General features: G+C 58.0%; 1 protein-coding gene across 1 annotated transcript; it reads right to left on the bottom strand.

Moving 5' to 3' along the window:
• Nucleotides 1-69292: 69292 nt before the first annotated feature.
• RNF144A (ring finger protein 144A) lies at nucleotides 69293-140301 on the bottom strand. The gene is made up of 8 exons (XM_090280154.1): nucleotides 140240-140301; nucleotides 90417-90562; nucleotides 85675-85779; nucleotides 85494-85554; nucleotides 80073-80280; nucleotides 77549-77696; nucleotides 75177-75266; nucleotides 69293-69448 (listed from the first exon to the last, which is right to left on the bottom strand). Exons 2-8 carry the CDS (start codon nucleotides 90549-90551, stop codon nucleotides 69317-69319), a joined length of 879 nt encoding a protein of 292 aa, XP_090136280.1. The 5' UTR covers nucleotides 90552-90562; nucleotides 140240-140301; the 3' UTR covers nucleotides 69293-69316.
• Nucleotides 140302-141425: the final 1124 nt, after the last annotated feature.

Below are 141425 nucleotides of genomic sequence, written 5' to 3'. Positions count from 1 at the left end.
TCCAGCTGCACGCTGAGGAGGCTTTCACGTCACTGTGCCCTTTATAAGAACCCACGGCCCCCGCTCTCCCGCGCGCCCTTCTCTGCCCACCGGGGGCTGTGCTGGGTCCGTGCCCTTTTCTGCTCGGGCAGCACCAGGGTCTGGCCGCCAGCCCTTGGACAGCTGGTTCCCAGCCCCCCCCGCCCCCCCCCCCCAGCACAGGCCAGTAGTTCAGCTCTGTCTGGTGGCTTCCTGCTTCAGTAACTCATCCAGAGTGAGCACCACTGTTCCAAACACCGGTTGTTCAAGATAACACGGAGATCAGAGCAGGTGGGCGGTGTGGGCTGAGACGTGACCCCTACAAAATCCGCACTCTGAGAGGACGGTCTTCCCTGCGCAGCTCGGCGCGCTCTGAAACACACACGCACGCGCACACACACACACACACACACACGGCCGCGCAGGGCCTCGGGGCTGGAACCGAAGGACGCATGAGCCAGGGAGGGGTACGTGGGTGGCCCCAGGTGAGGCAGAGCCCCCCGCCCCGCTCTTCTCTGCCTCGAGAAATGCCAACAGGCAAAACCCGGAGCTTGGCGTGTCTGGTTTCTCTGCTCTCTGTGTGAGCTTCTGGGGGTGGGGGGAGCCCTTGACGTCCCATCTCGGCGCCCTGAGCTCAGCACATTGCTTGGGGCGCACAAAAGATGGTAAGTCAAGGAGGAAAAGAGAGTCAGGGATTTAAAAACAAAACAAGGAAGAGGGAAGGAGGGAGATTTCTTTCTTCCTTCCACAGAAGGGCTCACTGAGAGGTCCCTTTAAACAGTGTGCTCCTGGGGACACCCGATGGCTCTGGGGAGACCGTTAATTACCCGACACATGGGCAGAACCCAGAAATGACAAAAATAGTTTCTCTTTCAATAGGGCCGCTCATATGTGTGTTCTCGTTTGGTTCCCCGGATTCCAGATGAAGTAAAAAGGGTTTTGTTTGATTTACTTGGTTTTCTTAGCTGACATCCGAATTAGTACATGATAAAATATGGCATAATTTACTCCAAGAAGGAGCTGGAGAGTATGACTCAATTTACTAAAAAGCGCCCCTCTGGGACTGATGCATTCGTTCGATGGATGTGCGTTGAGTGCGCACCATGGGCAGGACGTGGAGCTACGGGTCCCTTTGGGCCTATAATTGGCAGCACACAGTGTTGGCCGTGGAGCTTTTACGTGGTAAATGCTTAAGCTGAGAGGCAGCCTCCATCCTTACCTTTGTCACCTGAGACAAGTCCCTTATCCTTCTGGTTATCCGAGCCTGTGCACAGGTGAAGGAGGGGTGATGTCGTAAACTGAGTCATGAACACAAGGGACAGACGGGCACCAGGTAAGGAAAGTTTGATTTTCTTTCCCTGCCTGAATTCATAAATTAGGACAGATGAATGAATTAAGAGTCAGACTGGCTCTTTTGATTACAGGTTCCCCATGCTATTCCAAAGCAGAACGTTCCCATGAGGCTTTTATTGTCTGAAAAGGCACAAACCAGGGGCCATCCCCACTTTCCCAAGTGCATGCTACCCGCTGCACCTTGACGGACGGCCTACATTAGTCCCCGTTTTTGCTCGTCCAAAGAGATCCAAAGAGGATTTTCTCATTTACAAAAAAAAAAAAAGCCATTGCCTCACTGATGTAGGTACAAAACACATGAGTGTCAGCATTTCAGGGATTAGATTTCTTTCTTCTTCTTCTCCTTCTCCTCCTCCTCCTCCTCCTCCTCCTCCTCCCCCTCCTCCTCCCCCCTCCTCCTCCTTCTCCTCCTCCTCCCCTCCCCCTCCTCCCCCTCCCCCTCCCCCCTCCTCCCCCTCCCCCTCCCCTCCCCCCTCCCCCTCCCCCTCCCCCTCCTCCTCCTCCTCCTTCTTCTTCTTCTCCTTCTTCTTCTCTCCTTCTTCTCCTCCTCCTCCTCCTCCCCCTCCTCCTCCCCCCTCCTCCTCCTCCCCCCCTCCTCCTCCTTCTCCTCCTCCTCCCCCCCTCCCCCTCCCTCCTCCCCCCTCCCCCCCTCCTCCCCCTCCCCCCTCCCCTCCCCTCCCCCTCCCCCCTCCCCCTCCCCCCTTCCTTCCCCCCTCCCCCTCCTCCTCCTCCTCCTCCTCCTTCTTCTTCTTCTCCTTCTTCTTCTCTCCTTCTTCTCCTCCTCCTCCTCCCCCTCCCCCTCCCCCTCCCCTCCCCTCCCCCTCCCCGTCCCCCTCCCCCTCCTTCTCCTCCTCCTCCCCCTCCTCCTTCTTCTTCTTCTAGAGTCAGCTAAGGAGCATGCTAGACCTCGGTGCAGGCAGCTCTGGGGGCCGGCTCAGCAGGAAGCTGCTCTTGGGAGAAGTAAGCTTCGAACGTCACCTGAGCTGTAGGGAAGGAGCCTCACTACAGAGAAGGGGGGAGGCTCCCGTGGTAAGAACTTGAGACGGCGGCCTCACTCATGGACGCCCCCTCTCTGACACGTGTGTTTCCCGGGCATCTCATATGGGAAGCAGCTCTGGGTTCGGAGCTGAGGGAGCTGAAGAACACCCAGCCACGTCCCCTCCTCGCGTTTCACAACAAAGTGCTTTCATCCTGGGTCGTTTAGGGAGAATCTGACGTGGGACCCCTTTGTCAGACGCCATCCAGAGCCCAGGGCACGGGTGCAGTCATTCCATGGCTACTTATTAAACGTGCCAGACAGACCACCGTAGGTTAAGAGCAACTCGTCCCCACCCTTTCCCACCACGCCCGGCACACCTGCTCTGTATTCCCGCGGACGCGCCAAGGCGACAGGCCCGTAGTCCTTTTGATCACATTCTGATATTAACAAACACTCATTTTAGGTTTCAGAAAGCCCAGCCAGGTCTACCCAAACTTCGGTCTTTCATGTGACATACAGGTTTCCCTCCCACCCCGAGCACAAGCCAGAGTTGCGATTCTGAAGGTGCCGGGGGAAGGGACGGGGTCAGCTTCTTCCCTCGCCTCCGCCCCGGCTCCAGTTCTCCCCACGCCGGGACTTCTGCGGCCTGGAAGGCTGCTTAGGGGGCCCGTCTCCAGCTCAAAGGGTGCGTGGGCTGTTGCTCTTGCATTTGGGGGATGCGTTCATGGAAGGGGACGGGGTGGGGGGGTCATTGATACGTGAGATTTCCTGCCATCCTAAGACCTTGTTTCCTCTAAATGTTATTTTCTAATGCCACACTGTCGTGCAGTAGGAACATTATAAGCCTTGGGGTTAGGTAGATATTGCCTGAATCTTCCAGCAACGTGACCGCAGGCACGCCCCCTCGCCTCTCCGAGCCGGCACTGCCTCATCTATAGGTGGAGGGGACACCACATTGCAGGTTGAGGGGGGTAAGGAGCTGGCACTAACTCAACAGCCCGGGCGGTAGGGGACATGGAAGGGGGTCAGCAAAGGTGCCCTCTCCACTACGGGCAGAGCAAACCTCTCTCCCGATGCTCGGCCCTCGAGTCAGGTCCACACCGACTCCGGGAAGCCCAGCCCCACAGTACCCGCTGGCCTCCCCGACCGCTGGCAAAGTAGACGTGGCAGTGAATCCACCAGATAGTGTTGCTGTCGTCTCAAGGAGAAAAAACTCGGATTTCACGGTGAAGTGACCACCTCTCGAGAGTCTTTGTGCGGCTGTGTCTGGGAGGCCGTGTCCCCTGCTGGCGTGCCCCGGCTGACCCGGTGCAGACATCCCTCCCTGCCTGCCCCTGCGCGCCTGGGTGCCTCCCTCCTGGCCCCCCCAACAGCCGGCGGGCGGAGGGGCCATGCATGTGTTTAACCCCCGGCTCCAAACTCTGTAGGTGACACTTGCCCAGCATCAGCCTGGAGAGTCCATCAGAGCTGAAGGGACAACCCCGCAAAGGCACGGCCGGAGCACCCACCTGAGCCCTGAGCGATGGGTCCCGTGAAGACCCCCAAAGGCCGGCAGCACCCGGCTTTCCACAAGTGCCCTGCGAGGGGCTCCCCGGGGCAGAGCCCGCAGCTGCACCTGCAGGTCACCGCACTGGGAGCACCGGCCACCATGCGGGACATGCTGGGACCGGCCTCCCTGCCCTGTGCTCCTCCCGCCTTCCACACTCGCGCTTGAGAGCAGACACACACGTGCAAGCAGCACTCACACACACAGCTCACACATGTGCCCATTTACACACACATGCACAGGTCACACACAGACTAGACTCATGCAGGTGCACACACGAGCACACATTCACACACACACACACTCACGCACACCCACAGGCATGCCTGGCGCCCATCGCTGACACACGCACATGCAAGCACGCGTGCACACACACTCGCATGGTGCACAGCACACGACTCACACCCACGCACTCACACACACACCCACTCACACACCACCCTCTCCTTCGCCCTCCATGCTCTGCACACACAAACGTTGCCCACGGGCCGGTCTCTCCTCCAGGCCTGGACTGGGCTCATGCTCAGCCTCTGCCTCCCACATAAGCCTGCTCCCTGCAGGGGCGGGAGGGACCTGGCGAAGCCAGAAAAACGAAGGCGGGTTCTTTCTCCACCTTGGAAACTTCCCTCTGGCCGAGGAGTTGGGACACAGGAACAGAGGAGTTGAAATAGGCTCTTAATTTAAAAAGGTTATAGAAACATTCCCGCCTGTCAGACCTGTCATGTAAGACGGAAGGCTTTCTGAGTCCCTGAACAGTCAAGTCCAAAGTCGCCCCTGGTCTTGAGGGGCTCGGGACCCGTCCTTGCTCCTGGAGCCCCCCCACACCTGCCACGCGCATCCTTGGGACGCCCCAGGCGCTGGGGCCCCCACGCTCCGCATTCAGCCTGGTCCCCCCAGTCTCCTTCTAGGGCAGCGGCCGACCGCTGAGGACAACTTCCGCTGTGATCGGGGTCAAAGCTCCAACCCGAAGCCAGCCCACAGCGCGCAGGCAGCGGCCAAAAGCTTTCTGTTCAGAGCAAAGGCTCGGAAGGACGTTCGCCGGGATGGGGTTTCGTGGCCTCCCTTCAGTGCCCTTCAAACGAACGTGCGTGTTGTCCCTTAACCTGGAAAAGACAAGGAGACCGCCTCCCGCTCTTGGTCATCCTGTGACGAGCACAAGGACACGGTACTGCTGGTCCCCACGCCAGGGGCCACACGGCTGCTAAAACATCGGAGTTAATTTCTCTGTTTGGTTTTAAACATGATAATAACTCTCAGTTAAAAAAAAAAAGGACAGATTAGATTCTTATCACCTGAAAGAGACGCACACGGCGCAGCTTAAGTTTCCGACGGCGCTGGAGGGAAAGCGTCGCAGAGGCCAGGCGCTGGAGGAAACCGTGACCGCGCCCCTTTTCCTCCCGCTCGGCGTCGCGGCTGGAGGACGAGCGGTGTCGGCGCCCACCTCACACGCGTGACACAGTTTCAGCGCCAGGGCGTCCATGGCTATGGGGCCGAACCGGCCCGCCAGCCGACGTGACAAGGAGTCTCGCGCCACGGCAGCCACGGCCCCGGGAGCGACTGTGGGTCTGGACGCGGACCGCGGCGGTAGGATGGACGCTGCGACAGAGCAGGTCACATACACGGTCTTCGGTTTCCCAACGCACATAAAACTTACGTTTACACCATTCTGTGGTCTACACGCCGAACACTCCGCTTTGCCATAGCACCGCGTCTAAAACATTCCTGTACTCACCGCTCACTGACGCACGCTTGGTGGCCACGCGGCGCTAACCCGCGAGGGTGCCTGCAGCGAGCCCTGGTCTTGTCGCCGGGGGCGCTCACTGACCCGGCGGCTGCCGCGTGAGCGACTCCCCCCTTCTCTTGAGCTCTCAGAGGGAAGCTGGGGCTGTCAGCTGGCCTCATCTCAGTACCGTCGTGTGTCAGGGGGCAGGGAGGAGGGGGCGAGAGCCAGGACGGTCAGAACGCGGTCCTCGCTGCTTACGTGCGCCGTCTTACATGGGGCTGGTTCCCGGCGCCCCAACACAATGGCAAGAGTGACATCAAAGACCACTGATCGCCGTGACACATATCACGCACACGGGCAGGACGTGGTGCAGACCCAGGAAGGGAGCAGAGGCGGCTGCGGGGGCGGGGCTGACAGACGCGCCTCCGTGCGGGGGCTGCAAACCTTCTCTGTGGGAGAAACGCGTGTCTGCGCACCAGCGTGAAGGCGACAGAGGTGGGCCTGCGTGTCCCCTACGGGGCCTTCGGGCTGCCACAGCAGAGTCCAGCCTTTGCGACGGAGACGGGAGGGCCCATAAAGCCGGAAACACTTGCAACCCCGCCCCTCACGGAAGAAGGTTGCCAACACCCGTGACCTGCCATCGCTGTGTCCTGAGTCGTCTGTCAATGTTCGAGGTGCCGTGGCGAGAGAGCGGGCTGCCTGTGGCTGGAAGTGTTCGGGGCTCGATGCTCGGGGCGGCCAGCCAAGGACACCAGGACCAGGGAAATCTGCGTCCCCACAGAAGGTGGCGAGGATCCAGGTCCTCCATCTTCTCGGCCACACTGTTCACGAATCACCTTCCCCTGTGTGCGCACAGGCATGTTGTACTCGGCTGTTCCCGTAAGGACCACGATGACATTAACTGGCTGAGTGTCTCAGATCTGAGGCTGGAAAAGATGGCGCCCCATCGGTCACAGGCACGTGGTACCTGGGTCCTGCTCGGTCCTCTGCACTTAGTTTATGGCGGTTCCATCGGGACAGCGGCCGTGAAGGGGCAGGATGTCAGGAAACCCGCTTCAGGGAAGGGGAGTTCATGACATGCCCGTTCTTATACAAACCCAAACGACGCTTTTCACCCAGGAAAATGCCGAGAGCCAGCGAGGGGCTTGGGGGGATGTTGCCAGAGTTCCCCAGAAGGAAAGGCAGGGCTGGGACAGGTGCTGTCTGGGGGCTGCCGGAGCCTTGGGCCATCTAGGGACTGTCAAGGGTCAGCTTTCTTCCCCGAAAGGTCCTGGTGCTTCTCAGACGCAGAGACATAGTACCAGGGGGGCCTGAACATTAATCAAGGGCCTCAGCCACCTCATCCTGACCCCGCGCCAGGCACCCTGCAGCAGCCCCAGCAGGGTGGCTGGATGGATACTGCGTGGACCACGGTCACCGTGGGCCCTGCCTCACACACACCGGCCTGGTTTCATGAGAGTGGGGCCTTCCAAAAAGAACCTCATTTAAAGAGAATCTAAGGGCCCCGGACAGCCTGCTGTCTGACCCCAGTCTGCCGCAGAGACGGCACATTATAAAGACATTCACTCTGAGCCGAGGCTCTGGCAGTCCCTGGCTGAACAGCAGGGACAGAGATGGTGGCTTCTCAGCACCCACACAGATACGAGCCACGCGCCGAGTCCTCACGCGGCCGCGACCAGAGCCGGGTTTCTCTTGGATCCAGGCCAGCGCTGCGTGTTGGGGGGAGTCGCAGGCCTGGCTGGAATGCGGGGTCTGGGCTTAAGCTTGCACCTCCCCAGTGAGCAGATGGTACCAGCGAGGCTTCGTGAGCCGCAGAGATCAGGCCCGGCGCGCGCGAGCACTTGGACAGAGCTCTAAGGATTGCATTCATCAGTCTGACACGGTACTTGGCGGGGCTGCCTGCTGCCCCCGCCCTGCACAGCATGGGGGGACCTTCCAGTTGTGGGGGTCACAGATGTCAGGCCTTCCTAGCACAGACCCCAAAACGTCAAAAGCAGCCACTGCGTCTCTTTCTTTGGTTCTCTGAAATAGAACCCTAATCTCTCATCACGTGTCCAAAGAGACAATCGAGGATTGGCTTTTCCTCGGGAAAGTGAGTGACATTCAGCCTGATGTGAGGTGGCCTGGGGGACAGTCCCTGGTCCCCCCACGTCCCTGGCTTCTCTCTGCTGAACAAGCTCCTGATGTAAAACAGGAAAGACCTGGGACCGGGAATCACAAACCTCAGTCTCCTGTGTGGCTAGTCCACTGGCGTTGTCAGTCTTGGGGGGTTTTCCAAGCTTTCAGATAGAAGCGCCGGGTGGCGGCAGTCCTTCCTCCCAGGCGTGCAGGGCTGTCAGAAGCCTCCGACACCCTTCGCCACGACGGACCTGCGCCGACGGCTCACAGACAAGGGTGTGCTGCTGACTCTTTGCCACTGCCTTACGTGGCCTTTATCTGCGACGTCTCCAAACCCGTGGCGGGGCGACGCGGCCCGGCCAGAAGCAGGTGACTGGCCTCAGTATGCCACCCCACGCCCAGTGCCAAGGGGTCACCGCAGGGACGCGTGGAGCAGAGGCGAGAACCGGCGCATGGGGAGCAAGGGCCAGGCTGAAGGAGGACAGAGCGAGCGGCCCTGTCTGTCGCCTCAGACGGGCCACTGTCACCATACGGCTGTTTGTCAACCACCGGCTTCACCTGGGGACCCAGCAGGTCTGGAGCCGGGAGCGCCGGGCTCGGCGAGGCCCGCGTCCTGCACCCCCGCCCCCGTCAGGCCTGCCCTGCTCTGCAGCGCCTCTGGGTCCAGACGTCACTTGATCAGCTGCCAGACTGCATCCCCTGGTCTGATCACGTGTCTCCCCTCCTGCACGGTGACGCTATCTGAAGGATCTTCTTCTTTCCACCCTCTTCTTCTGATCCTAGCGGCTTAGTAAACAGTGATCGGAGGGGGCTGGCAGTCTTATTTTAGAAACAATGCCAGTGAGCAGGCACTATAATCACGCGTGTACCCGATTCTTCCAGGCACAGCACGGACAGTGCCGCCTCCAGTGTGTGCGCATGCATGTGTGCACGTGTGTGCATGTGCGCGCATGTGCGTGCATGTGTGCATGTATGTCTATGTGCACACGTGCGTAATTTCTGGTTTATTAAGGGTCACGGGCGTGGAAGAAACAAAAAGGACTTGCCAGCCACATCGATACGTTATATTACACTTCCTATGTGTCATACTATTTTGAAAGAACTCTAAAATAGGGCACATATTACACTGTAATGATTACAATTGTATAGATTAGAATCACTCGCTTGAAAAAAAAGTCTTTCAGAGACGCCACTGGCCACTGGAAGCATCCCAGTGTCAAGCCTTAACTTTGATTTCTCCGTCCAAATAATCCAGATAGAACTACGTGTCACGATCAACATCCCCATCGTATCGGCCTGCCGGGGGCCGAGGCCACCCTCTCCGCGTTCCTGCAGAGGACGAGGACTCCGGGCACACGTCCTCCCTGCAAACCTCACAGCAGCCCCGCCCGCTGCCTGCCCGCCTCTGCCGGCCTGGACCCACGAGGCGTCCCTGTTCCTAAAAGCTCAGCCTGAACATGAACGCTCTGCTCAGCCGGGGGAATGAGGAGCCTGAACGGGGGGTGCTCTCGGCACCTGTCCAGGCGGCAGCGGCACCGCGGACCCGCCAGCGCGCGCCCTGCTGCAGAGACAATCCCACGCTTTCTGTCCACTTGACTGAAAACAGTTACAAGTGAGCCGCATTCTGTCTCTGAAAGGCAGTTTCTCCACATCACGTTGCCTCTTCGTGGGAGCCCAGGCTGCCCCCCCCCCCCCCCCGCACGCCTATTCGTTTTATTTCTGCCAAGGGAACCCTCCTGCTCCTGAGAACAACAGGCCGCTGGAGGGCGCTTACGCCTGAGTGGGCACAACATCGATGCACTAACGTGAGAAACAGAAGAAAAACGGCCGAATCAGCTGGCTCTTTTGTCTTCTTCTGGCCAAGCCCCTGGTTCAACTGTGGTTTTTTTCCCACCAAATTGCCGGGATTGAGTGGTGTTTTTCTCTCTGTCGTTTCAAAGTACAAGAGCAAGTTCGAGAAGAATGCTTCACCTCCGAGCAGCCATGGCAGGACACCCTGGGGTGCGCTGGCCCCCCGCCCCTCGTGATGAGATGCTCTGTCTTCTCCGGGTTGCCCGGCTGCTGCTGCTGCCAAGGCGCCTTCCCCATAAACTGTCGCTTACCCCGAATGAATCCTGCAATCCTAAGTCGTACTGAGTCACGGAACTTCTCTGTGAGAAGGAGGTTGCCCTTGATTCTGCTCTGAGGCTTGTAGACCCCCCATTTGCTTGGCTCACAGGTCCAAGCCCGTAATGTCCTCCCGCTCTGCTCCCAGGCCCTTCCTGGTTCCCTCTTCTTGCTTTACAGGAAATCGGACACTTGGGAAACACGTGGAAACCAGAGCTGGGGGCGGGGGCTGCACAGCCCAGCGGCAGAGATGGAGAAAGGGGAACAGCGTCAGGCCCCCCTGCAGGCTCCAAGGACCTGCTCCTGGACAAGTAAGAACCGAGGTGCAGGGCAGGGGGCAGGGGACTCACGGGAGCGACAGGATTTCTAGTTGGGGAGACACTGTAAGCCGTGCTGCCGAATGGAGCAAGGAAACCTGGGGGGAGGGCGAGTCATTCCGCCGTCCCTGTCCCCTGGTGCATTCTTGGACGTGGTATTAAACACCACGGACCCCACGCTCGCAGGCGAGGGACGACCGCAGGGAGGCCGTGCGAAGGCGGCGCGCTTCCTCTGCCTTGGCTCTGCGGCTGCCTCCTGTGAAGGCGCAGAGCCCTGCCTCCTGGCTTTTAGAACTGGGCGCGACTCCCATCTGTTCCGTCGGTCGTGGAGCAGACGGACGTGGGTGGGTAAGGAAGTGTATGACCACAGTCTCGGGTAATAATAAATATTTAAATATGTATTTGCTCTTTGTGATGGATTTAGAAGCTGAGTAGTGAACACTCTTAAAAAATCAATATCAGTGAGATGCCTTCAGCCTCATGGGCTGCGTATGCATCTGGGTTTCTTCTAAATACAAACACTAAGGGGCGGGTATGAAGTCTTGATGATCTCACGGGGGACCCTTTTCTTGAATAATGTGAACATCTCCTTAAGCTGTGAGAAGGCACAGTGGGGGCCTGGTCCCCAGATTTCCCCACTGAAGCGGGACCTAGATGTCCACGCTGCAAGCCAGGAGGGGTGTTGACCATGCCTTGTCCAAACAAATCCTGGGAAAGGACAAGCCACCCTCCTATGAATCACCTGTTCCCGACCCAGCCTCCTGGTTCCTGGCTCCTTCCTCTCATGGGCAGCTGGAAAAAAACGAAAACACCGGCAAGAACAACTCAGGGGACCTCCGCGAAAGGCGGTAGGCAACACTGGAAGCATATACAGTAGCCCATGGAAGGTTCTAGTCCTGCCCTCAGGTGCTGAGGGGCTGACGGGCCGAGACGCGTGTGGTGCCCACGTCAGGCTGTGAAATGCAACAGTGCTCTTCTCTCTCATTAACCTGCACCGATGACGCTCCATGAACGAACAGGAAGGATCAGGGATCTTGGAAGCCAAGGAGCACGGGCAGCTGGAGAGGGTCGCAGGAGGCAGCCCGTGGCCAGGCCAGGAAGGTGACGGCCACCCTGGCTTTGCCCGCTGTGAGACAGGACCAGCGCGATGTACAGACAAATGAGGCGGAGCCAGAGATGGGGGAGGAGGGGGAGGGGAGGTCAGGGTGGGGGTGGGGGGCGGGGGGGAGATAGAATAGATATAATACTATGACAGACATTATAGCTATTATTGAAATATTGATATAGATGCATAGAAAAATATTCATTATAGGAATTCGGTGACACAATTAGAGGCTAAAAGTCCCCTAATCTGTCCTCTGCAGCTGGTGACCCAGAGGAGCTGGTGTGATTCCATCCGTCCCAAGGCCCGGGAACCAGGTGAGCTGATGGAGTATGTCCTGGTCTGAGCAGACGGGCTCCCGAGACGTCTGAGGGCCAGAGGAGATGGCTGTCTTGGCTCAGCAAGAGAACCCACCCTTCCTTCCCTCTTTCCTTCTGTCCCTGTCTCCAACAGATGGGGTGACGCGCACCCGCATTGACAAGGGCCACCTCCTTGAGTCAGCCTGCCGGTTCTCTGGCTAAGGGCACAGCAGCCTCACAGACACACCCAGGAATGACATTGACCCAGTGAGGATGTCAACACTTCAAGGTCACCATTGGACCCTGTTAGCCTGTTTTCACCCACGCTGAACCCCCAGACTGAGAGTGGGCGCTCAGACAACACCGGAACCTGGTACTAAAAGCCAGGATGCCCTGACGTCCGGGAGAGGGGACCCCCTTGCCACATGCCGCGGCTTCTGTCCCCCAGGAGGTTCCCGCACCCCCTGAGCAGGCTGGGGGCGGGGGGAAGACTGGGCAACGGCCACGGTTTCACCATCCTGCTTGCTGTCCTGAGGTCCCCACGGTGCGCTGATATTTAAAGAGATTTCAGAACTACCTAATGTGGTGTGAAGTCCATGGCAGGGTCATGCATTTTGTCTGACAGGCCTCTCAGACCTATCGCAGACAAACTTAACTGTTATCTGTTATTTTTGTTTCTTGCTCCCTCCCCCGAACCTTTGGCGTTTCTCCAGACGAGGGAAACGGGGAGGTTCTTAAACCAAACTCTGAGCCCGGGTCCCATGCAGAGCTCAGTCGGTACAAGCCGTTAATGGAGGGCTGCGCCCAGACACTTCCCATGATGCTGCAGCTCTGCCCTCTCCACCTGCTCTCCCCTGCGAACACACGTGCGCATGATGCACACACAGCACAGGTACAGCCGTGCACACGCACAGATGCACACATGCACACATGCACACACACAGCTGCTGGGCAACGACTGTTCTTATCCAACATGGGACAGTGGCCATGGACTGAGGGTCCCCAAGTCACTCAGGGCATTTCTGAGGACCACCCCAACATCCCTGCTCTTTGGCCCGCCCACCTCCGAAGACACCCGCGCCCAGTGAGGCTGTGCACCGGCCACGGAGGAGAGGAGTGTGGGTCCCAGTAGCTCCTTCCGCCCGCCCTCCTGCCTGGCTGGGCCCGGCGCAGAGACGCCGGCTGCGGGGCCCTCACGGCGGGGCCGCACTCACGCTTCCCCCTCTCTCCTCCTCTCACCCCCGCCAGCCTTTCTCTTTTCTTGACATGAATTCAACTGCCACTTAAAATAGGCCTGCTCGTCACAGTCTCTTTGCCAGTTGGCACGAATGTCACAGACTGTCCCAGAGCCCTTGGCTACGGCTTGCGGGCCGGTCGCGGGGTGAGGCTGGGTCCGACCTGGAGTGGGCCCCTCCGCGGACCCCGCCCGGCGCGCACCTGCTGAGAAAGCGCTGGTTTGGCCATCGGCTGCTTTCCCGTCAGTTTCCTCCCGTAACTATTTCAAATCACCATCTGTTCTCCTCTTGGAAACTTAAGTAACTTAAGCACACTTTTTTGATTTTTTACCCCCAACTGTAGATAAGCCATATGTGGGGAGATTGGGTAGAATGCCAGGTATTTAAAATGAGCTGAAGGGAATTTGACAGTCTGGGGCCATTCCCTGGGCTGCTGCCTATCCCTGCAAGCGTGTGCCGGGCCCGAGCTCTGCCGGGCTTGGTCCTCAGTTCTGGGGCAAAGGAGGCGGGCGGGGCTCCCAGACCCCTGACCTCCAGGGTGGCGGTGAAGGCAGAGCGGGAACCGCCAGTTAGCCACCAGGATACAGCGAGGCGGGTTCCGCGTTCTGTGTCCCCAATGGGACGGCTCTGAGTCCTGGTCTGCCTGCCTGGGGATTTTCGATGGCAGGCCTTAGGTGTTAACTGGGGCTCCCCTGTGCAGCCGCTCCGATCCTTCTGAGTCGGGTTAGCCCCCTCTCCCTCGGGGACCCCTCACGTTCACCGCTCACCTCCACCGACAGGTACAAGCAGGACATGTGCCCCCTGCCCTTGGAAGCAAACACTGCATCTTCGTGTGAGGTTGTCAGCAGAGGCCTGCCCCAGGGAGACACCTCCGTGAGGTTCGTTAGAGGAGTAATTCCCTCCATTTAAAAGTTCCCTGAGCTCCCGTTTTGCAGCGGGCGCCGTGCTAGGCGAGGGCATGTACGTGTGTGCCCGCGTGGGCCCTGTGTGTGTCGGGGGTCCGCTGGCCCCTGGGGAGGCTGTGCAAACACGGACGGCAGGGCTCCTGGTGTCCCGAGCTCCCCATCTAGTGACGGGTACAGGTCATATCTGTGACTCAAGCACCTGTGCGTGTCCCCTGCAGGTCGTTATGAATATATACAGTGAAAACCTACATGTCATTCTGAGATGCGTTTTCTGTGTCCTGTTCTCAAGTTCCTGAACTTGGATTGCTCACTGTGTGTCCGTTATGAAAATGGTGTTTGACCCGAGAAGACACCTTCTTTTTCACACCTCGCTCCCCCTGTGGCCCTTGCTAGGAGAGGTCTGGGGTCGCCTTCATGACTGCATTTGGGGCTTTACAGAGCGCCCTTCTCATTCGGGGTTTTCCTACTTCGAAGTGTCCATCACTCACGGGCTCCATTCCTTGCGACCGTGGGTCCCCTCCGGTTCCCAGACTCTCCTCTACGTGCAGCACGGGAAACACAACGTCTGCAAGAGTTCCTCATTCAGAATATCCATGTTGGAGTCACCTCGACACTTTCCAGCACCTACTCAGTGCACAGCTGTGTCCGTCCTGGACTGGACCCCAAGGTGACCAGAGGAGGGACCCACGCCAGGTGTGGGAAGCAGGTGTGCTCTGCTGACAGGACAGTACACCCGGAGAAAGGTCCTCGCCTTGGATGGCAGGTGAGTGATTTCTCATCTTGACCTGAGAATTGGGGCCCTGAAGAGGAAGTCAGGAAAGGCACGTGCAAATCCTAACATGACCTGCAACTCAGTGCCTCTGTTCACAAAGGTCACTGTGCACCTCTACGGTAAAAAGGAAATTCTGACTCTGGAGCCTTTAGGTGATTCCGGAAAGACCGAGTCCCTATTTGTCTCTCGCTCAGGTCTTACTCTCCCTACAAGCTCCTCCTCTCTTTCACCTTTTTGTCCCCATTCCAGAACTTTCTCTTCATACCCAGTCACGACTCTGCTGTTCTCGAACACGCACGAGAAGGGATTCCATTCTCTGGCCTTGCTGAGCACTCCTGCAGCAGCGGGCGGAGCGTTAGCAGGAGCCCGGCGTCTGCGACGGTCCCAGACCTCGGGCTCCGGCCTCTCCTCTGTGCCCCCCCCCCCCAGTAGGGTCACGTCCCCCGTCCCTTTCTGCAAAGCCTTGATAACGCTGCTGCTGGCCAGGCCCTTTGTTTGAAGAGGCGGCGCGGCCACACGCAGCTCCCCAGACAACAGCATCTCTGCCGTTCAAAGCGTGTCAAAGCCGCTGGGGCCTTGGCCGTGACAGGCCTCAGTGACAATGTGAAATTGTAAAGCAGCAGGGCCTCCAGGGGAGTCTCTAAGTGAGTGCTGTCCCCAACGCCTCCTTATACAAGGACCCCCCACCACGAGTGGGCGAGACCACCCACCGTGTGAACACAGGCAGCAGAAAGCAACGGAAAACGCACTTTCAGATGAGTTTCAAACACGCGCGCTCCTTGGGAAGCAGATGTTATATTTTTGGCTCCTGGAAGGACTATTTCGGTAGCAGAGTGGGCTGCACTATGAATATTGAGAATGCCATGCTTGATTCTGGGCGAGGAGGGCCCGCGGGGACGGTGCCGCTCCTTGGGGAGGTGTGAGAAGACGGGAACTGTGTGTCGCTGAGGACCCAGAGGGAACGAGACCCCACCTTAGGCTGTCAGTGAAGCTGGAGCTGCAGGCTGGACAGAGGACGGGCGTCCCATCGCTGCCGGCTGCACACGGCAGGTCCTCCGTGAGCGCGCCCAGGGAATCGGCTGGCGGAGGGGTCTGAACGCGTGAGTTCTTCGCTGTTGAGCGCAGGGCAGCAGAGGAAAGGGATGTGCCAGGAGGCGCCCTGGCCTCCCCATAGCCAAGGGCTCAGCAGCGGCGACCTCACCGACCGGTGACTCCCGGGCCGAGCAGAAGGCTTGTCTCAATGTGTCCCGTGTCCGGGATGACCTTGTACCACATTGATAGATTTTCTGAACATGGTAAAATGTCGAATAAACCACCTGACCAAATGGGCAAGTTGACATTTAAAATGAGTTATCCGACCCATTTTGAAATAGCTTCTTGAAGGTCACTCCTCAGGTGTCCTCAGCATCAGTTACATTCCAGGAAACTCCTGCAAAGGATTATATTCTTATGTTGAATCTTAATTTATTTTCTTTCTTTATTCCTATTTAATCTTAATTCCCACGGAATCTCAGGAATTTCGGCAAAACTACCGATCTGCTGTTTAACACAGTTCCTCCCACCAATGGAATCAAAAGCTGTGATTGTGCAATGGCCGCTGGCTGCTTTTGTTTGAAGACAGGGACTTGAGAGCAGTTTTAGGCTCACCGGAAAATGGGGGGCAGGCATGGACACCTCCTGCGTGTTCCCCGCCCCCACATTCACACGGCCGCCCCCACTGTCAGCCGCCCCCAGCAAAAGGTACATTTGTTAGAACTGAGGAACCGCTGTTTACGGGTCAGGTCACGGTCACCTCAAGTCCGTAGTTCGCATCAGCGCTCACTCTCGGTGCTGCAGGTCTCTTCACTTTGTTTCTGACCCCTTGTCTGCCTTGTCCCCGGCTCTGCAGGTGTCCCCAGACCTCTGCGCCGCTTCTCACCAGCTGTAGGGCCCGCAGAGACGGAAGCACAGCTCCTCCTGTGCACCACGTAGACAGGGCCCAGAGAAGCCAGGAGGGGCACGCAGTGGCACCTGTGCAGGAGTCCAAGCCATGCTCCCCCGGAGTTCCAGAGTGGAGACCCAAGGGTGCCCAGAGACACAAAGAAACGGAGCATCCGGAGTGATCAGCTGCCAGTGGACATGAGGGGCTGGGGCCCCACAGTCTGATCACTTGATAAAGAAAGCTCACTGTGACCCTGTTCATGTCCTGCTCACAAACCGGGCTGTGTCCACCTCTGTGACCAGTCCCTGGGTGCCGTGTCCAGGACACATGCACCCCATGCTGATGCCCACGGCCCTGCTCATGCCTAGTTATGGGCTGAGTGATGGAGGCGCACGTCACATCTAAGAGTTTTAACTATATTTAACTGTAGGATATTCATATTAAAAAAAAAACAACTAGTTTCGCAACCGAATTTATACTTTTTTTAAAGTATATTTTATTGATTATGTTGCCACAGTTGTCCCAATATTTTCCCCTTTGCTCCCCACTGCCCAGTACCCCCTTCCCTCCAGCAATCCCACCCCCCTTAGTTCATGTCCATGGGTCATGCATGTAAGTTCTTTGGCTTCACCCTTTCCCATATTATTCTTAACGTCCCCCTGTCTGTTTTGTACCAACCGATTATGCTTCTTAGTCCCTGCACCATTTCCCCATTTCTCCCCCTCCCCCTCCCAGCTGATAACCCTCCACATGATCCCCACACCTATGATTCTGTTCCTGTTCTGGTTGTTTGCTTAGTTGGATTTTGTTTATATTTTTTAGGTTCAGTTGTTGATAGTTGTGACTTTGTTGTCATTTTAATGTTCATACTGTTGATCTTCTTTTTCTTAAATAAGTCCCTTTGACATTTCATATAATAATGGCTTGGTGATGATGAACTCCTTCAGCTTTACCTTGTCTGGGAAGCACTTCATCTGCCCTTCCATTATAAATAATAGCTTTGCCGGATAAAGTAACCTTGGTTGTAGGTCCTTGCTTTTCATCACCTTGAATACGTCTTGCCAGTCCCTTCTTGCCTGCAAAGTTTCTTTTGAGAAATCAGCTGATAGTCTTATAGGCACCCCTTTGTAGGTAACTCTCTTCTTTTCTCCTGATACTTTTAAAATTCCCTCTTTGGAATTTTAATGATGATGTGTCTTGCTGTGGTCCTCTTTGGGTCTAGCTTGTTTGGGACTCTCTGTGCTTCATTGACTTGTATGTCTATTTCCTTCACCAAATTCGGGAAGTTTTCCTTCATTACTTTTTCACATAAGATTTCAATTTCTTGCTCTTCCTCTTCCCCTTCTGGCACCCCTATGACTCAGATGTTGGCACGTTTAAAGTTGTCCCAGAGGTTCCTAAGCCTCTCCTCATTTTTAAATTCTTGCTTCCTCATTCTGCACTGGTTGTTTTTTCTTCCTTATGTTCCAAATCATTGATTTGAACCCCGGTTTCCTTCCCTTCACCATTGGTTTTGTGTGGATTTTCTTTCATTTCACTTAGCATAGCCTTCACTTCTTCCCTTATGTGTCCATCATACTTAAGTACATCTGTCCAGCCTGTGAGCATCTTTATCACCAGTGTTTTGAATTCTGCTTCTGTGAGGTTGGCTATCTCCCTGTCACTTAGTTCTCCCACTGGAACCTTGATCCATCCTCCCTTTTGGGCCATACTTCTTTGTCTTTTCATCTTGACAGGCTCCTGTGTTTGTTTGCCTCTGTGTCTTAGGTAGAGCTGTTGCACCTGTGACGTTGTAAGGGGTGGATCCTTAGGGATTTGTCAGTACAGGGTGACCTGTTTCACCACGTCGTGGTGCTGTGTGTGGGGGAGGGGTCTGAGGGGGAACAATGCCGCCTGCCCAGCACTCGCCCCTTTTCCAGGCACTTCTCCCACTTCCGCACTGGACTGACACCCCTCTAGCTGCTGCCCTGGCCGTCGTTCCCAGAGCGGGTGGGTCTGTGGACGTTCTAGGACTGTGGGGGCCCTTTAAACAAGCGGACTCTGCAGAGAGACCGGCAGTTTCTGCCTCCGCCCCAACCCCCACTGGTCTGCACAGTCAGAAGCAATGAGGCTTGATTTTCCCCGGCGCTGGGACCATGAGCTGTGAGGTCTGGTCTGGGGCTTGGGGTGCTCCCCAGGTGTCCCTCCCCAGGTGTCCCTCCCCAGGTGTCCCTCCTGACTTTTTAAAACATGTAACTGCTTTCCACTGGCCTGCTACTGCTGCCACTCCTGACACAACCAGACCGCGTCCTCTGAACTCTGGCTCCGCCCCTCCTGCCTGTCTGTGTGAGTATTTCTTCTTTATATCTTTGTTTGCTGGACTTCCGTGCAGCTCGGTTTTCTGGAACTTCTGGTTGTCTCTAGTTCTGAGGTAGTTGTATTCCTTCTTAGTTGTGGAGATACAGCGTGTCTGTCTGGGCCTCCATCTTGGCCGGAAGTCTATACATTACTTTTGTTAGTTCTACTTCAGTTTTCTATAAAGACTTCCCCTTCTGTGATTGGCTTGCATCTCTTGGGAACTCAAGAGACCAGAGCATCCTGATGGGCTGAGAGGACCCCTCCTCTCCTCGTGCCATTGACAGGTTCCCTCTGTCTGTCTCTGGCACAGGGACAGGTCGTGTATGTGGCAGTGGGGACCTCAGGTGTGAGAGACGGACCTGGCTTCACGCCCTCGCTCCCGCGCTTGCTGGCCATGCAGACAAGTCAAGGATCGTCTCTGAGCCCGTTGCCCATCTATCGGTTGAGGGATCATTATAAAAACAGTGACTATGCTATTTTCGTATAATTGTTTTTATTACATTTTGCTTTGGTTACGACTATAGCTTCATAATTCTACACCATATATGAACGTAAAGATGACATCCGCCCTTCCAATGATGCGTATCCCTAGTAAAATGTCCTCGACATTTCATTTCCAATCCTTGCACCTTGAGTTCACCCCTCCTTTATGTCCCCACTAGGTATTTGGGTGGCTGAATGCACCTTTTCTCTGAGGGGCATAGGAAGTGAGAGCAATTCAAATGTCCCACTAACAGCCCCGGATAGCGGCTGTCGGTCAAGTTTGGACTGCACTTTCTTAATGCAAATGGATCTGTCTCCATGAAACCACACAGATTTATGGGTGTTAAGAAATAACATATACTCTACAACCTATTTGTGATACATATAGGAAACCTGAGGGCTCTCTAAGTTTGCTGGGTGAGCTTGAACATGCTTTCTGCCTTGGGGAACCCCTAAATTCTAAAGTATTGTGGGAAAGACTAACTAGTTTCATACCAAAAATATAAGGCCATTCCTGGAGTCCTCTTGGAAGCTTATTATAAAGTGGTCTTCTGGTCTCATGGGTGACTTTTTAAAATAGTTTAGAAAATTTGGAGATTTATATGGCATGGTCAAGTTGGACACTTTTTAGCATCCCCAGAAGGAGCAGTGAGAGACCGAGAGGTCCCCGAGGGGCAGGCGGGGAGGCCCCAGCTCCTGTTGAAAATCGCCACGAGGTAGCCCTTTCTGTATCCTTCACGGCCGTGGACCCAAAACTTTAACGTTCAGTGGAATTCTTTCCTTTCAAAGATTAATGAGCACAACTCCTCGTGTGTATACACTTTGGTAATAAAGTCCAGACCAAAATGAAAGAACCCTAAATTCCTCAATTTCCTTTAGGGACACTATCTTCGTAGACAGGAAGCACAGAACAGACACCTAAAACGAAACGCCAGATTTGAAGAGAAGGCTGAACCCCGGACGCCCCCACATCGCCTCCCCTCACCCATCCTTTCCGTCATCCTGGCCAATCGATGCAAATTCCCCACCTGGCTCCGCGGGGCTGAGAGCAGGGAAAGAGAGGAGTAAGTTTTCTGGATGTGGCTTCAGCCCTGACATTTGCAGTTCAGTACGGCTTCTTGGTCCCCAGCCGGCCCTGGAAGGCCAGCCCATCCCGGAGGCCAAGAACGCCTTCTGCCCGCGCACACCGGCGCAGCGGTGGCCGCGTCACTCTGCTGTGTGCCTCCTGGCAGCGGTCACGCCTCCGGGCCCGCGGGCTGGCAGGCTGCGGTCGGCTCTACCTGCGGCTGCACCTGAGGCCAGATGGACCGGCAGCTGCCACGCCGTACAGGGGCCTGCCGGCAGCAAGGCGCGGCCAGATGGAGCAGACGTTACCTGCGTGGGGCCGTCTGACGCTGCGCTGCTGGGGACCGGGTGTGCGGAAAATGGCAGCCGATAAACATTTAAATAATAACACTACAGCACAGGCTGCGGCCTCTCCACCAGGAGGGAGAGAAAAAACAAATACTCTCCGAGAAAGATACACCTGAAGAATACCAGGGAGGAGGAATGAACTTCCCGTTTTTAAAGGAAACTAAAAGTCAAATGATTAGAACCAAAGATGGATCTAAAAACAGCTCCAAGGGCCGGCATGGGGTAGAGGAAGCACAGCGGGGTGGGAGCCCGGAGTCAGAGATGTGAGCAGTGAATTCCTTTGCGACCCAGGCAGGTCGCTTGGCTGCCACTGTGCCGCGGTCTCCCCGCGGATGGTAGTAAACGGGGGCCGATGCGACCGCAGCGCCGAGGTGAGGGGTCTGCGTGCGGGTACGCAATGGCACGCGGGGGCCTGGGACAGCAGTCTGGCTGCAAACACCATCTCAGCCGAGCCGGGCGGGCGCTTGCATGTGGCTGATTCAGACTCCGGTGCAAACTCCTGCTCTCACTGCGGAGAGGAAGCCCGAGTTCAGACCCTGCAACCATGGGACCCGGTACCGTGCGGACACGCTGACCGGGTGGCCCATTGGAGAGGAAGCCTGAGTTCAGACCCTGCAACCGTGGGACCTGGACCGTGCGGACACGCTGACCAGGTGGCCCATTGGAGAGGAAGCCCGAGTTCAGACCCTGCAACCGTGGGACCCGGTACCGTGCGGACACGCTGAGTGGCACAGCCCCAAGTGGCCTCTCTGAATGCTCAGGTCTTGTGTCCCTGGCTCGTTCCGGACGACGGAGAGCATGATGAAGGACTCTTTGACTCTTACGTCCTTTTCACTTGCTTTCAAATACAAAGCATATAAAGGTGATGTGTGACTTAAAGGGTCTGATCTGCTATGGGTTCTGAACTCCCCCAAAGTTGAAGAAAAGGTCCATGATTCAACTCCGCCCCCCTCCCACACACCCTCCAAGCTTAGGCAGAAGGTCACACCCGTGGTGGGATGTGTCAAGCACTTGACCTTCGAGAGCCTCCTGGAAAACGTGATCCTTGAGTGGAGGACGGAAAGGATGCGTTAACTGCTGCTGGACAAAGACTCGAGCGCAGTAATGAAGGAGGGGACACGGGTCCATCTGAGGACAGGGGACATCGTGTCAACCCGCAGTCCTCCGTCCTCTGCCTCTGTCCCTGGGCCTGAATGTGACCGGCCACGCTGAGGACTTTAATGTCAATCAAAAGCCAGACGACTCTCTAGCTCCTTTAACAGGCTAATGTGTCCCATCTGAACACCAGACTCCTCACCCCGACACCCGTTCGATGCCTCCGGGGTGTCCGCTCACTTTAACACCTCCAAACCCCAAAACCTGTCCCACCTGAGGCCACCCTCCGTTCTGGTTGCTGGTGACTCTGTTCTTCCAGTTGCTTGAACCAAGACCCTAGAAGTCACCCCGATCCTTCATTTCTTTCAGAACACACATTCAGTCTGTTAGAAGTCCCACCTCCAGAAATGCACCCCCCCAGAATTCAACAACACCAGGCCACCCCTGTCACCAGATGCTCTGGTCCAAGGCACCTTCATCTCTTGCTTGGCTGCTGTCCTGGACCGAAGACAGTGAGCGACCCTCTTAAAACGTAAGTCAGATCCAACCACCGCTCTGCTCCAACCCACCCAGGGGTTTCCATCTCACGCAGAACAGAGCCAAAGTTTCTACGCCCGTGCCAACTTTTACGACGTGGACACAGATTCCTCTGGAACCTTCTTCTACTCTCCCCAGGCTCCCTCCCAGCCAGACACCCAGCTCCTTGCTTCCTCAAACACAGGAGTTAACTGATCTCCAAGTGGTGCTTCGATCAGTAGGCAAAGGACAAATATGTTCCCCCAACCATGGGGAACCTTTTCCCTCTCTTAATGGTGTCTTCAGCGACTAGTTGGAATTGTAACAACAAAGACAATCTCTGTCCCCAGAGGGAAGAGTTGCTGCAGGTCAGGCGTGAGGCCCTCAGTGCTGTGGCTGGGCCCGTCCGCAGAGCCCTGCGCGTCCCAGCGTGGTGTTTTTGTGACCACGTACCAACGGAGTGCCCAGCAATAATGAGACACTCTCTCCTCTTGTGACGCTGCACAGCCCACCCTTCCAGATCAGCCAATGACGTAAATCCACGCAGACTCATAAGGTTCTCCCAATTATTCAGAGAGGTCGTAATGCATTTTCTATTTACGGGGCAGAACTCTTGATGAGATGGATCCTACAGGTCACAAAAGTTCTCCTTATTCCCTTATTGCCAAAGACAATTGCTTGGCCAGGTGTGATTTGATTCAGCTTGAATCAGTTATGAATGAGGAGAATGATTTAGGTTCACAGAATATTGTGTTTCGCCCCCAATAAACTATAACTTGGAAGGAAACCTATTTGATTAGCAAGCATGAGAGAGTTGTCAACATGGTCCTTTAAAGTCGCAGTTAAACTTACAAGATGTGTCCATTTTTCTCCCACGCAGCTCAGTAACCCGCAACCCCTCAGATGCCTCAGTCCAGAAACAGAGCTTCAGAGCCCACGGTAATAATTCACCCGTCAACAAGCATTTTAGTTTCTCCTGGAGCTAATGAATTTCTTCCAAAATACGAACTTGCTTTACCAAATACAAATATGTTGCCACTTGAGGCAATTACCCTCAAATGGTTGATTTATGCAGCCTGGCAAATGATAAATTATCAGGCAAATAAATCACTTTGCATTTGGTTTCAACAAAGATAGAATAGAAGGTAATTTTTAAAGGTGCTGACTAAGAACTTGGTGGAATTTGCTCGAATACGCCATACTTTAATTAAAATATATATCGATGGGTTTTATTTCCCCGAGAGCAGCAGTATGGTAATCCGTCCTTAACAATGCAGAGCCGTGCCTTTTCCTGGTTCCTTTCACAAGGCTATCCTGCTCTTTTGTCTTCTTTCTCTAACCAGTAATCAGTCGTTCTTGAGGTTTATGTGTACAGTACGTAATTTGATTTTCTTCCCTGGCAGGCTGTTACATAGACTGAATGCAGAGATTAAAAGTACATCTACTTGGAATCAACAAAAGCATAATGTGTTTTTGCTGCCCGTCCGTGATGAGTCTTATACATTAATCAAGGTAGCAGGTGCCCAGCAAAGCATGGCGGCTCCTCCGGCTCAGAGGGAGTGAAGGCGGTTCTCCTGTCCACGTCTCGGGGGCAGATCTGGAGCTGGGAAGAGTCAGGAGCGTGAAATCGTTTGCCGCATGTGGCTTAATTTTATTCTGAAATTGTTCCTCTTTGCTTCTCAACCCGAAAGCTTCAGATGAAGTTGTGGTAGATACTGCAAGATTTATTCCAGATGGTAATGACATTTCGTTTTTGCATGCATAGTCCATTGGTTCTATAGAGGGGTTGCCTTTTCTTTTCAATGCACCTGTAGCTTTAAATGCAGAATCTGTAATAGAATCATCTTAATAAAAGCCACCTGTTGAGTTGATCGCCCGCTCTCTTGGCTGGGCATTGTTGGTGCACCCTGTGATTTAATTGTGGGGCTGTGCACCTGGGTTACTATGGCATCGGGACGCATGCGATTGCGTCGGAGGTTACCAACTGTGAGCACATTTCATGGAACTGTAGAGTTTTATAATAATGGGCCTGGCGAAGACCCTGCGGTTATTTTTCTCCAGTCTCCTTGGTTTACAGACAAGGACAGTGAGGCCCTTGGAATTAAAGAGAATAGATCGAGTTTATCTAGCTGATTGGTTAGGAAAGCAAAAAAAAAAAAAAAAAAAACAGGAATAAAATTCCCTTGATTATTAAAAACGGGTGATTTCTCATGTGACAGATGCCCAAATATTTATCTACTCCTTTGAATATATCAGGGACTTTTTTTCTGACAAGGTTCATTTTCTAATTTTGAATTCACTAGGAAATCAGATTTGTGACTTCCTATCAGGGACACATTTAAAAGAGAAATTAAAGTGTTTGCTTCAAATAATGATAACAGAGCTGCTTATGCATCTCTTCCTATTGGATTCCTTACTGCGCGTCAGATACAATGCGATATGAGCGTTTCCACAATTCAACAGGAAGGGCTTCAGTGTGTGATTTGGGACGTGAAATGCTGTCATTCAATGTTGGGGAGCGTGTCCTCTGTGACTGCCTTGGATAGTGCCCGTCCCATGAGCGTGAGACATTCTGATCCACAAAGAGGATTTACAACCAGCACTTCCTTCATCCTTCTGGTGGTGATGATGGTGGTGATGATGATGGTCATGTTGACGATGACAGTGATGGTGATGATGATGATGATGAAGAATTCTTGGATGACATACATGGTTCTAAGTCCTTTTTACTGGATCTCGTTCCACGACACTATTATTATTATTCCCACTTTAGAGGTTAAACTTTGTTTCAGATTCTATAATCTTTATACTACCCCGTTCGAGTTCAGGTCTCATTTAAGCAGAAGATTACCAATAAGTCTATAGCCGTGTTAGCTTATTTGTGTATAAATAGAGGGAAATCCAGGAGTTTCAGGGAAAAGCCCTCACAAGGAACATTTATTCTAACAATTCTGTTTGCCGGTGACTTTCCAGTTAAGATGGATGGCGGGCAGTGTAGAAAGGCAAAGCCTCTCTGCCATCAGAAGGGTCCGGGAAGCAGAGGAACACAGGCTGGCGGGGACACCTGCTCTGTGGGTTAGTCACTGAGTCTGAGGAGCCCAAGGGTACAACTTATCATTAACATGTGAGCACTCACTGGGGAGGGATAAGAAAGCAGCGACTCTGGTCAATAGCTAATGACAAATTTTGTGTTTTTTTAATTTTAAAAAGAAGAGTTTGCAGTGAGGAACTAAATTCTCCCCCACAGCACCCTTTAAGGAAGCTCTTTCTGAGCCCTGAATCTCTTTTAGACTATTTCTCAGGCCGACCGACAAAGACAGGTCATTAAACATCAGGAATGACTCTGTCTTTCAGCTCCGAAGCAAAAGATGGACAATTTGGTTACATCGAAGGTTCACCAAATTATCCACGATGGAGCTATAATTGATGAAATCATGCCATTTTATGACATGAGTGGGCATCTGGGTGACAAAGATGCACCCTGGAGACGGGCATCCAGCCTGGCTAAGACACAGGATGAGGTGGTCGGGTGAGCGTTGCTAACAGCCCATGGAATATGTCTATTAGAACCACGTGACCCATGTCAATGCGCCGGAAGTTGACGTCTCGTAATCACAGACATGACAATCTGCCCTTCCTGGCAGAGGGCGCTTGGGAGGATTCATCTGTCCCAATGATACTCAGGAGCGCAGATAGGATGGAGGGTTAATACCTCCAGTCTGCGGATGGTGGGCCAAGGTGAAGTCCGTCTAATGAGAGACAGAAGCTCGACGAGGCCTTCCACTCTGCAGCCTTTGGGGCTGGTTTTGTTAATGGGTTGATTGGAATTCTCTCTCTCAACCATTCTCCTTTCAGACAACATTCCTGACAACATGGGGCAAGACAAAGTCAGGGCAGATGAATACAGTGTCACCAAGAAGTTCCAGGGAAACCATTCCAATCAGAGCAAGGACTCCCACATCCTGGTGCTCCAGGCAGGTCACCCACACTTGGGAGACAGGGCGCAGGAGGGCGAGAGGGCTTTCCCTCCATCCCCGGCGTAACCCCAAAGTCTGGCAGACACAGGGCTGTGTCCCTTAGTCGGCACTTTGTCACGGAGACCCTCCGAGCTGAGAGAGGCTGGGAAATACTAGACTTGGGGCTTCCGTCCCTAAGGAGGGGAAGGAGGACGGGTTGCCGTCCCTGGAGCCACTTCGAGAGCCAACAACTTGAATTCTGTTCTGCAAGTCTACCACAAAGACAAGATTCCGGAGTCTTAAAACTGACAAGACTCTCAAGTGCTATGTTCCAAGGAGCAAAACAAAGCAGAGAATAGAGATGAAAAAATCACAGTGAACAACAGAATGGCGACTACAAGCCTGACACGTGGACTCACGCAAGAATAGGGCCTGTTTCCCTTCCAAACCTCCACTCGCCCCCGAACACCCCTCCTTCCGATTTAGCCACATCGAGCAAAACCAAAGTCGCGCTTTGCTGAGATTTCAAGTCAACGAGACGCGTGCGGGGACCCGAGTCAACTGGAAACGTCCAGACCGAGTGTGGATGCGGAGCCCGGAGGCGCCCGCTGAGAAGCGGGCTGACGTCCCGGCCGCTGGGCAGGAGAGAAAGGAGGTCACCCAGGAGCCCGCGCGGGGCTCTCTGCTGCAGGGCCAGCGCTCGGAGGCTGCCCTGGCCCGGGTCCCATCACACACGAATGGGGAGGGATGACAGAGTGCCAGCAGCGAGGGCGTCCTATGTGCGGTGTCGCGGGGGCCAGAGGACTGGGGATGAAGTGCGCTGGGGCCATCTGCCACCCGAGGCAAAGATGTTCGCCACGGTGAGGCTGTGCCCGGCGCCCAGGTCTGCACCTGATGTGGGACAGCCTGCTTCTTGGTGTGAAAGAAAAATAGCTCGGGCCGGGGGCCAGGCGGAGGTGCTGGCGCCTCGCCGGCCGCAGCGGGAGAGCTCATTAGCCGACTTGCCACGCTCCTGCGCCGGGAAACGAGGCAGCTCCGGGGAGAGCAGCCGCGGTGGAGGCCCCCCTGCTCCCCTCTCTCGGCTCCGAGGACCTGGGGGGTCGGGCCCGGGCCCCCGGCTCTGCTTCGGGGAGCCAGCCTCCCTCTGTCTCTGGGCACACGCGGCCCTGGGACCTGTCCCTGCCCCGAGCAGTGCTCTGCGCCCCTCCTGTCATTACAGCCCCGCCTCACACGGTCCCCCTGATTCCGTGCGCACAGCGCGGCTCCATTACTTGAACCGAAGCTTAATTATAATTCTTTGTAAACCCCCACAACCAGCACGTATGGCCCATTATGGTGGTTTGTGTTGGAACGTCGTCTGCAGGCTGACGGCGCGGTTACGTTTTATCCCTGCCGCCTTCCACCCATGCCCACAGGCACCTTGGGGAGACGCACCGCCCGGGGGTCACCAGCAGCTTTGGTCAATAGCAGGAAGCTGTGGTCACGTCCCGCTTCCCTACCTGGAGCCTCAGGAGGCTGGAGATGGCCCCTGGTGAGGACTGATCAGGAATAATGAGCTCCTAACACCGGCTGGGAGCTACGGGCCACATTCTCACGATTCCTGTCACTCCAGAGGCTGCCTCACCAACAAACGACCCTGCACTAACCTCACGGTTTCTGACGCTGGCCCGATCCATGGACTCCTAGCTGGTCTGACTCCCAGAGCCACCCCCCTACTCGGCAGCTGAGTCCCAGCATCCCCATTCCACCCGAGTCTTCTGGCCTCCGAAGCCTCTACTGTCAGCAAGAAACAGGGTGACCTCCTTGTGCACGCGGCTCCGGTTGGCAGCAGACCTCGCCCTCATGATCTGAGTAAGAACATGGCGCCCACAGCCAGGCTTTGGGGGGAACCGAGGGGAAGGGGTAGCTGTCATCGGGGTGCACAGGAAGACGGCGCTGTGAGGACCTGAATGAAGACCCAGCAGATTCCAGAGGGGCGCAGCCGTGGCTCTGGCAGGAGAGTGAACCCAGATGGCAGGGCCTCGCAAGGGCTCGCTGGCGGGAGGCCGTCCCTCGGCTCCGCGGAGCCACCGCTCCATGCACAGAGACAGGTGCGCTTTCCTCCTACCAGCCAGCCCATTGCGCCCGCCCACAACCGGGTCCTTGGTGCCAGCCAAGAGAGGGGGATGGCGGACAGGACAAGGGGCCTCTGTGTGGGCCGGGCTTGCTGGCATCTCACGGCTCCTAGGGACAACTCTGCGTCAGCAGGGGCCGAGCTGGGGTTTAGACTGTGTGACCTCAGCCGCCCCAGGTCCCTGCAGGTGAGATGGCTGGGCCGAGGCAGGAGGGGGGCAGCGGCTGCCGTCAGGCGGGGACCAAGGCCCCGCTGCAAAGCCCAGGTTCACCTGCTGTTTGTGTTCACACTCACAGAGGGGACCAAGTTTCTCTCTGCAAGCATGTGTTCATTGGGAAGAGTCGGTTAGGGGAGAAGAGCCTTCTGCAGAGACGAAGTCATGTCAATACAATACACTCAGCTCCCCCAGTTACGATGAATAAGAGCAATGTTCCGAGACACGCTTTTCCACAGCCATCAGCATGAGGCCTGATCTGGAGACTTGATACAGACGATCTTCTTATTTTTTGTTTTTATTTTGTAAAAACCTTTCCAAAAGTGGAGTCGGCTGGGTTCCATGGGCAGCGTGCTGAGGCGGGGCCTGGTGACGGTCTGGAGAAGCTGCTGTCTGCTCGGCCTGAGGACAGGACTCGTGGTGACAAAGCCCTGGACTCAGAATTCATTTTAATGAGATGGGCTGCACCTGCTGAATGTGTCAGATTTAGGTTAAAATCGTAGATGTTTATATTTGTTCAATCATTTAATTAATCCATACAATGACTTTTGGAAAATCGGCACGATGAGGCCGGCAGAAAGGTTTCCTTTTACCGAGACAATGTCAAACTACGACAGAGTCACGGCGCGCGCTGTGGGCTCCTACCTGCTCCTGGCCCCTCAAAATCCACGCCCACCTTCACAGTCCCACCCGTGACTGGCACTGAGGACCTGTCCCTGCAGACCCTGCCGAGGCCCCATGCCTTCCACATATGCACCGGGGCCCAAGCTCAGCCCCCCACTTGGCTGTGACCAGAGGTAGTTACGAGAATTTCCTAGCCCAGCCCAGTCTGTGGAATAGAGGACATGATGCCCCAGAGAGAGCTCATCTGAAGGAGCAGCAGGGTCTGAGAGGGGGAGACAGCATGGCCCTGGGACTGGGAGGTGGTCCCGCAGCTGGACCTGCAAGCGGACGATGGCGAGCGGGGGGCTGGTCACGGTGTGGGAGGTGGTCGGGCATAAGAAGGCTGAGAGACGCGGGGAGCGGACGAGCAGAGTTAACAACACTACACTGAACCAAAGGCTATTGGCGGGGATTCCATGTGCTCATCTGCCAGAGGGCTGGCAGGCAGCGGTCCTCGGGGAGTCTGACCACGGAGTGACCTGGTGTCGTGCTCACGCTGAGCTGTGGCCCGGCCCTGCAGGGCCCCTGGGCCGCGTCCTGGGACAGCTCCTCTTACTGAGTCTTCCCGACTCTACGGAGACTATTCAGCCTCATTAAGCACATGAAGAAGTTGATGACGAGACAAGCTGAGGACAGTGTGCTTTGTTACTGTTCCCCACGGGTGAGCCCTGTAACTATGATCTGTGCAAGAACAAAGGGCCTTGGCTTCCGCGTGGGTACCCCGGTGGTCAGCTCTGAGGAGCCACACCATCTGTTTAATCGATCAACATGTAATATATAAATCCAAGTAAAGCTACAGCCGAGGCCAGGAACAGTTCACATTCCTGTAGCGTGGGTCAGGCCCTGGGTTGCCCGCAGACGTAAAATGGAATAAGATTCATTCCCTGTGGTCAAGAAGGTGCTTCCTACTGGTCCTCCCTGCGGTGGGAATCTGCGTGAAAGGTCTTCTGACCTTGCTCAGTGCAACGGAGATCATACTGTACAGATATCGTCGGCAGCCGTCCGTCTCGAGAGACGATGGTGTAGCTTCTTAAGAGTCTATCTGCACCTCCGAGAATGGCTGTGCAGTCCGACTCGGGAGTGACATGGTATCTGTCTCCTCCCATGTTGAATCGACATCTTGTGATGACGCTGAAGCTACAGAGCCTGGGCAGGGTAATATGGAGGGTCTGCTGTTGCCCATGCAGCAGACCCCCCCTCTCTTCACAGCTGAAGGGTCCAAGGGAAAGACGGAGTCGATACAGCTTGGCTTCAGGTGCGCCGCAGGAGTTGCCGGTGTTGACTACAGCGTCAAACCGCCTTAGGGACTCCGGCTCCGGATTTTCTGTCGGGGTTTACTCCCTTAGCCTTTCCCCTGAAGAGGTATGCCGCAAGGCAGCGGAGGTTTTTTGGAGTCAGAGTTTTCCTTCTCTGATGTACCCTGACTGGACAGATATACATTATGATTATCCGTATATAATGTATATGCACACAAATACATCTATCAACACGAGCTAATGACTGCCCACACCAAACTTGGCACAGAGCAGGCATTTAAATTTTGGTTTCCCTTTTCCCTTTACATTTGAAAAGATATTGAAATATAAACAAGGCACTTCACCAGTTTGATTCTGTCTTCCAAGTTGTTTCTAAATGCATTTCCTTTGCAGGTGTGAAAGGCCACACAGTAGGGATGATCTTACCCAGCCCGACCAGCTGCTGTGAACACTATCAGGGCAGCAAAATGGACTTGGCATATGGCTTCAATGATAAATAGAAGCGAAGTTTGCTGCCCTTCTCTACCTTTTTTAAGGCAAGAAAAAGACATGTGCAGGAGCTTATTTTACCCTCTGTCCTCCCGGCGCCTTCCGGTTGCATAAGCATCACGGGCGCCAACGGGGCCTGACATTTATGAGTCACAACTCCTTTGCGGCCGTCCCGCGTGCGAGGCGGGCCTCTCTGTCCAGGTCTGCGCTCACCCCGGCAGCTCCCCTGGCCAAGCGGACCTTCAGCCAGTACCCTGTCCAGCAAGCCCACGCCGCGGCAGAGACTCCACGTCTCCTGCGTACGTCATCGCGTACATGAGACCCACGTTTCCAGGTTAAAGGCTGGCTCACCTCAACGCCATCGCTGCATCTCTCAGTTAAAACTTACAGCTTCACAAATCCTGCTTTTCAGCAGCAGTCTGCCATCTATTCCAGGGTGACAACGGGTCCCCCGTCAGAATGACGCTTTTTGTCAGGAGTACATTTGGCTCTCAAAGGCGGGCACGTGTACTACATCTCCTACTACTGAAGGAGGAAGCTGAAAACCCTAAGTTCAGGCAAGGAATTGGCCTACAACCAACCCTGTGTTTCAACATTATTTCTTCATCAAAGATCCGTGCATTCGAAGAGGAGTTCCCTCTTTGCTCTACACTTGAGGCTGAAATTACAGAGCATCAGTCCATAAACTCTCGCTGACAGATCTTCTTCAGAGCCGCACAGCCGCCGAAGCGTTGTTTCTCCCCAGAGATAAAAACCAGAGCTTTTATTACGTGACGCCTGGGACGCTCTCCGAATGCGGGGTGAAGGGGAGTGCATGCCGAAGGCCCTGAACCAGCTACACACGTGTTCTTCGTAAAGGGTCTGTGGTGTGCTAGCATCTGTATTGCCAGAAAACAAAATCTCGTCAGAGTTATTCTTGGGCAGGCCTGGGACTCAACCCACACGTCTCACCGTCGGTGGCGGCTCAAAGCTTGAATTTCCTGACTTGTTCCAAAGGCTCCCGCCAGGTCCTGGGGTTCGCTGGGGGCCTGGCGCCACCTATTGACCAACAGTTAGAAGTTCAAGTCCTTCTATGAGAACGGAACGTTGCCGATTTCACAAAAATTGTGTTTTTTTGAGGCCCTTCAGGATTCCAGAGCATATGGGGGAAAACAAACAAAACATTATCTTTATTACGTTATTTTCTCTGCAACCACGGACGAGGCATTAGGTCCCAGCTGAGCCCCTGGGCGTGGTGACTCCGTAGAAAGCTACAGAGACGTGGGTGTATTCTGCATCTGCCTGAATCTCCTCTGCGCCCATTTCCCTTGGGGTTTCTCCCCGAGGCAGCGCTCAGGGAGACCAAGGCCGCGTCTGGGCGCCAGCTGGTGAGACGTGGAGAAAACCCTGTCTCTCAAGGGCGGATGATAACCTGTCCCAGACCAGGGAGAAGCCGGCTTGGCCATTTCCTCCCACCATTGTGGAGAGAGACGTCCGAGGGAGAGGCCGAATTCCTGGTGTGGACAAACCGAGGGGCAATCTCTCAGGCGGCGTTCTGACACAATAAGCGTCTTCCAGCGAACACGGCTCACGAAAGCCGTGGCCGGCAGCCTGTGCCCCAACCATGGGGCCCCGCAGGGTCACAGGGCACAGCACGCGGCTGAGAACCGTGGAGCCCTGTCGCCTCCATGAAAATTAAGCAAAATCAACACGAGCAAAAATGCTGTTCCCCGGGTACTGAATACCCCGGTTTATAGCTCCCCTGAGCCTCGACAACGAAATCCGGGGCTTGGAGGGGAGAGGGAGACAGCTGGGAGTATTGCTGTGCGTTTCTCTGCCCGGGGACGGCCCCACCCCCTTTCTTCACCTTCAGTCTCTCTGAGAGCAACGGCAGCAGCCACCTTGTGCATCGGAAGCCGCGGCTGTAGGAACGGGTGTCTGCATCGCCGGGAGCAGGGCATGCGTGTGCCTTGTAAATTTAATTAAACAGCAGGTGCAAAAATCAGGTCATATGGCTTTGATGTGCCCCGTGCGAGGGTGACGACCAGACAGTGATTCTAATATGGAGAAATTTGCATACATTTGCATCGGGGAGCGGAGAGCTCCGGAGCTCCTGCCCACTCTCCCGTTTTATTCCTGGGACGTGGAATCAGATCGGAGTGAACGGCATCTGTGCAGCCGTTGCAGGAAGCCTCCCGGCCGCCGTGAGCACTGGCGCGGACCGGCTGGACCAAAGGCTCAGGTCCCTGAGCCGCCCTTCCAGAAAGCTGGAAGGGACAGAGAGACCACAGGAGGAGCAGGGCATGTGGAGAACTGGGAGCAGATGCACACATTCTGCTTCTGCGGCCTCAGGTCGCATGGTTAGTCTCGGGGACCTCTCCAGGCATGGCAACAGTCCTCTCTGCGCCCACGGTCAGTGCCAGGAATTCAGGAGTGACAAACAACGGCACGGGGACTTTTTACAGACAGCCGTGAGCATCTGACATCGATTTCACTGTGGTGGCTTTTCCGGCCTCACTGGGTCGCCCATGGCTTTGATACCAGCACACGGGGAGGGAGGTGTGGTATAAACACGGCCCTGCCACTGGCCGCGGTGGCTGTCTCAGCGAGGAGAGCGCAGCACACAAACAACCCTGCCTGAGCCCGGGCTTTGCCCTTGAGTTCCCGCCCAGGACCCAGGAAACCAACCCTCCCCTCCCGCACCGACTTACCCAGAAGCCCCTCCCCCAGCCTCTGCCACCTCCCGAGCTGCACCCACCGCGTACGTATCGCAGGGACCGCACCCAGCTGCCCCCCCATCGGCCCTGGGGCCACGGTCACGCGGGCACAGCTCGGAGCCCTCGCGGTGGCTGTACAGTTTCTGCCAGGACGCCCGCAGCAAAGCTGTCCCCTTGGGCGACGGGCACACTCGCCGAGACTGTTATTTACTGAAGCCAGATCCCACCGTAGTACATTTGGACCCTTCCAAAGCTCACGTTTCCGCTCAGGACTCTTTAGTTGTGACATCATATAATGCAGTCTTTGTTCTAATTACCTTGCTAACAATTCACGGTGGGGTAAACGGTCTTAAGTCAGCACATGCAAGGAATCGCGTACTTCTGGGTGTCTTAGCTCCCTCCCGCACCCACTCACCTTGCTGACCTCTGACTGCTCACCGAGTCACCGCCCCGCCTCCGTGCGGCCAACTCCACGAGGGCAGGGGTTGCTGCACGTTGTCACCGCTGTGCCCTTAGCGTTTACGCCAGTATCTGGCACGCGGGAGGGGTGGGTCCGTAAGGGTGACCAGGTGAAACAGTGGATCCGTAAGGGTGCCCAGGTGACACAGTGGAAAGCAAATGAGCACAGGTGACCAGCCCTGGGCGCACGGCAGGTGCCAGGCGATTCGACAGCGGCAGCAGGTGGGCCCATGCCCTGACTCTGGTCCCAGGGGGACATGATGAGCTTAGGGACACCCAGTTCTCTTCTCCTGACCACTATCCAAGTCCCCGTGGTGGCAAATGTCAGTGTCCGTTCCATCTCGACTGCTTCTTGAAACCCCTACGTGACACATTCTCAAACAGATGTGTCCCCGTCCAGGTGATTGTCCAAAAGAAGTGTCGCCGAGCAGAATCCACGTGAAGACCCAGCACCCTGACGCAAGCAGAAGCCCTAATGTGTGCACCCTGGTCAGCCGCCTCAGCTCCAAGGACACACGGGATTCCCACGACCACGGAGTCTCTAGCTGGACACCTCATCCCGGCGGCGTGCCCGCGACAGATGCACACGGAACCTTAGCACTTGGTCTTACAGGGCTCCTGGGGCGGCTTGTTCCGGCCGACGACAGCCGAGGCGGGCACGAGCTCCGTCGCTGGTGGGCAGGGACATGTGCTGGCTGCTCACCAGCTGTATTCCCTCATTTGCATACACCACGCACGGTGACCCCCTTTTATAGGTGAGGAAACTGGGGTGCGGACGTGTCTAAGTGGCAGAGCACACGTTCAGGGCCGACTCAGTCTTGCCCCCAAATCCGGGCTCTCTGTTGTCACTGTGCCGCCCCCCGAGTGCTTCTCTCATTCGCCATCTTGCTTTGCATTATTTTCTCTCCAGGAAAGGAAATCCGCAAACGCGAGGCGGCCCGTGTGGGGCAAAGAGACCCACCTGGGACTCAGAGGACCTGGATTCTAATTCTAGCTCCATGATGGCCTCCAGCCAACCACCCAAAGTCTCCGCGGCGTCTCCCGATCTGTCCAAAAGGAGGACAGAAGAAACCTTCACTTCCCGCTGCCACATTCCAGGGTCTCCAGGAGTCGCTGGGTGCGGAGACGCATCCATGTTAGCGTCAGCCCCCCTAACACGGCATTATCCAACTTCTCCCTGCAGACCAGAGGCCAAGAAAAAACGGCGCACCTGGGTTTCTACTTAAACTCCATTTACAGTGTCGCAAAATCCAAGTAGTTTCCCCTGTCGTTTCTCTGTCAGTCTCTGAATAACGGATCAAGCCCAGGCTCCGCCCAGTCCCTCGTCACAGCTAAAGCCGGCCAATGGCTCTTACGTTGGTGATGCTTTCAGACAGACTGTTTTAAAGTTTTACAAGCGATGCTGATTCCTTCTTGTGCTGAAGAAGCCTGCCACCGAGCGGGAGCCCCAAGGCGCCGCCCACGTGCCCAGGACCTGGGGAGGACAGAAGGAAAACCACAGGGTCAGCCAGGGCCGTGGGAACAGGGGCGGAGCCGGGAGCTGCAGCCCCCCATGGACTTCCGCGCTCTGTAACGTGATTTTCTAAATGGTGCCTTAAGCTCCTTTGCTCCTTGGACTTCTGCACGTTGGACGCCTTGGAAGCAGGGAAAGGGGAAGATTAAAGTGTGGGGAAGTTCAAGGTGACTCACGCGTGCAGGGATGAGACAGAGCCCGTCCCGTCCAAGGGTCTGGCCTACCACCCCCGCTGCCCAGGGATGAAAATGGATACAGAGTGTTTCCACCCTCAGGGCTTTAAAGGAAGTGAAAACAGCTGCTCAGGGATTTTTTTAACTCAAACCAAAAAGACAGTTGAAAGCGCTTCTTCCCAGAGGCAGTGATGTGGCCTCAAGTCTTAGACACTTCGGTTGGTTTTTCCGACCGACCCAAGCTGAGGAGCCGGCTGTCAGAGGAAGTCATCGTCTGCCACGGGCCTCGGGGCAGGGGAGGGGAGAGTGATGCCCTCTGAGCGAGTTCAGGGGCGCTGCGGTACTTCAGCTTCCGTTTTATGGCTTTTTTCTCTAAGGGTTTTGAGACACATATTCAGAATTCCTCACTACACGTATAAAAATATGCACAACTGACTGGGAAATGTCTAGCTCCTTTTGCCCGCAAGAATAATTCCAGTCAACAAGTTCATTTTATTTTCTAACCCTCCCTTTAGACAGATTCTTTAGACCATAACCCAAAACCCTCCACAGCTGAGTGTAGGAGGGAAGGGCCGCCACCCTCGGCCTCGACACGGAGCAAGAGGAGGGGAGAACCTTTACATCGCTCAGTTAGACGCCGAATGGCAAGGCGGGAAAACAGTAGGAGAATATCGTGTGCCGGTAGCCAGGCTGGTTCAAATCCTGGCAGGGGCTCGAATAAGTTAAGCCCTCTCTCCGGGTAGTTGTCTTAGTCCAGGAAATGGGAATGAGAAAACCAAAGGGAAAAGAACTGGGAAGCGCTCGGTAACCAGTACAGGGTGGGTTACTCATCTATGGTCACACACACAGCCTTGCATGTTGCTGTTACTGATATCCGGCTCTTTTTGTGGGGGCTCCTCTCCCCAGAAGCTCCTAGCGAGCAAAGGAAAGTTGGACGTCCGGCTCCCTCGTGCACTGCAGTGACCTCCCCTTACAAAGGGTCTGGTGAAACCATCCCCTACCTACCCGTGCCACGCATCCCGTGACCAGAGTCAGGCCAGGACGTCCACGCGCCCACTGACCGGCTCCCCTGACTGCGTGCTGAGCCTCAGAAAGGTGGGCAAGGAGCCCAGATTTTGTTTTCAGGCTTCATTTTGATAAGCTCTATCAGATGCTTTTTCTAGCAAAGCAGAGACCTCCACGCGTTCCGAAAGCACCTTGGCCCAACATCACCTTGAGTCAAGAATCATTCATTTCTAATTTTGTACGCTGTGTGAATTTCCTGGGGCTTTGTAACAAGATACCACCAACTGGGTGGCTTAACACTTCAGAAAATTACTGTCTCGTTTCTGGAGGTTTCAAGGGTGAGATCAAGGTGTTGGCACCTCTGCGCTCCCTCCGAAGGCTTTGGGGGCGGCCCTCCCTGCCTCTCCCAGCCTGGGGAGGCTCCCAGCCCTCCTCCATGGTTCTCAGCTTGCAGGTGCATGTCTGCAGTCTCTGCCTCTCTCTTCCCCGGGTCACCACCTCCTGGGTCTGTGCAGCTTCTCTCCCTCTGGTAAGGACGCAATGACTTTGGAGCAGCGCCTGCTCTAACTTGATGACATCTGCGGAAACTCTGTTTCCAAATAAGATCTTGTTCACAGGTACCCGGCTTAGGATTCAGTCTATCTTTTGGGGAAAATTGCTGCGAGGCAGACAATGGACAATACACATGTGGGGATTAGAGGATAAACCCAAGCGGCTCTTGCCTAGGCAGGAAGTAAAGCAGTGAGGTTCAAGGGACCCTGCAGGTAGAGTGTGCCGACAGGGAACACAACCGGGCTGGGGCGGAGCGTTTGGAGGTCAGGATGATGAGTGGCCACCCCCAAGGAGCGCCATCAGGAAGAGGCAGGAAACCAGGAGGCGCGGTGTCCTGGGAGCCGCGTGGAGACAGCGAGTCCTCACGCAGGAGGTGGCTGCAGAGCTGTGAAGGGACGTTCCAGAAAGAGGAAGGCCTGCGACAGCCGCCAGGGGACCCAGGGCATGCCCCGGGCCCGGAGCCAGAGCGTAATCACTTCTGGGTAATTGATGAAGTCGGGCATGAGCAGAGGAGCGGCACCCTCCGTGGGGGGGTCTCTAACTCATCTGCACAACAGACACCAGCCAGGTGTCATCAGGCGGGGCTTGCGGCTCCGACTCGTAGGGACCTTTGGGATCACGTGGGGCCACCCAGGCAAGGATAAATCGGGAACGTCCCTTTCAACCGAGCCCAGAAGAAAGAAGACGCCTTTTTAGTCAACGGCGGTCCCGGAAGACGGAGAACAACACCGAAAAGTCCTCTCCTCCGGCCCGTGGCCTAAATCACACGGTCAGCGTCCCGAATGGAGTCAACTCAAAGTCACCGGAAGGCGACGGAGATGGAGTTGGGGGAGGCAGAGGACTGAGGCGGTCTCGGTCTCACTCGAGGTCTGGCTGAGGTTCGCCGTGAACAGTGAGCAAGGAAGCGCAGGACGTCTGTGACTTCTGCGTTCCGGGGAGGACCGAAGGATGGCCGTGGAGACCAGGCGTGCCGCTACGGCGCCACAGCAGTGAAGCCAGAAACGGGAAGCGCAGGCCGCGGGGCTCCCCGCCTTCGCCCTTTTTCGGTAGAACCATAGCCTGAAACATTAAATCCGGGCCATGGCGCTCTGGCTCCTTACGCACCGTGTTCTCAAGCACTCTCACGCCACGGAAATAACTTTTGTAACCGTCCGAGTAATGTTGCACTGTATATTTAAATAAAAAAGGTAGCATGTTTAAATACTGTGCTTGTAGGAATAACTGCTTCTCCCGATGGATGTGAAAATAGGCAGATATGTATTTCTGATAAATAACCAGCATCGTAACGCCTGTGATGATAAAACTGTAGGTTTAATTTGTCAAGAGTCTGGCGATAAAGCTTATCTTTTAGTGACTGCGGGATGTGTCTAGCGTTCTCATGAATTCACGTTTTCTAGGCTTCATTTCAGTGCAACGTGGATTGTGGCTTCTTAAAAGGAGCTGGGACGTGTGTTCGCCCCAGGTGCAGGGAGGCGTGCCCTCGGCAGGAAGCCTTGAAGTCAGTCCCGCAGGAGCAGGGGGTGGGGCGGCCACCAGCCAGACTTGGCCTCCGGCCACAGCTGGTCCCAAACTGCCAGGTGGCAGCCTCGCCTTTCGGAAAAGTCCGTGTGGATAAAAGACTGAACTCTCCCCGTTTCTGCTCTGGGGTTGGCCTCCCGAACCATCGCTGCCCAGCTGGAAGGTGATTGCCTCTCTGCACCCTTGGGTGGCCCCTGCTGCTGACGGCCGGAGACGGGCAGGGCCCAGACGAGACCGGAAGGGCGCGCGCAGCCGGGACCCCCAGAGAGACAGGGGGAGCGTGGGTTCAGAGCTGGATGGAGCTAGGGCTGCTGGGGACCCAGTTCGCCCTGCAAGCCCTTCCTTCTCCCAGCCCCCTCGGGTCTCCTCCCGTCCTCGCCCACGGCCAAGGTCTGGAGCACGGGGTTTGTACCCTCTGCACGGTGGGCAGGTCCCAAGGCCTCTTTTCTCCCGGAGCCTCTCATTCTTCCAAAGGAACGCACCGTCTGCAAGTCCGCTCTCGCCTGTTAATAAGGAATGGGTGTCTGTCACCAGCCCCCGGGATTCATTTCGGCAACGCCCACGCCTGTGCAGCTCCGCCGTTTGACCCGGAGACGGCAGCCCCCCCGCCCCCCGTAACCTCTCACACCGGGAGAGCCAGGCGAGAGGCCCGCCGCCGTCCGGGAACGCCACTGCCCCCGCCACGCTTCCGTCTCGGGCAGAGCCCACATGCGTCAATACTTCATTAATATAAAACTTAAAAACGCATGAAGTGAAAGCCGTTCCCCTCTGACTGATTTTTCAAAAGCCCCCTAGACGGCTTCTGCTATAGATGTTCGCAAAGCGACTGGCTGAGAAGGGGGCGTAATTCATTAGAGCAACGGAACGCTGCCTCCCGGCCGCAGAGCCGAACCCACGGCGCGGCGGTCGTTTGCGTGTTCTTCTCGGAAGTGCCTGGAAGGGACGGAATGAAAGGGGAGAGACGGGGTCTCATTAGCTGTGGTAAATATGGTTGCCGGCAGAACGCTTCATAGGTTTCTCAAATAACTAAAAAAAAAGCCCTCAGATCTCCAGTTACCCTGGGCTTTTGGATAAAAGACGGAGAGCTTCCAGTTTTGTAAATCCATATAATCTGTGATGCGCACCATTTCAAGCCCGTAGATGACCATCCGGGGGGATGGCTGGAAGCCCGAGGCTGGGGCCACAGGGCAGAGCGTAGAACTGCTGCTTTGTCGGTCACGTCGTGGTAAGTAGGCCGTGGAGAGACAGGACGGGGAGGCACGGAGCGTGGGGCCTGGGGTCGTACGCTTGGGTCCTCCACGAGCCCTAAGCATTCCAGGGAAGGACGCCGGGGGCTGCCGGGGAGCAGTGGAGGGGCATGAGCAGGGACTCGCTGGGACCCCGACCTCTGCCTCAGAAACTCAGCTCTGTTTTTGCCAGTCACACTGGGCTACAGTTTGCCCGACTCCACTCCCCCAGCCCCCCCAAAAAAGTGTTAAAAATGTTTGACAGACAACAGTTTCATAAGTAATACCTGTCACACCCATCATGCAAATGTACCTTGGAAAGTAAGAACCCAGTGGTAGGTATGCAATTTTTTTTATTGTCCCCCAAGGACATGCTTATTGATTTTGAGAGAGAGAGGAAGGGAGGGAGAGGGAGAGGAGAGGCATCGATGTGTACATGCCCCCACCAGGGACCTAACATGCAACACAGGTATGTGCCCTGACTGGGAATCGAACCCTCGACCTGTCGGGTTATGGGCCCAGGCTCGCACCGACTGAGCCACACGGCGCGGCCTGCAATGTTTTATGTTATTATGTGAATCGTGCAGAAGCAGAGGTCGCTTTCTCTGTTGCCATCCTCTTCTCCCCAGGTCACTGATCTTTTTTGGGTTAATGTCAGTTTTCTTCTACTCTTTTAACTCCTTTTAACGTTGTGATGTTTTTACGTGCGTTACATCAGAGACGCGAATGAGCAGGAACCAGCCGCGACGTTGACTGAGCAGAGAAACACCGCCCCTGGCGGTGAGCTCCGGTGGGTCCCCGCAAGGCGGGGTGGGAGACTCACCGCCTGGTGCGCCTGCACTGGGACCGGCGACACCCGTCCTGCAAGATCCCGGGGGCTGGGCCCAGAACGCCTGCATCCACGTCACGCACAGGGTCCCATCCGAGACGCAGAGGAGCAGGAACCAGTGCTGGGCTCCGGAGAACGCGGCATCTGCTCGGAGGGCACCCCCCTGACAGTGACCTCGGCCTTGCCCTCTCCGCCCTCGCCGTCCCTGCGGGGCCTCCCGGTGCCCGAGAGCCATCACACCTGGGGTGCAGGTCAAGGGGCAACCCCCACACCACCCCGGGATTGTCCCCTGCGACTATTTTTCCCTCATTTTTGTGGTTCCAGTATAGCTTTGGCCTCCGATGAAATCAATGAAGATATAAATCCGTCAACAAAAATCGAATTACTTTAAATGCCAATAGCAATGCGTCTGGAGCCGTGGGTCTGCCCCGTATTTCATTGCCCGTTTACCCCAGTTCTGAGTTCCTAGGCTCTGAGTTCCTAGGCTCTGATAAGCGCTGGGTATTTAAAACATACCTATAATGGGGGACAGCAAAGCCACGTTTAGTCATTCTTGTGGGTTTCCTCCCCTTGACCGCATGGGGACGTTCCACGGTGCCAGCCTCAGGCTATCGGCTGTTTGTCTACCGAGGATGACCGAGGTGGCCATTGTGCCGGTTTACAAGGCCCACCAGGCCAGCGGCTCTTTGGGAATCTTCCGGAAGCTTCAGAACCTCCTGAGATCTGGTCCCGCCTCTTTATGACATCATCCCTTAAGAACCTGGGGGCACCAGGGATGGAAGGCGTTGTGCATTGTCCCAACTGGAGGAATCGTTGTCTGTCTGTCTGTCCGTCTGTCATCTGTCATCTATCTGCCTCTCTTCTGTCTGTTTCAGGGGGTGCTCTTCTCCTGCTCCAAGCCTCTGGGCGTATTTCTTCTCTGTCGCCCTCTGTGACTTCCAACAGTCGGCAAGCACAGCCAGGAGCTCTCACAGGTTCCCTCTGTTTTCTTTCCTTCACTGCAGACACTGCCGCTTCCAAAGCAAGTGTTAGAAAGTGCGCAGTGAGGGGAGAGAAGCCTTCTCCAGGGGGCCGCCGCCTTGCTATTGATGAAAGAAAAAACCTACCAGTGAAGGCCCCTCAGAAACACCGGTCCCTCGGAATCACTGCCCTGGTGATGGAGCTGAACTCCAAACCCACGTGCTGCCAGTCCCCTGGGGCTCGCTATTCGCCCTCATTTCGCCACAGCTGAGGGCAGTGCAGCATAAGACTTAACGGGCAGTTTGGGGATTAAAGTGCCGGCTGGGCCATTCTGCAGTCCCGTGATGGGGCGGGGAGGCAGTTACACAGGTCCCTGCAGCCCTGGCTCCTCCTCTGCCGGTGGGACAAGAAGTTCAAATACCATGAGGACCTCTTGCCACATAGCACCTCCCACCAGGTGAGCGCTTAGGAAAAGTCAGCTATTGTCTTTACCTTGGGCCTTCTCAACAAAGCAAAGCATTTCACACCTTACGATGTGTTTTGACATAACTTAGTTGGAACGTGTCGAATCTACCTTTAAAATGGAAGGGCACGCGTGAGTTCTGTGTGCTCAAGTTCGGGGCCTTGGGAGTGGTCGAAAAGGTGCCCGTCTCTCTCTCTGCGCCCTTCAGAACTTGTCACACAGACAAGACACTTTACATTCAAGTCTCTTCTCTGCAGGGCGGGGACAGAAGTTGTCTCATGCAACAGGATATCCCTCGATAAATGAGGTGGGGGGGCAAATATTCACAGATGTGGTGCCTAGCAGTGAGCTCTATCACAGGAGGAAAAATAAGACTGAAACATAACCAAGGACCAAGATGGATGGGCAGGTAGATGGGTAGAAGAATGAGAGCAGTCCAGGTGGAAAAGAACAAGGAAAATAATTAGCTTTAGCCCTGGGGTTGCTGAACTTGGACCTCTGGGGACTGGCCCGCAGCTACTTCCGTCACGGGATGGACTGGCGCAGAAAGCGCTGGGCCCCAGGGCCGGTCTCCGGGCGCCGGCCCCGCAGGGCGGACACTGACCCTAGACACTCGGCTTCCCCTGGACACGCTCCCGCGAACTCTCTGTTGGACACAGGCAGATCGCGGGGCAGAAGGGAGTCTCAATGCAGCTCAGCCATCAAGTGCAGGCCTGGCCTGCGTGGGTTTGCATGTCCGTGCCTTACGGGCAACGACAGCGTTCCTTACACGGGGTTTCCTGTCATTAGATCTAAGTTGTCCACGATGCCGAGCAGAGGGCAAGGCCGCCGCTTGCAGTGGATAATGGGGCGGCACTGGGTTGAACTGGAATGAGTTGCTCCCACTTCCGTGTGTGCCACTCTCCACGTGTATCCTGTGGACAACATGGTGGGGATCACGGAGCCTCAAGTTCCTCAGGGACACATTGCAGGGTCAGACTGTACCATCTCTACGTTGGTTCCGGTGGCTTTTCCTACAGAGAGTTCAGCAACATGGTTGACGTTGGTGCATATTGGTTCATTCCTGCCTTCATTGGTCCTCCAGACTATCCATGGCCTTGACAAACTGTGCTTCAAAGAACTGGTGTGTCTTTGTGATGAGAGAAACAGGAGTATCGTGATTCATGCCTCGGAGAACCTTTAGGGCCTCCAGAATCCTTTAGTGTTGAAGAGAGATGAAAGAGGAGTCTCAGCCCTGAAATCTCATCAAAATCTGCAGCCTTCTGCATCATCCAAATAGTTTCTATGAAGGAATGTTCAAGCTTAATGCAAAATTTGATGCAGACTCGCTGCCCTACCTACTCAGGCATTTTGAATGCAATGGCCACACAGCACACATGCTCACTCAATGGCATCTACTGCCCCCACTGACTAGTACAGTGAAGTCTCCATTGTTCACGCATGTGCATTCCAGTTCACTCTCCTTGGCTGCCAGGTTACATTAATGTCACACAAGCCATTCTTGTTATATTAATCATGGCTGGATGCTTTCTGGACAGACCTCATACTAGGGAATGTAGAGATAAAGTCAAGTCTTTCAAGTTGAAAGGACAACCATTTTATTCCCCAAATTATTGCAGATTCTGATAACTTCTGCATAACTACATAAAAATCAAAACCTCAGTGATCTTGTTGCACTAATACTTCCTGCTTTTATCTGGCTACAGACTCATCTTTTTTCCCCCTTTTTAACACATTAGCCACCGTCTTGTTGATGGAATTAATGTTCTGGGAAACACATTCTGGTAAATATTCCTTCATTGTCTCTCCTTCAGACCAAGTAGTGATCTGAATCGGTAGGACCGAAGGCATGCATTAAAGTCATTTGTTTATTAAATGCTATAAAGAGGCAAGGGACCTAGACAGAAATCTCCGCAAAGCTTAATGAATAAAATTCTCCCTATTACTTGGTTACTAACTGGAGCAAACAGACTGGACACAGATGACCAACGAGAGTCAACCTTTACTGAGGACCTTCCAAGTACGAGCTCTCAGGGTCCACTAGAGGGATCCGGCCACTGAAGCTTTAACCAAGAGTCTCACGCAAGGGCTTGAAGCCATTGCTGACGGAACGCATCCGCTCCCCTCCTGGGCCCTCTCTGCTCCTCAGGTGAGTCACCCCAAAGCCTTGCAGCTGGCACCCCTTGTTCATTGGCAGGGCCCCCTTGATGGGTCCCTGTGGAGTGAGGGCAGGGAAAGGCGGTGTTGCCATGCTGGGTGCGACCCTTCAAAGAAAGCCCCTGCCTGAGACAAATTTCCTCCATAGGTTGCAGTTAATCATTTGTTTCCTGTTAATAATTTTGCACGCGCCGATCTCACAGCAGCTGGTGATTATTACACACAAAACCCTCTGGATGTCTTTTAAATTTAGAAAAGAAATTGCTTTAGTACCTGCTTCCTGCTTGGCCATTGCCTTGGGAGACCGGAACATTCTACACAGCCTGGTGAGAACGGCCAGGGTTTGCGACAGCAGAGCCTCGCGCCCAGCTGCCCAGAGGAGCGACGCTCTTCCCCACTCACTGGGCCGTTTCAAGGGGCTTCGGGCACTGGGCCCTGTAGCCTCGTCCCAAGGCACTCGGGCGCGCACTGCTAAATCTCTCCCCGTTCTTCATTCCACCAGCCGCCCCCCAAAGAAGAATGGTCATTGGTCACCAACAGCTGTCTTGGGAGCGCACTCGATGCTAAAAGGGGAGCCCCACTGAGGCAGCTGTGCAGCACTCAGGGTGCCGTCTTCAGCAGCGGGAACCACGGCGGGGATACGGCGGGTGCTCCCCCATCCCTCGTGCCTGGTCGAGAACACCGGGCCACACTTCTGCTGTAAGTATTGTCCCTGGTGCGCCCTCACAGGCGGGTGGAGACACCCTGGAGCTGGTAGGATGGTCACGTCTCTGTGCCGCGTGACCACCACGGCACCCTGCTCTGGGGGCCGTCACACCCGAAGGAGTGAGGGTCTCGGTCCGGCTGTCTCGCCCTCGGGAGCACTTCTTCCCACCTGGCCCCGCCTTCACCCTGGAGCCTTGGCTTCCCCACATTCCTCATGGACTTGCTGGCTCTCCTGTCACCGATATGCCTGCCTGGTCTCGTCAACATCGGGCAAACCTCTAAGGAACTCGTGAAGCTTCTGAAGTTACCCCCGGCTGGAAACCATTCGCCCCCAATGCATCATGCCCCCTCTTCCCAGCTTTTTAGAAGGGCACCTCGCTTTCGCATCCTGCTCTCCGGGGAGTATCTCGGCGCGTGCGTTCCCCGGGGAGCCTTGCCCGGCCGATGGCGGGGACCCCCAGAGGCATCTGCACCACGCGGTTAGGGGGAAGGCCGCCCACGCTGTGGGAAAATGCATCACACTTGGAGCAGGAAGGCTGACGGTGAATTCCTAACCGTGACTGTGGGGCCGTCACCGGGTCCCCGAAAGGGCCTCCTAACCCACGTGCAGGTGAGGCGGCTCACTGGTGAGGCGAGGACAGTGTCGTCGCACCCACGGGGCCGGGGCGCGCAGAGGAGGTGGTAAGTGCGGTTTGTAAGCGCCCCACAGACGCCCCTCTTCCTTACCCTCCGACACACCCGTCCGCGGACACAGCAGCTTCTCGGATATGGGCACTGGGTCACGTGTCTTCCACAGCATCGGGCCCCACAAAGGTTCCTTGCTCTTAGGGTGACTGAAGTCAGTAAACACTGAAAGGAGAACCCACCGTGTCCCCCGTGCAATGGGCAGGGAAGCGGGGCGTCCCCCGCCTGGCCCATTTCCAGGTAATGGGGCGTCTGTGTTTTATTGCTGAACTTGCCGAGTACAGACCACACCCATGTGCTTGCCCAGGGGGTGGGGGAGCAAGGCGGTCCCTGGCGGTGACACGGTTGAAGGGTAACACTTTCTGTCCCAAAGGAGATGGCCCAGAGCGGGTCCTCGTCTCACTCGGCACAACGAACCAGGACTGAGGGGATGAAATTCGATTCCACGTGTGAGAGGTTTTCTGTGGACACAGCCAAGTGGAGATGTCAGCGCGGCTGCTGCTCGGGGATAACAGAAAAACCGGCCACACTTACGGGGGTGGTTTGGGGCCACGATAAGCAGAACAAAGCATTTCACCTTTTCAGCAAGAGCCGCCAGCTGGGGCAGGAGCCGGAGGCGGGGAACGGCAGCCGAGAGTCCCCAAGGCGCTTCTCGGAGGAGCCACGGAGGTGTCCGAGCACATCTGCCTCCGGGAGGACTGTCTCCAGCTCCGCAGCGGGCGGGCGGGGCGCCCGGAGAAGGCTGCCCGCAGGCGCACCTGCAGGGACGGGCAGGGGACGGAGGGCTCTGCTTCCCTCGGCTCCGCCGCGTGAAAGCTAGCTCGAGACTCACTTTATTTTCAGGTGGCAAGATGCTGCGTGAGATTACTTAGTCTTCCTTTAAACAAACAACAAACCAAAGGAACAGAAGGCAAATACCATAAACAAAAGCTGGAGAAACTTCCAGAAGGTAACCTGTTCCCCTGCAGCGAGAGGTGTCAGCCCCGCCTTCCCAGCTGCAGGGCTGCAGGTGCCGGCCTCAGGCACCTGCAGGAAGCCCGCCCCCAGGGCCAGACCCCAGCTGCAGCTGCGCCCCCAGGACTGGGGGGCGGGGTCTTGGCAGCAGAGGGTTGCCAGACCCCCGCCTAGTCCGCGTGGGTCGGTGCTGCCCACCTGCTCCCTCACTCCCACCCCCGCCCTGCACCCCAAGGCCCACGTTCCTGCCTTGCTCGCTAGGTCCTGGGTCCCTGCCTGGCTCCTTCCGCTCTCTAGAGCCCGAGCACACACTTCCTTCTGCACCCAACACACTGAACCTTCTGAAACCTCAACCGCAGACGCCTCCCCCACCTCCCTCCACGCCCCTCCCCTGCCCCCTCCTCCGCCTTTCAGACTGGGTCGCCCTGGATGCTGCCACTGGCAGGGACCAAACAGAAGTTTGTCCTCACCTCTAACCCCCGTCACCCCACCTAGGGGGGACAATGTTATTTAGAGCCCAGCAGCCAGGTCGGACCTGGTTCCAACTTCCTTCCCTTATAGCTCAGCTCATGCCACTGCATCCCTGTGACTGAGCACAGGTGTCTCTGTGCCATGAAACCCGGAAGTTTCTAGGAGACTCGCTGTTTTCTTCAACAAGTTTTTACTGCTGACCACTGCGGGGTCTGCAGCTTCTGCAAGGGGGGCGATGAACCCTGGGGCTCACGCAACAGTGTTCTGGTGGGGGCTGGAGCCGGGGGAGGGGTGTAGACTGTAAATGACTGACATCGGGGACACATTAGGTGACAGTCGATGTTATGAAGAACAATAAGCAACGTGAGGGAGAGTGAGTGTCCATGCATGGTAAGGAAGGCACCTAACTATTTTGGGGGTGTCCAAGGGTGAGCCTCTATATAGTAGAGTATTCTCTTAGCAGAGACGGGAAGGAGGGAAGAAAGGGAGGGGAGGAGGGAGGGATAAAGGGAGGAAGAGACAGACCCTGGAGTGGGCACCTGCTCCCCATATCCAAGAAATAGGAAGAAGCGCAGAGATGCCGGAAGGAGAGGCCAGGTGAGCTGGCGTGTGGAGCAGGCCCGGGCGGGGTCAGGGGAAAGGTCAGGCCAAGGAGCTGCCGCTGTTATTTAGGAAGAGGTGGACGTCATCACAGAGTTGCGAGCAGAGGACTGAGGTGATGGGATTTCCACTTAAAGGGACCCCCCTCTCTCTCTGGCTTCCATTCCAAGAGTAGACCATGCGTGGAGGCAGGAGGAGAAGCCTGGGCAAGGCTGGGGCAATCGTTCTAACGCTGGTGAGAGATGAGGGTAGTTTGGATCAGTGAGTGAAACTGGAAATGGTGCGGGATTCTGGGTCTGCGTTTACTTTGAAGACGGGTCCGGCAGGACACGCACAGGAACCGTGAGGGACAGAGGGAAGCGTGAGATGAGTGACTTCCAGGTGCACGGCCGGGGCAGCGGTGAGAATGGGTCCCCGTCTGTGTACTGGATCGGGGGGTCAGTTCTGTGGGGGGGGGGGGGGGTGGAGGAACGAGGAGGCTGGTCTTGGGCCTATGAAGGGGTGATCCAGTGAAATACCCCACAAAACATGCCAGGGAGGTGGATAGTGATGGGAGGTGGGGTGTCAGGGGAAGGAAACAGCTTTACATTTGGGGGTACGCGTGCCGTTTAAAGCAATAAGACGGGAGAAAGACACCAGAGAGTGGTGGGGCCGGAGCAAAGGGCAGGTCTGAAGGCCGCGGGCTGGGCCGTGGCGACAGGAAGACCCGCTGCGAGGGCTTCCCCAGAGGACCAAGTGCGGCCGGGAGTCTGGGGCTCTCGGCTCCCGGGCTCATGTAGTTTAAGCAGACGAACTCTGACTTTTGTGAAGGATGACACAACGCAGAGGCCCTACACGTGCTGGGCTCAGTGGCAGCCCCACCTCCTGACGAGCTTCATGACCTTGGGCCTGGCAGTCAGTGTGTCGTGTCTCCATATTTCCACCTACAAAGGGAAGCAAACGATATCACCTTCCCAGGTCTGTGGATCTTTCATGGGAAGTGAATGCGTTAGACACCTCTGGGCAAGGCCAGACACAGAACGTGTTTTACCAGAGGGTAGGACATTACCATAGATGTAATATCTAGGGGTTATAAACATAATTTCATTAGGACCAAGAGTTTGAGAAAAAGCTTTTTCATGAAAAAAAATAAAGAGCAGTAGACGCCTATAAACACAAGTTTATTGGCAAAGATAAAATATTAAATGCCCATAATTATAGATTAAGCTTTGGCAGACAAACAGCTTCTTCACATTAATTATGACAAAAGAATATGAAATAATGTTAGGGAACATAGGTCTCTCAACTGAGGGATTTTCCTGTTTGCTAAAGATGGGGGCAGATGCGGATAGTTTGCAAATGGATGCAGGACAGGGCTGTCCCGTCGGCAAAACTGTCTGAGTCGGACTCTCCCGGCGTGGAGTCTCCGAGTCCCGAGCGAGCCCGGTCCGATGTCTTGTTGCTAACGACATCCAAGCAGAGCTACCCAAAGTAGCACATTTTTACAGACCCGCAGACGCTGGATTTAGTCAGCGAGAATTTCTTCTTCGCACAAAAGTCTGTCATCTCTCTCAGCTCCAGGGGCCCTTCACGACAAATTAGCAAGGTGCCACTGTCTCATAACCAGGAGGCGTTCTGGCGCGCTGACATGCAGCATCGCGACCCGCTTCCTGCTAGATCGCTAATGAATGCTCACACTGGCTACAGAACTCGCTTGTGTTTCAGACTATTCCATATTAAAAGTCTTTCTCCAAGTGCAGCAGGGTTTTATCTGAAAGCCAACTTCATTTGCACGATGTTTTATTAATGATATTTGCAAGAACTATTATGGATTGCAGATCCGTCCTTGCTGGACCACAAAGGTGTTTCGCATGCCTGATATTATTACGGCAACTGCATGACAAGTGAACAAGACGAATCCGGTCACCTCCACTCTGTGGCTTAGCAGACTAAGCCTCAAAAGGTAAAATAGCTTTCCCAAGAGGGTGGAGTTGGCGAGGGCTGCTTCTGAGGTTCAAACCCTCTTCTGTCCAAATCTGAAGATGCTCTTAACCGGAGCATCATCATCAAGCGAAAGAAGGTCCATCAGAAAGAGCAGTAAAAACCAGCTCCAATTCCAGGGAGCACTGCCTGAGCAGGGCCTGCCCGACCGCAGCTCCTCCTGCGACAGAAAGCCACTCTCCAGAGCAGCGGTTTCACTGCATGCTGTGTGACACACCTGAAGTCCCGATGGTCAGACGGCGTGCCGAGGTGACCGCAGGCCCCGTTTCTTGTTCACCTGGGGCTGCACCAAATATTCAACACATTGGGTGACAACACAAAATGACAGGGAAAGCAGCATCGTCGAGTGTCACCTGGAGACAGGATGGCTTGCTAAGAGCAACAGAATATGGTTAAAGATACACGAACCTTCCTCCTATCTATTCTCTCGACCGTATTTTTGCTGAAAGTTATAAACACAACTCAAGCCGGGAGGGAAATAAATAGGAACAGTGGGCCGAGGGGCTGCCCAGCTCTCCTGTCAAGGAGAGAATCGGTTTGGGGCTTGGGCTGCGTTTTAGGTCCCAGAATTCCCTCCTACAGTTCTTCTTTAAGCGCACTTGGACTTCCCCCAGGACCGAGGTCGACACTTGAACAGATGGCAGCTGGCATTCCCATCCTGCAGCTCAGAAAGAATCGGGGGAAAGACACAAAGGCTCTGAAACAAACTATCCCTTTGGAAACGAAGATCGGTCAAATAACTGTTGATTTCTTCTATTAAGGAAAGAACATTCCAATATTCAAGGTGACATTTTAAGCCTTTTTTTTTTTAGCCTCAATTCATGTTAGCATACAAGTAAGGCATGCATATTTGGAAAAACAGAAAATACAGAGAAGAACCTGAGAGAGAGAGAAGGAAGAGAATTACGCACAATCTCCTCAGAGGTAAGGGGGTGTTACTATCAAATTGCTTTGACTGATGCCACTTGTGTGTGGGGTTCCCTTTATTTCCTTTGGCATTTCTGGAGCGTGCCCTTTATTTCCTATCGTCGGCAGCCGTCCGTCTCGAGAGACGATGGTGTAGCTTCTTAAGAGTCTATCTGCACCGCCGAGAATGGCTGTGCAGTCTGACTCGGGAGTGACACGGTATCTGTCTCCTCCCGTGTTGAATCGACATCTTGCGATGACGCTGGAGTGTCCTCTCCAGTGAAGCTGAAGCTACAGAGCTTGGGCAGGGTGATATGGAGGGTCTGCTGTTGCCCATGCAGCAGACCCCCCCTCTCTTCGCAGCTGAAGGATCCAAGGGAAAGACGGAGTCAATACAGCTTGGCTTCAGGTGCGCCGCAGGAGTTGCCGGTGTTGACTACAACGTCAAACCGCCTTAGGGACTCCGGCTCCGGATTTTCTGTCGGGGTTTACTCCCTTAGCCTTTCCCCTGAAGAGGTATGCCGCAAGGCAGCGGAGGTTTTTTGGAGTCAGAGTTTTCCTTCTCTGATGTGCCCTGACTGGAAGATCGAACCAGCGACACTTAGCTCGCAGGCCGACGCTCAATCCACTGAGCCAAACCAGCCAGGGGTTATTTCCTATAGACTTATAATATACATGTTTATGTCACACAGTGCAGCCACACTGTACACGCTGTCTGTGAAGCAGTACCCAGTTTTCACATTGATAATGTCACTGGCATCACTATCATATTCACATGTGTGTTTTCATTTCATTGGCCGTCACTTCCTCATGTGGGATCAATACTCTTATTTGCTCCACAGCCCCAACTTATTAAGATTACAGCTGATTAACTTTTGTTGCTATTTTTACTTAAAAACCAGCTTGATGCATGTCCTGGGGCCCCCATATTTTGGGGCTTAGCTCATAATCCCCTCCGTATAAATCCCGAGCAGCTCACAGCGGGGCGCATGGTTAAGGTGTGGATGTTGCCTGCAGCGAGGTTACAGCAGCTTGTTTTCACACGCGCTGCCTGCAAACGGTGCACACCCCTCTCCGTCCTCAACACTGTGTTTTAATTTTATTTCATCGTCGTCAGGCTCAGCAATCCCGGAACATAGCAGCCCATTTTTCTCCTACCGCAGCCTCCTGCTTTCAGGCTAGATGCGACGCACATACAAAGTCCAGCCCCAGACTTGAGAGGTGACGGGCCCTACGCTGCCTTTTCTCATACGACCACTATGAATGTTTTCTTTCACGTTCTCCCCCATGTCCGGCCTTCTGAATGCCCAGCTTCTGCTCCGAAAAGGGCCGGGAGAACACAGCTCAGGGGGTGTGAGCTTCCTGACTCCTCTCCGCCCAGAAGCACCGCCCGGCTGAGCCCAGGGTCCGGCCGGGTGCACAGGCCCGCAGTGCCTGCCTCACGCCGTGAGCGCCCGGGGTCGGCCCCCAGCTCTCGGCCCCGAAGCATCTGCGGTGGAACGGGGTGCAGGCAAGAGCCTGTCTCCAGCCGGCAGCCCCAGGGGTCTCCGTATTTGGAATAATGGCCTGTTTTCTTTTCTCTCAGTGATTTGATCCGTTCAACATTTACGGCAGCTGGTGCTGATGGCCTACGCTCCTTTCCCGGAAGACAGCGTGGTGTGGGCTGGAGGGGGGACAATGACAATTCCCCACCTGGGGTGGGTGGAGAGTCTGTCCCTGGCAGATGTCCTTCCGTAGGGAGGGCCCAGGCTGACGGGGAGATGTGGGGCCTCAGCGTCTGTGAGTCAGATTGAGGTGGGTCTGAACGTGCAGCCTCGGGGCCTCCAGGGTTGGCCAGTGGATGGGGGCTGAAACTGGGACAGAGGACGGTCGTCACAGGGTGCTTAGTGGGCTCTTCCTTCCGGAGCAGAAGGGACCCGAAGAAACCCCAGGCGGCCCATCAGGAGACCCCTAGGCTGTCTGTCAACAGGCACAGACTGGCTTAATATTAACGTCGTGAGCCACCTGAACCAAGGAGCTGGTTAACGTCCGAAGACGCGGGGACGGAGCGCTCAGAGCCCGGCCTGCGGTTACTCTTCAGGCAGCAACACGAAGAAACAAAGCAAACCCCACAGTTAAAGCAAGACCAAAACCAAAACCACGCCCCATAGTTAGGAGACAGAACGTTTAAAACGGGACACAGACTATGCTGGGGTCACCCCAATAGAAAGAGAAATAATTGCCCCACCCCCACCTGTGCCTCCGCACGTGCCCCCACGTGCCCCCCACGTGCCCCCCACCTGTCCCCCACCTGTCCCCCCACCTGTTCCCCCACCTGTCCCCCCACCTGCCCCTTGCCCACTCTATCAAATCAGTGACTGAGGTCAGCAGAGCAGAAGGCGGGAAGGAGGCGTGTATAGCAACCCAGTCGATCAGAATGCAGCGTTTATGGTGCTATTTTACCAGGGAAATTAAAAATCAAAGAGTTTCTGAAAACTACTCAGAAAAACAGTGGAAGAGACGAACACGGTAGCACCTGTTCACGGGGGCCCAGAAGGCGAGGCGCCCACGGCAGCTGCCGGCAGAGCCGGGCTAAGAGAACAAGGTCACCCGAGAGGGCGCCTCCCCAGAGACGGCAGGTACTGTCCCACCGGCCGGGGAAGGCGTATCAGAGCCACGGGGCAGGTAGCACAGCAGATAACACAGAGCTGGAGCCAGAGCCGGAAGGGGCTCCCTTAGACATGCGTTTCCCTCCTGCCACCGCGCGGTGTGAATCCGGCCCTTCGTGACTGTCCCCTGCTACGGTCAGAACTCTGGGGTTCAGCGAGTCCCGGGTACTGTCAGAAATGGGCCTTGAATTGAAAGCAGTGGGGTTTCGGACCAGAGGCCATCACCACCCTGGTGGTTAGCCAAGGAAACCCGCTCGGAGGAGGGGTGAGGGCGTGGGCCCTGGGGACCCTGGGGACCAAATGACCCAGGGGGGCCCTGCGCTGGCCGTCCGCGGCTTTGCGTTTCTCACCCACAGAGCACGCGGCCCAGGGGGAGCCCCACAGACTTCAGTCACTGTTGGTTCAACGTGGCTCCCACTGTGACGAAATCACCCCGTGAAGGGAAGTGTCAGTGGCCGGGGAAGCTGGGACAGAGCTGGGGGTGCACAGGAGCTCAGCGTCCCGTCTCCCCAGCTGCCTGTGAAGCAAAAGCTGCCCTAAATAAAAAAGGGTGACATGAGTCCCCACCAAGAGACAGGCGGCAGGTGCAAGAAGCCACCCGAGATGCAGAGGGAGGGGCAAGGCCGACTTAAACCACGGTGCCTGTCACGTTCGCAGAACTGGCTTAACTTAAAAAAATCTAATGACAGTGTTCGAAATAAAAACCGTACGGGCCATGTTTGCCTGTAAAGCCCTGTCTGTGGAGCGGGAGCTCTGCACTCAACGGCGCCTCACCTCCCAGGACAGCGGGTTCTGTCACCCCTGAGGTGTCCCTGCACCCAGAGCCTGTGAGCGGACATTCTCATTCCTCTCCCCCCTGAAGCCAGAACCAAGGGACCCCTCCCTCCGCACCGGCCGCCCACGGGTGCTGTGTCTGCCCTGGGGAAGCGGGGCTCCTGCCGAGAGTAAGCCCCTGCCTCCCTGTCAACCACAGACCCCGCCGCCCCCGGCGGCCTCGTCCGGAGCACAGACCCTGTTTGGGGAGATGATGGACCCCGGTCTGTAACCGCCGGCTCCAGCCGCCGCCTCGCCCAGCTTTGCTACAGTTTGTTTGTTTTCTCTGTTTAATGCGAGCACAGTCTGCTTACACGTGGGAGGCCGCGGCGCCAGCTCCCGGGCCGCGCCCACGGACCCGACGGGCAGGCAGACCGGGACCGACTTACATGTCCTGGCGCTGGGCCTCAAGCGAACGGCCGCGTCTGCAGAGCCAAGCGCGTTTCCAGCAAAGGTCTCGGTTTGAGTTGCGTCATCTCTGCGAGCGTGTGGTCCTGGTGTAGCCACACAGAGTCCCCGGCCACCACAGCGTGCCCACGCCAAAGTCACGGAACGTTCTCACGCTGTGTCCCCAGGGGACGTCACAGAGACGCATGCAAAAGGACCGGGGTGGTGGGGGGAGGGACGTCCAGCTCGGCCTTACCTGGGTGGCCCTGGGTGAACCCAGGCCGCGGCTTCTGGTGCAGCCATTGGTCACCGCAAATCGAGGTTGTGAGTGTCACACGCCAGCGCAGGGGAGCCAAACCTCCCGCATGCCCCTGAGGTTTGTGGTCCAGAGACGAGGGGTTCACATCTGTCCCCCACCCCGTCCCTCCTGGGTGGACAGGAGGGCAGCACAGAGCTTCAGGGACCTTGTCCTAGTTGCGGCCGCTGATTCTGGGGAGAGCCTTGGGGTTACCCGTTGGCCCCAGGCCACTGCCTCCCCTCCAGAGCCCACGGTCGGCCTATGGAGGCAGCGGTCACGACAGGCCCGTGGGAGGCCTCACGTTCGTGTGGAGTTCCTCCGGCCACGGCCGTCTCCTGTCGGCCAGTTCTCCCGTGGGCTGGCCCGGCCCGGCGGCGTTTTCTGCTGAGGGACACTGGCCGTTCCGGGCAGGGCCGGTGATTTCTCAGAGCAAACCCTCCGCGGGCCAAGCCTGCTCCCCTCTTCCCACATCTGGACGGGCCGCGGGCCTCCTCGTGCCAGGAACGGGAACTGCTGTGCTGAGCAGGCAACTTCAAATGAGCGGCCGGGATGGGAGGTGGGAAATAAAGGGGAGACGGTTTCCAAGTGGGAAAACAAAGGCATCAAAGACCCTTCTGGGGCAGCGCACAGCCCCCGGCCGGGGAGCGGCGGAGAGCGGGCCTATCGCCCCGGTTCTGGGCCTGTTGGGTGGTGGCCAAGGCCAGCCTCCCTGAGCCCACGGTCACCCAGCCGGGAGCTCTGCCCCAGCAAAGGGCCACCGCGGGGACGCGCCTTCCCCACTCCTCACAGCAGGTGGTAGGGATCCCCCTCTGTCCTCCCTGTGCAGGGAAATAAGTGGACCTTACCATACCCATGTGTTCAGAGACACCGTCTCCTGGTGTATTTAAAATCCTAGAAATTATAACAGGAAACATTTCTCATCCACACCCGTTTTCCATTGGCTTTTCATCATGGGAAATAACTAGAGCATTATTGATTTAATTTGCCTTAACGTTTAATTAAGGCAGGATTTGAAGTGTGATGATGTATCAAATTCCTACCTTGTAATAAAAAGAACAGACATGATTTTAAATGACCTGCTCTGCAAATAGCTATGTAAATACTTTCAGTGGGATTATTTTTGGTTCCCAAAACATTTTCTCACCCAGAGGGCCGTGAAGCTCAGCTTTTATTTCGACACCCACGGGGACCCATGAGTAACATGAGAGGGATACTTCCGTTTGGTGGCGGTGGTGCTGGTCTTGGCGGGGACACAGGCCGCTGTCGAGGACGAGTGAGTGGGCTGATGTCCCCAGGGGATGTTGTCACCTCTCTGAGTCACAGTTCTCTCTGTGCCCAATCAGGGGATCAGCGTAACTCAAGAGGCCGTTCCAAGCATTTAAAGAAATCTGCTTAGCCCTCTACGCTTTCACCAACTCTGCACAGAGGCCTCGTCATACAATCGGACGAGTTGCGGGGAGGTCCTTACTTCCCTCCCCAGCAAGCCTTGAAAGGGCTCCTTGGCAACCCAAGGATCCCCGGGGGGCAGTTTGCCAAGCACAAGGCAAGCTGCCATGACCCTGGGGCAACCCAGACCCGCAGGTGTGCACCCCACCGGCAGCCGGGGGTCGCTCGGCCCGCCGGACGGAGACAGCGCACCTAACAATGCTTTCGTCAGTGCGAAGAGCTAAACAATCCGTCTCAAAGGAAAATCATAAGGCTTCCCGCTCCCTGAGGAGAACGTGAGCGGTCCTGAATAACGCTCGCCGTCGGGCCACGACGGCTTAAGTGTCACTCGCCCTGCCATCAGCTCTGTGGCGCCGTCCCAGGGCGGCCGCGGAGGCGGAGCGGCAGCGCACACCAGGAGGGGCCGTGCGTCTGCTGGCCCAGGGCTCACGCGTCACCCTGCCCCTCCTGCGCACACGCTCAGCAGCTTCAAGGGGTACGCGTCCGGTTCTCTGAAACACTGTCCCCGGGTTCTTCCAGGGACACGATGAGAGGCCACCAGCGTGCGGACTCTGCAGCCGCGGGGACGGCAGCATCCCCTCCCCGGGCTGGTGCGCGCACAGACGATACGAGCATCCCCAAGGCGCGGCAGCTGGGCCTGGGGGGGCGGCGTCTCCAGCGGGGTCCTCACGGTGTCTCAGGCACGTCTCCAGGGCGGGCTGCCCGCCCCCGCTGCCCAGACGTGGGGGAGTCTCTCAGGAACGTGCCTCCATTCCTCCTCGCAGCCGGGCTGGACCTGACAGCAAGACTTCACTTCTTATTTCCCGTTTCCCATGTTGCTCCACTGTTCGTGTTCATCCCACCGACTCCTGACCCCCACCCCCACACTTAATACACTTTCCTCCTTCCTGGCATCTGCGCTGAAGGCTGCCACACACACACGCACACACACACACTCTCTCTCTCTCTCTCTCTCTCTCTCTCTCTCTGAAAGACCAAATCGAGATTTTTTTTTTTTAAAGAGCAAACTATTCCCATTTCAGATGGAGGAGCAGATGGAGCTCTTGGCACTTCCAAGGGTGTGAGCTGACCCTCGGCACCCGCTGGGGAGGCAGGTTCTCGCTGCTGAAGAGGAAGAGGCACCTGGTCTCATCTGGGCTGTGGGTGACAGGAAGAGCCCTGTAAGTCACTGTGACTCTCACAGAACCTGAAAACGCAGCTGTGGGCCCAAGGCAGACCCGGGAACAGACTGCTTCCTCCGTTCTGCGCTTGTGATTCGATCTGCACCTTCTAGTCTCTGAGCCTTGGCTCTGCCATTTGAAGATGGTAATAAAGCCACCTGCCTGTCACGGTCATGGCCCAAATGGAGGTCGCTACAGGTGGAAGTGCCCAGCATGGCGCCTTGTGCAGAAATAGGTGGTCAGGGCATCAGGCCTCTTTCCCCTGGGTTTGTTCTCACGCAGCCAGAGATGTGAATGTTTCTGGAAGCTCTCTCCACAGCTGGTACAGATTAGGGCCAGGTGGGCAGTGCTGGCCCGCCTTTGGGTGACATTAATAACATAAGCACTACCCATACATAGGACAAGTGCCACCTGAGACAGAAGTCCCTTGTTGTAAGCAGGTTTTGAGCTTACCTGCAAATCGGTAAAAGATGGGACTCTTGCGTGACCTTCTTCAGAAGCCGTGAAGTGGTCCTCCCGTCCAGTTACCCGACCGTGTCCCAAAGCTCTCTCTAGTCCCACTCCGCTCCTCTGGGCACTGGCTTCTTCTGATTGATGTGAACTGTTCATTTTACTAATACAACAGTCTGCCTCAAACAGATCAAATTCTGTGCTTGTTACAAAAAAAAAAATGGCATAAACCAAGATGAGCTAAATTAAAGGATCTTGATTAAAATGCTTCAAACCCCAAGACAGGAAATCCATTTGCGATTTATAAATGAAAGTGTGTATTATCAGAAAGAGTTGAGAGGAGAAAACGGGACACAAAGAGGGACAGGAAATGAGACTGAAAGAGGGAGAGAGGAATTTGGTTAACATGCCCGCTCTCCACCTTCCGCCAGACGTCTTCTCTGCTTCAGACCCGGCACAGGGGCCTCGTCACCCACACACGCATTCGGCCCCCGCGGGGCAGCGCACGGCGACCTTCCCGACTCGTCTGCCCTGACCGTGCTCAGCCCGATGCTTCGGAATCCCCCGCACGGCCCTGCATGGACGACCCGCCTCCCCAGACCACCCACGTGCCCAGGCTGTGCCCAGTGCGGACACTGGCACCTGGCACCTGCCCGGTGTTTGTTCTTCATCCAAACAAAAACATGAACAACGATTGTGTTTAAAAGTCAGCCATTGCGTACGGACGCAGACCGCAGAAAACATCAGGTAACGAAGGCTCCATTTACCGCCAGAAGCAGGAGTAGGGAGGGAGGCTGGACACAGAAGCACTGATGGGACCTGCAGCCAGAGAGCTCGGCCCCCAGACCCACCCCGAACCCCAGCAGCCAGAGAGGCGCTGCAGCCGACCGCCTCAACGGGGGACAGCAGCCCTCCCCTCGCCGCCCCCCAGATGTATGACGTGGGGAGCAGCCAGCCAAACCAGCTAATGATAAAAAACCCAACTGCTTTTTTCTTTTTAATTCTCTGAAGCCAGCACACACCTACCAAAGTCCCTTCGCCACTAACCTGGCACAAGTGTCTGTCACCCACACTCTTGAGAAGCTGGGCCCTTGGCCCCACAGAACAGCACTGCGCGCAGATGCCATGAGGAGAGTCCAGCCCTGGATTCTGCCCTCGGAGGGTCTCTCCAAGGCTGGGGGACAGGAGTCACATGCACCGTGCGCCACTCTGAGCTCAGACGCAGATTTCCGCATTCAATCACCGAGTGACATGTGGGAGACAGAAGTTAAGGAGCCCTGACCTTCCTCCTGCTCAGGTTGGCGTGGTCCAAAGATGCTTGTCACTGCAGACAGATGCAAGACAGCTCTAGAAGTATCTAGAACTCTTTACAGCCTTCTGGGTAAGCCACCTCACGTATGGTCTCAAATCATGTCCCGTGCAGAGCTCAAAGCCCCAAATTCGGTCTGGGATGGGACGCCAAACTCTCATTTTACCCGTGGGGAAGTCAGACCCTGAGATCCCCACCAGCGGCCTCAACCTCACTGATACTTTGTGGAAGAGCAGAAAGTCAAACTCAATCTCCCAATAAACAATGTACTTATGCTGCTATAATATTTTTCTTTCTAAGGGAAGCCCACAAGGAAGAGAAACCATTAATGATGTGTCAAATACATAGCACACTACCTGAGTTCTTTGATGTAAACTTATGGGCCAGAAGTCACGATTTAAAGATCTGCAGATGAAGTGTCAGAAGAACAAAGATGAACTGACTGCAATAAATAAGCAGACTTTCATTTTTTAGGTACAAAGGAGCTTTGCAGAACCTGAGGCTTGAAAATTACTGCGCACCTATCTGGGTTGGGGGGTGGAGATGGGGTGCTGGAGGAAGCAGGGGTGTTGGTATAGTCCAGCGGGAGGAAACCCCTGGAGCCAGAGTCTCACCGGCCGAAGGAGAGTCCCCCCCACAACCCCTGAGCGCGGCCTTTGGGTGGCCCTGTACCTGGGACTGCAGAGCTGGCTCGTTCCCTGGTTCTCCCTGTGGGGACCCGAACTGGCGGCGGTGCCGGGCACCAGCCCTTCTCTGTCCCGGATGAGAAGCAGGCTGCCGTGCAGTGTGGCTGCCAGAGCTCCACAGCGTCGGCCACGGGGGCAGGACTGTGAGGACAGCCGGCACCCAGGAAGGGAAAAGGAATGAACAGACCAGCGTTTCCCTCTCAGAGAAATACATTTATAGCGACGCCTGCCACACACAGCCGTGGAGTTTCACGTGAGGGCAGAAGCACAGAGCGTCGGGCCAGGCACGTGCACTGTCCACTGGACAGATACAGGCAGCCATCCGGGTTCTGTGGGAGGGAGCCCAACTGCCCACGGGGTCCCTGCCTGAAGGGGACGTCCCCGTCGGAGGCTGGGGCTCCTTGGGCATCTGGTTGGGCTCGGATGGATGCAGTTGTCACTGGGGCCATTGCTATAGCGTGGGTTTCACTTTGTTCACGATGGATGGGAGCCCGTGCCTTACCTGCTCCTCTTGCTCACGGGACCATGACTTTGTCCCTCAGAGGTCGGCTGCTCCGCCCCGTGCCCAGCACTGCGCCCAGCACACGGCAAGCTCTGGCCGCGAGGTCCCGAGTGAATGTTCAGTGGCCGCGTGGCTGACGCTGCACGTTGCCGAGCGCTCTGTAACCCTCAGTCCAAGGGGTTATGTTTTTACTGCTGAACGCTGAAGATCCAAAACTAACAGTCCAGCGCCGAACGGAGCTGTGGAAGAACAAATCACCTGGCTGCTCAGGCAGGAGCGGGCCGGCGCCCTAACACGACACACCTGCTGTTTCTTCTGAGCCCCGCGTGCCGCTCAGGGCCGCACGTGGGTGCTGTCGGGCTGGAAGGGAAACGGGGCTGCCTGGGTCTCAGCCCCCCGGTGCGGGCTGACGTCTCCGGGGTACAGCCTCGGGGCCGGTTTGCTTCCAGGTTCCCCGGGTTGTCAGGCGCAAGCGAGGCCCAGGAGTCTGCAGGGGAGCCGCACGGTCCCCGTGGGGACAATAAGCTGCCATGGTCCCTCCATCTGCTCTGGGGACACGGAGGAGAGAACATTAAACGTTCTGCTTCTAGTAGGTGCTGGGAGAAAGAATTCAACCATGAAAGCCATGCAGACACATGCAGAATATTTGATCAGGCGATCAAAAATATTTTTCAAATGTGTTTAAGGAGGGATTGCAACCCGGCCATCACTCTGTTCCTCAAGACACTACACACAGTAGGGCTCACTAAACCCTTAGAGTTGGAAGGACATAAGATAAAAAGCAATGACTTCTTAAACTTCACCCCGGACTTCCTGTAAAACCTCTGACGTCACCACCACGTGAAGAAGCCACAGCCGCCATCACAGCGTGGCTGCCACGGGGCACGGACAGGCCTGGCAGGATGCCGTTACAAATCCGGTTCCAGGGCTGCAGAGCGTGGTGGTGGACGCAACGTAGCTCCACGGCTCCCCTGGGGCCTGGAGAAGCCGGCGGGCACTACCCAAGGGCACCCTCTCGCTCAGGGCCCGAGGGTGGGCCGTCCGCTCTGTGGGACGAGGAGGGCCAGAGCAGCGGTGCAGGTGTGCCTACGGACGCCGGTGAGCGGGCTCTTACGGGTCCCAGTGCGACATTCTCATGGCAGCAGCCCCAGCTGGGAAACACTAATGACCTTGACTTGACAGGGTGGGTGCTGAGAAGGCAAGCGCGGGGCTCCCCGCCGAACGCTCCGCTGTGTTCGGGTGTCCGACTTCGTTCCGGGCCGCCCAGGCTCCGTGTGCGGCCCGTTGCTGTCCTGCCCGCCCTACACCCCAGCTCTCCCCTGTTTCTCGTGGCAAATGGCTCTGTGGCCATTAACCGATATCTGGGAAAGTGGACCTCGTAATCAGGCCGGAGGGAAACAGAGGTTTCAGGGCCCGTGTAGGGGAGGTGGGCCCCTCCCGGCAGACGCAGCCCCGCCTCGGTCCACTGTCACCCAACAGCCACAGGCCCCGCAGGGTGTTTGGAAGAGCTCGGTGGGAATGGCACCTGCATGGCCTACGTGGAATCAGGCCTGCGCTCAGGTAAACATCACGCACGCACCGGCACGCACCGGCACGCACGCCCACACAGTGCCCGAGGCTGCCTGCAGGCCACAGGTGAGTAAACATCCTGCCACAATGACCTTCAAAGAAGGTCACTGCGATCCCTTGCTGACCCCCGAAAGCTGGGATCAGTTTAGGACATTCAGGCAAAGGGAGTTAGAGCCAAAGCACACTGTCACCAAAGCCGGCACACCTCTGTGCCACCTGTCACGAGCTGCGTGACCCTGGGCAATTATGCATCAGGAGGGACCGTCTCCTCACGTGCGATATTTAATGATCAAATGTTACATATACTGACTCCTGGCCCGGTAGTTCAGTAGGTTAGAGCATCATCCGCATACGCTAAGGTTGCAGGTTCGATCCCCGGTCAGGGCACATACAAGAAGCAACCAATAAATGCATCAATAAGTGGAACAACAAATCAATATTTCTCTCTCTCACCCCCTCTCTTTAAAATCAATAAAAGTTTAAGAATTAGAAAACAAGTATTACGCATACCTGAGAACTCGGCTGGCAGGTGTGCTGCATGGTGAAAGGAGTGCTGTGTCCTGCAGGTGAGGCCTGGGAAAGACAAATGACCAAGTCCACCAAAGTCAGGAGGCGGTCTCCTTGCTCTGCCACCAGCCTCGTCTGTCACTTCCGTCTGGTCTCACTTCTCTGTGGACCCCCAGGGCCAGCTCTCACCTCGCCCCGTCACTGACACCCCTCCCTGACCTGGGGAGCTCCTGCCTGGGGCAAGGCGCTCACATCGTCCCAGCCGCAGCTGATCCTCTCCCACCCTTGGCAGAGGGTGACCGGGGCCGCCTGGCCATCCTCCCCAGCCACGCCGGGGCAGGTGGCTTCTCCAGGGCATCTTGGTTGCTTCCTCACTCTGGTCCCTGTGGCTGCCTGGCCTCAGTCCAGACTGGCCAGGGGACCTCCCCCCGCCACTGCCACAAAAAGTCTGGTTTAACGCTACACACCTGAGCTCAGAAATTCCTCCAGGGCCCTCCTCCCTCCTGCCACCTCATTACTCAACCCCCTTTAGCGCCCCTGCCTCCTGCCCCACTGGGCCCTAATCCTTCCCCTGCCGAGGGCCTAGAACAGCCCACCCGGCCTCGGAGGCTCACCTTTCCCAAGGATGCTGCCTTAGACCCGTCCCCTTGACCGGATCCCATGAGCAGGGACAAGGGTCAGCCACTGGGCTCCTGTTGGGGGTGGGGGGTGTCTCTGCCGGGCCCCGCAGTCTGCTGCGGCAGCAAGGCCTCCGCCGGGGCCCACTGCTGGCTGCTCACATGTCCCACTCAGTGTTACAGTATGTGCGTGCATGTGTGTTCACGCACGGGCCCTCGCACACGTGTGCGCGCAAATCACAGCCGCCTGATGCCCCCAGGTACTCTCCCACACTCTCACGTGTAGTTGGTCGGGTCTCTGGGTGCGTGGGGGGCGGGGCTTAGGTCGGGAGCACTTAAAAATAGGTTCAAACTCACCGTGGGTCATCGACACATGAGAAGGGAACGCTTTAAAATCAGTCACAAGAAAATGGTGATCGTTGTGATGAGAACAAAAGAAATGAAAACCGGCAGAAGGGTGCGTGCTGACAGGATGCAAAGGGGGTGATTCTTAAAGACAACGGGCGGCTCACAGCCGTGTGAAAACGCAGGTGCGTGGGCAGCAGCAGGGAGCTGCGATCGGGGGGTGCTTTGCCGCCCGGACATCTCTCCCTGAAGCCGGATGAGCCCGTGTGGCTGAGAACGTGTTCGGGGTAGATGCTGGCAGCTGCTAAATGCAGACTGTTCAGTGCCTTTGTTACAAGTTTAAAAGGGGTCTGTCTCCTGGGCAGCCGGGCGCGGGATAGTCATGAGGTTAGATCCCCGGAGGGGACACGGAGCCCTGCACTTACTGAGTCACTAGCAGAACGCAGAGTGGATTCATTCTCTCGTGGGCATTTTATGGAGGGAGAGCGGGACCTCCGGTGCCCAGAGCGGGAACATGGTGCCTGGGAGCCACTCGGGCAGCAAGGACGGGAGCGCAAGGCCGCGCGCTCGGAGTCCGTCCAAGGACTAGAGGTGCCTGGCAGCCCGGAGAGGGACCGCGGTGGCCCCCACACCCCCTCTTTCCAATGTGCGGACAGGAGCCAGAGAAACCGCCGTCTGGGCGGGCAAATCCCTCGTCCTTAAGAGCAAACGTGGACGGTCCTGAGGCCCGCTCAGGTGAGGCTGGTTTTCTGTCGTCCGGAACAGGCGGTCCACCTGGGACGCGGAGGTGGGCCAGGTGCCTGGTGTGGGCGGGTGGGCAGGGGCGACCTCGGGGCCCGTGGGGAGGGGGCGGGGCGAAGGGCAGGAGCGACCTCGGGCCCAGGGAAAGGGGCCGTGTGCAAGGGCGACCTTGGGGCCCTGGGGGAGGGGCGGGGCAGGATGGGCAGGGATGACTCAGGGCGGGGTTGGGGTGTCCAGCGACGACCTTGGGGTCGAGCAGGCAGCGCCCCCACTCTCCCGCCCGAGCACAGGTGGAAGCAGTGCTGCCGGCCCTTCCTGAAGCCGAGCACTTGCGAAACCTCTGTTTTCCGCGCTGCTTCCTTTTCATTAACCTCAGGGTGGCGAGTGGGGGTGCCGAACTCTGAACAACGCTGGAAGCCCGGCAGGAGGGTGCAGGGCGCGAGGGCGAGAGGCAGACACAGAGCTCCAACCAGCGTGAGAAACCCAAACACCGAAATAAAAAGGGGTGCCAGACACCACGCCGCGCGAGCCCCGCAGAACCGGGTCCACGCAGCATCAGAGCGCCCCTGTGGGCCGCCCTGGGGCGCTGCATGTTGCCCCAAACTCTGCTCCCCGAGGCTCCTTACCTGAAACCACCTGCCCAGAGAGACAGAGAGGCAGAGAGAGACAGACAGACCTCAATTGGTTGCCCCCTGTATGTGCCGCAACCAGGGATCAAAGCCGCAGCCCAGGCATGTGCCCCGGCCAGGAATCGAACCCGCAACCTTTCGGGGCATGGAACGATGCTGCAACCGAGCGGCGGGACCAAGGCTGATGGGTTTTTAGATCTAACCTTCTCCTCGCCTGTTGTTGACGTTACTGAACGAGGTGTGTATTCGTCCAAGAAGTTTAGACGATGCTAGTGAAAGTCAGGGTCATGTAGTGAAAGTCAAGGTCATGTCCTGGAATCTTAGCGCCACTGTCATTCCTCCCACCAAACAAGGAGCATCCGCGTTTATTCTACTGTTTGCCCAGCAGAAAAATAAGGCTCTGGGTTTCATGAAAAGTAAAGCCCGGGGATGTGAGAGGCGTTTGAGCCTTGGTGCTACCAGGGGGGTGCAGAGTTCCCGGTGCAGGGACGCGGTCTGAGCTGGCACCACGGGGTGAAGACGAGGAACGGAGGAGGGTGCAGACTTTCCGGGACCCAGCTTGCTCTGGTGAACACCCCGCGAGAGAAAACCTCTGGTACGAAGCTGCCTTTCTCGCAGGGGGTGCGGCCTGCTCCCCCCCCCGCCCTCAGGCCTAAGGCTCCGCCCTCCGACTTGTGCCTTCCCTCCTCCCCCAACTCCCCCCCCCCCAGCTCTGCATGTCCCCATCCAGACAAAAGACGCAGCCAGGCAGGATTTACAAAAGTAACCTGTATTCCAACCAAAATATCTTTAAAAAGAAATCCCTTCCAAAGGGGGGGGGGCAAACTACATAAGACAATACATTTAAAATATGTATTGAAATTACAAATCACACTTTTCTGTAGGGCTGCAAAGTACAAAACACAACGTGAAAAGGCATTCAGACGGCTCTCCTGTACATCACAGTGTTCGTGGCGCGAAACTCACGCACGTGTCCGACCCGATGCTCCTGGCCTGGCACCACGTGTCAAACGCATCGGGTACGCACGCGCGGGACCCACTCATGCATGTTTTATACACAGTTAACATACCCCCGGGGGAGATGAGCAAAGAAGGGAGGGGGAGTCAGGGTGGCCCCGCCGAGGGCAACAGGGACTGTGGGCTTGCCTGGCCCGGGCGGCCGCGCTCCTGGGTTCAACGCACCTGCGATCCCACATTCACGCAGGCCCCGTCACTCCGTGTGGTGTGTTTGGCAATCCCGGTCGCCACCTCTTCATTTTCATTCCACTGGGGCTCGGGTGCGTGATCAGGGACATACGAGCTTTGGTACTTTTTAATGAGACCTTCCTGCGGCTCTACCATGCAACATGTTTGCCCCGATGAAGTTACTACACGTATGTATGTACAGGGGTGTTTATCAATACACAAGATTCTGAGAGCTGTACAGAAAGCTCACCCTGGTTCTTCGCAGTCCCCTCGTGGTTTACAGACGACCGAAGGGACATTGCCTGTTCCCGTCTGTGGAGTGACTTCCGCCCTCTGTAACTTAGGGGAAGAAAGAGACTCGTCGGAAGTGTTTCTGGCGCACCCGGTAGCCTCCGTCCCCGTGAGCCGGGGCCCGGAACCAGGAGCTGGCCTGCTTCCTGAGCTGGTTTTCGGGAACAGTGCGGCTGAGAGGATTTGTTCCCCTTGGCAGAGAAGTGGCGAGGGCGTGTTCTGGGAGCTGCTCCCGGGGGCTGAGGAAGGCGGACAGGGGCCAGTTTGTGCATCGAAGGTCTTGTCTGCGCTCAGGTCCTAACTCAGTCTCCCTGGCCTCCGGTGACGACGGCAAAGCTCGGCTCTGAGCTGTGGGACGTGCGACAGAGCAGCCGGACAGATCGGTCACCATCTGCACCTCCACAAGGCAGTCGGTTTCCAGTGGGACTCAGATAAGCTTCGGGGCAGCTGGGCCTCCATCGCCAGCCCCGGTCCGTCTGGAAGGTTCTTCCTCGCCCCTGGGTTTAAAGGCCTCTAATGGAGTCCACATGCATGTGCTTCCGGAGGGTCAGTGTGAAAACTGTCTGGGAAAGGGGGTGTCGTTGTCACAGAAGCAAGAAGGACTCCACCCCTGAGGGGGAGAACGCCCCAGGGTTTCCCAGGGATCGGAGCAAGGCTGGAATCCAAACGCCGGCCAGCTGCCCACGTTCTGTTCACATTGTGTGTTGATGTCGTGGACCCACGGACCACGGGATGGCGTTCCTGACCGACCGACGTCAGAGGAGGGGACATGCGGGGCTACGTGAGGGCCTCGGGCGACCTGCTGCTGTCTTTCCAGGGAATGGACGTTTTCAGTTCTGTCCTCACTAAGGCAAACTGAGGGCTGCTTGGTGCCAAAGTTCCGCGCCCGCAGGTGCCACTCGGCTCCCGCAGCCCCAGTGCCTGTGGTCCGTCACAGGGCCGAACCACATGCCTGTGAGACGCTCCAGTGTTGAAGGCACGGGAGGGCTGGGGCTGCGGCGGGCAGGATTTGGCCACGGACTCCTCCAAGACAGACAGACAGCCCGACCCACTAGGAACAGAGCAGTCAGAGCTCCCGCCCTGGGTACACGACCTCTCCTCTGGCCCCCGCCCCAGTGGCCGGAGGAGGGACGGCCACCCTATGGAGCCTGCAGTGTGCCCCGGGCAGCAGCCAGGACGGGCAGGGTGGACCGGGACGGGGTGTCGTCCCCGCACCGCCTCCGTGGCGGACCCCTGGACACAGGCCACAGCCTGCTGTCTTCCACACACATTTTAAAGCGTGGTGGCTGGAGAGCGGCGTTCACAAACCCTGCGACAAGGGCTCAGACACAGGCCACCAGCGGCACCCTCAGGCCTCACAGAGGGGTTCCCCTCTCAGAAAAGCCGTGCGATGGCCAGACCCTAACACACCATCTCCAGGCGCAGAGACCCACGCCCGTGCCTCACCCCGGACATGGGCTCCGGCGTGTTCCTGTGTAGACACTGAGCTTTTAAACTACAATTCTAAGGAAAACTTTGGACGTGGACTGGTTTCCTGCATGGCTTCTGTCTCATGAAGGAAATAAATACTGGAGGTGAAAAGCGAGATGGTCCTGTTTCTTCTAACCCATGAAACCTTAAGAAACAAAGCAGAGATTTCTACGCGGGGAGGGAACCAGACCTGAGAGGAATACACGCGTAGAAGTGAGAGATACAACCCCCCCACTTACACAGGGGCTTCCCCACAGGCAAGCGACTGAGACCACGGTTGGAATTTGTTTCCATTCAGTCCCCTGTGGGGTGCCTCACACGTCCTAACGCGCCCTGCCGGGATGACGCTACTGCACCCGCCTCTCCACGTGCCGAGAAGCCCCACGTTTGAAGCCCTCGGCTTACTTTCACCAGCACACGGGACTTTCAAACCACGTTCGTTAGTACCAACTCTCTGTAAGGAAGACACGTTCCTCCCTTTCCCACATTGATTAGTGGGGTTATGTATCTCATTGATCCACGCATGCCGCTGCTGTGTGACAGTCCCACAGCACGTACAGACGGTAACAACCCATGAGATGGGAGTTATTCCCGGCAAGGGCGCGATGGCTAGTGTCAGCCGTCACAGCCGGAGGAGGTGGCTAGGTCCTGAGAACCCCGAGACCCAGGGAGCCCTCCCAGCCCCCACGGCCGCCTCCGAAGAAAAGGCCCGGGTCCCGACCTGCCGTCTACAGAGACAGGCGAGGCCAAACCAGAGCGACTCCCAGCAGGACCCCTTCCGAGGACACGTTTGGTTGCTGGAGGCACGAAAAACCCCTGGCGGTTCCTGGGTGAGGAGGAATAAGCCTACGAGCTCAACAGGCTCGGCCGAGAGAGCAGAAACAGAAGGCGGGTCTATGACGGCAGGGGTCCCTCAAACATCTGTACTTGCAGGGAAGCGTGGTGTCCGTTCCCAGAGGAAAGCAGAGGCGCCGAGGCTTCCCACGGGGCGGTTCTCCGCAGCTTCTGAAGACACACGTCGCACGGCCCTCGAAAGGCGAAGGGCGGTGTAGACGCGCCTGTTGGTTTTCGGCCACTCCGCTGGGGAAAAGCCTTCGAGACAGGGTTTTACCAAACGCCGCTGGTCACAGAAACGGTCGTCCTGAACGGAACGCTGCTCTCAGCCGAGTCCGGGAGTCGGTCTGCGGCGAGTTGCAAGCCTTCCAAGATTTCTCTTGGCCGCACGGGGCCACCTGGAGGTCAAGGGCGAGAGGGACGCCACGTGCCTCCTGCAGCGCGCGCGCCTGTCCGCCCTGTCCCCATGTCCCCGCCCCCCGAGGGCCTTGGCAAACGCTCTGACATCAGTCCCGGAAACCACGACGTCCAGCGTGACACTGTGAAGCTTGACGGGGCACATAAGGCAAGAAGGATGTTTTGTGAGGGGGCGGTACGGGGGGGGGGTGGGAGGGGGGGGGCGCCACACGTCCCGGCGTCACGCAGTCCTCTAGGTGGGCAGCGGGTCGTCGTCCCCTTTGCTGCACTTGCACCTGCAGCAAAGGACAAACGGGGTGGCCAGGAGCAGGAAGGGCGAGGCCACCAAGAGCAGGAGGCCAAACCCGGCAAAAATGCCCACGACCTGCAGGAAGGAGACACAAGAGCAGAGGGTAAGGGGGCGGGTCTGCAGGCACCATCGCTGAGGTACAGGCCACACGGCCATCCCGTCCACCCATCGTCCACCCACACCTCCTCCTCCCAGCCTCCCATGCATCCATGCACCCACCCGTCCCTGCATCCGTCCATCCATCCATCCGTGCACCCATCCATCCACCCACCCATCCAGCCATCTATCCACCCATCTCTCTATCCATCCAGGCACTGATCCATGCATCCACGTATTCATCCATCTGTCTGTCTATCCATCCACCCATGCATTCGTCCATCTATCTACTCATCCACCCATTATTCATGCAATATCCATCTGTCCTTCCACCCATCCACCTAGTCATCCTTCCATCCACCCATCATCCACCCACACCTCATCCTCCCATCCTTCCATGCATCCATGCACCCATCCATCCATCATCCGTGCATCCATGCACTCATCCCTCTATCTCTCTACCCACCCACCCATGCATTGTTCATGCAATATCTACCCATCCACCTAGTCATCCTTCCATCCATCCACCCTTCCTTCCTTCTTTCCATCCATGCATCCATCCTTCCTCCATCCATTTCTCCACACTCCCTTCCCTCCATCCATCCACCCATTCATCCATCCATCTACCCATATCCACCCATTCATTATCCCTACAATATCCACCCATCCATTCATTATCTCTGTCCACTCCTGCATTCATCCATCCATCTATTTATCATCCACCCACTCATCCATCCGCCACCCACCCATGTTTCCTTCCTGTTACTTTCTTCCCCTCACTCCTCTTCCCATGTCTCCTTTGTTCTTATTTTCACTTCTCCCTGCCCCCCTTTCCATCTCGGCACCCAGACATCCATCCACTTATACAGCCAATGAACCCAGCAACTCCCCCTGACCCAGACACTGGCCTGGGTGTTGCAAATAGAGGCACTTAAGATCTCGGCCCCCAAGGCGCAGCCAGTCTGGTGGAGAGAGACCCCAATTTAATCAATTATAACAATGCGATTAACAGCACCTTCCATGAGGTTCCAGGTGTGGAGGGAGCGCTAGGAAGAAGGAAGGTTTTCCCAGGGAGGTGGCTGGGCTGACAGAGAGGCTGCAGGGGAGGCAGCCCAGGTAGGAAGCAGGAAAGGCCTGCGTGCCGTGCCTTAGGGAATGGCCAGACCTGGGTTACTCCTGGAGGTTAAACCCAGCGCATTTCAATTTTGTTTTAATACCTATATTTACCCCTACGCATGAATATTGCTGGAAGGAATAAGCCTCAAATGCAGACATGTTCTCATCCAAATGAGGCAGGGGGGCTGGTCTGCTCTGGGCCAGCGCCCCTCCCCGGCCCCCGGACAGCCCAGAGCCCAGCAGAGAGGCCAGAGATGGTGTTGCAGCCCCACCCAGTGCTCAGAGGGGTTGTGACAGAAACGCCTGCACGTGGTTCCCATTCTGACGCGCAGGGCGGATACTTCCCTCTCTGGGCCTTGGTTTTCTCAATTATAAAATAAACAAATGAGGTCAAAGATCCCTCAGGGACTGCTATACGCTCTGAAAGGCTGCAGTATGTCAGGCTCCCAGACATGTGAAGGAAACTACGAGGTCTGTCCGGAAAAAGCCCAGCCATTGTTAACAGGACAAGAAAGGTTTGCTCCTGGCAGCCAAGGAGCATGGACTGGAATGCACATGCGTGAACAATGACGACCTCACTGTACTAGTCAGTGGGGGCAGTAGATGCCACTGAGTGAGCATATGTGCTGTGTGGCCGTCGCATTCAAAATGACTGAGTGAGTAGAGCAACGAATCTGCATCAACGTTTGTGTGAAGCTTGACCATTCTTCCACAAAAGCTATTCAGATGATTCTGTCACACCTGGTGATTGGCAGCTTCATCACGACAATGCACCTGCTCATGCATCATGTTTCATTTTTTATAAAACATCAAATCACCCAGGTGACTCAGACCCACTACAGCCCAGACTTGGTGTCTTGTGACTTCTGGCTTTTCCCCAAACTAAAATCGCCTTTGAAAGGGAAGAGATTTCAGATAATCAATGAGATTCAGGAAAATACAGCGGGGCAGCTGATGGGGACTGGGAGACCCGTGTGAGGTCCCAAGGGGCCTACTTTGCAGGGGACTGAGGGGTCCTTTTCCTATGGACAATGTTTCCTGTATATTGTATCTTCCTCAGTAAATGTCTCTATTTTCCATATTACTTAGCTGGACACCTTCTGGACAGACCTCGCGTACCTCAGCGTAGATTCCTGCCTGAAACCGTCACCCCCACACATGCACACACGTGGCACTGCAACAGTAAATTAGACGGTGCTGATGCTAAGAACCCATGTGTTTTCCCAGCTGGCTAAGTCCCATGGTCCGAATATCAGCTGGGGAATTATGCGCTGTGAATTCAGATCACGCTTTGTCTAAACCGCAAGCCCACGGGTGTCTCAGAGATCACGGCCACACACAGGAAGGCGTTACTCGCCCAGAGGGTGCTCTTGAGCAGTCTCCACTCTGGTCTGTCCCAAAGGAGCCAGAGACTCGTGACCAAGCGCTCCCGTTCTCGGCCAGGTCACCCCCATCCGAGTCTGCCTCGTCCGCAGTGTGCGTGTCACCTAATAAGCGAGGCTGCCCAGTGTCTGGCTGGTGGGTAAATTGCCAGGAGGACGGTGGCCAACAGGGAAGGATGAGACAGGAGGCCAATAGCACAGAACAAGGACCATCAGTCAGTGGGCGTGTTGTGAATGCGTGTCAGGCACGAGCTACCGCTGCGGGAGACAGACGGGCACATAGCTCCATGCTCCTGGGGGGTCGCGGCTGACACAGCACCCCCCACCCCACCCGGCAAACCCTGTGCTAACCACTCAGACCAAGTTTCTCACCTGGGGTGGGCGGGGCGGGGGGCCGCTTCAGAGCAGGACACACGCACATGACCATCGCGGCCCCGTGCCCCCGAGCACCTCCTCCCCAATCTGTGCTCACGTGTGGGGTGAACCAACGGAAATGGGATGGGTACCCCCTGAATCCCCTGCCCCAAGAAGTCCTTCAACACAACACACTCCAGGCCTCGGGAACGACGAGCCACGGTGAGGTGAGTGGGGCGCGTGCCAGTCACCGGAGCACGGCCCAGGGCACAGCGTCGATGCTGGCCGAGCCCGGGCGGGGGCAAAGGACCCGGGCTGCGTCCCCTGCCCTGGGGCCGGCCTGCGAGTCTCCTCCCAAGCCTGCCGTCAGCGGCTGACGGTGGCACTGGGCAGAGCCCCTGTGGGAGGCTGGCACCGCAGAAGGGGCCGAGCCTGGGTGAGCCCTGACCCCCACCCCGGCGCCGGGGCCGTGGTTCAGTACAGAGTCCCAGCGGCAGCGGTGCTCTGAGGCGGGGGCTGAACAGGTCCCGGTGCGAGCTGTGCCCCATTCATACCGACTGCGTGCGGGCTGCGCCCCGCTGCCTTCCTCCGCCCTCTGCGGAGCGGCTTCTGGAGGGAGCTCCCGCCGGTCCTTCAGCTCAGCCTCGGGGCGTAGGGGCTGCCTCCGCGGTGTGCGAGGGCACAGATGTCCCCCTTTGGCTGGGACGGGCCCCCCTTCACTGTGCGGCAATCCTAAGGTCACAGCGTCTGTTCCCTGCTCCGCAGAGCGGGCAGACCAGCAGGAAGGCTCTCCCCGGTCAGGGACGGCTTCCCGCGGAGGCAGAAGGGCCCTCGTGGGAAGGAAGCGCCCCTCCTGCCTCTGACTTCTGACCAGCCCTGGATAAGGTAGGCGGCCACTCCACGGCGACCGTGCTCGCAGGGACTGAGGGGACGTCAGGGGCAGGGGCCCGGGGGCGGCATCCAGGCGCAGGTCCAGGCGTGGCCGCGGGTCACGAGGAAGACCCGACGCCACGCCACCCTCGGAGCCCAGGCAACCCCCGGGCCTCTGCTCCCGACCGACCTCAGCAGGAGGCCTGCTGCCCCGAGGGGCAGAATCAAACAGTGCAAACCCTTTACCAAGGCAGGGAATCCCTGTTCGCAGCATGAGGTTCTCGCCAGCGAGGTCCCTTTGAAAGCGCGCTAAGTAAGAGGCACGGGGCACAGAGTACTTTCCCTCCCACAGAAACATCTAAAGCAGCCTCCGCAAATAGCACGGAAGGGCGCTGAAGTTCCCAGACGTCTCTGAGAGCCGTCTGACCTGACGTCACAGCCACCGGCAGGCAGAGGGGGCAGGCACCTCCTGAAATGGACAGTTACGCGCGGGCGGCAGAGCACAGCCCGGAAGGGCAGGGAGGCCAGGACTCGGAGGTTTTTCCTGAGCACAGGGAGGCCTGAGCCGGCCGGGACCGAGCGGCAGACAGAGATGCCCCCAGGGAGCTCGTGACCGACACCGGGCAGAAGTGTCAGCCATGGGCCACCTGTGCTGAGCTGGGGGTGGGGCCGCGCACATGACCCGGGAAGGCCAGTGTTGGCCGCGAGGGCGAATGGAAAGGTAGCTACCGGGGCCGCTGTGGTGGGCAACCGATCGGTTTTGTTTCTAGAACAGCTTTCTTCATGGAGCTGTGTTTCACGTACTTTACAGGTCAGCGTTTCCAGTGCACAGGTCAATGGTCGTCAATGTCTCCAGACTGTGCGACCACTGCCAGCCAACCCGCCCCCTGGAGTGTCCCTTCTGCTCAGACTGTCCCCTTCCCCTGGACTGTCCCCTCTGCCTGGACTGTCCCCTCTGCTCAGACTGTCCCCTCTGCCTGGACTGTCCCCTCTGCTCAGACTGTCCCCTCTGCTCGGACTGTCCCCTCTTCCTGGACTGTCCCTTCTGCCTGGACTGTCCCCTCTGCCTGGACTGTTCCCTCTGCTCAGACTGTCCCCTCTGCCTGGACTGTCCCCTCTGCTCAGACTGTCCCCTCTGCCTGGACTGTCCCCTCTGCCTGGACTGTCCCCTCTGCCTGGACTGTTCCCTCTGCTCGGACTGTCCCCTCTTCCTGGACTGTCCCTTCTGCCTGGACTGTCCCCTCTGTTCAGACTGTCCCCTCTGCCTGGACTGTCCCCTTTGCTCAGACTGTTCCCTTCCCCTGGACTGTCCCCTCTGCTCAGACTGCCCCCTTGCTCAGACTGTCCCCTCTGCCTGGACGGTCCCCTCCTCCCTGCCCCCTGCTCCCTGTCCTCACACCCGCACAGCCAGCTTCTCACTCAGCGCCCCGCCACGGCCATTGCCACCCACGGGCCTTCCTGCCGCGCAGCCTAAAAGGCCCCCATCACGTCCCCTGCACGGCCGAGCTCATGCTGTGTACCTGGCACTGGGTGGTGTCTCTATCCCGAGTGCAGTGTGGGCTCCACGAGAGGGGAACCGTGCCGGGCACCAGCAGGGGATACACGTGTGTTGCACATACGAAGGCCACATTAACAACAGGGCCTCTGGAGCCACCACAGCCCTCAGGGCCTCTGCTGGGACTCCCTCACGGAGGGCCGTGCACCAGGACCGAGCCCACGGGTCCGAGCGCGTCCTCTCGGGCCAAGGCTCGCGTGCCCCGTGCGCCCCAGCTCTGGCCCGGGCTGCCCGAGCTTCACCGGAGACCAGAACTGCATGTTCTAGCTCTGTCTTCCTATGGCACAGGTCCCCAACCAGCAGCAAGTCTCCTGGAAGCCTCCCTCACACACGTGTGTGCATGGGCACACACGCGTGCACACACACACACACACACGTGCACACGTACGCGCTCTTCCCAAGACCAAGGCCCCAGGCGGGCGGGCCCTACCTGGGTCCGATGCCAGATGACGGAGGCCCGGGAGTGGCCCAGCTTGTCCCGGCAGGGCCCCTTATCGTAATGGATCAGGAGGAAGTCATCCTGGGAAGCGAGAGAGAGCCGAGGGGGTTAGTGCCTGTGCCCTGGGCCAGGTTCCCAGCCCATGGGGACGCGGGGGCCAGTGCGTGGCAGTGGAGGGCAAGCACACACCCGCCCCATGGGCCCGCCCCATGCCACTGTCCCGATGCCCCCCTCCCCCAAAGCCGGCCGCCCTGGCTCAGGGGCTCTCTAGATTTGGGAGGAAGGAGGACACTATGCCGTGCAGGGCACTGATCAAGTAGAGGGGAGGCTGCTGCTGGCCCTTTCCGGGCTCTGTCCCCCGGGGTCCCGCGGCCTTTGTGTCTTCCTCTCGTCCAGGCAGGGTCATTCCTGGAGGCGAAGGTCGCCTTTCTCTCTGTCCGCCTTCCTGCCTGGTGCAGACAGCGCAGCTCAGACCATCCACGCGTTCTCTTCGCCCAGAAGCAGCTGGGACCCGGCCTCTGCAATTCCCCTGGCTGCCCAGAAGAGGGCAGGAGCTCCCGCTGACTCTCGGGGAGGCAGACACATACCCGTGGCTGCTGCGGCCGTCCCCGCGACCTCTCCCGGACTGCCAGGCTCCCCGCACCGCCGCCAATCTGTTCACCAGGATCCCGGCCCCGTGCCGAGTACCCCAAACCTCCACAAGCCCCGACTGAGCATGCAGAAGGGTGTTCTGCTCCTCCGCGAATGGGAGGGGCCGTTCCCCCCAAATGCCCGTAAACAGAACCAAGCTCCGCCAAGAGCAGGAGGGAGGGGCCGGGGGCTGCTGGTTCTTCTTCAGCGAGGGTGCAAAGGGCCTCTTTCTGAGGACAGAGGGCGAGCCTAGAGCCCAGGGAGTCCGAGGGGACAGCGCAGCAGCTCCCACGGGCCCAGGAGACGGGCGCTGTGGCCCCTGCAGTCCGCTCTGCGGGGAGCTCCCCTCTCCTCCGGGGCACGGCGTCCGCTCGGGTTTGCCGATCTCACTGTCTGCCACCAGGTGCCTGGACGCGCGGCGCTGCCCGTGAGCCCTGGGTTACGCAGCCTTGGAGGGAGGTCGGAGTCCTGGCTGTGGCCCCCGCTCAGCCCTCGCCCAGCTCCTGAGGACGGCAGCGAAGGCAGAGACACAGGCACCCCTGCTCCAGCCGGACCCGTCTGCCGTGGGGCCGTGGGGCGTGGGGCCGTGGGGCGTGGGGCCGTGGGACCATGGGGCGTGGGGCCGTGGGACCGTGGCTGAGGACTGCTGTCCGCTGGGAGCGCCTGCCTCCCAGAAATCTTCGTTAGACTCTCTCTCCTTCATACTAACGCCAAGTGGACATGTCACAGACATGGACTCTCCGTGTGGCTCTCCCCCTCCCAGCCTGCCCGTCGCCAAGTCTTGCATTGCAGGCCCTTGGACAGGTTTTGAACTTGTTTTCCAAAACACACACCAAATCATGGTGCACAATCCAGATGAGAGGTCTTCAGGGACCTCCACTCACAGACCTGGTCAAACCTGGCCACATGTGTCATCCGGACAGCTCGTGGGACATGCTGAGCTCACAGCCTCCCTGGGCCATCCCGATGCAGCCTGTGGCTGGGCCGGAGCTCGGGAAGCAGCGTCCTTGTGCGAGGGGCCAACCCTCTTGGCTCGTCACAGAGAGAGACCCTCATCACAGCCCCAAGCTCATGTTCTGGCCAAGCTCGGGCCCCGTCCTTTGCTTGTGGCTCTTCCTCACGTCCTGTTTTGGTCTCTTTGCCTGGGGAACGGACGCTGCGTCCACTGTCACCATGCTGTCACTGTGCCCCAGCCAGCCGGGACCGGTGCCTGCTCCTCCCCGGCGCTACCGGGGGGCTTCCCACCCACCAACCTGCAGCACGCTTCGCAGGACTACTGCCGCCAGGGTCAGGAGCTTCTCACCCTGGAGCTCACCCCCCCCATGCCTGGGCGTGGCTGCCCCCCGGGGCAGAGCTGGGACCCAGCACACGCTTGCTGAGCCAGGCGAACGCCTGCTTAAATAGGACCTTCCTCCCCCTCCAGAAGGACTCCCAGATGCGTTTATAGCATACAAATGGTTGTGGGATCAGAACACTATCGGAGTACAATAAAATGCACGTGCCCTGTCCATTATGTGTGTACTACATGGAGAAACGACACACATGTGGACTCTGTGTGTATATATCATACACGGGTAGGACATATATGCACACATATAAATGCATACACTACACACAGACTGTAAGGCCCCAGGGCGCCTCCCCGGGCTCCGTGGGGAAGGGCCGGCCCGCAGCCCCGCTGAGCCCACCGCGGCCCCCGCAGGCAGCAGCACGCGTGGCGCGGGCGCACTCACGTCCAGGGACTCCAGGCAGTACCAGCAGAAGGCGTGTTTGCAGCTCTTGCACATCATCTGAGCGCAGCCCTCATCGCGCTCGATGTAGACCTTGCACTTGGGGCAGCGCTTGATGGGCGCGTCATCCTCCTCCGGTCTGAAGGCCGAACTGTGGGGACAAGTCCCGTCAGGGCCGGGCCCGCAGGACGCCGGCGTGGCCGCCTGTCCTGGGAACACGGGCTCCCCTGGACGGCCTGGGTCACTCGTTATTACACGAGACAAAGCAAACCCGAACATGCAAACGCTCCGGAAAACAGTCGCCAGAAGACGATGCCCCGGCCACGTCCCCGCTGGGGAGAAGAGCAACACCCGCCTGCGTCTAGACTGGGCTCTAAGCGCAGGGAAGCTGAAGGAGCTACGCCAAAGGCTCAGGGTGGGGGGATCTGAGTCGTGGGATGACGGGCACGTTTTAGGTCCTGATTCACGTATGCATATACTCTCCAAAGGGCTGGTCGTTTTTAGGCGTGTTCCCACTTTTAGGGGGAAAAGCTGCTACAGAGACACACTGACAGCCCCGTGCGCTCTCCCTGGCTGGTCTCCGAGGCCTGTCTCTGGGGGAGAACGGCTGAGCTGGCAGGGGCGAGCAGGACGGCCCTCAGCCTGGGGACACGTGCCGGCTCATCTGCAGCCCTGCGGTGCCACCGCCTCCCTGAGCCTCCGTCTCCCCAGGAGAATGGGACGGAGCAGCCGCGTGTGAAAAGCACAGGGCACGGCAGCAGGCGTGTGAGAGGCGCTTGGCACATGGCAGCGACCTCCTCTGAGGCTGATCAGAAGGTCACACCGGCATCCAGCGGTGCCCACGGTACAGCATTTGTCCCGTGCAGCTCACGCCGAAAGGACGGCTGCGAGGTGTGCATGGCCCACGGGCCCTGCGGCCGCCCGCAGTGAGCTGGGTTTCAGCCAAGTCAGCAGGCACCAAAGCCAGCGAGCAAGGGGACCCTCAGGTCGGATCGCCCCGCCTCAGTCTGCAGGTGCAGCCTTAAAGTCAAGGGACCGGTTTTCTCATGGGACTCACGAGCCGTTCTAAGGGAACTGCCGGAGCAGAGGCCACACCCGTGGAGAGCCTGTCCCCAGGAGACTTTCTCAAACAGAAGGTTCTATTGTGGGAGTCCTGGCGCCCGGCGGCCTGCACAGAAACTCAGCCGGTACGAACGATGGCGTCCCTACGCTTTGTGGCCCCTGAATGACGTCTGAAGTACGATTACTATAAACCCGCGCTTCCCAAGGCAGCCAAGAGTTGGTGACGGTGTCACGGCTGCCCACACGTCCCAGCGTCTTTCAGACTCAGACGGGACGGATGTGAGCGGAGCCGGCCGGGGCCGCTTGGTAACGAGGGTTAGAGGGGGACTGAGTCTTAAACACACAGACTCTATTGCAGGAAAGCAAGTGAGTCACCGTCAGAAATCACACGACCGTCGGCCCCAGCCCAGGCAGACAGGAGGGAGTGCTGGGGACTGTGGCACACGGGGGTAGTGCCCCTTCCCAGAAGGGGGTGGGCCTGCCCTAGGCCAAGATCTGGGTGGCAAAGTCCAAGCCAAGGCCGGCCTCTGCCTCGGGAAGAACCAGCCCCCTACACAGAGGCACTGAGCACGACAGGCTGGGCTGTCATTACCACAGGCTGACACCAGAGGGAGCACCCGCCCTGGGAGCTGAGCACCTACAAGGGAGGGCCGGGAGCCAGGCTTCCAGGGGGACAAGGAGTCCCAGGAACAGGGAGGGGGCCGAGGCGCACGTGGGACAGAGCGGGCGTGTGTCCAGGGGTGCCAAGGGGGTCTCTGTGCAGGCCCAGCAGAGGGGAGTGGGGGTGGGGCAGCTGACTGGGGGGAGGGAAATGGGGACCAGCTGCTGACCAGACCCTGGCGTGGGTGGTGGGGGGCTATGGTGAGAAACGTGGTCTCAGGAGGAGCCAGGCCAACTCTTACTAGAGCCATGGTCACCGCGGCTTTTTAGGACAAAGAAGGGGGGACGCTGTCACTGTCCTGTGGTTCACCCTTTCAGATGTCAGGGTGCGGAGGACGGCGAGCAGGCCCACGGGGCACCATGTGAGGAGCCGGGAGGGGACAGCGGGGCGGGAACACAGTAGTGACTGGCCACGTCCTCCCGACAGACGGCCTCTGGGGAGGTGCAGCCCCTGGGAACCATTGCTGGGGGTCCCTCTGGTATTTAGAGCCACCCCCCCCCCCATGACATCCTGATCCTGCACCCCGTTTCGGGTCCCCTTCCACAGGGCAGTCCTCGGAAAGCCTCACAGGAGTTGACTGTCCCCACGTCCGTCTTTCTGGGCGGGCAGCGTGTGACTGGCTCCCACGCACCTTTGCGTCTCCAGGGGCCTGCATGGCGCCCGGCCGGCCCGCAGTCAGCTCTCAGAACGAACAGTACGCCAACCCGCCAACCCAGGGGCAGACGAGGCTCAGGAGAGGGGGCCGGCCCGGGTGCACCTGCAGGGAAGAAGCCCCGCCCCCGTGCCCCCGAGCGCCGAGCCTACCTGGTCTCCCCGGGGAGGAAGGTGATTGGCATGGTCTCGGGGCAGCCCTGGCCGGGGTGCCAGCTGGCTCTGCAGGCGGAGCAGAACTCGGTGTCACAGGCCTGGCACTGCACCGGCTGAGGGGCCTGGGGCCCCCTGTCCTGCAGCTGGCACACAGCCTGGCAGGTGGACGTCGGGCACCAGGTCCGGCAGGGGTCCAGCAGCACCTCTAGCGCAGGGGGACGAGAGGGACAGGTCACACGCTGCGGGCAGGGAGTCTCAGAGGAGAGAGCCCAGGGAGCCCCGGCACAGTCAGCCCCGTCTGGCTTCCCCCCCTGTCCAGGCGCCCCCACCCCCGGCCCTGCCCCCGACGCCGATGCCCCGGGGTCCTCTACAGGCGCCGCTGCCTGCACGCCATGTGCCCGAGGCCCCTACGATGGCCCAGCTGAGCCGCCGGGGGCCGCACACCGGGGCCCGGGGCCCGCCTGCCGCATCTGCCTGCCCCGGGACACGGGTTTCAGAGGCAGGCGTGTGCACACAGCCAGGCGGGCTCCATCCCGGCCCAGAGCCTGCCTCCCTCCCGGGGGCGCCGAAGCCTGGCGCAACCGCTGCGTGAGCGCCCGGGTCCTCAGCCCCGGGAGCCGCGTTGCCGAGGAGCCGGATTTAATGAAACGAGTCAGGACGTGAGTTCGGAAAGCTGGGCACCCACTCCATCTCCTGGCCCGCTCAGAACTTGCACAGAAAGCAGGTCCCCAGCCGCCCTCCCCGGCGAGCCTGGCTTTGCATTTCGTTAGGGCCTTGTGCGATGGGACTCCAAATTCTCGGTGGGGGGCAGCCAGGGAGGTAAGGGCGGGGGGACAGGAAATCTCAGAATGCTGGTGACCCACCAAAGCATCCCGGGCCGTGGCGAGCAGGCCGCTGGTCTCTGAGCCCTGCAGCAGCGTTGCTCTGGGGACGGCACCCGAGAGGCTGGGTCGGGCCGGGGAGACTTGGAGGGCGAGGAAAGGCTGTGCTTCTGGGCCACGGGACCTCCGGGTAGCCGGGGCGGGTTCCCCTCCCCCACATCAGGAAGGGGTTTGTCCTCCCCGGGCCCCTGTGCGGGCTGGGGCGGGAGGTGGCCTCGCCCGGCGGGCTGCCATAGGACACGCGTGACCCCACCTGCCCCAGGTGAACACAGAAGCCAGAGTTGGCTATCCAGGAAAAGGCTTGAAAACAGTCTTGCTGTCTGCTCTGGGGGCTGGCAGACCTCTTCTGCGGAGGGGCAGGCAGTGAGCACTCCAGCCCGGGAGCGCCATCCAGAAGGGGCCCCACTGCTCAGCTCTGTCGGAGCACAAAGGCAGCAGTGACGATCCCTACATGGGTGTGCCAATAAAACTCTATTGACAACACCAGGCCAGGGGCCGGTGCATCTGGCCCACTGGTCACGGCTGGCCAGCGCCTGATCTAACTGAACTCCCCACTCTGCCTTTTTTATCAAAGTGTATTCATCAACGGCATAAAACAAATAAATCGGCAGGCCTGGCAGGTTAGAACCACTTCCCAATATGAAGGAAGTCTGGCATTCAGGACAGCGGGCTCCTCTTTCATTGGCCTTTTTTGCAATGATGTAAATCATGATGCCCCTCGTCATGAATGAATGAGTATAAATTCGCTGTTATTATATTAGTTCACGGTTTCAGTGTTTGCTTGCCCAAGGACGGTTCTGGCTGTCAGGTCCGAGGAGGTGACCTTGTGGGAAAATGCAGCCGGCGCCCCCAGGGTCAGCGCACGGGGCCGTGCCTGCTGCTGGCCTGAGCTGAGGGCACAGGTGACGGGAGGGACGGATGCCTGGGCTGGGCGCTGGCGCTGCCCGGAGTCTGGGAAGGTCTCAATATGGGGGACACCCCCAACACCCTCCTCAGGACTAGAGTCCTGCAAAGCAGCAAGCCGTCCTGTCCCAATTCACCCGGAGAACACCCCTGCACGGACCCCCACCCTCCCTGCTCTGCACACACCCAGGAGGGGCCCCGCAGGCGGTGGGTGCTGCGTGCCTGCCACCACGCGATGCGTGGAGAGCATCCCACCCCGGCAGCAAGGTCAGGGCTGGTCTGCCCGGGAGCCCCAGGGAACGACACTGCCCACCGGGCCCTGCCCAGTCCTCACTTCTCTCCAGCCCTCCTCTTGCTCCAAGGATCCAGCGACCTCGGGAAGGGACCTCGCTCCCAAGCCGCGTGCTATCTTTTCACGCACCCCAGGGCCTCATCCTCCTGCCTTTGCGAGAGGCTCAGTTATACTGTGGTGTGCAGGGCCGCGGGGGCCCAATTACAGTTTCCATGGTAACGACTTAACACCTGTGACTTCTGTCCTGGCAAAGCTGTGACATGGCAGTGCTTGTCCCACTGGGAGAGACTCCCTATGGGAGCGGCGGAGGGCAAACGCTCTGTCCCCTCTGACACATGTAAGCAGGCGTCAGGGCACACGGAAGCCTGTGTGCACGGCCCAGACTTCCCTCTCGGGTGTCCGGTGGCCTCTACACCGTCACCCCAGGAGGAGCTCTGCCAGCCAGGTTCTCGGTCCCTGAGGGAATCCACGCTGGCCAACACCAGGGAGCGTTTCTTCCCAGGTGGGGCAGAAGCAGGTTCACAGCTGTTTGTATGGAAAACACTACAGTAATCAACAACACAGGAATAAACTGTGTTCCGCGTACTCACTACCGGAGGCCTGCTTTGGCCCCACTCCGTATGTGGCTGTGGATCTACATTTGTCTATCACGTGTGTATCTAATAGACATCAGATCCATTCTACCCTATACATCATATTATAATAGACCCGATATTTACATAAAATGTGTGTACAGATTTTCAAACAAGGCAAGCAGCACACTAGAAAAAATGAACCGGAACTCCCAGTTCCCAAATATATATTAATAATAGGTGTGTGGAGCCGGTTCCTAAAAGCTTTACCTATATACAAACCCAAGACTCTTTGGAAAAGGTGTTTTTCTTTCTAAGCACGGTTTTCCCTTGAGAAGCAGGCTGTGGCGGGCACAAGCCCAGCGTGCCCCCCTGGCCGGGCACGGCCATCGCCACCCGATCGGCCGCGTTGGCACGCTGGCTACAACGGGGGGCGGCTGCAGCATCCCCCGTCAGGAGGCAGCAGAACAGTCCGGAGGCCTTGCCTGTTGTCGGAGCTGAAAGGTATTTAACCTCTGAGCTTCACTCCCTTTAAAAACACACAACTACGCGAAGGCCTGACTCTGGCCTCAGCTGACCGCTTCGTGCGGCCTGCGGGGTGAAGCCCCTGGGAAGCCGCAGGCCCGTCTCCGGGCACCGGGAGCTTCTGAAGAGCTGGACACGGTATGAACACCCAGGAACACGGCAGGGCTGGGGCTCCCACTGGGGCAGGCGACACAGTGGGGCACGGAGAGAGGGCGACAGGCCTCCCCGTCGGAAGCCCGACCCCGCCAGCCTCCAGGGCCCGCCCGCTGGGCAGGCAGGGAGGGGCTCAGGAAGAAAAACGTCCCCCCACACTGGCCTGGCCGCCGGGGGGGGCCAAAGACCCCCCTGGAGGAGTGGAGACGTCACCATTAACATTGAGGCCTTTATAGCAGAGAAGGCGTTCTCAGCCCACATGGGGGCAGTGTTCGCAACTTAAACTCAACACGGGATATTTGGAGAAATAAATGTTTTCAGAAAACCCTGGAATGGTCTGAGTTTTCTTCCAGGGAATTTCAAGGGGCCAGAAAGAGCCAAAACGTGTTTTCTGATCAGACCTGCAAACCTGCTCAGCGGCGGCCGGAAAGAATAGCTACAGTTCAGCTCTGACATTTGAACGTTTCACGCAGACAGGTCTTCAGTCATATTAAGTCTGAGTCCATTTGTTTTGGCTTTTAATGTGGAAAACGATTTTAAAGTAATAGGTTCGACAGGTGTATTTTTTAACCTAAATCAAGTTGGCTTCATTTTTATGCAGGAGGAAATAAAACTTCTTTGACAGGGCCAAGGTACTGACGAAATAACAGTTAAAATAATTAGGTAGGAACATTTACCCAGATGCATTTTAAAATTAAATTCAATGTCACAGAAAGTTCATTTTCTTATAACCCGAGTAACTGCCAGTTTCTGTCAAGATTCTCTCGGGAAAATGTTTTCAGAAGAGCCTGGAAGTCTCAGAAAGCCAGCATAATCACATGACGTTATATCAAAGTTATAAACTGTGAAAGCCAAATGATATATGCCATTTAAATAAACAAGCTCTTGAAAAGAAATTTTAATGACACCAAAACATTGTTTTTGTTTTCTGAAGGTGGCCACACACTCCTTTTTTTCTGAGACGTAATCCTCAAGAGGAAATAGCTCCAGTATATCTTTAAAACACACACACACACACGAAGGCTTTCCCCGTTTAGCTAAACAGGAGACTCCCGACCCTTTGCCGCATCTGTTCCCCACTCAGCCCCACGGGTGGTTCCCCATAACCCTGGAGCCGGGGCTGGACCTCAGGAGGAGGCCTGAGGTGGGCAGGACCCAGGGGGTCCGCGGAGCAGAACCCGCGACTGCAGGCTGGGCTGGACCTCGCTCACCATCACGTCCCCGCTAAGGAACGCCGCCGACGCACGTGAGCCCTTCTGAGGAGCCCCGGGCCCAGATGTTAAACATACCAATGAGGCCAAAGGGAGTCTACAGACTCCTGGAAACGTGGTCTGAGGCTGGTGTGCGTCAGAAAACAAAGATAAGGGCCTGCCCTGCCCGGTTAATGTTGTCACGCTTTGCCATGTCCCCCCGGACATGTTATTATCAACGTCACCGCTGCCCTGAGCACATTTCAGGCCTTGCTCCATGCGACGGGGGTGCAGGCGAACCCAGGCTCTGGGCAGGCCGAGACCCAGCCAGGAGGGCTGCGCAGGCCACTGGGGACAGGTCAGCCCACACCCGCCCGCCCCCCGCTAGAGATGGGAATGGGGTGAGTCAGGTAGCCTCTGGGACTGTCCGTTTACAGACAAGGACAACCTTGAAGGGCTGTTATCAGCTCACTGACAGCAGACGCTCGGCGCCAGGTGCCGGGCCTTCGGGCGCTGGCCCTGAGTACAGACAAAGGTCAGGCTCTGCGCAGGCGGATGGCATGCGGACCATCCAGTTCCTCCTTGCTCAGCCCCAGGCCTCCTGCGGGCCTGCGGGTCCCTCCCGTTCCATGCGGGTCTCAAACTGCTGCTACTGCTCCAGGGGTCACGTCTCCCGCAGCCTCCCCTGTAAGGCCACGTCCCTGTGAACAGCTGTGCTTGGTGAACTGTCCCTGGGTCCACACAGGTCCCCGAACAACAGGCGTTCCCACGCGGCGCCCTCCAGAGAAGGCAGGGTGTTGTAGCCAAGTGGTGCTCCGTCCTGCCTACCGAACCCCCCACCCCGCAAGCCCCCCGGATTCAGTCGCGGGAGTCCCCACGGGCTGACGGGCCAGGGCGCCTACCTCTTTCAAACTGTAGCTTCTTGTATCTCTGCATAATTTCAGCTGCCACCATGCACTCGATCTAGGAGACCAAGCAGAAACAAGGGGTGTCACAGGCCGAGAGCTAGGACACAGTGCGAGCTCGGCTGACACAGACCCCATGCCCCCCGGCCGCTCACGGGCCGCTGTCCCGGGCACGTGCCTCGCTCTCCTGCAGGTGGCCCTGCTTGGGGCAGGCCGCATCCGGGCAGCTGATGGCGGTTTCTAGTCCTTCTTTGATCAAGAGCTCCACATACTGTTTCAGGCACTGGAAACAAAAAACAGAGACGTCTCTGTCAACATCTGCGCTTCCCAAGGCCGAGTGAACAGCGATGCGTAAGAACAAACCAGCACACAGGGACCCCTCAAGCCCACTTTTCCAACACAGGTTTGTGTCTTCACTGGGTCGTGTGTAGCTACCAGTAATGAGAGGGGGTGCCCCTCTGAGCCAGGGACAGCAGGCTGGTGCCCAGACCCCAGGCGCGGGCAGGGTCCCCACTCACACGCCCCAGCAGGGACAAGGCCCGTAGGTCGGCCGGCAAGGGGCCATCATGCCAGGACCCTGCACAACCTTCTGACGGGAACGCTGTGATCCCTTCCACCTGTCAGATGTGGCAACGGAGCCCCCGCTCCCCCAGAGAGCAAGGGCCCGGCCCAGGTGCGCCCCGCTCACGCCCTGCAGGGAGCCCAGCCAGCCCCCACCTGCCGGGATTCCTCACTGCAGCCTCACCCACTCGAGCACCCGAGCACCTGTCCGAGGTTAGCCAGAGGCCTGATTTCCTATCAGAGGCAATGAGGCCGCTTCCCCATCTCTTCACAGCCTGCTAGGCCGGAACCTGCCCTCGAGTGACCAGTAACAATGGAAGGGAAGCCGCCGCCCTCCCCAGGGGAGCCCCCGACCCACAGGGGCCGAGACACAACTCGGAGGAGCTTCCCTGAGAGCTCAGGAGGCGCAAGAAGGGGGGGCCGCAATGTGGAAGGACCACAGGGTGACGCGTCTGCCTCCCCAGCACCCCCAGATCCCTTCTACTCAGGGCCCCAGGCCACGCGGGGGGTCTGTAAGGCAGGCCCTGCCGCGTCGAAATATCACAGGAGCGCTTCGCCAAGAAGAAAGAGCCGGAAGCTCTGTCTCCTGAGCCTCTACCTCCAAAACCGCACGATCCCTTCACGGCATCGCAGGAGTGCCCGGCGCGGTCACCGGACCCGCCAGACGGGACGCCCCGCCGCAGCTGCGAGGGGTTCTGGGGCGAGAAGGGACCCGTCCCTCTCTCCCCGCCTCCCTTCCCCACCTGCAGTTTGGGTGGTTTGACCTGCTTACAGCAGAGGTGTAAGAATTTTATGCAAGAAACAGTCTGGAAAACTACACAGAAAGCAGTACTTGCTCAGTACATACATGATAGTGTATGTGATTTTATTTCAACGAGCCATTCGGTAATTCCCACCATGAAAGACCCTCATTAAAGACCCGAGATGGCGATTTCTTTAAAAATTGGGAACCAAGGAGCTCCCCAGGAGGAGCGTCACCCAGGGGTTCTCTCGTGAGCTAAATGAACGCTGTGACGTCATACGCCAGTGGCCGTGGTGGCCCGTGTGACTGATTCCGTTGTCCGGTCAGAGGTCTGGGGACGGCAGAGACCCTGCACACAGACTGTCCCCAGGTCTCCGACATTTCTCCAACCCAAGGACAATGAAGAGAGCCCCCAGGGAACCGAGGGAGGATGGGGCCAATCTGGGTGCTCCGTGGGGGGCACAGGAAGGCAGGGGTTCAGAGGTACACTTGTCAGAGCCAACCCACAGGTGTCCTGGCAGAAGGGGAGCAGGAGGGGGCCCCACGGAGCGTCCCTCGGGCCTGAGCCCCCTCTGGCAGTGCAGGGTGACCTATGTGGGGAGACAATGCTGAGTCCCCGCACCGGGTGTCCGTCTGCTGCTGGGGAGGCCACTGGAATGTCCTGCTCATGGCCTCGAGCAATCAGAGGGAAGACAGAGGTCATGGTCTTGTGAGCCGGCAGAGGCCATGACGCTTCCTTGACAAAGTTAGGCCACAGCTCTCTCGACAACAAGATAGGGACACGTCTGTCCACCTAGAGCCACGCCCAGGACGTGGCACTGGCTTCGTGCATGTGACTGATGGGAGCTGGGCTCCGTCTATCTGTGTGACCTGTTTCTTACCGTCATAGGCAAAAAATAAAAATAAAAACCTCAGCATCGAGATCATTGTTTTACTTTCTGTAATTAAGTTTGCCTACACTGGGTCCCGGGAGGCACACCGTAGGCCGAGAGAGTGCTGACCACGCTCACCATACTGGGCAGAGCGGCAACGGCAGGGTGATTGCTCCCCCCGAGAAGCAACCGCGCCAACCGGGGCTGGTGGGAGATACGCACCCGGCGGGCACCTTGGCCTCTACGCATCATCACGCGAGAAGTGCGGGTGACACGCAGCGGGCCTGGCCGAAAGCCGCCCGAAAGCGAGCATTCTGCACCCCCAAAAGGCACCGGCACCGTTTACAAAACAGCTCTGTTCCGGGAGGACCCGTCTGTTTACGACACAAAGAGAGAGGAGGGTCCCCACGGGACCAGCGGCCGTGGGAGACAAGCCCGGGCCTCTCCCAGATCTAAAGTGGGCCATGACTCACTCACAAGCTGCCTTCTGATCTAATAGTAAAAGGATGTGTTGAAGGAGACACACACACACACACACACACACACACGCGCACACATGAAGGGCTAACAGAGGAACTTCTGTGAAAATGAGCTATCCTACCAATTCCAGGTGCCGGCAGTCAAACGGCCAAGCCTGGGGCTCTGTGTAAACCAGTTCACCCCTTCGCCCCCCAAGCAGAGCGGGGGGTGCTCGGGAGCCGGCACGGTACCACCAAACGGACAGACTGAGAGGCTGTCCGCTTTACATCTCAAGAATCCGAAGGGGCTTGGGACAGTGGCACGTGCGCCCATCTGGGTATCTTGCCGATACCAGGGCAGCGGCCCAGGTCCCTCAGAGCTGCAGGGCCTGCGCGGACCCCCGGGAAGGGGACGGGGAGGTCGGCTTTGGCATGCAGGGTCAAGTGCGCAAAAGGGAGAGGGGAAACAGGTCCTTCGCAGGGAGGAAGGTGCTGAAATCTCGGGGCGCACGCAGGAAGCCCTCTGCCCTCTGCCCGGGGTGCGGCGTGACAATGCCTCCGGAGCAGCCGCGGCCTGGCTGCGTCTCCCGTGAGCGTTTCTGAGGGGCCCGGAGCAGAGAATGGTCAGACTGTAACGGGGAGTCAGAGCCCCGTGTGGACACCCCCGCTCCGCCCACCAGCACACAGGGGCCCCTCCCCCTCCCCTGCGCGGGTGGGAGAGCGGAACCGCCTGCAACATTGTAACTTCCCCTAAACGCTCCTTAAGCACTCACCCCTGCCCTGCTGTTCTCGGGGCTCCCCTCACCCCTCTCTGAGAAAACTGCTGTTTCCTCCCTCGCAGCCCTGACTACAACTAGGCGGAGGAGCGCAATTAGAGCGGCTTATTTATTTTTACTCCTCCTGCTCTCTGGAAGCAGAAAACCGAGACAGCAGCTACAAATGGGGGCCTGGGTGAAGGGCTGGACTCTCTGAGGGGAGGAAGACAAGGCCAGGTCCCCAAGGCTGTCCCTCCAGGCCAGCAGATGGGGGCAGGGCACTGGGACAGGGGCCCTGGCCGCACTGGTGGGAGGGAGGCCTCCGCACGGGGCTGCTCCCCAGCCCCCTTCACCCTCTCGACAGGAAAAGGAGCCCCTTCCTGCGCTCACGGCGGCACGTCTGCCTCTCCCCCGCACCAGGGCTCCCTCCTGCCGGCCTTCCTCAGCTCCCCAAACTGTCAACCACGTCCTGTCCTGCTGGGGGAAGCCCTGCCCTGGGGCCCTCCGGAGGGACGCTTCCGGTGGCCAACTGCAACACTGAGGTTCAACCCCAGTGGGCTCCACGGTGTGGCCCCCCGAGACAGGGGCCTGGGGCCCGGCCTCTGGCCCTCGGAACGCAGAGTCAGTGCAGACAGAAGATGAAGACTTTAATGTACACAAAGCTCTGTCTCCTTATTTGTAAAATGGAGACGGTAACACGGGGTGTGCTGACGTCCCGAGGAGACCCTGAGACGCGTGGAGCGAGCCCCGTGCCGTGGGGCGGGAGCGAACAGCGCGTCTCGTGCAGGAGCGGGGGAAGGCTGTCTGGTGACCGCGTAACCCAGACGTCAGCGCGCCCCGCAGGTGGCCACCCCTACGGTCCCTTTGCAGCAGTGAAATTCAGAAGGGACTTTTTTGGTTTTTTCAAGTTTAAAGAAAAATGGTTCTTTCTTTTTTGGACTTTTTCTTTTTGGGTTCCTTGAATGGGAAGAAAATTTAAATAAACCGAACTGAAAATAAACCCCACGCCCTTATTTTCCCTTTCTGACGCGTCAGGCGTGGGGTCTGAGTGAGGCCTGGGAGAAGCGAGCCCCTGGGATCATTAAGAGCGGATCACTGGGCCCCAAATGACGCCCCATCTTCAGGAAATCTAACTGTGACTTTAAGAGGTGCACGTTCTAGTTCAGCCTTTACCCAGTGAGGGCTGACACAGGAGTGTGATATTCTGGGTGTGCCCGCTCGGGGTCCACGCCCCCGCTGCCACCCCCGGCACGTGACTGTTCCCTTAAAATGGGCGTGGCGAGGCCTCCCCCCCAGAAAGCAGCCGCGAGCCGGGTAGCTGTGCGAGGTCACACCGCCGGCGCCGGGGAGTCTGCTGCACCGGCGGCCCCTGCACCAGCGGCGGGGGCGGTGACCTAGGGAAGCCCCCCAGTCGGCCCGGGAAAGCCTGGGAGGGAGACCTGCCGCCCGCAGAAGCGAGGTCACGGGAGGGCTTGGGGCCCGTGGAAAGGAGGCAGAGGCCCGTCCTGAGAGCCCCCGCCGCAGACACCCACCAGCGTGCAGAAGATGCAGTGGCACTGGGCGAGGGTGGTCATCTGCTCCAGCGGGTACTCCCCGAGACACAGCTTGCAGGACACGAGCGGGTCCAGGGCGAGGTCCCACGTGGGCCGGCACCATGCCGTGGTCATGGCCGGGCAGGCTGAAACGAGAGCGGTCAGGCCTTGAGATGCGTGCTCCCCCGAAGAACACTCCGCGGATTCGGGGTCACTGGCATCCGGGGGTGCCGCGGGGACCAGAATCAACGCTCCCCACCTGCCTGAAGGGATCTCATTGGTTCCGTGTGGACCCCTCTGCGCCCGACTCTGTTCTTAGGGCTCTTATTGTTTTAAAATACCCCAGGGCTTGCTGGGTCCTGGGCTCAGGGGCCAATTTTTCCCCCGTATGGTTCTCGGCACCTTTTCTCTATTGTAATCTGTCCTAATTTGTTTTCAGGACCATCCCCTAAGGCTCAGGGTACAGAGCAACAATTATGGTTTTTTGTTCTGTTTTGTTTTCACAATGGGGGGGCACATTATAAAGCATCTGAGCAACAATGATGTTGTTTTAATTTCTTTTCTATTGTCCTATTACAGGTGCCCCACTTTCCCCGCTGCTCTCCCCCGCCCCGCCGACCCCCCGTCAGGCTGCACACTGGCGTCCAGGTCCGTGGGTCACTCATTGATCCACGGTCCTTGACCCGACGATCGCGCTTTGATCACAATGGCAGCTAGCCCTAGAGGAGGCAACCCTTCACCCCAAGACACGCAGCTTCCGCTTCAGGAAACACTCCGGGCTGGAAGCGGCCCCCAGGGCTCAGGGGCTGCTGACCGGCCCCCCCGGCTGAGAACCGGGGGAGGAGAGCTGTCCATTCTGCTGAGAAGTCCTGGGCTCAGGTCTCCAAGGCCCCGGGAGCCCCCATCTCTAGTTAAACAGATCACGCCCTGGAACCAAGCAGACTGGGGTTCAGACTCTTCCTCAGCCCCTCGGTGTGTGATTTTGGAGAAATTACAAACCCACGCCCACGGTCCCCTCCCACATGTGGACAGGGAGGAGAGACTTAGGGTTCCTGGGACCGATCCCCTGCCTGGGCAGTGCGAGCTGTTACTAGGCGCCGGGGCTGAGGACTTGGGCCTGAACGGGCCTGGACCGAAGAGAGGGGAGACGTGGCTGAGCAGAGAAGGGCCCCACAAACTCAGCTCTGGAGGAGGCTCAAGCCGGGGGTCATGACCTCCAGAAGAAGCGAGCAAAGCCTCCAGGAGCCTGGTGCTTCAACCCTCCGCCGGGCAGCGGGGGCCAAGACGGGACATCGCCCCAGATGTGTGTTGGAGGGCAGAAGCCTGGGGCTCCCCCCTTCCGCGCGGGGTCCCTGAAGCTCACCCTGCGAGAGCCCTGCCCCAAACACCAGGCCTGTCTTCCCCGTGGCCCTTCCCAGATGCCCTCACTCCCCCCCGCATCCTGGCTGAGCTCCTTTTCCTGTTTACAGCCTCTGCGAAGACGTGACCCTTAGCATGGACTGCTGGTGTGACCTCTCGCTTCCTTTCTGGAGACGGAGTGGCTTCCCTCTGCCCTCGGCACATGTCCGCGGGCCCCGCACCGCCCCGGCCGGCCTGAGTTTCTCTCCAGGGGCGTCAGATGCCAACCTCCTGGCCCCCCGGTCAGCGTTCTCCCCCCTGAGGTGTGCTCAGTCGTGACCCCAACACTGACAACAATGGGACGTATTTTACCCCCCAAAAGTGTATACTGTCTAAGCCCATCACGGACCTTCCCACACACAGGACGAGCTGAACGTGGCTTTGTAAACACCCAACAGCTGCGAACTTGAAACAGGAATTTGCTAAGAGAATCACAATGCACAATAAAAGAAAAAAAAGCCTTTGTTTTCTTAATGGGAATGTCAAGTCATATGAAACAACAAACTATTTTAAGACCATCTGGTAAATTATAAGGATTATTCAATCTAAGCAATTCACAGTGTTTACGTGCCGAGGGGCTCACGCCGCCCGTGCTGGGGCGGAGGAGCGCGGGAACGGGGAGGACCAGCCGGGAGCGAGAACAGTCCCCAGCGGGGACAAGCCGCTGGTTAACGGAAGGCAGATGTGGCGACGGGGCCACTACCGTCTTGTCCCTGGGGAGCAGGGCGTGGACGTCGGTGGGTCCCTCTCCTCCCACCTCCGCCCCTTCAAAGAAAGTAAAGGACGAGAGAGCAGGTGTCAGCCAGCCACTGTCCCCCTGCCCCCGATGGCCTCCTCCACAAGCCCTCGCACTGCGAAAGCCAGCTGAGGGCCACCCATGTCTGTCTCCCAGCTGAACCCCCGGCGCCTTCCCCGCCACCCATCCGAATGCCCCCACGCCCAGCCACAGTCTCTGGTGCTCCGGGAAGTCACCCCGCGCCCTCGGGGGCCCTCGGCTGGGCTGTGTCCAACTCTCTGGGGAGGGAGGCCTGTCAGGGTCCTCAGCGTGTGCCCCCCATCCCCCACAGCAGCACCAGCGTGGCCTGGGACTTGCTGGTACACAGACCCATTAAATCTGAAACTCGGGGCGGGGACGGGGGGATGCACCACCCCGTGCTGGCTGCAGCCCTGCAGGGTCTTCCAGCCACAGCCACGTCTGCCGACCACTGGGCTTCCTCTTCCCTCCCAAGAGCGCAGCCCCCACAGCTGCATCCGATGCCAGAGCCCGTGGGGGTTTAAGCCCAGCACACACATCGCCCCCTGGGACACGACTGCACGGCCGGTGTCTGCCAGGCGCCGGGCCAACGCTGCGTGTTAACTCGCCTTCATCCTTTCCATGACTCCGGGCCAGTGTGGCTTCCCCGTCCGCCACGTGGGCTAGTTAGCGCGTCACCCGACCGGGTGAGCCGCGTTTGTAAACGTGCATCTGGGCTGCTTGCTGGGCCTCAGGAGTATGGTACCTCTTTCACGCATCACATCATTCGCCTGCGTGTTCGTAGTGGGCTGGCAGACCAGTTTTATGAATGAGGAAACCGAGGCACAGAGAGGGTGAGGCCCCTGCTCGGGCGCACGGAGCTGGAGACTGGCCAGCGATCTGCTCACCCCCTCAGCCCCGCTGTGAGCTGCGCTGCGGGCCCTTCCACCTCCGCACGGGTGGAGTGAGCGGGGACCTCCAGATCCGCAGATACACAAGGGACCCTGACCTGCTTCTGCCTCGGGCCTGCTGGGCCTCGCCTCAGCCCCTCCCTGCGGGCCGCGGCTCCATGACCGGCTCCATCACCGGCTCCATCCCCAGGCACGTCAGCGCCGCTGGACACGCTGGAGACGTGAGAACAGCAGCCGAGCAGAAAGTTAACGACAGAGGAGCTAGCTCAGCCAAGTCAGGGAGGAGCCGGCACGCGACCTCCTCCAAGGGACACGCTGCATCCACGACTCGGGGTCAAAACTTGACTATTTCCTGTGAGCGTGACGCCCGGCACCTACCCAAGTCTCGTGGAAACTTACACCCGCACCGAACCTGCCCACTCGGCTTCCTCATGATCCCCCAAACTGGGACGCAACAAGAGGCCCTTCAGGAGGGGACTGGCCAATGCCCACCCTTGGGTCCCTCCGGGCGATGGGAAACTACTCAGTGCCGAGAGGAAATGAGCTCTCCGGCCACGAAGAGACACCAAGGGGCCTCCATGCCTATGAGTGACCGCTTGAAAGAAGCAGCCATGAAAGGCTCCAGACCACTGGTGCTGCTGGAGGTGCCCCTGAGAAGGACGCCCCGTGAGGACAAGACAGAAGCCTGTTGAAAATGGCCCCAGAGAAATGTCCCAGGCCGGCCAGGGCCCGGCTCCGGCTCGGCAGGCCTGCGCGCCTGCTTCTGGAAGCCGCTTCTCCCAGCAGCAGCTCGTCTTGGGAAACCAATGGCCGTCACGGACGAGAGCTCAGGCCTTCCCCAGAGATCCGATAAAATGGCCCCCACACCAGCGCTGACGGTCTGCGCAGCCTCCCCGTGACGGTCTGCTCCCCAGAGAGCCCAGGCTGGGAACGAAACGCAGAGGGAGGCACCAAGGACCGATTATTTCAGCTCCAATTTGCCCACAGAAACAGGACTCCCGGCGGCCAGCGGGCTGCGCTTTAGAAATCAGACGTCAAATCGTTACATTTTAAGGCTGAGGGGGTGCTGGTGTTTTCGGTGGAAATCAGGTTATGCCGCAGGGTCACGAAGAAGGAGTTCCAAGGACCCATGTTTTACCTCTTTACCACGATGGTGAGGGGGTGGGGCAAGCTGGTTTATTAGGGCGGAAATCCGCCCCTGGATTTCCAGCGTCCCCTCTCTGCTTGTGCCACCATGGACGCGTCCTCAGCGAGGCCAAGGCAGAGCCAGCGTCTGCAGTTTCCGCCTCACGTTACCGCTCAGTCAGCCCGTGCCCAGGGCCGTGGGCCGCGGTAGCTGCTACACCCACATGGCCGTGTGCTCCGGGGCAGGAGAGAGAACACGTGAACACCCGGGCGTGTGCAGGTCGTGAGCGGGACGGAGGGCAGGAGGGGCTCCCTGTTCCCCTGGGATTACATCAGCTCGGGTTTGGGGCGGGCCCGGAGCTTCTTCAAAAGGACCAATCAACTGCCCATGTTTTCGAGGGCTTTTCAGAGACTCATGCCCTAGTTAGCGAGGGGCCTCTTTGGTCAAGCACCACCCCCTGCGCCCCCAACAATCTGGTGTGGGGTGGAGAAAGGAGTGTAAACCCCCCGGGGAGGAGCGATGCTGGGGTCCCCCGGGGTGTGACGGTGCAGCTTCCTGGCGAAGCCACCAGGCTCCTGTCCCAGCTTATGAAGCTCCGGGTCTGATTTCCGTTGCGCTCCTTCCTGTATCACCATCGAGCTGACCGCCTGCGGCAACCCTGGGTCCCTCCACCCTTTCGGAGAGGATTCCCTTTCTCCCGGGCGTTCAGGGCTTCGCTGAGGGGCCCCCAGCCAGCCCCACTCCCCCTCCTCGGCCGTGTGTGATTGCCACGCCTGCCGGCGACACAGTCTGTGGGTCATGGTGCTCGTTTTTTCCGAGAAGGACGCCGTGAGGTGCGCAGCAGTGCCTATCACGGCCATGAGGAAGCGTGGGGGGCACTGGCCCCCCATCCCTGCTCTGAACGGATCTTACACGCTCTGCCCAACAAAGAGCCTCTGTGGGGCATGCAGACAGGTTCATCCTGCCATCGGCACGGTCCCTGCCGCCTCCCGTCACTGCCGGTGGGTGGCAAGGCTGGCCTGGGAGCGCACCTCTGTCAGCTCGGATGTGCGGCAGGCCAGGCTCAGGCTGTGCCCTTCAAGGCGCCAGGCAGAAGTCTTGTCACTGGGACTCCTGGGCCCGGGGCATGTCCACCCCTTGAGTCACTGGAAGGAACTTGGTGGAGGAGGGAGCCTGCCGTGGGGTGGGGAAGAGGCCCGGAAGGTTCCGGAAACCTGGGTCCTCCTCTCAGCCCTGCTGCTGAGTGGCCCTGTGACCCCCCAGGACCTGTCACTGGACCTTCCTGGACCTGCAGCGCTGGCCCCGGGACCCCTCTACGCCCACGAGGGCCTGGTGACCATGAACAGAACTGATGGACACGCCTGCCCTGTGGGAGCTCACGCTCTGGATGGGAGATGAATAAACCACGTGGACCGGTGAAGTACAGGGCGTGTTCGCTCGTGTGGCATGTCCTGTGGGGCAGTGAAGCCGGGAGGGGGGCTGGTGGGAAAACTCTGCCTGGGACGCCCCGCAGACCCGCCGTGGGGTCTGCGACAGCCCGGCGCTGAGGGGTCTGCCTGCAGGCTGCGCTGACCACAGGCCCGATGACAAGGGGTCACCGCCTAGACACGCTCTGAAAGGGAAGTCGCTCGGACGTGCTGGCAGTTTGGGTGCAGGTGTGAGAGGGGCAGAGAGCAGTCAGAAGTGCCTCCCGGCCTTTGACCTTGGCCACAGGACGGAGGGACAGAGGACAGACGGGTCCTTGGTAAACCCCGGGGCCGGGGGAGCAGGCCCACGCGGTGTCCGGGGTTCCCCCGCCGTTTACCAGCGGGCTGGGGAAATTCAGGGAACCCCCTGAGCGCAGGTCCCCTTTTCTGTGAGGTAACCCAGTGTCATCATCAGCGGACAAGCCAGGCGCCAGACCACAGAGAACGCTTCAGAGGCCGCAGGCCCGCCCTTCCTTTGTTCGGCCTTCAGGCTAGAATGCCCTTTAATATATTTCAAATATCATACAACCAGCACGGACACAAACACGCAAAGGAGTGTCCGCCTGCCACGCCCACAACGCTCCCTCTGTGGTCCTTCCCGGAGGAGTCTGCTGAACCACTTCCCAGGTCGGTACCCGGGTTCGAGCTGTGGGGCCCGCCCAGGAGCCCGGACGCGCTCATGGGGCCTGGAAATGCCGGGCCAGGGCCACGGCAGGGACCTGAGCCGTCGGGTCCTGAGAACGTCACGCGGCCTGTGCATCTCAGGAGCCGCCTGCTGTATTCTCCCGAGACGGGCGAGAAGGGGAGGGCCTGAGGCAGGGCTTCCACACAGCGTGACAGCCGCTTAGGACGCAGGCGGCTCGGTGTGTCTGTCAACGTAACTGTGGCTTTCCGTCCTGGGCCCTCAGCTCCCCGAGACCCACGGGTTCCTCAGGGTTTGTTCTCGGGCAGCGGTTCTCAGCCTGTGGGTCGCGACCCCTTTGGGGGCCGAACGACCCTTGCACAGGGGTCGCCTAAGACCATCGGAAAACACATATATAATTACACAGTGTTTTTGTGATTAATCACTATGCTTTAATCATGTTCAGTTTGCAACAATGAAAATACATCCCGCATATCAGATATTTACATGACGATTCATAACAGTAGCAAGATTACAGTTACGCAGTAGCAACGAAAATAATTTTATGGTCGGGGGTCCCCACAGCATAAGGAACTGTACTAAAGGGCCGCAGCATGAGGAAGGGTTAGAACCCCTGCAAAAGAACACCGCGAGCCAGTCTCAGGGGCCAGAGCACACACCCTTGGCTTCGGGAGAGCCGGCAGGGGCCCCTGAGCCTCCGCTGTCCATCCGGAGCATGCCAGGTGATCACGCTAGGACCAGACACGAAGTCCTGCCACCCAGCTGGCAGTGGGAGCCACAGAGTCTGTCCCCACATTTTCAGAGGTGGATGCAGTGACAGCGGCCATCTGCCCACAGAGGCGCAGGAGAGGCGGCCCGGCCCCCGGGAGAATGGACGCGTGCGCTCCGCTGGAATGCGCAGTGCGCCCACGACAAACGCCCCTCCTACCCCATCTCCAGCGCCCGGTTCTCCCTCCGTGCAGGCTCCGAGTGCACTTTTAATCACTGAGAAGCTATGGCCGCTGTGCGTGAGGCAGGCACCGTGTCCCAAGGAGGCACAACTATTTCTCCACGGAATTCTGGCCTGAGGATGGTTAAAGGGCAGCCACATCTAGGCTGCGAGCGGGCCGAGCCTGAAGAAGCCCGGGTCACTTCGGCGGCGTGACAACGGTGACGAGGACACCACGTAGCACCGTGTCCCAAAGCACGAAGGCCTGGAGTCCTTGCATCTCCCACGCTGCCCACCAGCCGACCACCCACAGCTCCACCGCGCCGGTCACCCCGCCCCCGCTCCCTCTGTGACCCCACAGCCCTCCCGGCATCCGCCACCACGCAGGCGCCCTGTCCTACTTATTGTCCCCTTCCCCCTCGGGACTGGAAGCTTTGAAAGAAGAAATTGCTCTGTTTTGTCCTTCCCTTTCCCACCTGGGCAATGAGGTAAAACACAAAGACCAGCCTCGGTGGGGAGCTGCCATCTCGTTGGGGCGAAGAGGTCAAGGTCTTCCTGTCATGACAGAGAGTCAGGAACGTGGAGGCCACGCTCCCCCGGCCGCCGGTGGGACAGAGGGTCCCCATCGGCCTACTTTCTGACCAAGTCATGCTAAATAGCGTCTGTGACGTGCGCACCCACCGCCCTGGCTCTGAACGTCTGCACCCCACTTCCTGATTCCCAGCTCCACTGTGCACACGGCAGAGACGCGGTCTGCTGGGTTCCCTTTGGCGAACACATTAGGAACTGGGGCTGAAGGCTGGAAATGAGGTGCCCTCAGTCCCAAGGTCAAGGGTGGCAGACCCCGGATTCTGAGCCTGGCTCCTGGCTTGGGAAGCCGGGTCCCCTGGGCCAAAGCTCCGGCGGCCCAGGCCCACCGTGCTCACAGGCCCCCCGCTGCTGCTGGGCAGGGAGCGGACACTTCCCCGGGCTCGGAAAGGCGCCCTCCCTTCCCCCGCCCTGTGACCCAGCTACTGTCTTCCAAAGCACACCTGTCAGTCCGGCTCGTCCACCTTCGGGACACACAGAAAGGCCCTGCTGTTTGGAACCTAAGGGCGCGGAGACGCGAGGTTAAGCACTAAGCACTTCAGCAGGCCTCTCCCATCACACAGAGCCCCCCGTGATGAAGCGAGACGTCCGGCCTGGGGGTGGCCGTGGTGGGCCGCTCACGCGGCTGAGGCGCGGAGATCTGCCCCGACATGCAGACAGGTCCCTAACCCCACAGACGACCCCTCTGTGCTCCCCTCGGCCAACACTGCAGACAGCGGTCCACACCCAGGAAGAGAGCTGCCCTCCCTCGCTGGGCTCCCAGTCTCTGCAGGCAGAAGGCTGCCCTGGACAGCGCTGAAGGCCACTGGACAAGGGGCGGGAGCAGGACCACAAGGCCAGGGAGGCTCCGGCCCCACAGCTCCAACCCACCCAGGCTGAGGGGACCTGCTCCTGACGCTCCTGAGCCCCCACGTCCAAGCCTCCCACCCCCATCCCAGACGTGGTACTCCAGCAGGGCCTGGAAGACACCGAGGCCACCCCGACCTCTGTCTTTTGTGGCCCTGGCTGGGAAGACCCCAGTGCAGATGCGCTCCCCAGACAGAGACGGGACCCCAGCGCTCCTGCAAGCCCCTGCACGTCCTCCTTTGTCCCCTAACCTTGCCCACCCCCCATCCGTCAGCCAGACACCATGGGAGCTCTACTAGATAAAAAAAAAAACAAGCGCCGCACTTACTCAGGATGAGTTCTGCCATGACGCCACAGACGCAGACCCAGGGCTTAGCTCAACACTTGCCAAGACGGGAGGAAAGCCCCACGCAGACGGGCACGGCTCGGCCTATGGACCCAGGTCATGTGCCTCCTGAGCAGGAAGCACTGTTGGAAGCCCCCCCGGGAGGGAATTGTCACCCACTCCACTGACGCAAGCTGTCCTGGAGGAAAACAGAGCCGCGACCTCAAATTATTCCCAAGAAGGCACCCCCACAACCTGGGCGCGACTGTCTTCCAAGGCAGGAAGCACCCTGCTGGGAGCCCCATAATAACGCAGGTGTGGAAAACGTGTTTGTCTCCGGCACACGGTCCCCCCCGGGGCGCTCACCCCTGGGACCCGCGTGCGCTGTCCCTGCGCGGCAGCCCTCGCTCGTCGGAACAGGCGTGGAGCCGCCTCGGAAGTCTGTTCCGGGGAAGGACAGAGCCGCTCAACTAACGCTGGGTCTGCGGGGACGAGGTTCTCAGAAGGACGCAGAACCCTTCGGTCACTCGAGAATCGTTAGTACAGAATCATGGCACCGCTGTGTCCGCCCCGGGTCCTCCTCGTTCCCGGGCGCCCCAGGCCTCTGGTGCGGCCGAGGGCAGCCCGTGCGTCCTGCTGCTCCAGTGGGAAGCGGGTCCAAGCGCCCCAGGGCTGCGCACCCTCAGGGCCCTGCCCCCCGCGCCTGCTCTCCCCTCCCGCGCCGCTCACCACCTGCGCACGGAGGAGACGGGAGGGGGGGGGCGCTGGGGGCTGGGTCTCTGGGTCCCCGGACGGCTGCACGCCGGCCACGACACTGTTTCATCAGGCCTCCCGGCTCCGTAGCCCCCAGGGGCTCCCCAGTGACGCACGTCACACGCAGGCGCCTCCCCCGCCCTACCCCACCCCTGCCCATTGCCTTCCGCGCCCCCATTTCTGCTCAGCACTTGGCGTCGCCCAGCACTTAATGGAGAGCGTTTATGCTTAGCCTCCCTTCCCGGAAGGTGCCCTCCACCCGGATGGTGGTATCCTCCAGCTTCATGGTCACTGTCGTATCCAAAGGATGCAGAAGTTTCGGGCTCCTTAGAAATCATTAGTCTAGAATTATGGCACCAAAGTAGTAGGACCTGCTCCATCCAACCCACGGCTGCGGGCACAGAGAAGACGTGCCTTGAAAATGGGTCAGCACGCGTCACATGGCACGTGGCATGCCACGCTCCGCACCGGGCAGGCGCCGCGGGAACCCCACTCGAAGGGTCGCCCCTCTGTGACACTAGACACTTCCTGGTCCCTGGGGGGACTTCATACTATGCAACATCAGCCATCTGGTCCCATGCCCTGGGTGACGCCTGGTACCAGGCGCAGGCGTGGAGAGTGTCTCCTGAGCAGAGGGCTGGACTGCTGCTAGCAGCTGGGTGTGATGCGCTCCGCAGGGAAATAAAAACGCCGAGGCTGGACCGATACGTGTATGGGACCTCCGTCCAAAGACTCAGGCCCAGTCCCCTGGGGTGCGGGGGCATGAAAATGTGCCCGCTCTCTCCTCCTGGGACCCGGGACACCGGCCTCGGCCCAGCCTGCCCTCGGCCACCTCCCTGACCTCGGTGCATCTCCTGAGCTCCCTGCACCCGGCATCCCCCTGGTGGGGAGGGAGGGGGCTCCGTCTCTGCATCCTCTGAGTCATGATTCGGTTCAGTCGTGGAGAAACCTAACAGCACACGTGGCTGGTGGGTATGCAGGGCGGAACACGTTGGAGAGGAAATAGGCGATATTTATCGAGGACTTAAAAAAGGTGAAATTATTCGGTCAAGGAACCCCATTCCTGGGAATTTATCCATGGAATAAAATCCTGGGAGCAGGAAACGGTTCATGACAGCATTTTCCGTAACGTTAGAAGCGCTAAGTGCATACATGTAATTTTTGAACAGGGACTGCAAAGCAGCAAGAGCAGAAGAAGTGCAGACGTGTGGGCCCCAGAACGACACTCTCCCCGTCAATCCGCAGCTCTGGGATGGGACTCCGGTGGCTGGGAAGTGAGAACAGAAGTCACACGCCCGGCACGGGGGGCCCCGCAGACAAAAGATGGGGCGCACACTCACACTCCGGACCCCACCGTTCGATCGAGGAGGAGAAATTAGTTTTCCTTGCATTATTCCTCCTTACAAGTAAATCTCAAGAATTGCTGCCCTGCCTAGAAAAGTCCAAATAAATACCAAAATGGGAAAAAACAGAAAACAAAAACCTGTCTGAAGAGTTCATCTCCTGCAAACAGGATTTCAGGAACTGGGACATGAGAGAGCACAGCCAGCTGCCTGGTCAGGCGGGGTCGTGAGAAGCACCTGCGTTGCGCGGCCGGTCTCTCAGGTGAAGGGGCTCATGACCCAGAGGCCGGGACGGGGGGCGGGGGCTGGCAGGGAGAGGGTTTGCCAGGGGCACCCGACCCCCGAGTCCCGTTCCAAGAAACAGCAGTTTGTCCACAGAAGAGGCCCACGGGTGCTGATTCCACCCAGTGCAGCCCACTCCAAACCCTCTTCAAAAGGAAAAAAAAAACGCTATAAAGATAGGAGAACACGTGCTGTCTAAGAAGGTGAGCGGGGCACCACGGGGGGAAGTTACATAACATCCCTCTGAGGGCTGGGTGGTGGGGGGCGGGTATCACCCGGAGTCTGACAAGGGAACAAAGAGGCGCGGCCGCTGCTCTGGCGGTCACTCAGCCTGCTGCTGCAGACCTGCCCTGACCAGGAGCTGGCCTGGGGTGGCGGCAGGGGAGCCGGAGGATGGGGACCCCTCAAAACCTGGACCCTCTACATGGCGGCAGGGCCAGGGCTCTGGGGCACCGGCTCCCAGGGGTCTGGGCGGGTTCGGGAGGCAGAGCCCATGACTGTGACCTGCCAGAGCGAACCACGGCTCCCCTGCGCCGGCGCTGAGGGCACAAGGCTGCTCCTCCAGGAGAGCCACGCCGCCATCCCCCGTCTGCAAACCGGTGAGGAAAGCCTGGAAGGAAAACTGCATCCCGTTCGGAAGCGCCCAAACAGGACACCTCGTAGTAAACAGCCGCGTTCCTTGACCCGCAGTAGACGCGGTCCGGGCTGGGCCCCGGGAGCTGAATCCACGCCGGAGCGAGGGGCCGCCTGGGGACCGCCTGTCCCAGCCCGCAGACAGGTGGCTGCCAAGGCCGCAGGGTGGAGTGGCGGGACCCGGCGACCAGGCAGCCCGGCCACAGAGCCACGGAGCCACCCCACCGAGGCCGCGGCTGCTGCATCCGAGAGGCCCGCCCGTGGAAATGAGGAGCCTGCCAGGGGGAAGGTCAAAGGGCACAAAAGCCGCCCCCTCTGTTAATCCTGCACCACACGCGGCCTTCCCGCCCCCGTGCTGAACGAGGTGCGGTGTGTGTCCCCGGGCCCCGCCGCCCTCCAGGCTGGCCGCAGAACCGGGCAATGAAGGGACATCCGACCCGGCGCAGTTCGGATGCTTGGGGATGCAGGCAACTTAAGAGAACGCTGCACCCCACCCCACCCCACAGACACCCCATGTGACGCCTGCACTGGGTCCCCTCAGAGCAGCTGCGGCTCCTGCGACCAGAGACCCGGGCAAGCCAGCAGGCAGCCGCCGATGAAGAAAAGGAAACGCTCCCCAGCCTTTCCATGCCCCCCCGCCCCCTGCGCCAGGCAGTCCCCTCGGTGCGCGCACTGTGCTTTGCAGTAAGAAGAGCAGGTGAGAAAAACGTGGCTGGCAAAGCAGAAGAGGCCTTGGAACGGGAGGCTGAGCTGAGTGTGACTTCAGTGCCCGACGGGTCACGTCTCAGGGGCGGTCTGTTCTCCAGCAAATGTGTCTGCGCCGAAGCTGATGTGGACCACACTTCGGGGGTGACACGTTTAGCTCAAAACTTCCAAAGGGAGGCTGAGGTCACCGTGGGTGACGCATCCAGGCCCAGGCAGGCGGGCGCAAAGAAGGGTCCCAGCAGCCAGCTCCTGGCCTGGGGCCTGGCACCCATGCGGAACCCGGCGGCCTGGGGTGGCCCCTCTGCCACGGACCAGGGTGCATTCAAACCACAGACACCTTCTGCCTCCCAGTGCGGGGGGCAGGGCGTCCAGATCAGGGGGGTGGGGGGGTGGCGGGGCAGGTCCCCTGAGGCCCCTCCTGGCCTGCAGACGGCGTCTTCTCCCTGTGTCCCCACCTCGTCCTTGCTCCTGGCCCGTCCATGACTCCCAGCTTCCCTTTCCTATGACAACACCTGTCCGTGCTTTGGGCCAGAGCCCACACTCACGGCCTCATCTTAACTTGACCGGCCTGCGAAGGCTCTAGCCTCCAACACACGCACGTGGGTTAGGACTCCAGCCTACGAGTTTCAGGGGGAACAGAGTTCAGCCCCCAACACGGCTGATCTCAGAGGGTTGCAGTGAGGACTAAACACGTCCGCAAACATGACACCCTGCTGGGGGTGGGGGCCGGGCCAGTCACCGCTCCCCCACCATGACCACCGCTGTCATCATCACGCCTAGCATGCCATCCCTGATGACAGCTGTCGCAGACAGGATGGTGGCAGCCCCGAGCCAGGAGGCAGAAGCCCCGAGGGTCACCGGACGCCATCCCTGAGCCTGAGACCTTACCTGACCGACAGGGATCTGCTAACTTCACATGGTTTCTCCTTGTGGGGAAGTGGGGAGGATTCAGAGGGCAGTCCCCGGAAGAAAGAGCATGACAGTCACCCATCCTGACATCTGAGGACAATTTGCCCAGGCCGTGGCCACGAACCCCCCAGGGTCAACACGTGTCCTCTGTCCTGAAGGAGAGTCCATTTGTTTTTCTAGCCATTGCAGCTAAATAAATTCACAGGCGATCTGGAGTGCTTTTTTTTGCACGGTTGGAGAAAATGACTGTTCCGTCAAGTGTGTTTGTCCCTTGTGAGGAGGCCAGGCTGGCCGGGGAAGGGCAGGCGTGTCTCCAGCGCCCGGAGCCCTGCGGGAGGGCACGGAGCCCTCATTACTGCCGTGGCCGCGGGACACGCTTCAATTACCAGAGCCCAGCTCGGCGTTCCCAGAATAAACCCAGAAGCACTGGGTTTGCCCCGGAGAAGGGGGTGACGAGCAATTGGCTGGGCGGGCGGTGCCAACCGGGAGTTTGTTCTGGCGAGAATTCTGACCCGAATGTTCCCTGCCCGCCTGCTTCAACCAAAATAAAACAGAGAGCACTCTGCCGGCATATTGTCACTTGTGCGTCATGATGGGGGACATTCTCATGCTGCAGTTTTTAATACACATAAGGAAAGCCGGAAGGTTCTAGAACATGGCCCAAGGGGTGCCCAGAGAAGGGAAGGGAGTGGATGGCGGGACACGGTCAGGGCTGGTGAGGACGGGCTGGCTGCCCCTAGCAAGCCCAGAACTTTCTGCCGGTGCCGCTGTCTTTGCAGAAAACCGTCTCAGTCAGTGAAACTCCGTCTTCCTCTAAAACGTGTTCCGGTCACAGTCGCGAGGCCCTGGAACGTGGTCACAGCCGCACAGGAGGAACACACGCTGGGAAGCAACCAAGGGCACGGCTCGCAGAACTAAGCACCCAGTCACGAGGGCGCCGCTGCCCCGCGTGGAGGTGCCAGCAGCCCTCGGCATGCGGTGACCCGTGTCTGAAAACATCCGTGTTCCTGGAAGGGCTCGGAGGCGGCCTGCCAAGCGTGGTGCACACCCAGACACGTGAGAGCGTCGCATGTGGAAGTGCCCCCATGGACCCATCCACGCTCTTCCCTTGTCTGGGCCCCTCTTGGGCCATGTTCTAGAACCTTCCAGCTTTCCTTATTTACATTAAAAACTACAGTATGAGACTGTCCTCCACCGGGACTCACAAGTTAAAATATGCTGGCAGAGGGCTTTCTGTTTTGTTTCAGCTGAAGCAGGCGGGTTCTTCCTCGTTCCGCGCAGATGACACAGGCGTCCACAAAGCATCTCCCCTTGACCTGCCCCAGAAGCGGGGCCCGAGACCACGGGTCCCCGCCAGCAGTTTATTTGGGAAGGGATCCCAGGGAATGTGGAGACACAGCCGTATGGGGTTCGTCATCACACAACTGCCTCTGTGCTTAATGAGGCTTAATCTGAACGGCCCGGGAATCTGCCACCTCGCCCCGCTGACCGTCAGCCTGTCCTGGGGGTGAGGCGGGGCTGCTGCCCCCCCCGCCTGGGCCCCCCATTCCTGAGGCTGCTGCCGGGCGGGCCGAGGGAGGCTCTCAGGCAAAGAGGTGCAGTGCCCCCAGGTACCTAAACAAACACGCTCTTCAACCACTGAAAGCAGCCCCCCACCCCTCCCCCTCTCCCGCCTACACGTCCTGAACCTCAGAAACCCCGGGCGGGGCGGGTAGAATGCGGCGGCAGAAAAGGGATGGAGCTCCTCCTCACTTCCACCTTAAAGTGTTCTTTTCCTAGCAGGCCGTTGGGGTATTCTTGGTGGCTGGGGGTTCCTACGGTGGCAATTTACGCTTCCCCCAAACAAACCTCGGAGCAGAGCGTTTTCAGAGGCCAGTTCTGCCAACCGGACACCGATCGGTCTCTCTGCCGTTGCTGGTGTTTTTGTTGGGGTCCCCCAGCCAGAGGGGAAAGAAAACAGCCAACTTCTGGAGGGTGACCTCAGTCTGAAACTAGCCCAGAGCCCCTCTGGGCCCTTTGTCGGGGCCAGACTCCCACAGGCGCTTTAAATCACCTGCATTTCTTACTCAGTGTATTTGCTGAGAAACCGGGCCCCAGGCTGCTGTGGCTCAGTGGGCTGAGCACCAGCCTGTGAACCACAGGGTCGCCGGTTCGATCCCCAGTCAGGGCACAGGCCTGGGTTGTGGGCCAGGTCCCCAGTTGGGGGCACGTGAGAGGCAACCACGCACTGATGTTTCTCTCCCTCTTTTTCTCCCTCTGTTCCCCTCACTCTGAAAATAAACAAATAAAATTGTTAAAGAAAGAAACCAGGCAGACTCCCTGCCCCACACGACCGGGCACGCCGGGCACACAGCAAGTGCTGGCTGAGCAGACCGCTTCTCTGGTGCTGGGGTGGGTGTGTGACGTTGCCGTGTGGGGTCTGCGGAGCGCTGGGCGAGGCCGCTCCCTCCCCGGGACGTGGATAAAACAAGGCACCCCAGCGAGGACCGGTGTCGGACAGCCTGCCCAGGAAGCGCTGGGAGCTTTGCCTGTTTCAGTTAACGCCCCAGCACCGCGGTCTGAGGGGGCACGTGTTCCCCGACCTCCCCGATGTTGACAGGTCGCTCCCAGTAGGTCGTGCGTGGACATGGGTGTAGTAAACATGGGGAGCTGCCCCTGTGCCCGTCCACCCCCCGCTGACACTGTCTCCACAGTGCCAGGGACAGCGGGGCGTCCAGCGGCCTCCCTGGGGACTTGACGGAGGAGGCTCCCGCCGTCGGCGTGGAGCTGAGATCAGAGGATGCGGCTGTGAGGGAGGGACCGTCCCAGGACCAGGCGGGGATGAGAAGCCCCAGCCCGGGGCCGGGAAGCAGCGTCCCACCGCGCAGGGGCCGCTGCAGGAAGACCGCCCTCGGGGGGTCCCCATTCCTCAGTGTCCTGTGTCTCTTGAAATAAAACATGGACGGAGCCCTTAGCACCCAGGCCCCCCTCTCCAAACACAGTGAAAACCTCCGCGGGGGCTGCGTCTATGTCACGGGCCACTGGGTCCCCTCAAGCTCCACCCACGGCGCCCGCACACGGGCGGAGCATCATACAGGTCACCCGGGGCAGGGAGCGCTCTAAGGCAGAATGTGCTTTAAAGGACTTAGTCTCAGAAATCAAACACCTCCCCCCTCGGGAAACAATCCGCGCTATGCACTATCGTCCTCAGCATCTGAGCACGGCACGGACAGGAGACATGATCTCAACATCAGTCGAATTCCAGCGGAGCAGCCACCCGCCCCGTGACGCCGGCTCAGGCGGCTGGAACCCCGGGCCGCTGCCCCTCGGACCTCAGACAGGCCCGTGTTTTCGCTTTCCCGGTCGCTGCAGCAGCACAGGAGGTTTTAAGGGAAAATACAGGAAAAGGTATAAAGAAGACAAATGATAAACCCATGAAGCCAGGAAGACATGGGGTGTAGGTTTATTACAAACGCTGGAGCAGGGTTGTTTTTAAAGCTTTTTTCAATGACAAAGCCACCCCCTGACCCATACGCACCCCCATCCCCCCGACTGGCCTTACACTGACCAGTGGCTTCACACAATCCCTTTGCTGCCAAGGTCACGGTAACAAGCAGCCAGCACTCGCTGGGTTCCTCCTTCAGGCTCAGGAAGCACACAGACCCCTGGGGAGTGTGACAGTTGGGTCCTGGCACCGCGTGACCGGGAGCCTGCGGGGGTCCGGGGCCCGGGCGCACAGCCGCCCCGGAGCCACACCGTTGCAGACCCCGCCGTGCACGGGCGAGGAAGCTGGGGGGCCGGAGGGAAGGGAGCAGACCCAGGCCTGCTGGCTGGGGTCACAGCCGCTGCTCCTCCCAGTCAAGGTTAAGTTCCCTGCCCGATGGGTTCGACTGTCACGTTGCATTACCCGTCCCAGCCACTCTGAGCAGCTTGATGAAAAAGTAGCATTTGGGCCCCAAGTCCTCTTGCTCCGACTCAACTTCTCTGGCAGAAGAAAAGCGAGGACCCCCTTCCCTCCGGCATGCCCACCGCCTATTGTGGGGAAGAGCCCCCCCACGGCAGGACGTCCACCCTGACCCCTCCTGGGGGGGACACGGGAGAAATACAGCTGGAGGCTTCAGTGAGCAAATCCCCACAGCACCCGGTTTGCTGTCCCCCCTCCCCGTGACCACCCGGCGCTCCAGCGGACGCCGCGCTGGGCCCCAGCCTCTGCCACGTGGCAGGCGACCTGTACACTTCCTGAGGTTCTCAGAATCTCAGCATGCGGGGGCCGGGAGGCCTCAGGAAACAAAGGGTCCCAGAGCAGTGACGTGGAGCAGCGAGTGACCCCGGCGTGAGAGTGCAAAGGTGGTCAGTGACCCACGTCACGCCAGACGCGTCTCGGGGTGCCCGGGACTAGGGACGCTGCGCTGCTCCGGCAGGCTGCTACCTGCCCATGAGCACGCAGACGGCCTCAGACATTGTCCTCCTGATTAACCGCGGGGCAGTTCTGCACACGGCCAGCGCTTACGCCCCATTCCCCCACCCCACCTCCTTTCCACCTTTTCCAACTCCCGGCACCCCTAGACCTTCCACTGGGGGGCCAGCTGGGGAAGGTGACAGGCCGTGCTAAGGTTCCAGGCACCGGGACCCGCCCCCTGGCCCTGCAGGCCCCTTGGGGCACTTCTGACGCACCAGAGCCGCCACCTGGCCTGCCCTTCCCTGGTGGGGAAAGACGGGTGACGTGAACCCGCTGCACTGCTGAGCAATGGCCCTGAGGCTCATGCTGGCTGGTCTGAAGTGTGACTTCGTGGAGGCTGGCCATTGGGTAAGACAGAATTCTTAGCTCAGTACCCAAGGGCCGTCCAGGGCTCTGCTGCGGGCCGTGACCTTTCCGTAAGCCGCCCCGCGTCACTCGGCCCTGTCACCCAACCTGGCCCTGGCCGGGCCTCCCCCACCTCGCTCTCCCTGCAGGGCGTTGTGAGGAGCGTGGCTGTTTCTTACCCGTGTTGTCATCCTTTAGAGCCTCAGACGTTTGTTTGCCTTTCACAAAGACGGGGGCGCTGGGGGAATGGCCTCGGGGACCTGGTGCGGCCCCCTGGCCGCGTGTCACGGGGGGCAGGGGTACCCCAGAAAGCAGGCAGGAGCTGCGGTCGGGCACACCTGGACACCAGGCGCGCGTCCACCCCTCCGCAAGCCAGTGTCACGAGACTGACCCCCCTGCGTACCCGCGTCCTCGCGTGAGAATGGGGGTCCACGCCTGCCTCATACGGTGGCCGCCGGGATACGTCAGCTCAGGTGTGCAACACGCTGGGGCCAGCACAGGGTTGGCCTCCACGAAGGACGGCCGTCTCGTCAGTCCGCCCTCAACCGAAGGGGCAAAGGGCCTTTGAACGTGTCCTTAAAGAAGAAGGGACACCACAGCTCCCTCGCACGTAATACAAACACGTCACACGCTAATGGCAAGTGTTCAGACACGGTCCTGGGTGCCACCTTGGACCCAAGGAGGGATGCAGGTGGGACTTCAGCTCCTTTCGGCCACAGTCTGGGGGCCCCCACATTGCCCGAGTTCAAGTCCGGGCGGACTGAGGGGAGCGCAGGACGCCCACAGCGGACCCCGGTGCGGGGCCTGAGGACAGGGGCCCGGGGGTCTGACGTTTTGCTCACTCACGTGTGTGGGCCACCAGCTAGCCCAGGACGGGGTAAGGAAGGGGCCCCGGGAGCTTCCCGGGGACTTGGGGTAGAAGGGAAGGGGTTCTGAGTCCCCTGCCCCAGCTCAGGTCGTGCACGGCATCTGATCTGAGGGAAAAGCTCGGTCCAAACAGAAGCTGTTTGTAGACCCGTGACCTGCACGTTGCTCAGGCCCGCGCTGTGAGCAGGCTTCCGGTAATGCCGGCGCCCCGACGGCCAAGGCCACGCAGGCAGCGACGAACAGCAGGCGGGCCTCTCAGCTCTGCACGTCCGGGCACAGGCAGCCAGAGTGCGGGTGACAGATGCATCAGGGTGCCCCGCGCACCCTCCTGCCCAGAGTCACGGACACCACCAAGGCCTGCTCGGGAAGGAGCGGCCAGCCCAGGACCCTCTGGGGACCAGTTATGGTCACGGGGACATCCCCCGGAGAGGGAACAGCGAGGCTTTGGCTCGGCACAGAAAAGTCGCATCAAAGTCCCAGGAACTGGCCTCCGTGACTCAGGAGAGAGGCGGCCCGTAACGGGCTGGGAGCCGAGTCACAGCCGGCTGTTGGGACGACGTAGCGCCCGACCTGCCGCCTCCGCAGTGGGCCACACGGGTCATTTCTCCAGGCTGGTGCTGAGCAGTCTGGGAGGGGACTTTCTGTTACTGGGCTGCTCAACTAAAACACAACCTTTTTTCTCCTTAACTGGGCAACAGCTTGGGGGTGGCAGAAAAGCACAGGAGGCCCCGGCGTCCATGTCTGTCTGTCTGTCTGTCTGTCTCGGCAGTTAGGGAGGGAGCAGAGTTTGTCTTCACGTCGTCCCTTTTGACTTTCTGGCCCCGTCCCCAGCCTTCCCACAGGAACAGCAGGGCAGGGCGGACGACCACCCACGGAACTGTCTGGCAAGGCGGGTGGTGGCCACATCCCAGGGGACGCTGGACCGAGGGGGGAAAAACAATCCCCTGAGATGCCAGCCCCCAGACTCCAGCCAGGTGTCAGCTGGGGCCAAGAGTACAAGAGACTGAGGCTGGGCCGGGAGCTGCCACAGAGAGTCTGACCTTGACCCCTGCGGCCGTGGGAGCCATCGGTTTGGAACAAGGAACATCTTCTTGTCTGTCATTTCAGAATGATTACTCGGCAGGAACCATGTTAGAGCCGTGTGACGGGTGACAATGGGGAGCAACCCCGTCTGCCGCCGCATGTGTGCACGCAGTGAAAGGCTGGCAATGACCCTCGGGGGAGGGGACTGCGCACCACAAAGCCTCCCGGGGGGTGACACAAAGGCAGAGCCAGACCCCCGGACGCTGGGTCGCTCAGCAGCAGCTCTGAGGACCCACCCGCAGTGAGAGGTGAAATGGAAGGACTCCTGCCGGAGACCCAGCTGCGAGCTCGATGCACGCGCTCCTGGGCTCTCACTGCCGCCGCTGTAAACCGGGGTCAAGGGCAAACGCGTTACCTCTCACAGGGTGACCCCGGGAAGCAGGAGGAACTGCTCCCCGACACGCCTGAGGACCAGGCACTGGGCAGGGGCCGGAAGGTCCCTTCAGCTCGAAGCACACCCGAGTCTGCAGCACGGCCGCCTCACAGCCACCCCTCGTACCTGCCACGGGGACGGCAGGTGCCACGCTCATGCAGCGTCCTGGAAACTAAACGGGTCTTCCTGCGCGTCTCACCCCAGGAGGACAGACGGGAAAGGAACTAGCCCATCGGCAGCCAGGACGGCTCGGCAGCCAACACAGTCCCCTCTGAATCAGGCCCCCTTACCATGTAGCCGGAGCTATTCTGGAACACCCTGTAATTCTTAGAAAGGGTCGGGGGGATCCCCTCGGCGTCAGAGGTGCCCGAGGGCACGCGGCCACGTGGTGGTTTTAAAGCTTCTTCTGGAGCCACGAGCCTATGGATTCCGTCCTCACCCTGAATGGAGCCGGCGTCCCAGGGTGCTGATTGTGGCCGCAGACACACGCCCCCTCCGTGTGTGGTCGGAGCGCGCGCCGGGGAAGGCGCTCTGGAAACTTACGGCACGGAAATAGCACGTAGTCTGTGCTTGCAAGAGCCGGTCCCGCTGCGGCCGGCCGGGAGAGGGCCAGCCAAGGGCTCGGCGCCACCCAAAGACACGGACGGAAACGAGGCTTCGTGTCACGCCGTCCCTGCGACCGGACACGCAACAGGCTGTCCCGCTGCCCCCGGCCACTGCGGACTTGGGGCTCGGCCCTGAGAAGGCATGGCAAATGGGGCTCCCTCAGGCCCCGCGGCGGGGCATGATCTGGATTAAAGGAGACTCATTTCAGGTGGAAGCGTGCAAACCGCTTCCTGCCCGAGCCTCCTCCTCACACAAGGGGCAGCCCTTCCTGGAGGAGAAGAGGGCCATCTGGGCTTGGACGGGGCCGCGAAGAACTGAACTCCGGCCCACCCCAGCCGGCCCGAGTCCTCTCGGCGTTTCCCGTTCATCCACTGACACGCGGGGGTTAAATGGAGAGGACATTTTGTGGGTTCTGTGGATCCGACTTTACCTGGGGACCAAGCGGGGTGGGGTGGCTCCCCGTTTCCCAAGCCTCTTCCAGGCTGAGCCCCGGCTGAATGTCAGTTCTGCCTGTTTCTGAGACGTGGGCTCCCACAGGCTGCTCCGAAGGAGGGGTCCCTGTACGGCCAGCGCCGCAGCATCGTTTTGGAAACCGCTGTGCTACACGCACCCCGTGATTTCCTTCAGGCCACAGTGCTGCAGTTCCGTGTCACCCCGGCCCTGTGGCGTCACGGCCGAACGCTCAGGAGAAGAGGGACTCTGGTCTGGCCTACGCAGGTCTGGCCCGGAGCCACAGACATCAGATAAACTCACTGGATGCTGAAACCCTCCTGCGGCCTAGAATTTCAAGTCACTGAGAAAAACACGGGACAAATAGTTTTCATTAAAAAAAAAAAAATACACTACTGACCTCTTTTTTTTGGCAAGCGGTGCAGAAGGCGGGTGTGGCTCTCTTTATAAATGTTTTACACTGAAAATAGAGCTGTAATAAAATCCCAGAATAAAAAATCTGAAATGCCATCCTGAAAATAACTGATTTTAACATCGTTGCGTGCTGTCTGCACGTGTGTATGACGTATGAAGGCGCCTGTGCTCACCTACCGGTCGCATCTGGATCATCTGTCTGGTCCACATGGACCCACCGACGTTTCTTTACAGAAGCCTTGCTGCGCCCCCTTCGCTGACCATCTTCCCAGGACTCCTGCGGCCCTCCCAGCAGGGAAGGCGTGACCACCCTCTGCGATGCTCCAAGCGTAGCCCTGGGCCTGGGACCCAAGAGACCATCCGTCCATGTCTTTGGCAGCAACGCAGACGTAATAAGTTCAAGGACAACAAACAGCTGCTTCAGGCCACGGGATGCATTAGGTTCTATAAATGTGCCTCACCCTGGGCAGTAACTGAAGACCAATTAAAATACTGAACCGAAAACAAATAAAGAAGCCAGTCCACACACCTGGCTGGTGAGTGTCTAAGTCAGTTACAACGCTCTAAGGCTTCTGTGGATTCTGAGAACTGAGAGGTTAAGGCACGCGTGTTAGACTGTACAGGTCTCCATGGTAACACGGCAGCAGGACCGGCTAAGAGAGGAGGAAGAGGACATGTAGCTGTCGGATCGTGAAGGGAAGAAATGGAATAAGACGACAAAGAAACAAAGGGGTCCTTTAAATTAAAAAAAAAAAAGCAGTATAAAAATAACTCTGAAAAAAATCCAAATATATTAAAGATCATAAAAAATAAAGGGGTTAAATCTGATAGCCAAAGGAAGGGATGTGAAAGCTAGGAAGCATAAACCAAAGAAATTGAGAAGACCGGAAGTCAAAGGGGCCCCAGGAAAACGCCAGCTGAAGCCAAGTTGTCCCGCCAAACAGGACTGGGAGCAGAACGCACCACTGAGGAGAAGCAGCCAACCAGACAACACCAGAAAGTCCCGCTCATCGCGAGGCTACACAAATTCTGAGTTTGTGTACATCAAACAGCTTCAGAATGTAAAAAGCAAAAATGGTATAGTTACTTAAAAATGACAACTACACCGTAGCAGCGGGGAAATTCACTCTGTGTAGCCCAGCACAGCAAAGCCACAAAATTAGTGCAACTCTGAAAGCTATAGAAAGCACTAGAGTAATTATATAAATGTAATGCCCAATGTGAGTCTCATAATCAGCAAACTGAGAATTCACGATCTTCCCAAAAACAGGTGGAACATTTACAAACACTGATGTCACAGAGGGATATAAAGAAGGACTCACCACATTTCAAATAACTGGCATCAGATGGGTTATGTATTCCGACATAATGCAATTAAGATAAAAATCAATAATGAAAAGTCTAAAAGACTTATAAATAACTTAGATAAAAATGAAGAACTTTAAATATCTGAAGAACTAAAAAATGATGAGAATATTATTTAACAAAACCTATAAGATGCTATCACAGCATAATCTTAAACGCTGATATTTAAAAAAAAAAAAAAAAAAAAGGTGCCTAAAAATCACTAAACTGTCTCTAGCTTGAGAAGTTAGAAAAGAAACTGAAAACTAACACCAAGAGAGTAGGAGGAAAAATCTGTGACAGATAAAAACACAAATAAATAAAAAAAAAAAATTAAATTAAATTAAAATAAAGAGACGATAAAATCCAAAGTATTTGTTTTTGGAAATACTAGTAAAACGAACATTCTCTGGTCAAGGAAGAAAAAAAGATATGACTCAGCTAAATTATATTTGCAGTGAAGCAGATTCAGCAAAAGAGAAACAGAGATTTAAAGCTAAATGAACAATTGTGTACTAATCTTAAATTGTAACATAGAAGACAAGGAATAGACTCCTAGAAAAAATGTGATTTAAGAAAACTGACTCACAAGGAAACAGGAGTTCAAATAATTTTACAGCCTTGGAAAAACTGGATAAAGAGAAATCGTCCAAAAGGAAAACTGCTAGGTCTTGTTTTCAGCTGAGCAAGACCAAAATTTCAAGGTCAGATAATGCAACTTGCACACAAAATCCTGCAAGGAGTAGGAAAAAGATAAAAATAGGAACAAAAACACCCTCCTTCTGAATCAGACAAAAGCAGTTAAAGGAAAAATGCAGGCCAACCGCACTCATGAGTAAAGAAACAAAAATTTAAAACAAAACAAAAGCAAATAGAACCCAGATGTTCATCAGATGGGTATTTAGGAAGGAAAAAAAGAGGTCAAACGAGCTAGATTTATCCTCAGAGGACAGGAGACCTTCCCGCGGGAATAAGCCGCCCGTGGGATGTAATATGGACAGGAGAAGCCGCCGGGCCACCGACGGCGAAGACCAGCCTCTGAGAAAGCTCAGTGTGCATTTATGATTAAAAACGTAAAGTATGATTCAGCAGAATGGAAACACAAGAGAACTTTCTTCACCTAATGAGCAGCGTTTGGAAAAAGGTGACAGCCACCATCATTCTTCATTAAATCAGAACATTCCTTATAAAAGTCAGGAGAGAGGAGCGGCATCTTCTATTGCTCGATTCCACACGGCACTCACCAAGCAGAAAAACAGGGGGAATATACGCGAATTAAAAAAAAAAAAAAAAAAACTTTAATCATGTACAAATGAAATGTTAAACGCAGGAGGACCTACAGACAAACTATTACAAATACCGAAGGTTTAGTAACATGGCTGGGTGCAAGGCCAAGACGCAAGTGTCAAGGACATTTTTATACTCCAGCAGGGGCACCCCCAAACGAAGGTGCCCGGGAAGAAGCATGCACGTGGCACGCCCCTGGGAGCACGCAGAAGGTAAGACGGACCCACAGAGAAGTACAGACGTTTACCCCAAAACACTTACGAAGACGAAGGCCGGGACAGGGATACCATGTTATAGATGCGAGAACTCAATATTTTTTAAAAAGTCCATTCTTTCTAAATGGACCTATCGATTGAGTGCAATCCAAGCAGATTCCCGGCGGGCTTTGTTGCTGTTTCTATAGCTGCTGCTGTATTATAATAAACAAACTAGAGTTCGTGGGGAAGGGCAGAGCCCCCCTGAGCAAGAGGGAACAGGGGCGAGGGGACAGAACAGCACGGGGCTAGGAACGCCGTGGGAACCCGCGTCACGCGCCCGGCGGCTCTCACGGTCTTCGCGCTTCTTGATCCTTTTACTACAAAGGACGTCCTCCGTGTTCTGTTCTATAAAAGAACAGGAACCTCCCTTAGACCGTGTGCTTTTGATTTACACGCAGATCTCCTGGGAGCTCTTTGAGCCCCAAACCAACAAAACCGAGGGCCGGGACCTGCTCTCCCCGGCCAGCCAGGAGAAAATACGGTGTTGCCCGTGCTGCGGCACGGTTGTTACACAGACGCCCCGTTTCTCGTGAATCCTGACATTCACGCCTGTTACTCATTCGCAGAGGGATCAGAGAGGAGGCTCTTCATTCCGGTATTTCTAAACTCCACGTCGCATTCGACTCTCTTTCTGGGGGTGCTGGTGAAAGGGTGCACTCTCGGGCTTCCCCTTCACAGGGCACCGCACTCTTGAACGGGAACAGGGTCAAGGAGGTCCAGAGCAAAGCCACCAAGTGCCCGGCTGCCCCACGGCCCACTGGCAGCTCCCCTCCGCACGCCCGCCACGCCCGTTACAGACGTCAGGGTGACGTTCCTAAACTCTGCGTCATCTGTGAATGTGCACCCATGGCCCCTCCCCCCCGCTGGGCACAGTTACCTGCTGTGGCTGAAGACACCTTCAGAAGCCCACGAAGCACCAGCCAATATCCCTCAAAGCGGTTCTTCCCAGGGTCCAGCACCCAGAGGTGGCCCCACGCCATTCCCTGCAACCCCTCGCCCGCCGGGACCCTGTCCTTGTCCTGCCACCCTAAACAGCCTCCGTTCTGAGCCAGACATCTCCCGGTGTCTCCTCACGTCCCTGACTTCCTGGCGCTGGGAGGCCCCTCCTCTGCCCTCCCTGTCAGGCGGAAAGCTCTGGAAGCTGCAGCCTGCGTCCGCTGCCCCTCGGGGTCTCGAACGCATCGCTTGTACTCTTAGAGTTCTCAGCTGGACGATGGGAAGAACAGTAGTTCCCATCCCAGGACACAGCGCCCATGGACACTGGCGTGTGAACTCCAAAGCAGGATACGAACGCCCGCTGTCACAGACAGCAGCCACCACGAGTGACTCCATTTCCCCCCAGACATGTGAACAGCAGCTTCAGGAGCCCAAGATGAAAGGCAAATGCCTCTAAGGCCGTCCCTTCCTCTCGCGCTGTGACGGAAGACGTCCCTTCACCAGACCCTCCACGTTCCTCCCGCCCGCGCCGGTCACTGGGAGATCCCTCCTCTGGGAGCAAACGTGCGTGACCACGGGAACGCCAGCCCCCCGCTGTGAGCAGCAGGCTTCCCCTCACCTCGCTCGCCTCTTCTGGGGGTTCCGAGGCTCAGCAGGGGAGCCCCACACACCCACCTCCCGCCTCCCAGGGGGGCCTGCCGCTGATGAGTGCTGTGCTCTGAGTCCTTAACCAGTGACTGATATCTGAGAACTGATATCCAAACGCTGTCGCCCTTAGGAAAAAGTTCCCCGTCCTTGGGGTACCTCTGACCATCACAAGAGACTTCCTGCCCGGAAGGCAGGGGAGCCCCGCCGGCCTTCCCACGGACAACGCAGAGAGCCCGGCCCTGACAGCGTGGTGCCTTCCCCGGGCTCGCGGGGCAGCGAGTGACGGCACCGTGTCCCCAGCTGCCTTCTGAATGTCCATGCTGACCTGACCCCACAGTGCCATGGTGCTCCTCATTGGCTCCGTGTCCCCATTAAAAGACAGACAAAGGACTTACATAGATATTTTCCCAAACAGGACACACAGATGGCCCACAAGGACATGAAAAGACGTTCAGGGTCACTAATCATCAGAGAAATGCAACTGAAAGCCACCCTGAGATGTGACCTCCTTCCTGTCTCAATGGCCATCATTCCAAAACCAACAAACAGCACGTGCTGGCGAGGACTCAGAGGGGAGGGAGCCCTCGCGCGCTGTCGGTGGGAACGAAAACTGCGGACAAGGGTCGGCAGCGCCTCACAACATCGAACCCAGAACTGCTGTACAATCCAGCGAGCCCTCGTCGGGGCACACAGGCAAAGGAGTCAGGATCGTCACCCTGAAGGGGTGTCTGCACCCCGCTGTCCGCTGCGGCGTTACGCACAATCGCCTGGGCACGGAGACAGCCTGAGTGTCGGCGGACAGAGGGGTGAGTAAGGAAGATTCGATATGTACACAGTGGATTCTTAGCCTTTAGAGAGGAGGCAGCCCGGCCACCTGCCGCGTCCCCTAGCGCAGGATGGGCTGGGGACACCGGGCCAGGGAAGGAAGTTCCGACTCTTCCAGTGTTTTGGGTCTTCTCCTCATGTGGATCCAAAACACTCTGTGTGTGTGTGTGTGTGTGTGTGTGTGTGTGTGTGTGTGTGTGTGTGTGTGTGCGTGTGCGTGTGTGTGTGTGTGAGATCCAGGCAACCCCTTCCCGAATGGGGACGCTTCTCCCTGGCCACAGGACAGATTCCAGCTCCGAGGGTGCAGCCCCAGCGGCTCTGGGGACCCTGCCTCCTCTCCTCTCTCCTCTCCTCTCCCCTGCAGACTCACAGGGGCTCTCGGGGAAGGGTCTGCTCACACACAGCACCCACTTCTCACCGCCACGGTTCTGCACGGCCCTGGGCCCACGGCTTCCGCGTGTTAACGTTGGTCAGAGCAAAGCAGAAAAGCAGCGGCCTGCCCTGGCTCCTCGTTCCTCCCTCGCAGCTCGAGCACGTGGCCTTGCAGGTAAAAGATGCTCGTGAGTGTCTGCCGCCTGGCCCGCGTGGAGAAAGCCACCTTGCCCCAGGGGACAGGGACCCTCTGTTCTCTGACCTGCGCCCTCCCGCCGCTTGAGTCGTGTGCGGGAACACCCAGCCACTCGCAGGGCACCAGGCAGCAAAGCCCGGGGCAGCCGGTGAATGAAAACGGCCGAAACTCACAACACAGACCGAAAAGGAACAGCAACAAAGAACCAGAAATACGGCAACAGCGCTGAGACGGGAAATGCAGTTGCCATGGTTTATTTTAACAAACCCCAGCCACGCACCTCAGCGCAGCAACCTCAAGGTTCTCGTGTCTAAGAATATCTCTGGTTTCGTCCCCGAGGCCTGTCCGAGGCCCCAGCCCTACGGCAGGGCCTGACGCCCGCCGGCTGGTTAGAGCCTGGAAGGGCCTTGGCCTTTGAGCTCCGTGGGCTGCAAACAGAGCTGCTGCCGCCCAGCTGCGGGCCCGCCCCCGGGCTCACGCAGCCAAGGCCGAGCTCCCGTTTCTTCCCTGAAGACGTCTTTTTTTACCCATGACATTCTCCAGTCGAGGAAAAAAAACAAACAAACAGAAACCAGAACAAACCGGACTTTGAGATGGAGGCCTTCAGTGCGGCCGTAGGGGTGCCTTGGAGGTGGTTTATATCCTGAACGTTTAAAAATATCAGGGCTGCTGGAATCTCACTTACTGGTAGTCTGGCCTCTTCAACAGGAGTCTCTGTCAGGAGGAAGCCATCCCAGTCGCAGGAGTTGGCAGGAGAGGGCTCCACGGCCCCGCTCAGTGTGTCCCTCCCCCCGAGGGGCCTCAGCATCTCTCTGGGCAATGCACGAACCCTAAAATGTGCCAGTGAGGGTGATAAAGCCCTTAGGGTCCGAGGAATAGGAAGAGAGGAAGGAGCAGCTTCAAGGTCAAGGTCGCGTGCCCTTCCTCGCCCCAGCGAGGATGGGGCGGCAGCCTGCCTCTGCCTCTGCAAAGAAACGCACGGGCCCCAGAGCAGCTCCGTGTTCACATCAGTGCACGGCCGGGGGTCCAAGGGGGCCTCTCACGCAGGCCCTCTTCAAGTGCAAACTGGGAGAAGCAAGATGGGGTCATTAGGAAGTGGGCTGGGGGGACGCTGGAATTTAGGGTCCCGCAAGTGTCCCTACTGCCCGGCTCACGCCCAGCCTCAGCCCAGCTCCTCTCCCTCCAGGGTCCCTAACAGGACAGCTCCTGTCCCTCTTCTGCACCATCAGCCCACCCGTCACCCAGCCCCTGGCCTCCTCACCCCCGATGTCCTCTCCCCGCACGTCTCCGTCTCAGTCGGCATGTGGCCAGTGTCCTCTCTCACCTGCACACGCTGTCCCCTCGCCCCGCCCCCCACTGGGCCCCCCGCCGCTTGGCCAGATGATAACTCAGCTCTTGACCTACCACGTGCCTTTCACCCGCCCGCTGAGCTGCCCAGAGAGACACACGGTCACGCTGCTCACGGGCTTGTGAGCCGTGATCGGTTTCCAGGGGCTCCGGCAGCGGTCAGGTGACCCCTCTGCACCTCTCTCTTTCTAGAGGCCTTCTCACACCTTCCATGGCCCCCCAAACTTTCAGCCCCCCCTCCCCACCCCGCCCTGGCTTCCCAGCTGGTGACTGGCTTTGTTTCCTATTTCACAAAGGAGACAAACAACCAGAAGACTGCAGAGCCTCCTCCTCTGAGTGCCACAAGCTGGCCACCCCCACACACGTCACCGTCTGTCCCCACCGGGAGCCACCTGCACCCTCCCGTCACTCAGAGCTCCGCCTGTGCACAAACGTACCCCTCTCTCACCGACCCAGGAACCGACTTCAGCAGCCCTGGGACCTTCTGCGTCCACTGTCATTCCCCTCAGCGCGCAACTAGGCCACTGGCGCTTCCAGGGAAACACAGATCCCTGGGTCTTGCTCGCCCCCCGCCCTGCGCCCCCTTCCAGCAGAGCTCCTCAGGAGTGTCGACAGTCTGCCTCTCCGGTTCCGCCCGTCCACCCTTCCCTCCAAACCCACAGAGCCTGGGCTTGTCGCCATAGCCACCAGACCACATGGCGTTTCGCTGCGTCTGCCCAAGCCTCCCATGGGCTGCAGGGCGCTGAGCCACGACCCAGTTCCCAGTCCTCACCTCACCCGGCCGTCAGGACACGGGACACAGCGCCTCACCCGCCCTCGGCTCCCCCGCCTCTCAGGCCGTTCCTTCCTGCGTGGTCTCCCTTGCTGGTTCTTCCTCTTGACCTCCTGAGGCTGGACTACCCCAGGGCCCAAACCTGATGACTTCCTCTCACTAGGATTCCACTGGATCGGATTCCTTTACATGTCAGCTGTAGGCTGGTGACCCCCTTCGATATCCAGCTACGTCGGCCGCCTTCCACGCGCACAGCGGGGGTCCCTGACCCCTCGGCAGCTCCAGGGGTGTGTCTGATACTCTCAAACACAACACCTTGAAAACGGAGCTTCTAACCTCGTTTTGCGCTCAGACCTTCTCCCCGTGCAGGCTTCCCCAACTCAGCCAGTGACAACTTCATCTGAAACCCTTGACGTCATTACAGACCCTTCGTTTCTTCCCACACCACACCCGTGCGGCGGCCGGAACGGCCAAAGGCTTGATCCTCACATGCATCCAGAACAGGACCACTTCTCACTGCTTCCTCTGCCACGGGGGAGCAAGCCGCCCTCACCTGCTGTCTGAGTCACCCCAATGCGGTTCTCTAGTGGCCCAAGCAGTCCTCTCCTCTACCTTCCCACAGCCCCTGAGCTCTCTTATCAACACAGAGGCCAGAAGGAGCCTGTGAACACGGACGGCAAATCCCGTCCCTCCTCTGCACAGACCCCTGCACCGATTTCCCATCGTAAAGCCTAGAATCCCCCCGGAGCCTGCCACGCCAGGTAAGGGCAGGTGCCTGCTGCTCCCTGAGGACCACGCCCCGATCCGGGGCTCCCTGCAGGCCCCGCCCAGCCAGCAGCCTCCCAGGGTCCCTCCAGCAGCCGGTGGTGCAGAGACCGGGCCTGGGGACGCTGCCCCCGCCTTTCCTCCTCACTGCACGCCCCTCCCAACACGAAATAGCTGCTCCCACAGCCCCTCCCGTCCATGTTCACCTGTCGCCTTTTACTGACCGGTTTTGGAGAGAGAGACAGGCGTGGACTGGCTGCTCCACTTACTGATGCACCATGAGTTCATTCTCACCTGCGCCCTGACCGGGATCGAACGCGCAGCCTCGGTGTATGGGGACAATGCTGCAACCGGCTGAGCCACCCGGCCAAGGCCACAGGTCCTCTTTTTTAATGGGACCTCCCCGACCACTCCGTGTAAAACGACCACCTGCCCCAGCACTCCAGACCGGGTCCACGTCTCTTTTCCCCACCGCACGTGGGCCTCGTCACCAAGCCCCGCGCTTGCGTCTTCGTGCTGCCGCTGGTCCACGGCCTGCCTCTCTGCGCCTGTCCCCTCGCACGCCCTCCTCTCACACCGGGCTAACCCGGAGTCCCCATGAGGGCGGGGGCCAGGGACTGCATGTTCCCTGGGTGTCCTGAGTCAGATGGGCGCTCGATCCACACGCTCTGGATTTTAGTTTTTACAAACAAGAAAAGAGGAAGGCAGCGAAAGCTCAGAACCCCCAGGTTTCCTCCGGACAGCGTCTGCTCGTCAGAAACACCACCTCAGCCTCTGAACTCGGCCTATTTTTAGGAATCTCTGGCCGGGGAGGAAAGAAGAAAACCGATTCCGTCTTTCCCGTGGCTTCGCAGCAGGGCAGCAAGCAGAAGCCAGTGTCTCCGTCCGAGCAGACGTGAGCTGCCGCCAAGGGATGGGCCCGCAGCTTCTCAGCAGTTCTTGCTTCTCCCTGTTCTCTCTCCCAATCACCCAGCTTGCCCACCTGCAGCTGAGAACGGGGATTCTCTCGCGAGGCCCACGACCAGGTGGCTGGGTTCTGAAGGCTTTGACGTCAAGGCTGAGACCCCGCCCGGCCCCAACACCACCTGGCTCCGAAAAGGAGCACAGCCCTGATTACCGAAGGCTGCAGCTCCCCGTTCTGAAAGCACAAGGCACTGACCCCAGAAGGTGGGGGCCCTTTTTTGTTGCAAGCCTACTCTTGGCCTTTACTTGGCAATAAAGTCGGACCCCTCAAACACAAGACAACACGATACAATCTCTTTTACTCCGTGTTTCCGCCATTTTTCCCAGGGAAGAGCCGTAAGCAGAACTCCGATCGTCAGCAGGAAAGACCAGCTCCCTGTCCGGCCGATGGCAACGGGAGAGGTTTTTAGCTGCGTTAGGAAGATCTACCAGACAGGCTGCCCGCAGCGCTCTCGGCCCGAAGGCTGTGCGGTGAGACTGGGGGGCTTGCGGGCTGCTGGCAGGGGGCCCGGTCCCCTGTCCCCACCTTCCCAGAGCCGCTCAGCACAACCTGTGGGCGTGGACAAAGGCGCGGCCACACTGCCCCAGCTGGCTTTTCCATCCCCGTGCTGAATGGGAGTTGCGGCCACACGGGCCTCGGTTCAAGGTCCACAAACCAGACAGAGCCCTGGGCGGCGCCGGCTTCCAAAGCTGCGCAGCCTGAGAAGGCCTGGTGGCCCCCCTGACCCTGCCTTCCCCACTGGCCCTGCTGCCCTCACTGCCGGGCTCCGCAGAGCACCCAGGAAGTGCAGAAGCACCCAGAGCAAACACCCACGCACTCGTCAGCCTCCTCCGGCCCGCCAGCCATTGGCTGGGACACTGCGCAGACCCCGCGGAGACGATAAGACCTGGCCCTGCTCTCGGGGCGCGGGACAGCCTGGGAGCCCTCACGCACCCTCCCCTCACCCACCGAGTGATGATGAAAACCGCCAAGCGCGACACCCGGGTACAAGGTTAGGTCCCCCGTTTCGGAAGTGTGCTCCTCTCGTACTTCCAAGTTCACGTGAGCGTCACTTCGCTAATTCTCTCTCCGATGGGAACAGGGACGCACCATCAGAGCCGCAGCAAAGCCGCCTGAGGAAGCCAGCCTGGCGCAAAACAGGCACGAGAGGGACCCTTTTCCTCGTTAGCTGCTTTCCCCACCGGTACGGGCAGCAACACAGAAACGTTTGAGAAGACGCTGGGTCTCACATACAGCTAAAAGAAATGGAGTAAAAAGATAAAGATAACCACAGTTCACTTCTCAGACCAGCAATGATTAAAAATTCAAAACTGCTGACTAAAAATTCAGTGCTGTTGACGGTGGTAAGAGAAACTTCCATTTGTTTTCTCGGAGTATAGTCATGGGTGCCACTTGGAAATAGATAAAAATCTACAAGATACATACCTCTGACCCGCACGGGCCACCCTGAGAACTTTCTCTGCGGCTGGGCTGGCAGAAATACGTGCCATGCAGTTAAAAGCGCACTCTTGGCAGCAGCCAGCACCGAGAAGCCACTTAAATGCCACCGAGAGAGGCGGGGTGACTACATAACGTGGCACCGTCAGTGCAAGGGAAGCCGGCCGGGGCCTCCCTCCCGAGGTGGGTCCGCACTGACGTCTGAGGCGGAGCCACGAAGAAGCCGTAACACACAGAGCAGAAAACAACGTCTATACATCCACCCGGCACACACAGAGTTCAGTCGGACGCGCGCACCGAACTTTCCTAGAAGACTCTGAAAAAAGGGAGGAAGAAGCCTGTTGAAAATCTTTTGCAATGAAAGGGAAGTTTCCTCTTCGTTTTCTTCCTTACTGAACTTATTTCCTTAACCGGCAGCACTTAGACCTCTACATTTTTATATCTGAAGATTTTCTTTTATAGATTCAAGATGTTATTTATTTATTTTTAGACAGAGAGGAAGGGAAGGAGAGAACCATTAATGTGTGGTTGCCTCCTGCGTGCCCCCAACTGGGGACCTGGCCTGTACTCCCCTGACTGGGAATCGAACCAGCAACCCTTTGGTTCATGGGCCAGCACTTAATCCACTGAGCCACACCAGCCAGAGATGATACACACCGAAGGAAAGTAATTATTTTTCTTTGGCCTCACAAAAGATCACGGAAGTACACCATGTTGCAAACTTCATTCAAATCCCACTGCAAGGCTGCACCGCTGCCAGCACTGGGCTGCCCGCAGCAAATCCTCAGCACGGGGCCCGCTGCACATCTGCCCAGAGGTTAGTCCTGCAAGCAACCTCTTCCTTCTCCCCGGCCTCTCTCCTCTCTTTTTCTAATAAACGGACATTTAGACGCGGGGCCAGCGAGTCCCCTGCATGGAACCTGGCTGTGGAAGGGCCCCGCCGCCCCACCCCACGTCTTCCATTCCTGACCCACCCTGCACAAAAGGAGGCTGGGGCTCCCCCCCGCCCCCGCAGCCCTTCAGGGTTCAGGTCGAGCACTGTCTTTCAGCTGCTGCTGAACTCCCGAGGTCCCGTCTCAAACACCGGCCACTCAACAGCGCACGCGGCGGTTTCGCTGTGCGGTTTGCGGGACGGGGAGGTGAATGGAGGTCTTGTCCGGCTCCCGTAAAGCGAGCTCTGTTTAGGGGCGTTGCAAACGAGCGGCGTGCGTGCGGGGAGCCGGCCAGGGTCACAGGCGCCCCCTTGGAGCGACCCTGCAGTCAGCTATTTCACACCTGTCTGCTCGGGGGGGAAAGTAAGATACGTTCCTCAGCCATGGAGTGACTGGTCCGACTGTAGCTACGGGACCAATTCACCGGCTCGCTGACCATCAGTGAACTTCATGAGCTTTTTGTTTTTTGTTTAAATTCTCCCGTTGTGATAACAGGCGTTTGGCAAACTCTACCCTCATTCCTGAGGTTGAGAAATGACTCACAACAAAGAAGCTGAAACTTAGGCTTAAACGTGCTCACGAAGAGCCGAGGAACTTACCCAGCTGACTGTTAAATGGGACACAAGAGAAGAAGCTTCTTACAGCAGAGGCGCTACCCCAGGACACAGCTATTGGTGCCGGCTGGTGAGGGGAGCACACCCCACCCAGCACCCCGTCCGCCAGCTTCGAAGAACTCAGGAAGCAGGGCCAGTAACCACGTGGTTCTGGGCAGGAATAAGGCAGATTTCTATGGGGTGACAGGGAAAACCTTCATACTAAGTAGGAAAAAAGCAGCAGTAGCAGCTTCCATTTAAGAGGGGAGGCGGAGGGGGGCCTGCAGGCGGACGTGAGAAGCCAGAGGCGGACCCCTGCCTCCCGCTGGGAGGCCACAGGCCTGGGCGGGAGGGAGCAGCCTTGCACTGCAGACGTTTCGTGCTATGAGACCATTCTGACTTCTGAGGTGAAATTCACGTCACCCACAATTAACCATTTTAAAGTTAATTCAGTGCCATTTCGTTCATTCAAAATGTTGTATAGTCAGCACCTCTATCTGATTCCAAAACATTCCCGTCACCCCAAAACACAGCCCGTTCCCCGGGGTCACGTACACCCCAGTCCTCTCTGCCCAGCTCCTGGCCCCCGGCAGCCTGCTCTCTGTCCCTCTGGTGTGACCTGTTCTCGATATTCCATATAAACGGAACAGTACAATAAGTGGTCTCTTGTGTGTGGCTTCTTTGCTACTTAATTCTTCAAAATTAAGATTTAGATAAACTTTTTCCTAGAAATAGCCCATCCAAGTTACTCATTACACTTAAAAAACACTTGACTGCCTGATATCTGTGAGTCAGTGTGTCGCGTCCCGTCGGAAGGATGAGAACCGTCCGTGCTGAGATTATTCGGATGATGACTTTCTGCCTGGCCGGGCAAGAAGCGACAGAGAACTGCAAACCCCCACCCGTGCGGACCAGCCCACAAAGCGCCACGAGGGACTGAGAAGACGCAGAATGCGCGTCGAAGCTGGACGGGGAAGGGCGGGTTTGTTAGCTCTCACTCCTGAGCTGGAGGCTCCAGGCCCCCGCCCACGGGACGGCCCCGTCTTCCGAAAGCTCGGGTCCCGCGGTGCCCTCTCCGCGGCCCGCCAGCACCTCCGTGGGCTTGTAGCCGCGCAAACGAGCGAGGCAGCAGCACGCGTGGGGCCAGGACGCCATCGGCCACGTCCTCACCAGGAAGGCTGGATGGGCCGATGATGGGAGAACTGAAGCCACGGGGCAGATCCCCGCGGGGACACCTGCAGAGCTGAGGTCAGAGAGCCAGGGCCAAGCCCCATGCACAGGAGGAGATGCCCCTGAGGCCCTAGCTGACAGGGACACCTGTGCAGGCTGGAGGCGGGGCGTGAACCAGTTTTGAGCGAGAAAGAGACTTCGAGGGGCCCCAGTCTGGCAGGAGCCCAGCACTTGGGTGAGTTTGACCTCCAGGAACTCCACCAGGGCCTCACAGTGAAGCACCAGGAAAATTCCACGCCAGGCTCAGACGAGGGAAGAGCATCCCCCGGAAACACGCCCAGAGTGGTCTGCGTAGGGAAGGCCCATTCTTCACACCTCTCCTAGGACACCTCTTAGGACACCCGAAGACGGCGGGGTAGACAGAAGAAAGACCCTGGGAGCATGTGAGACCCCTACGACCACAGTCCAGCTACTAGCCCGAGTCACCCGGCACCTCACACCCTTGGCCGTAGCTCCTGCCACCAAATGCCTCAGGCCCAGCTTTCAGCAACAACCACCAACCCCCAACGTGCCCGAGGGCAGGAAAGTCCCCGTCTGAACAGACGGAGCGCACATCGAAACCACACGCAGACGTGACCCAGACAAGGACATTTAAAATAACTACGATCAATACATTAAGAACTCTCATGGAGAAAGGTAGACAAAATGCAACAGCAAATGGGTTACATGAACAGAGCGATGGGATTTAAAAAAACAGTCACAGGAAATGCTAGAATGAAAACACAGTGAACAATGAAGCGTGGGCCTCGGGCTCATCAATAAACTGGGCAGAGCCCCGGGAAAAATCAGGGAGCCGAGGAGAGGCAACAGGAAGTTCCCACAGAAAACAGAAAAAAAAAGAATTAAAAAATAAAAACACCCGTGAACTGCATGGTGATTCTAAAACGTGCACCATCTGCATGGCTGGAAAACCAGAAGGGGAAAGAGGACAGAGCAGAAGAATATTTGAAGCAAGCATGGCCGGGCGACTTCCCAAATCGGTGACAGACACCAGCCGCAGCTTCAGGAAGTTTACAGAAGACCAAGGAGGATAAATAGCAAACGTGCGCATGGAGGCCGATCACAGTCGATTGCAAACACCAAAGACAAAGTGCAGACACTGATGAAAGCTGGAGCGAGAGGTGAACACTGTCCTGACAGGGGAATGAGTTATAAGACTCAGATCCGACTTCTCTTCAGAATCCATAAAAGCAGGAAAAGAGCAGAGTGTAACTTTTAAAGTGTTGAAAGAAAAATACCACCCACCTAGAATTCTGTTTCTGGGAAAACTATCCTTCAGAAGTGAGGGAGAAATAAACACTTTCTTAGACAAGCAAAAATTGAGGGGATTTGCCATTTGTTCTCCCTCAAAAGAAATGTTAGAGGTTCTTCAGAAGGAAGGAAAATTATATGTCAGACACTCAATCAACAGAAGCACAGAAAGAGAGAGAAGGAAACTATGAAGGTAAAATATCTTATTTTTCTTACTCTTAATTGATCTAAAAGAAAATCGTTTAAAGCAGTAAAAATAACAATGTATTGGATGATTAGAGCATGTCGCTAAGGGAAATAAATGACAGCAATGTCATCAGGGAAGGAAGAGGAGGATCAAAAACAATCCGTGATAAGATGTCATGACTACATATCAATAGTATGATATTTGAAGGTGAACTTGGTTTTAGTTAAAAATACATACAATGCAAACCCCAGGACAACCGCTGAACCATAAAATGTCTTTAAAAAGCATAACTGAATGCTAACAGGAAAGGTAAAACAAAATTATATAAAACATTCAGAATCAAAGGAGTCAGCAAAAGGGGGGGAAAGAACAAACAAAAAAGGTGTAATGAACAGACAATAACTACAGGCACGGAAGATGCTGACCCAGCCAGAACGACAGTCGCTTTAGATGAGAAGAGTTGAAATTCACCAGTCAACCTACAGAGATGTTCAGAGTGAACAGAAGGGCAAGACTCAACTGCCGGCAGAAACACACTTTAAACAAAGGGATTCTGTGAACAGCCCAGGGTTGGAAACGGACCTCACAGGCTAAGGCCAGTCACCCGGAAGCTGGAGTCCTCCATCCGCTTCAGACAACGCGGACCACGGAACAAGGCAAACCATCAGGGAGGAAGGCGGCCGTGCCGAACGACAAAGGAGGCCGTTCCCCAGGAACACATAACAGTACTAAACATGCCTGCACCTAACCGCAGAGCGTCAAAACGCGCACAGCAAACACGGACAGACCGTGCGCAGAAACAGACAGGTCGACTGCCACCATTCGCAGCTCTGCCACGCTCTTCAGGAACAGAGCGATCCGGCCAGCAGATCATCCGTGAGGACAGAGTGGACCTGAACTGCAAAGCGCTAACCATCGGCTGGATGCACTTGATACACAGAATATTCCATCCAGCCACAGGAGAAGACACATGCGTCTAGCTCCTATGGAATGTTTTGGGCCACGATCCATAACCTTAACAGGTAATAAAACAAATCAGAACTCATACAGAGTAAGCTTGCACACCAAAATGGGACTGAACTGGAAGTTCGTAACAGCAAGAGAGCTGGGAAGCCCCCAGCTATTTGGAGAGTGAACAGCGCATTTCTTACTAACTCATGGGCCAAAGCAGCGGTCTCGAGAGAAGCCAGGAGTCCTCGTGAACTGAGCGAAGATGAAAAACGCAGCTCACCCAAAGGAGCAGGAGGCGGCAGGAGCTCCATCGGGAACTTATAGCATTAGATGCCCTGCACAGGTTAGAAAAGAAGGAATCAAAGACCAAAACCCCAAGCTTCCTCTTTAGGAAACGAGAGGAAGAAGAGCAACGGAAGCTTAAAGCAAGCAGAAGAAGAGGCACAATGAAAACTGGACCCGAAAGCGGTTACATCACAAACAGGAAAACCACAGAGACAATCAACCAAGTCGAGAGCTGGTTCTTCGAAAGAGCAATCACATTGAAGAACGTCTAGTTGGGCTGACGGTTAAGGTTAAGATGGGTCCGTAGGACGGAAGGGGCGTGAGCCTTCAAGGAAAGAGCGTATTGCTCAGCTCAGCCCACGGCCAGGCAGGGCTGGATGGACCACGGCCTGAAGCGTCTTCACTGAAAACTGGACACACCGCCACCATCAAGAGGAAAACGTGGAAAGGGGGAAATAGAGCGTCACTGCGTTGGGACCGTCCTGTCTTCAGCTGAGAAAGTACTAACAGCCTTGGTGGGTCTAATACTTTCCATCCTCATGCGGCAGAAGCGCAGTGTTTTGTTCAACCAGGAAATGATTTCCAGATGGAATCCGAGCGCCTTAGACCATTTTTTGTCCCAACTCCCAGGGCCCTCACCACGCCTCCCACGTCATCCCTGGCTGCCTCCGTCCCTGGGGAAACCCAAAGGGTCACTGGTGAGTCCGACTTCTGGACAGACCTTCGCTTTTTGTGTTTGTGTGTTTAAACTTCCTTATTCCATCAAAGTTTTCTGTAACGTTTTAATTTGTTTAATCCTCAGAAGAGCCCCAAAGAAAGAAGTATCTCTAGGGCTACTCCCTCTTTTCAGGTAAGTGAAACGGGAGCGTTGGCGGAGGTCAGAGGTCAGCGGTCTCAGGTGGACTGAAGGCCCTGGCCTGGAGGTGCCGGCGACCACCACCACCAGGCTGTGTCCGAGGCGACCGTGCGGCGGCAGGGCCTCCCTGTCCCGGTTCTGACATTAACTGTCATTGCTCAGGTTCGCAGGGGTGTGGCAGAGAATGTGCCTGACGGCACCCCTTCAGGAGAAGCGCTGGTGTTTGCCCGGCTTCCTGTGTGTACGAACAACAGGGGGCTTTCTCGGGACTCCTCACTGCTCCCCGGGCCCCCGGCAGCAAACGCCCGCGGGAGACGCAGGGTTCACGTATTTGGGGAAAGCTGTACTGGTTGTTTATGAAATAATAAAATTGTGTGTGTTGGCAGGTAGGGTTGACAGCTTAACCAGGGTCATTTATTTCACTACAATATGAAATTGTAGGCCACAATAAGAATCAAACAGAGCAAAAAAGTCACACTCCTCATCCTGATTCCTTTCCTCTGCATATTTCCCATGTCTGTGCACATATCACACACACAATTCAGCCTCGTAATCATTTTCCCTGAATGGTCTATTGTAAGCATATCTCCACGCTCACAATCTCCAGAAATCTTACCTACTTAGAGCATAATATTAACCACATTTAGATGTTTTCCATGTGAGGCTGTCATTTAGAAGAGAAGGAGGAGGAGGAGGAGGAGAAGAAGAAGAAGGAGAAGAAGAAAGAAGAAGAAAGAAGAAGAAAGAAGAAGAAGAAGAAGGAGAAGAAGAAGAAGAAGAAGAAGAAGAAGAAGAAGAAGAAGAAGAAGAAGAGGAAGAAGAGGAAGGAGAAGCAGAAGCATTTGTACCTAAGGCATTTCTTTTCCCCCACATTTACTACCACTCCCTTGAGCTAGACCCCTCCCGGCCCAGGGTCTGAAGGAAGCGCAGGGCTGCAGATAAAAAGCAAGCCTTCTCCCTTCAGCCGGCCCCTCCCCCGCCCAGGCCTGGAAAGCCATTCCTCCCGCTGGGCCCACATGATTTCTATATAAACGCTTCCGGCTGCCGCAGGGCTCACGTCATCGTGTTCCTTGGAGCTCATTTGACTTAGAAGAAAATTACAAAATAAATAATAATTTCATGTTTACCCAGAAATTTTTTCTCTGGCCACCCAAGGTGTTTGTTTGTGCCGACGGGTACTCCCGGGGCAACCAGACTGCCTTGCAGATGAGCAGAGGGGGCAGGGAATGCGCGGAGAGTCCACCCCAGGGAACATCCGAGTGGCCTCGAAGCTCAGGTCACACCAGCAAGGTCTGCAGCCTCCAGATAATTATTTTTATTAGCAGCCCGGCTGAGGGGGGTACCGTTTGGTTCCAGTTTGTAGGTGCCGGCGGTGTTCAAAGCCCCCAAGGGAGGTGTTTCAGACAGGAGCTTTCCCTGTTAGTGTTCTCTTTAGAAAAAAGTCTTCTCTTTTTTTTAAAATCCATTTTTAAAATTTTTCAGTTACAGTTGACATTCAATAGCTTATCATTTCCAGGTGTACAGCATAATGGTTAAACGTTTATATTACTTATAAAGTGATCCTTCTGATCTTAATCACTTTATTAAAAACAAAACAAAAAAAAACACAGAGTTCAGTTAAACGTTTGATGCCCTGAAGCTGGGAATTCAAAAACAAGTAAGACAGCCCTTCCCACGCCCCTGCCGCATCCAGGAGAGCGTGACTAGCGAGTGCCAAGCTGCGCCGCGTCTCCACCGTCAGGGAGCGTGGGGAGGAAGGCAGCTCTGAATTCAGAGGCGTCTCCTTCCTCGGCCTCCCTGGCATCGTGCCCGACCCTAAGAGCGTCCTTTACCGTTGCAAGTTAACTGTCGTTTCGATATAACTGCGCCGTGAGTTTCAGCTGATGGCAGGACAGTTACGTTTTGTCAACACCAGGACGCGTGTGAACATCGGTTCTGGTGCGGCCGTTTTCCAACACGTCAGAGCTCATACCTGTTGCCAGGATTTTAACACGCTCGGCTGTGCAGAGCTCGCCAGCCTCCGGGGCTGTGCCTTCTGTCTCTGGGGAGGGAAGGGACGCAGACGCCATCGATGTCCCTCACAAAGTGCCAGAGCAGCTCAGGGTCCTGGTAAGGCCTGAAGGGACCACTCAGAGGTCCCGAGAGTTGACTGGGAAATCTGCAGGAGGGACGCGGAGGACATTCAGAAAAGGCAAGCTGCGGAGAGGCTGGGCTGGAGGGGAGGCAGGTGATGCGAGGGCAGGGGCGGCGGGATGCCCAGGACCCCAGAGGATGTCGGCGGAGCGCAGGAAACACAGCCGGCCGCGGGGCACAGGCCAGAGAACGGCACGGGAGGACCCTGTCGGCGCCCCACTGTCCATCAGCTGAGGGGGCATCGCACCATCGCTGGAGAAGGAGGCAGGTCGGGTGCGGGGCAGCGCGGCGGGGAGAGGACGCATTCCATGTTCTACGCTGAGACGCGGTGACGTCGCCGGGTGGAGGGGGCACAATTCACATGCAACAGTGGGCTCCGGGACGGGCTCCCCGCAGCCAGTCTTCCGTGAGCACCTACTATGTGCAAGGTGTGGGGGTGCGTCTGATGTAGAAGACAGGCAGGAGGAAGGGCCACGTTTAGGAACGCTCAGGAACAAGCGCAGCAGAAGCAGGAAGATGGGGGGCAGGGGGGTGCAGGAAAACTAGGACACGTGACGTTTAACCCGAGCAAACGTGAATATCATGGTAGAATTCACCAAGGAGCCTTGTCTGGGGAAACGTGGATCCCTCTAACCCTCACCCCTCATTTTACACGTAAAACAAAAAGCCTGAGGACTTTGGCAGCCGAGCGGATTCTGTATTGAGCTGAGTCAGTCAACCGTTGTCTAAACATTACAGGCTGCAGAGGAGAGGGAGCCCAGTCGCCCAAGGGGACGGGAATTTCAAGCGCCCACAACTGAGCTAACTCAGGACAGGAAACGAGAGCTGCCTGGGGACGGCGACAACAGCCTGGGAGCCAGGCCGGGACCTGCCACCGTATGGGCCAGCACCCCCGGTGGCTCTGGAGCGCCGGCCCCCTGGAAGGGCCCAGACGCGGGCAGAAGGCCTGTGAACCACCGAGGAAACACCCGTCCCAAGTCCCTCCAGATCACCCGTCCACAGAACGGCGTGAGCCGGCGTGTAATTTAACATTTTCTAGTGTCTGTGTTTACAAAGAAGTAAAAATGAGCAAGGACAATGAATGCTAGGAATATTGAAGCCAACAGGGCCCGACTGAAAGGATTTCGGCTCGTTGTCAGCATAAAAGTTCCTACGGAGACGGTTTACATCCTGGATTTGGGAACTCCAGATGCGTTCTAACGCACAGCGCGGCTCCCCGGGCACCGGCCACAGGTCCAGGGCTCTGGGGCCCCCAGCGGGGAGGGGCTACCGCCGGGGCAGCCACTCTGCCTGCCTGTCCTTGGTTTGCTCCTACCGTGCCATGAAGGGCTCCTGCCCTCCCCAGATAAACACAGTCCTTGAGAGAGCAGCCTATCTGCCAGGCCAGCAGGGCACAGCCAAGGCCTCCGATGCGTGGCCCCCCGGAGGAAGGCTGGACCCGCGGCACGCGGCCAGGGACTGAGAGAAAACAAGGTCACTGCCAAGGCATCGGGGCTTCGGGCCAAAGGAGAAAATATCCCGGGAGTGATTAAGGTCTGAACAGATAAGGACTGCTCCCCACGGCCCCCCGTGTGGCGGGAAGAGCCCATTCATTGGAGAACACGCTGCACCGTGCCCCTCCCAGGGCCTGGCTCAGGGAGCAAGGGGGCCGCTTCACAAACAGGGGACGCGGACGTGAGGTGACGTCGCTGGGTGGAAAGGGACTCCTGTGTCCCGACGGGCTGCCTGAAGCTGGAACTTATACGACCCCCGAAGTTACAGAGCGCCTGTCCCAGGGCTTGCAGAAGGCCACACCCCGTCTTGTCCTGGAAAGCTCGCGCCCGCCCTGCCCTCTCCACGCCCTCACTGGACGTTCCAGCCTCCGACTCTGGAAGCGGCCCGTGCCAAAGGGGTTTGGCCAGAGGAACGGGTAACGGACAAAAGGAAGAATACGCGGAGGAGGTGGTCTCTGGACACGGGTGTCCAGGGAAAAGGTGCCTCATCAGCTCAACAAACACTTATCGGGCACCTGGTAGTTGCCAGGCACTGTGTGGCCGCAGAGGGACACAGCGGTGCACGTGACGGGCTTGTGAGTTCTCGGTCCTCCCTGCCCCCAAAGCCACACAGGTTGGTGGAAGATTCCCGTGTCCCCGGCACCGAGGACATTTCAGCCACGGGCACCATGTCTGGACCCCATCCGTGAGGGGAGGGAAGCAAAGGCCGTTGATTAAAGTGCATCCTGGCCTCACACCGAATGGGGCTGCGTCCTCTCCTCTCCTTCCGGTTCAGTCCCCTCAAGGACGGGCCCCGGGGCTCCGGCAGCCCCGCTGTCACGACTCCTCTGGCTCCCGGGATGCCCCGGAGCCCAGACCAGTGAGACAGATGGAAGTGACCGCAGGGCTTTTGCAAAAGCCTGTTCTTTCCTGAGAAAGAGGGACAGAGGCAGGCAACACCCACCTCCCCCACCTCTCCTGCTGCTTTCCACACGGATGGGAGCCGGCCGCCCTGGGGTGCCCTCTGGGCCCCAGCTGCCTGCAGGGGTGGGGATGGGTGCAGAGGGAGCAGGCTAGCGAGAGGGGAGCAGCACAGGAGACCCCAGGTTCTCAGTGGCAGCACCGAGCAGCTGGACCAACGCCAGCAACCACCGCCTTGTCATCTTGTCACCGAGGAAACAGAAGCCCATTTGTACGAGTCCTTGTTAGGAAGTGGCCTGCTGCTGGACGAGCCCCAGTGACAGACACGTACGTGCAGACACGCACTGCCTGACCCTGGCAGAGGGGGGTTCGGGGTTGAATTGCAATCCCCAAAGGACATGTTGGACCCCTGACCCCAGGGTCTGTGAACGTGACCTTACTAAGTTCTTCACAGAAGGTCAAGTTAAGACGCAGACGCAATCCACAGAGCAGGCCCGGCTCCGACATGGCTGGTGAGCGGCCATTTCTGCCTGCCTTCGTCTGCTGGGACGATCCCAACAGAAATTCCACAGCATGGCTGGCGTATAAACAACGCACATTTATTCCTCCCAGTGCTGAAAGCTGCAATTCCAAGATCCAGGTGCCAGCAGAGTCAGTACTGGGGAGGGCTCACTTCCTGGATGACACTGTCCCCACGCAGCAGAGGGCCTGGGGTCCCTTTCATAAGGGCACTCGTCACCTCCTAGTCCCATCCCACCGGGGACCGTGGGGTCCCAGAGGGCCCTGGTCTCCACTGCTGCCCTACGCAGGAGGCCAAGGGGCAGGCATGTTGCTGCCAGCGGGCAGGACGAGGGGAGGACAGATGGGGACACAGAGGCAGTTTCTGGGGGTCACATGAGCCGACGGAAGAAAGATGCCTTTCTCCTTCTTTCTCTTACACATCCGGCCAGATGCACCCCCTGGGGCCGCCCACCCCGCCTCCCAACTGGCGCAGCTCTCGGTCCGGGGTGAGTGCTTTCTTGAGACCGAAAAGAAAGAGTGGCTGTGACTTCAGCAGAGAGAGCCAGCCCTGCCCCGTCCACACCGGGGACAGGGACAGTGGGGCCCTGCCAAGCGCCGAGGGAGAAATACACAGGGTTCGCCAGCAGTCCCAGGTCCTGAGCTGCCGGCTCTGAGCCTGTTCTGGGGGCCCCTTTTTATTCCTGGTCCCGGGCTATTAACCACCAGCGCACAGCTACCAAGCGGCGATTCATCGCTGGGACAGTTTGTTCCCTTGTGTCCTCGATCCCAGACCAATCAGCCGGCCCGAGGGTCTGCAAGCCTTCAGACGTCCCAACGTCCCAAATCAAAGTTCCTCTTGAGCCGCACCCCCTGCAGATGCTTTTGTAGGCGAACTGGCCCCGTGGCTGAAGGAGAGCCAGGGGGCCGGAGAGACAGGTTCCCGAGGCAGGACTGCGGGCGTTGCTGTGGGCTGCTCCGCAGGCCCGCGGCAGTGTCCTTAGCAGCTGCTATTTCAGCCCAGGAGGAACCACGGGAACCCACGCTGCCCTGCACTGCGCTACCCCAGCAAACACTCACCGCCCTGCACAGGGCTTGACACGCCCCCCGCCCCCCAAAGAGAGGACACAACACACAATGGACCCTCAGATCCGACTGCCCCAGCCTTGCTTCCTGATCCAGATTTCTCTACCCTGTGTTCAATCAGGGAACTAAAGTGCGTCTAGAAAGACCATGATAGGTGCTGAGGAAATGCAAAAATGAATAAATCTCTACCCTTGTAAGGCTTACAGTTTTGTAGAGGGAATAAGGCAGAAACCACTAACACGAGAGTTTTAAGGGCAAGTGCAGAGTCTGAGACCAAGTTGTTATGGAAGTGCCCGATCAAGGAGGGAAGTTTCCACCCTCGTGGGAGAAAGGGGGACCGGGGCCTGGAAGTGGGGGGTGGTGGGCAGGCAGGCATGAACCCAGGCCGTCTTTCCCACCCCTGGGATGCCAGGGCTGGATGTGTCGCCTCCAGGGGCCCCGCGAAGTGACGTGTGTGCCGAGCTGTGAGGCTCACCAGGGATTCGGCACAGACGTGTGGAGGCCGTGAAACTTGAGAGCAGGAAGGAGGGGTTGGGACTGAGCTGTGACGAAGCCCCAGATCCCACCCAAGGGGCGCACTGGGGACTGAACAAGCAGAGAGCTGCTGAAGGAGCCCCAGCAGGGCAGGGACAAGAGGCCCACGGACAGAGTGATGGACACCACAGGGATCGACGCACAGCCCCCCAAAGGCCAGCCCAAATCTGCACGGGTTCCGCCTTGAGAAGAAGAGGTCGCCCAGCACGGGGTCTGCGCATCCCCCCACCAGCTGGGTCGGCGGCCGGGTCTGCGGGGGGCGTGGGCAAGCCTCGCTGGGCAGGGGGCTGCCCGGGGCGGCACGTGGTGAGAGAAACAGGCAGAGAGGGCAGCAACAGAGGGCAGGTGGGGAGAGCCGTGGGCCAGCCCGTCCCTGGCCAGTGGACAGTTGTCCTGGATGCAGAGACAAGCCTGACGGGGTAAAGGGATGGTCCTCGCCGTCTGCACGGCGAACAGGGCAACGGAAGTCGGAGAGGCGCCCTCTTCTCGGGTGACGAGGCCGGCACGGCCTGCCCGCCTTCCAGAGCCCCTCACAAGGCAGCCGCCCCCAGGCCCCCAGGCACAGCGGCAGTTCCTGTCCTGCCCCCCTGGGAATGGCGAGAACGGACCCACGGCCGCGCACTGCGCCCCCCTCAGCACTGGGGATAGGAAACGCTAAGTGAGTGTTAACTACAGTTTCTCTCCAGTGCCCAGCACGCAGCGCCTACAGGGATAACGGGGAATACAGAACATACAAAATTAGTAGGTAAGAAAGGAAGTTCCTGCCCCCGGGAACGTATGTCTCCCCACTGCATCCAGCTTGTCATCTGGCCCCTGAGAGCACGCCCGGCTCTGGGGTCCACAGGCCCCTCCAGAAACAAGGGCCAGGGCAGGTTTCCGATTCCAGGGGCGAGCTGCCCACTTCAAAGCCTCCTCGCGCAGCATAACGTCCTTGAAAAAAGGCCTTTCTTCTTGCAAAAATCCTCCCCGGCGTGGCGCTGGGGGAGCAGCCCGCGGTGCCGAGGCCCCTGCGGGGGACCTTTCACACGTGTTCAGCCTGGGCTTGGAAACCGATTAGACCACCGCCTTCGCTTCACGGCTGAAGGAACCGGGGCCGGGCAGGGGGCTAAGCCCTTGCCCACGGTCGCCCGACTGGGTCACCGAGTTGCGCTGTCCAAGTTCTGTACTTGGGTCCTGGTCCCCAGCAGGTACGTGAACAGTTGCTTCAATCACGGTGTTCGTATAATCAGGAAGAGGCATCCGTGCGTGTCAGCAGACACAGCGGGAGGGGGCTCGTTCTGGGAATGATTAGCTCCAGCGGCTTTTCCAGTCTCCAAGCGAGGCACCTTTGACCTGCTTCTTGGATCTCTGAGGCAGGAAGTCACCGGCGTGACTAGGGAGAGGCTCGTCCTCCTTGGAAGCAGCCCACTCCGCTCACAGCCTCTAGGCCGCTCCTGCTGCCCCTACAGCCCATAAACCCAGGGGCGTCCTTGCTTGGCCAGACACCTGAGTGGCTCCAGCCCCCAGCCCCCAGGCCCCCGACACATCTCCACCCACCCCAGCTGGAGTGCACAGCAGGGACCCCCTGGCCTGGGGTCCGAACCTCTCCTCAGTCACAGGAGGGGCTGAGCTGGGACCCTACGCCGACCATGAGTCCTTGTCTAGGAGGACGGGCCTCCTCCTGCCTCTCCCACAAAGAGAAAGGCTCCCAAGAGGAGGCGAGGACAGCGGGGCCCCATCGAGAACCACAGTGGAAAAAGCAGGAGACGTGATGCCCAGCGCCCGGCCCTGCAGAGCGGCACGTTCACTGCGGGGACATCAGCGGCTTCCACGGAACTGTGTGTGAGGTCCCCGCCAACGCTCAGGCCAGGAGAGAAGCGCCGCGCTCCAGCCACTGGCCACCCACTTGTGCCGCAGCCCTGGAGTTCACCCTTCTTCAGTCCCCCTTCCCAAACTACCGACACGAGGCTCAGGGCTCCTTCAAACACGCAAACTTCCGGACTCCAAGGGTGCCGAGCCTGGACCTTGGGTTATCTGCACCCGCTTTTCTCACGAGGACCTCGACCCATGCCTGACCCGCTGATAAGCAGTACCGGTGTGGGAGTCTCCTTCCAAGGCTCACACTCCACACACGCCCCCTCGCCCAACACAGCCTGAGCCACTCCAAACAGGGCTCCGCTCCCTCCCTCTCCTCCTCTACAACCATCCGTGGCTCCCACTGCCACAGGATCAAGACCCAAGTTGGCCTGGAATTCAAAGATTTCATGATTTGTCCCCATCTGACCTCTCTGGGCATAATCTCTTGGCACTCTTAAAAAATAATAAAAGCTAAACTTAAAAAAAACACCAGGAAACTGCAAACGACCAGGTTCCTCTTGTCAGCACTGGGGAAGGGGCACCAATCACAGAGAACCTGGGCTCCGGGACTGCGGGACGGCTCCCCGCTCGCCCCTCTGTGTTGGTTCCCCGCTTGCTGGGCCAGCAGCTCCCTCTGGCCAGCGTCCCTTCTGGGCACCTTGCGGGGCTCCCCCTTCAGGCGTTCTCTCCCTTGGGGCAGCCCTGAGGCTCCCCTCTGCCCCTTCCTCCTGGCAGTGCCCATGGGCAACTGCACCACCTCCCTTCCGGCCTTTCACTCACAGACACATCTCAGCTGCTGGAGGGCCTCTGGCCAAGGCCCAGAGCTGGCAGGAGTCGCTGGACATGCCCTCCCTAGATCCCAGGGCCCCGCTCCCCGGAAAGGGCTTCCTCGCGGTAACTGGTCAAAGCAAGATTTGGGGTCACTTTCTGGTGCCAGTAGGACACCCCTGCCTCTGGGGTGGCAGGACCCACTCCCGATAGCCCCCTGGGGCTCATCTAACTGTCTCCCCCAACCTGCCTGCCACCTGGCACGAGGCGACCAGAGCGCAGGTGCTGAGGGGACACTTTTCAGTACCCTGGGGAAAAGGTGGAGACAGAGACCGAGAGAACACCTTGGGGTCACCAGCCCATGAGACCTGCCTATGGAGATCATGAGGGCACGAGAAAGTCACCTCTTCCTCCCCATGACCTGGAGCCTCCAGGGGCACACAAGACCCGGGCTGGGCGCCAGCATGGTGCGGGGGCAGCTGGGCGGCCACCGCCAGGAGAGAAGTGGGGAGCCCCGCCGGGAACGTCCCCAGCCCCTCAGCCCGGGAGGCTTGGCGGGAAGCGGGCGGCCGCGGTCGTGTGGGCGCCGGGGATGTGCAAGCGGAGGCCGCTGGGTACGCGCTGCCTCCCAGCGCCCCGCGGTGCGCCCACCCAGACCTCGCCCTCCGCGGCCTGTGAGCGGGGCCCGCGCGCCACCCTCCGCCGGGCCAGCCGAGTGAGTGCCTGGGACGCAGCGCCACAGACACGCGTCCGCGCTGGGGAGGTGGGACCCGCGGCCCCCAAGTGGCCGCGGCGCCGAGGCCACCCCGGGGCAGGCCAGGGCCAGGGTGGCGCCCCCGCACGGAGCCCACAGGTCCCCACAGGAGACCCCGATCCGAGCGCCCGGGACCCGGCTCCGCACGGCCACGTCGCTCGGTCCCCCTCCGCCGCTCCGGCTCCCGAGATGCCAACACAAAGGGGACGCGCGACACCCACCTGGTCCCGCGCGGCCCGGGCTCCGGGGATTGTCGCTGCTGCTCGGCCGCGGTGGAGCTGAGAGCGCTGCGCCCGCGTCTGCTGTCGCGGCGGGGCGTCCGCGTCCGGTGTCCTGCGTCCCGCGCCCGCGCCCCGCCCCGGGCCGCCCTTTCTTTGCTGCCCGGCCTCCAGGCGCGGCGCGCAGCCGGCGGGGAAACAGGGCGGCGGCGCGGGCGAGCGGCACAAAGACGCGGGGCGCGGAGTCGCCAGCGCCCTCTGCCGCCCGCCCTCGGGCCCGCGAGCCGGCCGGCTGGCCACCCTGGGCTCCGGGAGCTGGCCCGCCGCCACGGGGTGACAGCGAGGCGCGAGGCTGCGTGCCTGGGGCCGCCGGAAGGCAGTCCTCCAAGGTCAGGAGTCGGAGGCACACGGCGAGGGCCCTGTGAGCCAGCGAGGGACGAGCCGGGCGTCGGATCAGCCGCCGTCTCCGCGACGGCCCGTGCGCACTGCGCTCCCATCGCGCTCCCCGGCTGCCCCGGGCGAGGCGGCGGGGCAGGACGGGGGCCATGGCAGTCCCCTCCGCCTTCTTCGGCTGCGGCGCGTCGAGTGCAAGGCTCCGAGGGCAGAGCTCCTATAAGGTTTGGCCTTGCCACGCCCCTTCGTACGAGAAGTTGCACAACTGTTCCGTGCGGGTCATTGGTGCGCGTTGGACCCGAAGGTGCTGGCCTTACGAAAGAACGCCTCCTGGTCTCCAGGTGACGCGGAAGCCCGGGGACCGGCCCCTTCCTCTACAGCACGCCCTGCGGGCCGCTCTGAGCGCCCGCGCGGCCCCCTGCCGCCGGCCGGGACCTGAGCAGGCTGCGGAACCGCTCCACGCTTCGGTGCGTCTACCTGGAAGACGCAGCGGGTAATCGTAAGTGTGTCCTGGGGGTCTCGGAAGGGACGGGTCACGTCACATATGCAAAACCAACACCCGCGAAACTGGCATGTTATAAGGACTCCGTGGTCCCTGGCTAACATGTCTCTCACTGCGCCCCAAACATGGAACTACAAGAGGCTCCGTGACCTTAGCTCTCGGAATAATGCATCTTCCTCTGCTACGCACAGTTCTTTAGAACACACGCACACGCGCCTGTCTTATCTACGTTGCGCAGTTATTCTAGTAACTATTTCCTTTCTCCGAGGAGAAGAATACGCCCTTGCCTTACGG

Source organism: Furipterus horrens, unplaced genomic scaffold, assembly GCF_987537825.1.
Source record: "Furipterus horrens unplaced genomic scaffold, mFurHor1.1.pri manual_scaffold_6, whole genome shotgun sequence".
In the NCBI taxonomy this organism is placed as follows: Eukaryota; Metazoa; Chordata; class Mammalia; order Chiroptera; family Furipteridae; genus Furipterus; species Furipterus horrens.
This window is presented reverse-complemented; position numbering and strand designations above follow the sequence as displayed.

Coding starts and splice junctions, on each gene's coding strand:
- RNF144A (XM_090280154.1), bottom strand. CDS start 90,551: ATGACCACGGCATGGTGCCGGCCCACGTGGGACCTCGCCCTGGACCCG. Junction 85,780..90,416: donor ACTGCATCTTCTGCACGCTG/GTGGGTGTCTGC, acceptor TTTTGTTTCCAG/TGCCTGAAACAGTATGTGGA. Junction 80,281..85,493: donor GAAGCTACAGTTTGAAAGAG/GTAGGCGCCCTG, acceptor CCCCTGCGCTAG/AGGTGCTGCTGGACCCCTGC.